Below are 143,668 nucleotides of genomic sequence, written 5' to 3'. Positions count from 1 at the left end.
CCCCTAAAAGTAACGAAAGCCGTAGAGAACCGTTGTAGGGCGTGCAGTGTAGGCGCGCGCAAATTACGTGAGTGGTAATCACTATGGAGACCAAATTTTGTTTATGATCAGAGAAAAAAGAAATAATGTATAAAAGCATCGTTATGGAAAATCATCGATAATCGAAATTTAATTCAATTGGTTTGATTCAGTTTAACTAAAAAAAGTAAGATAAAGAAAATGCTTTTCGAGTGGTACCATGTTTACAAATCACATAAGTCTGTTAGTTGAAAAGATCGCTCACAGGAAAATGACTTGAAAGATGAAAACTTTCTATTAAAAATGCAGGCAATTCCTACCTTTTTGTTGAGTGGTTCGCGTTTAATATAACGTTTTTCTTCTCTTGAGTCGAGTCTACGTGGCAAATGTACTCTGTTATCCTAGGAGAGAAAAGTTTTCGTTCCCGTCAGAAAAGCATGACTTGTTCATTGCCTCACCACGACCACAATAATTATTTGACGTAACAATGGCGCTTTTAACTTTGCGCGTGCATTAGAAAATCGTACCCAGTTTTCTAACGATGGTCAGCAGAAGCCCATCCACAGTATCGGTTTTGAGTTTACTGGTTTAATGGCCGTCTGTCTGGTTTTGGTTCATTTTTAAGACAAATCGCTATTGCAGAAGTCGAACAAGCTATTTAGTGAAAAAAAAGTACAGAAACTAATATTTTTGTTGGTTTGACTGTTGTCGTTTCACAGTACAGAGTGAGGTTTTCATTTTCTCAGGAAAAAGTAGCGTAAAATTTTTCTAAAAAGAACTTAGTCTGCGAAAATACCGTAACATAAGTTTAGGTTGCATTATATTGGGATCAACCTTGGACTTTTAAGGAATACTTCACCTAATTTGTGTTAGCTGTTTTAGATTAAAGCAACCACTTAAAACGGCGTACATGGAGTTAAAAAGGTCAGAAAAAGGAGCAAAACTGGACGGATGGCGTGAGAAGGTTAGTCATAAAGAATTTCACTTCGTTGCTTACGTCCTTGGCTTGAAAGACAACTTGCTCTGTGTTTACCATTGCGCAGCCTTTGGTAGCCTGGGTCAGCGAAACACTTCAGAGTGAGTTCCCCCAACCCAATAACTCCCCCCGAAAATTGGCCGGCTTACCACGTGGACAGTCACGTGCCACATTTTCACCCAAGATCCTTTGCGTACATCATAACACTTCAGCGTTCCACGTGGACGGAGCTTTCGTGAAGGAGGTGATTTACTTTGGCAATTATTCCCTTTTTTCACTTGAAATTCGCAAAGTATTGTATTAGTCACGTTACAAGTGTAAAGGGAAAAGCTTTCTCTTTTTTTTGTAGGTGTGTGATGTCTCTCTGTCACCCTAAATTAATGGACACGCTGTTTAACATGGCCCTAGCACCGACGGCTTTACAGAATCGTCCGGCCAAGTAAGTTATCTCTGTTTAATCATTTAGAAGGTAAAATGTCATGTCTTAACGTCAATACAAAAACTTAACCAAACCGGCAAACATTGTATGGGTGACTCCAATTTTAAGACATTAGTTTGAAACTATTTTCATTGAATTTGAAAATCGGACACGCGGGCCGTTTTTGAATTTCGCGGGTTTATATCTTTTTGTTTACCGGGGCTCATGCTTTCACATTCATGCAGAACTGCCTCAGAAAATTGGGAACATTCAAAACAAGAACATAATAAAAAGCAGTCTACCCAATTAGTTCTAGCCAGACGCCATACATGATTTTTATTGACTTGATGCGAAAGCGTTGTCAAATAATAAATGTAGATGTAGATAATTTGTACTGTTTATGTTTCAAGTAACTGTTTGTGTGACAAAGTAATAACAGTCCAACCATATAAATAGTAACTAAAAGGTAAGGCTACTTAATACAGTGGCACATCTGGATTTTTTTTAGGGACAATACTATTTCTGAGTTAACATAATTTGTGGCTGATTATATTAATTTGTTTGTGTTACCGTTTCATTAAATTACACCAGTATCAACATGTTCTTTTGAAGCTATCATCGTGTCACAACAACATAAATGATACATTCTAAACAGTTTTTTTTATAAAAGTAGTTTATTATAAGTGGCAACTTGCCCTCTTCACCCCCCTGATCAAGGTTGAAAGAAAAAGAAGTTGTTTATCAGATGTCCCATGTTCAAGTTTGCCTTTCCCTGTGAAAGTGGCAAAAATTGTTTTGTATGCCAAATACATCACAGAACTTACACAGAATTCCTTTCCTAAAAACTTGCAATTACAAATCTTTAAAACTGAGAGCATAATCTTAAAGTGAATGCTACTTTAATATGCTCAGCTGCTATGTGGCATTAAAATAATCCTTCTACCCAAATGAGGACAGTACATTGTATCTTTTGTTTTGGCCATTTGGCAAGTAGCTCCAATGCTGTTGTCTCATTTACGTGGACATACAGTCGACTCCTGATAACTCAAAACTTCAACGGAAATCGAAAACAGTTCAATTTATCGGGAGTTTAAAGTAAATAATCAGAAGTAAGGAAATGGGATGGGGGAGGAATGCAAGTATCATGTACTTCAAGGGCAGCAAGAGGTATATTGATATTTTGAATAAGAAATTGAGCAGCAAAGCTGGATTAATCAGTACAGTGCTAAACATTGTATTTGAATTGGACTGACAAAAAAGTAAAGAAGCTTAAAGAGAAATAATACACAATTGTTTTGAGAGAAATTCAATGTTTTGGACCGCAGTTCACTGCATTTTTTTCAAAATTACTGTCACATGCTTAAAACATGGTTTGAGTATTGGAGGGTAAGATTGTGTAGAAATGATCTGAAGGGAAACAAAAACTACTTTGAGTTAGCGGGAGGTTTGAGTTATCAAGAGTTTGAGTTACCGAGGGTAAAATACAGTAAATGTATGAAGGAAATCCTAGGGAAATCATTGATTTTGGTGCGAGTTAGCACAAGGTTCAAGTTAGCAAGGGTTTGAATTACATGTATCAGGAGTTAACTGAAGGTCCCTCTTGCATGGAATCCTTCTTTGCAACAAATTTTTTTCAACGCTATTTAGTATTGTTGGATGGTTACTTAACAACATACTAAAAATCTGCCAAAATCCATTAGGTGAAGCATGAAAAAAATTAGCAATAAAAATTTTCAACTTTCACCACAGGAAACCCAATTTCAGGAAAATCCCCAATTCAGACAAAAGTGTGATAACTGAGTTTTTTTAATAAGAATCTTGTATACAACATCGCTAATGTCTTTTGGGTAGTTTTGTTTTAAAAAATGCTGAGTAAATGTGTCTGAAAAACTTGGGTCAGTGTTTTGTCTTGACAGCTTTGCACAGGTTACACAGCCACAAGTCTGTCTTCGCATTCTGTCTCTGTTTTTTTTTTCTGATGATGTTTAGATGCAAAATTGTAAGACAACTCATGTTAGATGTAACTGTTTAAAAATATTAATAATTGGTTTTTTTTGCTTAATAGCCGAAATGCAGTATGTATTTTAGCAGTTTTAGTGGCTGGTATTTTAACTGCAACCTGCAGTCTGTTGTTTGTTGTAAAATGACCAGACCTCAATCTTAAGGTCTCTATTGATAGCAAACGTTTTTCAAGAAAGCAAAATGTCTCACCAGACAATGGTATTCTATTTGAAACTTTTCATATTACACCCAGGAGACATATTTATTTGACACAAGCTGTTATTTTGTCATCTACCAGCAATTTCTTCGCTACCATTGCCACACTTTGTAACAAACATGCAACCTCAAGTAAAAAATATGACTAACAATTACTTTTTTCGCCTCCGCCAACACTCTAATGGTTCTCTCAGGAAACGTATGGTTTCTTCAGCGGGTTCAACTGAGGTCATGTCTGTAGGTTGTACTTGGTTGATTTTGATCCATCTTGTTGATTTTGTTCTGTGGTAATTATGATTGACAACTAACTTTCTCAGAATGTACATTTATTAATTTTTCCTGTCATCTAATTGGTCAACCTTGTTTAGGTGGCCCCGGTTATAGTAGTCACTCTGTAACCTTTGCGCTCAGTTACGTGAATTTATGCTCTGCATGGGGAGTTTCCATCACTCCATAGACTCTCACAAGATTTTTTTACATACGCATTATTTCGGCTTCCCATAGTTAATGTTTTCCTTGATAAACTGCTTCCCTTTTATAAAATTTTGTTTTCTTGAAACAAATTTTTTTTGGAACCAAAGTTCTCATGCATTGAATGTTCCCTTATCCTTTATCATTCTCTTTGCGAAGGTAACAGCGCTTTTCCTTAAAGAAAGACATACAGTGAAACCTCTATTAAGCAGACCCCCAATTAAGCAGACACCCTCTATTAAGCGGACACTAAGCCGGGTCCCAAAATTAACGTCTTATATTTCCCTTTGTAACGAACCCCTGTTCATCGGACACCTCTGTTAAGCAGATGCAGACACTAAAATAAATAATTTACAAAATAAAAAAATCTATAGTACTGAAGTCGATTAATAAAGATAAATCAATACATTTAACTCTCAATAAACTGTAGATAAGACCGAAACTCTTGCACAAAGTACAGCACAGCTTCCTTAGCTTCCTTATTAACAACATGGAACTTTATCACAGTACAAGGTAACCGTTGAAACTTAATTGTTAACAAACATTGCACAACTTTTACAAACCTCTATTAAGCAGACACCCTCTATTAAGCAGACACTTGGGAAGGTCCCGAAGGTGTCCACTTAATAGAGGTTTCAATGTATTTCCTTCAGTATCAAATCATAAGCATTGAAGGTTTAGCTGCTCAAAAACTTTCCATTGTTGTGGCTTCACGCACGCTACTGGTGTACACCAGCGTAACACCGTGCCTTATGCACAATTTGTGCTCAAGAAAAGGCACGGTTTTTGTGCTAAAGCACGGGAAAAAAACATGCAAAGGCACAGATTAGGCACACTTTAGGCACAGTTAAGGCACGTTTTAAGTATTGCTAAGGCACATTTTAGGCACAGTTTTTGCACGGTTTAGGCACAAATATTCAACGCAGGGCACTTTTTTGAAAATCTTTGTAACCCGACTTGCAAAAAAGAACAAACTTGGTACGAATTTCAAAAATAATTCAGATCAAACACGATACAGTTAGAAGAATAGGAAGTGTAAGTTTTGAGCCGCATCGAAAGTCGAGAAAATTAAAGTATTCTTCGACAGTCTGTGTTTACTCCAAGGATAAAGTGGAAATTCTCACGCGCACGCGATATATGCGGTCTGAACCTTTTCGATTGCCATGCAGTTTTATAGACTGGCTTTCTTTCGTTTCTAAAAGAAATCGTGAAAGAAAGTCGAAACCATAATAACAAAAACAAAGCTAAAGAAGTAAGGCACAAAAATAGCCACTAAAAGTCGTAGAAAATACTTTTTGTGATCGCGGTAAAGTTGGCCTGAATTTGCATAACAACATGAAAAGTGGTAATTTGAAACCTTCATGCCAACGCCTGCTGTTTTTAAAAACAAAATGCGGCTGCTTTTTAAATATATTTCTCTAACTAAAAAAGTAGAATTTACACTTAGTAGTAAAATAATTCAAGCTGCTTGTTTGTTTTTGTTTTCTGGCTCTGTTAGCAAATTAAGCTTTGATCGTATAATAATCGATGAGACGTGCCAATTTTGCTTCAAAACTCATTGGCGTGCAATCAATTTTTTCGTTGTCATTTTATAAGACTTATGATATGACTTAGTCATATCACAAGTAAATTCTTTTTTGAATGCAAATCTGCCCTCCTGAAGAAACAAATATTATTATTTTCGTTCCACCTAAACGCTCCGTTAAGAAGGGGAGAAGAAACCCACTTCTCAAACTCATTAATAATTCATTAAGAAAATACAAAGGAAATTAATGTTTAATGAGTGTTTGGAAATCGGATGAAACACTGCTTAGTATTTGCATCCTTAATTTCTCCTTCAAAAATGATTTTGTTTGAGAAGAAATATCAAACATTCGACACAGTGTTTCATCACCAGATGAAACACCTCGAAGTTCGTCAAAAATACTCCGCTGCGCGTCGTATTTTCAACTCTCTTCTCGGTGTTTCATCTGGTGATGAAACACTGCATCTCATGTTTGATATATTACTTGAAAATTTTTTAACATCAGTGAAATTCTTGAATCGATGAAATTATATCAACATGTAATTGAGCTGAGCACTTGTTTTAAATACGCTAACCTGTTTAAGATTCCATTTTCCTGTTTGTCGGGGCTTTCTCTGCTGTCTCTAACCGTATTCTGAGTCATGTTATTTCTTATTAGGGGATAAAAAGGTCATCAGACCGTGTTTCTAGACTTCGTAAACCTTAAAACTGACATAATTGCTGTGCGCACTTTTCTTTCGCTGTGGAGCTTGATAGGCTGGACACGATTTCCGAGTGTCTCAATATTTTGGCACAACTTGTGCACAGATTAGGCACAGTTTGGGCACAACTTAGGCACGGCTTAGGCACGTTTTTCAAAACTAAAATGCACACTTTATGCACATCTTAGGCACATTTTAGACACAAAATCTTTGTGCCAAAGCACACACTAGAATCCGATTTTCGGTCCAACGCATGGTTTACGAATTTTCACCTTAAAAAAATGCTTTCTAACCTTAGATTTTTGATCTTACTGAAAAATGGGTTTCCCGAAGTCTTAACAGTTAGTCTATCAGGAAGGTTTAACTTATGAGCATTCCAAAAATTATTATTTCTTCTCTTAACAACAAAAGAAAGTCAATCAAAAGCAATCTTTTAAATTGACGTCCACGCTGCACAGAGATCGGATGTAGACAGAACATCTTTCTGAAAACGCCTTAAACTTTGTTGTTTTGCCATCATGTTCAGTAATTTGTAATACAGTTAGTACTCATAAGTCACTGACCTCTGTGGAGAAATTTTTCCAAAGTACCATGAACAGAAACAGAGAAATCCCGCAATATGCGTGGTTAGACTGTAAATGTTACGCGAGCTGTTAAAAAATGGTCCCATTTTGAGCCATATTTTTCATATTTTAATTTTATTTTGATCTTACAACCAGAAAAAAATATTCAATGAAAAGCTGTTTATAAACTTTAAGTTCTTGCCAAATATCGATGCGATCTGAGTTTTAATAAGTTCATAAGAGCCAAACGATGTGAGATTCTTAGCCATGTACACCAGTAGCGTGCGCCAGGCCTTGTCCATTGTAAAGAATTTGTAAAAGTACCCTCCCCTAGCCTCCACTCCAACTCACTTTTAACGAGAAGAAAACAAACAGCTTCAAAAGTGAAACTTGTATAATTATTTCAGGCTGCCGGCACGTTAAAGAACATTAATGTATAGGTAACCATAAAAGCCAAAACATTATCTAGCTGGATTTTTGAAAACGTACCTAATTAAAATAGACCTATTCGGCTAACTCAATGTTGTACCCAATTCAAATCTCCCGGGGCTAAGATTCTTTGTGTATTGTATTTGCATCATAATGTGGCATTCTCATTTAAATGTATGGAAATTTCTGAAACAAAAAGTTTTATTCCCAAAGGGTTTGAATTGGGTACAACATTGAGTTAGCCGAATAGGTCTATTGCAGTCAGTCTCGAGAGAAAAGGTAAAGGAAAAAATAGAAAGAGCTAGGAGAAAGAAAGGAGGAGAAGTAAAAAAGCAATGGCTGCAATCTTAGTTTTTATGTTGACTTCTCTGGAAATAGTTTTTCAAGGAAAAAAATTCGAGGGGAGAACTCTATTTTGGCTGAGACATTATTCAAGAATACAGCTAGATATATATTTTTCTTACCCTTGTGACTGACAGAAGTCTAATGGAAAAGGATATATTGTAAAAGCTAATAATCAAGCAAGGCTTTCATTTTCCAGATTTAAGGCCTTGACTAAATTTGCTGTAATTTACAGCTAACAACTCATTCTAGTACTTTGTAATTAAGCGCCGTGTTGTTTTGGGGTTCCTTGAAAGTAGCATGGGCATCCTATGCAATAGCCAATATGTTTAATATTTATTCTTTTTGAAAAAAGAAAGACTTTCTTTATCCCTGAAAACGAGGTACAGTTGAACCTTGATTATCCTGACTTGTTGGGACTTGAGTAAATAGTCCGGATAATCAAAAATATGAATTTTAATGAGACAAAAATGTAAACATAGGGAATAAAGAAAACAAAATTGTGAATTAGCTCTCACTTGATTTATGTATGGACTGTAAGTATCATATATTTTCAATCCTTCGCTTATCTCGACGCTGTCGGTGAATTTCAGGATCTTCTCTTTGTTTTTCGTATGCACGAGATCTTCTGCTCGCTGATTTTAACCTTGAGTGCTACATTAATTTTGTTCATTTTTTGCCTTTCTCCAAAAGTGAAATAATCGTTTGCTTATCCTTAATTGAGAGAACAGACTGCTTTAGTTGTGTAGACGTAGCTGTGATTTAAGTTTACGATCGATTGGTCTTGTGTTAACATAAGCAACACAGAATCAAGCATGACATTTAATTTTCTTAGCAACACAACAACTGAGCCAATCAGAATTCAGCTGAATGCATCAGAATAATGGTTTATCTCATGCTTCTCTTGCTTTTTCAAAGTGAAACATGGATTAAAACAGTGTTTCAAACACACGTTTGGAAGGATAATTGAACTTTTAATTGTTTCCGTTTTTCAAGATCACATCTTATTAATATTCATGAAAAAAAACGGGACCAAGGAAACAAGTCTGGATAATTGAAAAGTCCGGATATCTGAGGTCCGGATAATCGAGGTTGGACTGTAGCAGGTATTATTTTTTCTCTAAGTTTTCCATAAAAGTAACAAACACATTTTGTGCATTTTTTGTTTGAACAGATAATGGCAAATAGTGTGGGTGTCCTGTGTTAAACGCTCAAAACGCCTCATGCTTAATTTTGACATGTTCCACTGAACGGATTTTGGCAGATTTTTATTATGTTGCTAGATATAGGCGTATGGTATTGAAATCAATTCTGTTGCAATTAGGTTGATGTTGAGCCTAAAAAATGTCTAGATTGCTAAAAAAAGGTTTCCAAAAAAAAATTAAATACTAAAATCTGAGAGAGATGTTTTCAGGGGGCTCAAAAAGAAAAAATCTGAGTACTCCCAACAGCAATGGTGAGTAGTGCAGATGCTCTACCTTAAACACCAGTAGTTACATGTAGGTAGGCTATAAATTGACCTGTTTTGGTACCTCACATTATTATACAGTAGTTTAACACCTAAGTTGTTAAGAACACATATAATTCTACGTCGCCATTATGTCAATCAGGGGTCATGTGAGATTGCGCGACCTGCCAGCTCAGCTCAATGCATTCTTACTCAGTGAAGAATTTGGTGGTTTTATTTGATCTCTCTGCCTGTGTTAGAAATTGGGAAGTGTTCCATGCCAACAGATGTTGTAACATAAGAGTGGAAGACATTTTTGGAAGTTGAAAGTCACACGTGGTCTATATTGTTGAAATCACCAAAGAACCACTAGCAGTGGTATAGTAACTAGATTTAGGAGACATGGCGAGAAATCCTGAAGTCTTGTCTCTAGAGCCAGACATTGGCAGCAGATTTGAAGATTATCATTCTTGTACTTTCTTTGAAGCTTTTTTATCCAAGTAAAGTTTTGCTCAACACCCTATCAGAGAACATATCCCTATTCCTCTATGGTTTTGCTGTTTGAATTTTCTGCATGTGGCATCATTTTTCATGGAGCTAAATCAGTGTTTATTGGTAATTTAACTCATTCACCCCTGAACTGGTGGTAACTATATCTACTTGCAGATCCATGTCCCTTGCTTAGCTTGTGATTTCATCTGCTTTAAAGGTCATCTAACTTGTGCACAAGGGAAGAGTTTTTTAAAACCATACTAGAAGGAGCACATTTCAGTCAAACAGGCGAGAGAACAACACAAAAATACCATATAAACTTGACCTGAAAATTCCAATGAAATTGTTGTTCGATGTACTACCTGCCTGCACTTCCTGCTTTTCTAACCCTATAATCCTTAAAGTTTTCCCAAAATCCTTTCCAACCAAAATGAAGCCTTGTAAATTCCCAGGAGAAAAAAAAGGAAAGAAGAAGGGAGGAGAGAAAGGAAAGGTAAAAGTCATGGAGGCAGTCTCACTTTTAAACCTAAAAATTCTGGAACTTTGGAAGCTATAATGTTTAAAGCATCAGAGACAGAAGGCCGTGAATTGCTTGACTTATTTGAAGAACTTTGTGGGACGTTTTGGTTCTTTTTTGCCAGATAATGACCAAAAGTGTTTGCTTGCGTTATGAAATTTCCGTACATTTGTGCCAACCTTTACAGTCGATATAAATTCACAGTACTTTGTATCCTAGTAAAACTTTTTCCTGTTGTCAGTCAATCTGAATAAGAAGTAGGGAATATGTTCATGAAAAATGATGCCACTAACCTGATATTTGTGTGTTCTACTACAATTAAATTTAAGAGATTCAGATAAATGCATTTGTAGTCTTAACAGCAGTTACCAGTACCAATACACGCCCTTGAAAAGTTTTTTTCTCTTTTGTGAAACCTGAGTTTTTGTGGATGTCAGTCAACTGTTTCTATGGTTTTGACTTATGCCCTCTGACAGATAAGGTTCTCACATTGTTTTCCTACAAGAATAATTTCGAATAACAAAGGAATTTTCAATTTCCATTGAGATGGATAATACAGTTAAAACTACATGGTCTCTGCGGGCCCATGAGTGAAATAGCTAGAATACTTTCTGTAGTAAATGCAAACATTTTCAGGTTGTTTGTTTGGGTTGTGTTTGATTGTATGAAAACAGAAGCTGTGGGCAAACTGCCAAGGAGGAATTAAAAGTGAAAAAAGGTATCATACAGGTAACACAGAGAAAAGAAAAAAATCCTCTGAATAGAGGCTTTCTTCAACAAGTGAACGTTGTGTGAAATTGAAATTTGTAAGCTGCTAACAACTTGTCACTCGCTTCATGCTATCAAATAGAATTCAGAACTAGTTAAAACTCTATCTTGACAAGTTGCAAGTGTTCACTGAGTAAGGTTATGAAATATGGCTGTAATTTACAGTGTGCAAAGATTTATTTTCAAACTTGCTAAGTTGGCAGCAAATTATAATATCAGCGAAATTCAGAAGGCCTCATTGGAAAAATATCCTCGCTAATCTTTGCTTTTCAAGCAGAAACTATGAGAGAGGCATGCGAAAAAGCCATGGAAACCATTGATTGATGTGCGCAAAAAACCAGGTTTCAATCAAACAAAGAATGTTTTGTTGAGAGCATGTGTTATTGGTAACCACTGTGATTTTACACATGTATTTAGGGTTGATGATGAGTGGAACTTTACTTGGATGTTCAATCTGCTATTTATACAACTGGGCTGGTTGCATAGGTATTAACAGCGTGTTACTGCTAATTTCATCTAACATTTTGCATTCAAGGTAAACAAAAAATCTCTTTCCACGATGTTTGGTGCCAGTGAAAAATGGTGTCAAGTGTTAATTTTTGCGATTAATTTCTAGCCATTATGGTTTCCATAGCAACAGTGCATTGAACTTGTAAAAAAGTACTGTTTTAAAGTTCAAATCTCAATTAGGATCGAACTTTGAAGTGATATAAGTGCTTGAGTCAAACGTCTGTTTCCTTTCTGTGGCAATGACAACATTTTCTGCAATTTCTACAAATAAGAAATTCACTGAGGCCAACTATTTTGGTACATGCCATTGAAAAAGTCGAAGAGAAAATAAGCTTGAGATTCCGGTCTCTGTTGACATATTTACCATGAAAAGACAAAGGATAACTGTAGTAATTGGTTTTTCCAATAAAAAAATTAGGAAGTCTTGGAAAAATGCCTAGAAGTTGTTGTAATAGTTGTTGTCGTTGCTGATTCTCAGAGGTAATGTAGGCAAACAACATCTCAAAATTTATATTTGTTAGACTTTGATGAAATCTGACAATCTAATTCATTTAGGGTACATTGACATCACATGCACTGTTCATTTAATGGTCATACATGTATGTTGTTGCCATAGTGACTACCACTGTTTTCAAATTGAGCAAGAAAATTGGTAAAGATACTTACCTTGGTTTGTGAGACTGTCACATCAGTTAAGCATTTTTAAACATTGTATCAATGCTTGTGCAACCAGCCCTAGATTTAGCGGATGGGTATTCGTTTACTTGATATCTCTGTTTTGTGTGGATAAGTGTCCCAAACATCATTTTGATTGTGATAGTTTTTGACCCACTTTGATTCAGCGTCCAAGTTACCTGAACTGTTTTAGCTCAAGCTGACTGAACTATGGGACGAGGATTTAATTTGGGAAAGAATTTCCATTGTGGTAGCATTACTGACTAAAAACTGAAAAAGAAACTTAAAATTTATATTCATACATTTTTTGGAAGAGATTTTGAGAAAGAAAATTAAAACTTTGGTTATAGGAACTAGGATATACTGACTGATCACTCCCCAGCACTATGATGGCAATGTCTCTAGAAGAAAAAATGAAATTAGAAATAATGTTTGGTGATTTCGGTGCGAAAATGACATCATTCCGAGAACGTTTTGATGTATAAAATTGTCAAAACTGAGCAGTTTCTCTTAGGCTAGAAGAAAAGCTTTACTGTGCTAGATTTTTCCCTGGCTTTCTTTTCAAGTGATTACAGCTTATATTTTGAGCACTTAAAATGGAAGGCTTTTTTTCATTTATTATTCTTTGTGCTTTCGGTTTATTGAAGGGTCAAAAATTATCATAATCAAAATACACCGATTCCAGAAATAACAGGAAGTTGCAGGTAAGTGAGGCTTAACAGGCCTTGAATGAAAGAAAAATGTACAATGAAGAATGCAGAAAAAAGGGAACATTTAAAGCTCCTTTAGCGCAGCAAATTAGTTACGAAGAAAACAAGTCATTTGTCACCAATGTTGTGCAGCTTCAAACTGTAGTAAGCAAGTGAATGGCAAAACAGTTTGCGGCTCTACAGCATTGTGACCACCTTTTCCTCACTATGTGATATTTGTCGGTATCCCTATTTCTGCTTTCGGTCATTCATTTTGCTTTTTCTAGGACTATAAAGCCACACTTACTTGCAGTTTCTAATACTGGTATTATGCTGTTGGTTGTACATGTAGCTACATGTAAACTTGAGTGGACCAACTGCTGAAAAGATATAATATTAACTGGGCATCAAATTTAGCTGTTTTTCTTTTCATTAGAGATTTGACGGCTTGTTATGTGAACTTTCAAGCTTGTTGTGCGTTGTTTGTTAGTGAAGTTGCAAGAAAAAGTTCGTTAACTTTGCTTAAACTGGATTTTTTAAAATGGGATTCACAGACCTAAAATAAATTTGTCTCAGATTCATTAAGTTCACATTTCTTTAACAAACAACTCCTATTGACCTTGAAGGTTCCAGTGATGAGTTGTGATACTTTAAAATGTGCTAAGTTATGTTTGATATTCAGTTAAATAATCTTTTTGGTTGCTCCGCGGTTTATATGTTTGGGACACTTTATCATGAACACTTCAATGAGATATCAAGTTAAAGCATACTTGGTTCACTTTCTGACGCCATAAACAGACACAGTGTTATAGTTGTAAAAGTATTTTATTAGAAAAAAAGATTGTAAAAAAAAGATTGAATAAAAAAAAAAACTAGCCAACCACCCCCCTGCCTTTGGGTTGCTTTCACTCTGGTTGTCTAAGTTGCTGCAAGTTCTTTTGTCCTCATTAGTTATTCCAACTTTGAAATCCTTTCAAGTTCTATCTGATCTCCCAATTTCTGAAGGCTTGATGTGGACACTAAGAAATTCACTGTTGATTTACAAGTGGCTATGACCACATGAACGGAAGCGAGGGTTTGTTCCCCTGTCCCTCTGAGTCCAATCCAACCATGTTAGAATACCACAATTCTAAAATCAAGTGCCAATCAGTTTGAAAAGTTGTTGGGAGACGCTTGTTTCATAATTTGGCCAAGTAGCAAAAATAAATTTTCTCCAAACTAATTTTGCGATTTAGAAACTTTCAAATTTAAGAAATGCAAGTGTTTATGTTCAAGGGTAAAGTCGACACCTCATCATCCGGAGGAGGAGACGAGACCAGTTACCGGCCGTCTACCATGACCCCGGCTGCCTGTAAACAAACAGCAAACCAAGGAGCACAAGCTCACACGGAGAAAAGTTCTACCCGTGAGGCTACCATGACCAAAAACTTACTGCCTGCGCTTGATAACTCGCACACTCTTTGCAAGAAAAAAAAGTGAAATTCTAAAAGTTGATTTAAAGATAACCGTTATAGATGTAGGATTAATTATGGCCTTATTCTAGTACCGTAGTGTTACAAATAAAAGAATATTTCATCCAAAGTTTTTCTTTATTATCCTGTGTTTATATCATAGGGGTGGATTTATTTGCAACAAACGCGTATAGCCCTGGCATTTGGCCGGGGGAATTTTTATTGCTTTCAAGCATAAAAACAATGAAAACTCCCTACGGGCAAACGCGAGGGCTATACGTGTACGTCGCAAATAAATCCATCCATAGATTTCGCGTCCAAAAAACCACGTGTAATCATTATGCTAATTTTTTGCCGATGTTAAAGTTATAGGCCACAAAACTCTTTGAATGAAAGTCTGTTATTTTACAACTTTTCAGTCAAAACTATGCGAATGAAAGTCTGTTATTTTACAACTTTTACAGTTAAAACGACTGTGGGAAAATATAGCAAAATATTTAATTCTAAGTTGTACTTGTTTTTGTTCTATTCCATGTTGACGTGCATTAATGGCTTGAAAAGCACGTGCAAGAATTATGCTAATTTCCGCAAATAATCAAGTGATACTGAAAAACACAAACCGACTAAACGTGTCGCTCAATTGATTATTATCAAAATGACTTGAGGTTAAAGCTAGTTAAATTAAAGCCTATAATTTAGGTTTTAATCATTGACGGTTCATCAACTTTTTCTGCACAGCCGCATTCTTAATTTGCATTCATTCAAACTTCACACTTCTGGGTATAAAGATTGTATACATGCATAATTAAGTACGCTTTGTACATGCCAATATTATTTTATGACTGAGGAGTGGAAAGTTACTTTTACTTCAATTACCTATTTTCAAAAGCCGAGAAGAAAGAGGTAACAACTACAAATTAATAATGATCACAGGACACCCAAGTACACAACATCAAAATCACTGGTTGTGTCATGAACTTGGAGACCCCATAATGCCTTCTCATTAAAAGTATCATAATTGTGTGAGGAAAATTTTAATTAACTTAAAGTTAGGCTAAAAAGAGTTTCCTCTTGACTTAAGCGATAAAAGGTTCATTATTCCGGAATTTGGTCAAAAGTTATTGATAAATGAAACTGGTTAAGATTTTGAGTGTTATTGTTTTTTTTTTTTGTTTTTTTTTAAAAATAACGGACAAGGACTTAATAGGAGTTATTAAAATCTGGTCAGTTGTATTAACTGGAAAACTGAAATTATTCTGCAACAATGATTAAGGTCTTTAAAAATTATGATTAAATTTGCAAAGAGAATGCAAGCAGAAAAGCTGTAGCGACCACGAACCTAATTTTTTTGATAGCAACACAGCATAAGAGCCTGTAAGAAGGGGTGGTGAACCCACCCTTCTCACAAACCTTATGGCTATAGATAATAAGCAAAGAACTCTCTCAACATGGATTTAGCTCAACCTGAATTGCTATAAGTTAGACAACAGAGCGGGGCGAACCGGGTCACATGGTCCCTGGGATGCCTCCCTATCACCATCCATCCGAGAATGTCTACCTTACCCCATCACCTAAACACCTGTGAAACAAGCATCTGGGACCAAAATCGGTTTCTTTGTAGTAATTTGGTTTTGTGGTATTCTGACAAAGTTGAATTAAACTCAGAAAGACAGAAGGAACAAACCCTCACCTCCGTATCCATGCAGCCATATCCACTTGTAAACCAACAGTGAATCTCTCAGTGTCCACATCTCCCCTCCAGTAATTTGGTCAATCAGACAGAACCTTCCAGGATCTCTCCATTGGAATACTGCAGAGGACGCCAGAAACATGGAGCTTCTTAGAGCCAGAGTTTCCACAACCCAGTGCAGGGAGGTGATTGGCTAGTGTGTGAGTGTGCTGCCACTAATGAAGCTACCTGCTAAAAAATCTTACATAAATAATGGAAACACAATTAGGTAATCAAGCTAAGTAACATTTGACAAAGCTGTCACTAAAGGCCAGGGATTTCCCCAGCCACTAAGAGCATGACTCCTGGCTACTTTCATAAGAAAAAAAAAAAAAGAAAATAGAACCAAAAGAAATTCCTGAGCTGTTCATTCCGCCGCCACTAACCGCATATTATATACCTGGAAACTTGAAATCTTAGTGACAGCTCTGACTGAGAAAAAATATCAGAACACAGTCCTTCAGCCATAAACATTTTTTGAAAATCCTTTGCAATACTGTCTTAAGCAACTACCATGCTTGGTGATAACATAAATTTTGGAACATGAAATGGCTGAAGGATTTGATCTGTTTACAGCTGTTAAAAGGGGCACTGTCAGGTGTAATTTGCACCAATAAAAACCAGTTAACTGGTCCCTTGCTGTTAAGAAGTCTTTTTCAAAACATATACTAAAATGGTGACTTGCTCTTAATGCCCAGATAAGTACAAGGATCCGGGTTATAACTTGAAAAGTTGTGTTGACTTGCAAACGTCTCTTGATAAGTGACTAAAAATAATGTGAAACAGGAAAAACAGATACACATCCACGGATTATGAACTTGCCAAACTTGTGACACAAATAATATTTGTCTTAAAACAGTGCCCCTTCATTCTCTAGATAACGACTATTAAAACTGATTAATTAAGCTAGAATAATAATATTGTCAATGAGCTGGTGCTGCCCAAACCAAACAAAGAGTAAAATGGCAGAGGTTTCCTCTTCCATATAGTGAAAAAGAGGAACGAAAACACACATAATTATTATAAATAATATAAATGTGAGTAATGTCAGAATATTAGTGCACTATGTGCAAATAACCAACACAAATGTCATATTGGATGGCATAAACAAAAAAAATTGTAGCTGTCACCTAACCTCTAATATTAACATTTAGACTGCTTTGTTTGGTCTGGATTGATCGATTTAGTTAAAACGTTATTTATATTCATGAAACCTTGCTCATAACTTGACTCATGAACTCACAGCTGTCACTGAGGACCAAGGGCCTGTAGGGATTTCTCCCGGCTACGATACTTAAGCATGACCCTTGCTACTTTCTTAGGAAACAAATTAAAGGAAAATAGAACTAAAACATATTCGGAACTGTTTCATTCCTGGCCACCAATAACTGCATATACCAAGCACCTTGAAATCTTAGTGACAGCCCTATGAGCCTGCCTAATCAATCAAATGTGTGCTTTGCCCTTAAGTCTTATCTTTTTTTATAAACCTCTAAAACTGAATTATATATTTACCTATTATAGGTTCAGAATCCTTGTTTTTAAGTTTGCCTCATTAGCACACACCTCTTTTATAAAGCCATAAATGGTAACTCTGAATACTGAAGGACCACTACATAATTGGAATATCTTAAGCCTGATATACCAGATTAAAAAAAAATTCTGTTTTAAGAAGTCGTTTTTCACAAAGAATATGAGGCTCGATTATTAGCAGTCTGATACGCAGAAATTCTACACTTTTTTGACATCCATTTTGGCAGCTCAGTTGCATAGCCTGCTCCGGTTTACCAGCTGGTCTTTCAACTTATGAATTCAATTAATACATGACACCTTCTGTAAGCAATATATTGTACGCTAATGAGGCAAGATGTGAAAAAAAATTCGCTCATTAATTTTATAACTTACTCAGCATGAGCAATGAATATTACATTTTGAGGAAATATACTTTGGTAAAACGTTATACTTCATATTCCTTAATGGGAAATTAACATAAAACCCTTTTCAGTTCTAAATTGGATGTTAAACCAATTAAGTCAGTCTATAAATAAAGAAATTTCACATTATAGACGTTTTTTGTGTGTCTTATTCAGCTGTTGGCTTGATCACATACTTTATAGTTGCCAACTGGGTGTATCAAAAATAGTGTGATGGTAAGCATTGCGTACAATCACCTCTGGGCCCTGGGGGAGGGGCTACTTCTGAAAATTCTTTGTGGGGATGTGCCACCTGGTTCTCCAATTCCTGACCCTATTTCAGACCAAAAAATACCATTTTTCACACCTGTTTTCAGACCTAAGCTCTAAGAAATTATGTCATCATTACTCAGATTAGAAAGCCAACAAAAAAGATTTCTTAAAATTTGCCCAATAAGAATTTGCACATTTCTCTTTCTTTCTTACTCATTTGGAATTGAAACGATAGATACGCTCATAAACTCCTGTAGTTCCCTTGAAAACCATGCCCGCTTCTAGACCAAAATGGGTAAAATCTATAATAATCGTTTTCGGAACAAAACAGCACAAAAAACATACCCTTTGGGGCGGCATATACCTATATGAGCAACACTAATGTTCTCAATCATTTGCTTAGGTTCATCACAAGTGAAGTTGGGGCTTGGACCCGGACCATACTTCTCAAACAAGTGCCATCAAAAAATTACCCGTAGTTCAGGGACTTAATTAAAATTAGAAATATGAGGCCTGTCCTAAGTGATAAGTGAAAAGATAACGACTTGCAAATTTTTTGTTAGTTTTAAACATAATGTGGCATCATCAAACCTGGTTTGACACTTCTTTGTACGCTAATGTTGACAGCACACTCACAAGGTAATAATGCACACTTGCCAACACATTATTAGTACTAATACTGGTAAAAGTCATAATCAAGAAAATAATTTGAGCAATTTTAAATTTTATAGAGACAAAAGATTTTGTTTGAAAATAAAATCAATTTTGTAAACGAAATAAACAGATCATTTGTTTATAACCTTAAAGTGATTTTCAATATTATCAAAAGTCATTCAAAGAATAATTTTCTGCATATTTATAGTGCTGAACAAAAGTCACCTCCTTGTTTTTTTTTTTTTTAAATTGGCAGGGCGAGATAACTAAATGCCTATCAGTAATAACTGTCAGTATCACCTGGTGTGTTTGGCAAGGTGTCATATGATTATATAATTACTGTGCAAGATATTACTGATGAATAAATAAAAAATTATAAATGCCTAAGCAAAAGCTATTTGAAGCAGAATGGGGGTTGTGGAACAACAGCTGGGTGAAAAACCTCCCCATACATCCACTTGCTCCTAGGAGGAAAACCCCGGTCCAGCTGTACCCCTCATTCTATGACCTCCCGGGCTTGGTCAGAATATAAGCTTAATTTATGCAGCTTTGGCTTGAATATGTATTCCCTTTTATCACTACATTCTATCTTCCAACTATAAAAAACAAACCAAACACTTTTGATCATCATGTACATCTTTTGCTCCTTCTTTGCCAATACTTCATCCTTCCTGGTTTTGGACATCCTGTGGCTGCTGCAATGAGTCTGATCCGCTTTTTGGCTACCACATCAACTCCTGAGGTGAAACAAAATCAACTCACTTAGTTTTTATTTAACCACTTCTGAATTGTTTCATTCAATATGGGTTATAAATCAAAATTCTGCAAAAATGGAAATATTAATTGAAAACAGTGCAGATCTAGAGTGACAAAAATAAAACACTTGAAGTTTGCATGTGCCAAATCTAATGCTATTCATAAAATTAATCATAGAACAAGAATCGCCGAAAGTTGATTTTAACTGGGCTGCTACACATTCACATTCCTTTCCTGTAAGGAATGACTTTTCCCACGCAGAGCAAGAAAAAGAGACATTGGCCGTCACATTTTAAATGGTTTAAACTTCAACATAAAGCAAAGAGAAACCTTGAAAGCGGCTCATCCTACCATCTTTTATTTTATCTTTTAGTTTATTAACTTTGCCAAACAATAAGATAAGTGAAACTACAAAAAAAGGTACATATATTCACAGGAGAACAGACGGGGACACCGCAACAGCGAGTGCCAATTACCGCGGGCCTAAGACACAGATTGCTAAAAATGTCAAAGCTACAAACATCAGGTGATGTTCCACCCTAAATTATGGGCAGCGTTACAGGTCAAGCATATAGATTTAAAAGAGTGAGGGTCATCAGGGATGTAGGAAGCGATAAGAACTTGTTTGTAATAACTGTAAAGGACAGCTTTAAAAGAACTTAAAGAACAAGCAACAGATAGTCCAAGGTCTGTGGCAAGAGCATTCCATATTCTACTAGTTCTATTAAAAAATGATCTTTGAAAGGTGGTTGTTTTATAGTGGTTGATTAAAAATAAAGTGATATCCAGATTGCTAGTGTGTCTAGTGGTTCTTGTTGAACCGTGTATCCTAAAAGTAACAGTTGCATTAATTTCAACACGCCAGTTATGGCCTTAAGGAAGAATACCATGTCAAGATATTCATGCCAGTACGTCAGGGAAAGCAGGTTCAGTTGAATAAGCCTGTCCTTAAAAAATTATGATTGTTGACAATGAAATGGAAGATTAAGGATGTATCTTAGCTTGCAAATGAGTTTGATAGATTGAGGGGCCCACACTTGTGTTGCTGGGACCTCACTAACGTTAATTAGGTGGATCATCTTACAGACAGTTCGATGTCCCCGTGGAAAAAATAAACAGATGATCAGTGATTAAAAACATTGCTTTGATGCTGTTGCGAAAGCGATTTATAAATAAATAATTCTACGTGCCCTCGGCTGTCTAAACTTACTTGACAGGCGATTGTCACTTTTTTAATCTGCGGCACGCTTGCGGTGACTGAGTTTTCATGCTTTGCGGAGTCCCAGGGTTTCCGGGGTAGAAATAAAAATTTATGAGAGATCGTTGCAAGCTCTCCTTTCCTCGGCCCCTCGCTCGCGCGTTCTCGCAAGGCTCACTTTGCTTGCCCAAATAGGAGAGCTTGTTCGCAGGCTACTGGCCCTGAGGAGCGAGCATGATTGAAATAAGTTTGGGTTTGGCCTAAAAAGGCACTTTAGATCCAAGCCAAATTGAGCCTCCAATATTTTCGCTATACTTAGTTGTTCCATTTTTTTTTTAATCTGTCATTATTTTTTGTGTTGTTTTTGTTTTCATCAGGGTCCGATTCAAACCAGCCTTGCTGAACTGGGCATCCCTGACTAAATATTGTTCAAAATAAAATAAAACAAATAAATAAACAATGATCAGTAAATATCGCCACCTCATCGGGATTTATCACTTCGAATGCATTCACTTCATGGTCTGGCACGCTTGAAATCACCAGGTTGAGGACATAGTTTCAACACGTCGGTAGGCAATTGAGTTGGAGTAAGAAATGATCGTTGAGAATATCAACAAAGAGCTGTTCACAAGTACTAGTAGAAGACTCTGAGGATTCCCAAGAGATTTTAGGAAGGTTCATGTCTCCGCAAATAAGCATATTATCAAACTTGTTACAGGATTCATCAAGAAAACTAAGAAGAAGAAGGCACTGAAAAAAAGTGCCAATGACAGCTTGGGAGACATCTTTATTCAATGGATGAACACACACACACTAGCTACTTCACAGAGAGATTTGCAACAATCAAGTTTCGGCAGGGAAAAAACTCCTCAAAAGGTTTCAACTTCAACAAAAAGTGAAGAAAAACCCCAAAAGGTACACTTCGTAGCATCTATTGAAGGAGACGATGAAAGAGCACAGTATGCTAGCTTCAAACACATCTTCATTTAATGGCTGCCTTCCCTTAACTTAACACTTAACATGCTCTATCATTAACTTAATAATTGATTGTGTTCATTTTTCGACACAGACAAGAACACGCTTACAGCGGCATTCAGGACTTGCCTGCTTGGAGATTAGAGTGAGAAATGAGGAGGCAATTAATTCTACAAGAAACATGATTTACTCGCTAAAGGTTTTTTACTTCCTACTTTATCGACATCGATACTTTTTATTTGTTTCTAAATTGATTTAGTACGCGTGTTAGCCACGACCAAAAATACCTCTGTGGTAGCAGCCTATACGCGTGTATAAGTACACGAAAATTCAAGGGCCTCGATTCCAGAGAAATATACATCATTCCCAGATATCGAAAAAGTGATTTACATGGCACGTCATCTCAATCGCCGAAAATAAATCACATGCTCATCACAAGGCTCATTTGCATACAGTGAAAGTTTACAACACCTGACCATCGCAATTTTGCGAATTAAGATTCTTATTTTTTTTAGACCACTCAGTAGTGTTCACTTGCTCGTAATCAATTTGCTGCCACAGGTAAACACTAGGCAACATTTTCAAGTTTCCTCATCAGGTGCTGACCTTATTAAGTAACCTATTCGCCCCTGAGCTGCCCATAACCGCCCATGCGGATCAACGTCCTCTCTTACCGCTTGTGATGTCATCAATTTTAGTACAAAATTTTGCTCAATTTCATTGTTAAGATCACAACTTTTGATTGGCTAATTTTTGTCTCATTTTTTGTCTGGGTGGCCTCGGTTTGTGTGGTGGCATTGTAATTGATTGCAGCAAAAGACAATTCTTGAAATTATTGGGCCTTTCACAATGAAGACAATTTATATTTACCAAACATCTGGCAATGTTACTGCTTAACTTTATCCTTGCAGTTACCAATGGCATGAGCCTCTTTGTTTGAAAGTTCAGTAAAATCATCATCCAATCCTAATACAATTTCAGTTTCAATGACAAATCCAGAGTAAGCTCCAATCCCTTTCTTTTAAAATGGCTTTTGACACTAAAAACAGTTTTGTCTTCTATGAGTTCATCCTTCAGCTGAGAACACTGTATTTGCATTGGAGGTTGGCAACTAAGGCTTGAAACAGCTCAGATTCCTTTTATTTCCTTGTATTTAATTTGTGTTATTTCCTTGAGCATCACAGCTTTAAGCAGTTTTTTTTGGAGTACAAGGAAACTTTCACGAGATTCTGCCAGGAATCAAATAGTTTGATCTGAACTATGTATAATGGTTGAAAAGCCAAAAGATCAAATTTTTTCCTTCTTTATTGCTTCTCTTCCAGCTAAATTTAAGAAAATGTATAGGCCATAGTCTTTTCATCAATCTTTGTTCCCATATTGTGTAGTAGCAATTACTGAATATTTTGACTTCTGGCACAGGGTTCATCCAATTCAAAACAATGTTTCATCTTGAGCAGTTGCTCAGGTTTTCCAACTCCACTAGCCATATCTAGGACTATACCACAGTCGAACCTTCATGTGAGACCACCTGACTTATGAGTGACCACCTATCCTATATATAAGCGACCGATAATCGTCCAAAACACAAAATATTCCACATAAAAGCCTTGGAACCCCTTTGAATATGACTGCAACCACTTTTTGTGCTGACATTCAAATAATTTTGCATTGTTTTTAACCTCAGATTATAAGCCACCACTTGACACATGGTGTTATCTCTTTGCTCACTGTATCTACTACCTCACTCACAATAATTATAATATGATTACTTTCAGTGATAACATGGAACTACACATAACATAACTTTGAAATTGCATGCAATAAATTCTTTTCCAAATAGTAGATGTGTCAGGACTATAATATTCTGTTGACCAAAGACGCCAAATAGACTAAATAGGAAGGTAGAATCATATTTTAATTTTATGTACAATTCGATCTAAAATTAAGTAAACACGTCTGCTGGCACTGACCAGGGCTCAAAGTTTAAACTTGAGTTTGGGAGCACTTGTGCTACCAGATGTAAATTTTTAGGCGCACAGCTGAAAATTCTAGGAGCACAGGTAATAATGTTGGGAGCATCTATTTCAAGAAAAAAAGGAAAAAGCTTAACAGTGCAACGTTTATTTGTCATCTTCAGTTTGTTACTTTTACTTCAGTCCTGTGATTGATAAAACACAGCCGATTTGCTACGCAGTAATACCGTTGTGATTTTTAATACTAATTTCTCTTTTTGACAGTACAGTTGTGACTAAAGAAAACTTACACTTGAAAAACAATTCAAAACTGACAACAATGAGTGTGTCGAATGAGAATGAAAATTCAGAAAAGGACAAGCGCTCCTCCGTGAAAGAAACAATGTCGAGGTCCTCGAAGGTAAATTTCGCAGCTTAAGACTTTTCTTTGTCCCCAAAAAGAAAAAAAAAACTTTTACATGTCACACGTCTAAACAAAACTGCCTTACATGTGTTCGCGTACTGTTCTGAATGAATTAAAAAATCAACGCTCACAAAAAAAAAGATTCCGTTTTGAGTTCGTGGGCGCCTTGTACAACGTTTCTGCAAAGCTTGCCATATCATTTTGTTTGTAGTCACCATGCTGGTTTTGCTGAATGAGCACAGACGTTGCAGATGACTGGTTTGCCGAGGATAGGTTTGCAGCTAGTAACCTGAGGATGATCTTTGTCGGTCAAAGAGGCTGCAAATGCATTTTGCTGATTTCGGCGAGAGGCTTTGCGATATCGTGAAGAAATGTAAACATCCTTGTCTTATTTCGTCGCTGGTCGATGTTTTGAAGCCATACCGCTTATAACTTTGTTGCTCTTTATGTTTTCCCAGGGTTGCATTTTATAGCAGCATAATTACTTTATCTTCTATGCCACGAAACGATTTCTTTCGGTTATAGACACACATGTGTAAGCGTTGCAAGCTCAAAGCTTGAATTCTCTGATTCCATATCTGGGCAAAATAATTTTCCGTACTTCTGATTGGATGGCTGCGTCGGCTAAAAAACCCGAGCATGGTTCTAAACAGATAAGGGGAATTTGGACACTTCGGGGTTATATGCTTCTGTCGTAGCATATATCTGCATTTAGTATATACTAAAACAGTGGATAGTGTTTTTCGGGCACTCTGATTGGCCACTCAATCAGTGAATATCCTGCACTATTCACTGATTCACCTCCAGTTCCTCCGCGCAAGCGAAGCCAAACTCGCGTAGGTTGCGAGCAAAATGCTTTCCCGGTTTGCTGCCGTAACAAACTAAGAAATTTCACAACTGATCAAGCAAGCTATTTCCGAAATACATGAAGAAGGTGACGAAGTTCGGTTTGGAAGTTTTAACAGGTAAAGAGTTGTCTTTTTGACTTGAATAGTTATCGATAAAACCGGTGAAAAAGTTTTTTGTTTACAAATGCAAATTACGCTGAAGTCTTGCGTTACTTTATTTAGTTGACTTGTTCATAAATAGACTTAAAACTAACTTTAATAATCTTTTTTACAGAATTATTTTAATACAAACAGAATTCACAACTCCTTTTGAAGAAACTTCCCCGCAAGAGCTAAACAAACGCCTTCAAAAGTTTTATTTGTCGCTAAGAAAAAGCGACGGCCGCGGCCGTTCGGTCGTTGCGCGCCAAAACTGTAATCATTGGCAACAGTAAATGAGTTAAAAATCATCATTTTGTGCTCAATTATCTCACTGTTTTAGTATAATATACTAAAACCATTTTTCACCTCAGTGTTGGTGGCTAGTAGTGGATATTTACCTCGCCGCTTCACGGCCTAGGTAAATATCCAATACTAGCCACCTCCACTTCGGTGAATAATTGTTATGTGTCAGCAGTGTTTATTACAAAACAGAAGAGTCTGGGAAGGAGTAAAACATCGAAACAAAAAAGAACACTCAAATTCGTAGAATCCATTGGGAGAAAAGACCAATTTAACATACACCGTCTTTCTAGTTCGAGTTCGTAAGTATAGTCGGAAGTGAGTCATTCACACTGTGCTTTGGGTTTTACGACGCACAGGTGCGATTTCACATGAATTTTTAGGCGCACAACCAAAAATCCAGTCGCATATGCGACCAGTTAGTCGCTAACTTTGAGCCCTGCTGACGGCCTTACAATGTAGAAAATGAACAGAAAGTCAGCTAATACTCACAGTAACAAAATTAACATTACACTTTCTTCTATGACTGCCTCCGTATTTAGACAAAACAGTTCACATTTACACAGTCTGGTTTTCCGGTTAACAACTTCTGTTTATCTGGTTAGTAACTTCTGGTTATCAATAAACGGGTTAGCGCCAGGTCAGCTTTTAATGAGTTTAACAACTGAACTCAACGCTCCCTGTGCGACTTTAAATAGGACGGATCACGAAAATGAAAGTACACGTAACATTTTAAATTTGAACAAAGTGCAAACAACATAAACTAAAACAGCTCTCATGTGGCCAACATTGAGTCAAATAGTTTAAAAGACAGTTTGTCAGAACAAGGACCTCTTCTCAGAAGAGATGCCCGTGGGCTGAATCTCGTAAGTCACCACTACCCATAGGCGACCACTAAATCTTTACATTTTGGGTGGTCGCTTACAGGAGGTTCAACTGCAGTAAAGACGGACCAGACCATGAGGATTTTAACCCCTGACATCACAAAGGGGAACCAGTGACATGAGGACTGAAAGGGATCCCCGTTTTTATGAACACAAAAGGCCTGAATCCCAGTGCTGCTAGAAGGCACATGCATGGTGGAAAATGTATTCTTAAAACAACATAGAATATCATGTGACTAACATTTCTGAATTGTGAATGAAGATTTAAAATAAGCCTTAGATTTGGCACATGCGATTCAAAACAACCAACACAGGCTAATTTTGTGCAGGTTAACCCTTGTAAAAATTTATTAGCGATCGCGGCGCGATCGCTGTCAAAATCGCGTAGCGTTTTTGGCCGGATTTCGCGGCGCGATCGCTGCGTTATTCGCGGCGCGATGGGAGCGATCGCGGCGCGATCGCTGTCATCAATCGCTTAGCGTTTTTGGCCGGATTTCGCGGCGCGATAAGAGCGATCGCTCAGCGATCGCTGTCGTCGATCGCTTAGCGTTTTTGGCCGGATTTCGCGGCGCGATGAGAGCGATCGCTGTCATCAATCGCTTAGCGTTTTTGGCCGGATTTCGCGGCGCGATGAGAGCGATCGCTGAGCGATCGCTGTCATCAATCGCTTAGCGTTTTTGGCCGAAGTTCGCGGCGAGATGGCAGTGATCGCTCAGCGATCGCTGTTGTCGATCGCTTAGCGTTTTTGGCCGAAGTTCGCAGCGCGATTGGAGCGATCGCGCCGTGATCGCTGTCATCGATCGCAGATGGTTTTCGGCCGGATTTCTCGTTGCGATCACGGTCCGGACGAAAAAGACATAAATGAGTATTTCTTATCTCACAAGAAGAGCAGTGAGCTGAAATTTGTCCTGAAAGTTGCAGTAACATTTTACTACCTTGTGACAAACGGAGAGCTTCTGAGCTTTGCCGAAAATCGTGCATCATAGAAAATGACCGCTCCGTTTGAAGGCCCCTGGTCCGGCCAGTGGTTCCGGCCACTTTGGCCACTTTAATTGGAAGCCGACATCAAAAGTGCGTAAAAAGAAACCTTCCAAGCACCATCTGATCTAAATTCCTGTATATTTTTTATAGGCTGCTCACTTAAAATTCGAAACCAAACTGAGATTTCTGTGTAAAGAACTAACGTTTGGTCTCTCGAAGAAACTAAACCGTGAAAAGGTCTATTGCCACCATTTTAAATGAATTCAATCAAAGTTTAGAGGCAAAAAAAAAATATTTGTCGTCGCTTGTTTACGTCCTCAAGAAAAACTTCCCATCAGAAAATGTTGTCTAAGTCATGCCGCGACCGAAAAGCGTGCGTCATAATGCACGTGCAGGACGTGCAGAGTAATGTTTTCCTTGTTAGGCCCATTGCTTGCCAAGTTTTTTGACTTTGCTAAATGCTACAGCTCCCAAATGAAAAATAAGTTTCATTTTATGGCCTTCTATATCACTGCTTAATAAATAAAGTGAAGTGTTACTGGGAAATTTTCAAACAGGCTTTCCCTTTTCAATCACTATTTGGTTAGTTTGGCCGGACCAAGGACATAGTACGCAAAATTTACTTTGGAATATTATCTAAACTTTGGTTTTAAAATTCAACCAGTCGACCGAATTTTTTTTTTTTTGCAAGTCGATAGAACATTTCTTGTACGCCGTGTACACCAAAAATTAGCCTTCTTAACACTTAATTGCATATACCTGAACTAAAAATACATCCAAGTAAATTAAGGCGCCATAAAAAAAGCAAAAGTAACAGAACAAAATTCACCTACGACAATCGAGCTTAAGAAGGCAAACAGATCAATAAGAAATCGGAAAGTTTCGTTTGTAGTTTAACCTTATTTTCTCCCCAAAGTTACGTACATCACAAATTAAAACGGGCCGAAACTTATCCGAACTTATCTAGGAAAGATCGAAGCTACTCAGTCTGCAAGCAGGGTAGTATAAATCATGTCAAGATAAAGCTAAATTTTCAACTTAAACGGGTCTAAATAGGGAATGAATTTTCAAAAGAAAGGTGTTATGTGAGAGTTCAGTGAATCGTGTTTTTTTATTTTTAGCTAAGTGTGAGCAGAGTAAAACGTTTATATCCTGAAGTATTGAGATAATGAAACCGCCTATATGCATTGGTTTCTTTTCTTTTGATCCACTTGTCCATGTCTTCAGATAGGTTCATCCTATTAGGGATAAAAATATTTTTTCTTTTTTCCTCACGCTAATGATATGTTTCATGTTCATTTACCGTGCTTAAATATTCTCACTGAAATTCTCCATACTTCTTTACAGTATTAAGCCAATTTAATGTGACGTCCCACATGTTTTGTCTTCAGCCTAAACGTTAACTTTGAAATTTACATAATGTACAAACTGATCAGTACTCACAACTATTGTCTTTGCCAGATTAATTGTTGCTGCAGAATATTCAAGAGGCCATTATGACTCTTGGTATATTGCCATGTTTATGCCCCACAGTACGTCCAGAGCGGTTTTCCTGTTGAGAAATTAAAACCAGTTAACCAAGAGAGTTATCCCCGAAATCAGAGTATTGATATATTCAAATCAAGACAAATCACTGAGTTGTCCAGCTCAAGTAGCTTAAGACTTACACCCCTCGAAGGATATAAAAAAAATGAGCTAAAAAACGAAGGCTCCAAAATCAGAAGTTTTGCTTTCAAGAACTATTAAAAGGTAGCTCGAATTTTTTTAGCTTTTGTTTGTTTGAGAAGCCTAATAAAATGCTATGAAAAGTGCCGGAAAGTATAAAATCGACAACACGGAATGAATATCAAGCTTGACCTTAATTAGGTTTAAAATTAAACTGAGTGATAATAAGAAGTGAGTAGACTTACCTTTTTAAATACGTTTCTTTGTTTGAACTTTGAACATGTCAAAAGAATCATTAATAAAAATTTTCCAATGTTTAAACAGCAATAAACGGCCATTGCCAATTGCATGACAAGTGAAATGGAGAGCAATTTTTTTTTTCAAGGTACGCGTCAGCCTTGAATCTTGGCCACCCGCGTCGCAGTGGCGGGAAATCGGATTTTGGAATCCAGTCCCCAAGGGCGCGATCCATTCAACCAATTCCGGAATATTTCGGTCCAAAACTCAATGGATCGGTTTGGTCCAACCGGAAAAGTTTCGAAAAAACGGGTCCACCTTTTGAGGTGGACCAAGGGCGCGATCCATTCAACCAAAATTCCAACCGGTCCGACCGGGAAAAGAGGACCACCTCAAAAGGTGGACCCGTTTTTTCGAAACTTTTCCGGTTGGACCGAACCGATCCATTGAGTTTTGGACCGAAATTTCCGGAAAGTTTGGTTGAATGGATCGCGCCCCAATCTTCCCGGTCGGACCGGTTGGAATTTTGGTTGAATGGATCGCACCCCATTACTCTGGATTAAACCGTCACGTACATGCAGGATTCATTTCTGTTATTAAGGACCATTAAGTAAAAATCATGTTGATTACAACCTTATATACAGCAGCTTAAAGGCCTGGAGCGTAACAGAAATTCATCCTTGGGCTTAAAATGACTCAATTAGAGGTGAGCGAGAAAAGGTTTCCTAGCTTTTTGCTAATGTAACTCTGGTAAAAAACACAAGGAAAACCGTGCCTTCTCTAGAAACCGATAAAGTTCTAACAAACTGAAAATGACTGTTATTATAAGCTTATAGTTTTTCCGAATGTTCGACCTCCCGATATTGATATATTTCTGTAGTCATTTAGTTACTTAACTTTCCAATGTTTTATCATAATATTATTACTATTTTGCCTGCCCTAATAATTTTCACAATCGCAAGTTTTGAAGAACAACATAATGGAATACAAAAATAAAATAATATGCCCGGCAGCCGGGAAGGGTCTAAGCTGCACGGCAGCCAGAATGTTTTTTTGATTTTCTTCAAAATCCTTTTTTCTACATATAATCGTTTGAAAGTATTATATCTTCGATTAGAATTACCAAGGGATTAGGAAAACAGGAATGGCTTAGCAGTAGAGCGGTTGTGGTTTCTTGGGCATAGAGCCTGAGAGTCGACGCCGTTTCGACACTTAGAAACATTCGAGACTCACGAGTACGTTTTCGCACAGGCAGTAAATACCCGGTAGTTTGAAAGCCATCTGGAAAGTTAGAAAGCCTGTTAGTAAGCCAAAGGATGCATACTAGCCTCGATTAGTTTTCCAAAGCAATAACGAAAATATTAAGTTCTTTCATTATGAAACCTTAGAGTCAATGCACTGTGTGAATCAACTAACGTGTTGTAAAAAAAGGGTGCAAAGGCAAACGCAGTGCGAGTTACGGCCCATAACAAACGGGCAAGGCGGTCCCTGATAACACCAAATTAAATGTAGCCAGTTATAAAAAAAAACAACTAACGAGTCACGAGCGATAAGGAATAACAAGACGAGCTAAAAACCAGACTAAACGGGGCGTAAAAGACGTGAGAGCTCAAAAAGAATAATAACCATACGACTGACTTATAACAGAAATCGCGACGATAACTGTGATCCTCGGTTATCTCCTTCGCGATAATGGCACTGAGATTGCGGACGCGAACTTAATTAGAATTGATCGTGATCACCACCTGGCGATCGCGATTACTGAACCACGATCGAGAGCAATATGGCACTCGAAGATCGCCGATTACAACTTAACTAAATCGCACCGCGATCGCCATCACCGCTTCGCAGTAAGTACAATGCCCCCTGCGATCGCGATTACCAAACCGGGATCGTAGTCCTGACATATAAATCACGGATTTGACTTTACTAAATCTCGCCGCGATCGTGATCACCACGCCGCGATAAGTACAATGTCGCTGCGATCGCGGATACTATTTTTCAAAATCGCACGACCCCATAAGCTGCATAGCGTTTAATATCATCGAGCTAAAATAAAAACTGTCTGTCTTCGCGATCGCAATCATCTTCCTGCGATCACGATCATTCCGCTAAGATCGCTATAACTTCGCCACGATCGCTCTATCTTCACCATCGTGACCCTGAGATCGCGGATAAAATTTTTCTGAATCGCGCCGCGATCGTAATCTTCTTCCTGCGATCACGATCATCGGGCTGAGATCGTTATAACTTCGCCGCGATCGCGATTTCATCGCCAGCATCGCAATTCTGGCCTTGGGATCGCAGATACGATTTTTCAAAATTGCACCGCGATCGCGATCGCGATCATCTTCCCGCGATCACGATCATCGCGTTGAGATCGCTTAGTAACTTTGCCGCGATCGCGATCACCACGCCGCGATTGCGATCACTACGCCGCGATCGCGATCATCGCGTCGCTATTGCAAGCGCGATTTACTTCAATTGCATCGCGATCGCTGATATCGCGCCGCGATCAAAATCATCGCGCCGCGATCGCGACCACCGCGTCACGATTGCGATCACCGCGTCGCGATCGCGATCATCGCGTCGCGATCGCAATCACCGCGCCGCGATCGCTATAACCTTGCCGCGATCGCGATCACCGCGTCGCTATCGCGGGCGCGATTAATCTAAATCGCGCCGCGATATGCACAATCGCGCCGCGATCGCGGTCATCGCCGCGCGATCGCGGCGCGATCGCTGATAAATTTTTACAAGGGAAGCTTTTTGCATTTCCAGTTTTACAGTGCAGAACATAACTGATGATGTAGCAGTGGAATATGGTATTACCTGGCAGGTCTGATAAGACGATTTCACTTGGCCCCATGGGCTGTTTCAAGGCATCCTATAGCACTAAAAGTGGTACTGCAAAAAATAATAAAAACAGTTGAATAAATTATCACACGATTTGACTTTTTTTTACAAACAAAAAAATTTCTACCATGCAAACATGAACATACATAACTGTGCATGTCTATAGTGTGAATAAAGAACAAAATTTAGTATATATCAGGGTACAAAGAAAGTCAGTTTACAGCCTACCATTCGGGCAAGCTGTAGCTAGCATGTGCTAGCCCACAAAGTCATTTCACAAATAAGCAAACAAGCGGTTCCTGAAATACATGATGAAGAAGGTGACAAAATTCATATGGAAGTTTTAACAAGTGAAGCTTTGTCCGTTTGACTTGAATTTATCGATGAAACCAGTGAAAAAGTTTTTAGTTTGCAGTGTTTTCAAAAACAGCCGTCGGCCGTCGCATCCGACGGCAACTTTTTGATTTGCGACGCCTACTTTCCCTTAGGTATATTATATGATAAATAAAACTTTTGATAAAAAGTGGTAAGTGTTCACAAAGCTGTTGCGAGCAAGCAAACTTGAAATTTTTCTGGAGAATTTCGCCAAAACATCGCTTGAGTCTGCTTTTAAAATACGTTCTCTGCGTAATACGTTGAGTAAACGTTGAGGACGAGTCGAAGACTGGGTCTCAGTTACAGGGAACATTGTAGTTAGCGGTTTCTGAAGCCACTCTATATAAAACGCCACATTTCGTCTCCAAGAACACGGCAAAATAACAGAAAAGCGATAGCGTGGTTTACGGAAGATGTGGTCGCTGACAGTGACGAACAAGAAAAAGAAAAAGGATGCTCCAGGTAATAATGTAATGTTTTCCCGAAGTAAGATATAATTTTGTCATTTTTTGTAATTGAGTGGTAGCTAACTCATTTACATACATATTTTTTCCCGAACTCGATCAACAGCATATGCGATGAATCACATACGTCACCGGCGGTTCAAAATCCTGTGATTTCACGTGGTTAAAGTTACTAAAAGCATCAAAATTTATCAGTATTTTTGATATCTAAAATTTGCTAGTTCTGCGTCTCAAAATGCGGGAAAATGCGTCTCCAGGAGTCTCCTCCGGGCCTTGCAACTCCTACTCAAATAAACGCAACTCCTACTTCAAAAACTGTTGAAAACACTGGTTTGCAAATGCAAACTAAGTTGTGTTACTTTTTTTAGCTGACATTTTCATTAATTAGCTTAAAACTAATTTTTTGGAAAAAATTTTTTTACAGAACGGTTTCAAATGCAAAAAGAATTCACAACTCCTTTTGAAGAAATTTCCTCGCAAGAGCTAAACAAATGCCTTCAAAAGTTTTATTTGTTTGAAAGAAAATGTGATGGCCGTTTGGTGATTGCACGCCAAAATTATAGCAGTTGGCAACAGTAAATCATTAAAAAAAATCATCATTTTTGTGCTCAATTGTCTCACTGTTTTTTGTGTTGCAAGGCTCAGTAAATATCCACACCACTAGCCACTGACACTGAGGTGAGGTGTTATTTATCACCATTATTATTCAATCAAGATATTTCTCCAATTCTGACATTGGCTTAAATTCCATGGCTAATTCATTCCCTGACCAAATTTGGAAGATCTTTGCCTACTGTTCATTATTTCTACACACAAATTAGTAGTTTCACACAATTTTTTATCCATATTAATTTTCTGAGCTGTTTTTATCTGCTCATTTTCTATTTTAAGGAATTCTCAACTTGAATCTGATGTTTGCTGTTTGCAGTATGTGTGAAGCTTAAGCTCTCTACTTAATGAGTAAAAGCATTATGAAAGCTAGCTGATTCTTATAAAATTTGAAACACATAATTACTAAACTTGAAATACGAGTGCCCTGAAATACTACCATTGAATTGGAAGCACACATTTCCTCACAGATTGGTTGGTCGATTCTGATTTCCCAAGCATTTAAGGTTGAGATTGTGAATTTTGAATAGGCGACCTCTCTGAGTAAAGTAGCTGACATGATTTGTCAAGTCATGAGTGCTTATTGAAACCTCTGGTAAATGAGGTAAACTGAAGTGCAGGAAAGTAAAGTGAAGCAAAGCAAAGTAATGTAACGTAGAGTACAATTAAGTGTAGCAGAAACTACTTACAGATGATAGATAAATAGCTCTTCTACATCCTCTGACTTTTCAGGCTGTCAAAAGGAAGTCACATGCAAATGCTTGCTCTCACTCACTATCATAAAACTGTCAGTAGAAAGGAAAAATAATAATACAAGTCTTAAATAGTTATCACTACAAAACAGTAATCTGTTTCAGACTGAGAGTCTAGTAATTGTGTTGACTGGGAAATTACTCCAGGGGTTGGGGGGGGTACTTCCTTATAAGAGGCTAATGGGGATGTGCCGCTGGATGGGATCGCATTTTCACGACTGGATTGGCTATAATGGGATCACATTTTCAATAGAGTTACTAGAATGGGGACGCACATTTTCGGATTTTTGGGGGTAAAACTGTTCTTCATTTTACAGTTAGCAAATGAAGCAGAATGTTTGTACTGTAGATGAAAGGTAAAGTGTTCTTCATTCAATCTAAAAAATGGGTCAATTCATAAAAATAGAAAGTGTGATCGCGAGAATTACATGTGGCTAAGATGGGTTCTATAATTGGCCACAGAATAGACTATAATAGGGTAGGGGCTCTGAGAGGCCAGCGGGACACACCTACCAAAAATAACCCAAGTATCTCCCCGGAGAAATAATAATAATTATTATTATAATACTTGTATAGCCCCGATATCAATATTGCTATTTTCATCAGGGCTTAAAAATAAAAATATTAAAAAAATCAAAAAAATAATAAAAAATAAATAATAATAATAAAACAGGTGATTGTTGTCCGCATTAACAGGTGTCCATTATAAAGCAGGTGAATTTATAGAAAATGTGAGTGCATTCTCAAAAGGCAAAGAAAACTGTCCATAATAACGAGGTGTCTTTATTCAGCCGGTGTCAGCAAGGCAGTTAGATAATACTTAGCCTTATCTAATAATTACCAGTTATTATGCCAAGGTACATTAAACCACAACATATAACTGGGTCTGGAAGGGTGTTTTAATTCAAGCACAGGATGCGTGATTTTTTTCCTGTCTGTTGGGAATTCGGGAAATCATATGTGTGAGTGGCAAACTAAATCAACCAGGCACATTAAGCGTTGTCTCCTTTCAAACCAAACTATAGAGTGTACCTGAGCTTGTTAGTTTATGTTATGTTATTTTATTGTTTTTGGTAATAAAAGCGCAATTCGGGAAGGCAATGAAAAAAAAAGCGGGATGCGGGATTTCCCAGATGCGAGATCACAATTCCCCCCTCCCCCTCCCCCTTCCCCTCTCAAGACCCCGCAAATATGACACAGGATAACCACAACATGTTTTGAGTTCAAAATAACAAAATAAATAGACTGTTCACAGTCCTCTATTTTTCCGTAAGGTCATCGAGATTGAGCAACTTTGCATTACGGGCTGCCATCTTGCATGAGAGTCAAAACCACTTAGGGGACGGGGGCGGTTTGGGAGAAAGCGAGAAAAATAAAGGGACTGTAATAACATCACCGCAGCTTGCGTTCAGGAGGCGTGACAGGAATTTCACGTCTTCTACCATCCATTAATTAAGAAACTCTGCTGGTGATGAAAAACATGCCAGACACATTTAGCATCGATTATGCGTGTTTACAAATATCTCCTTTCGAAACAGTGATTTTATAATGTTTCTGGGCCATTCCTCGAAATAAAATCGGCAAACATGCACAAGAAAACATTTTCCTAATCAAAATACCAAGAATCCTTCGTGTGTTTGCGCAAGATGTGCCTTATGGTATGAAAGCGTACGTTTTATGGAAAAGTCGACTTGTCGATGTCGGCAACTTAAACTAAACCCGCTGTCAACGCAAATTAACATCTGTTGTCTAATGACCAATCAAATGCCTGCGTTGCTGGTACAATGCACTCCGTGAACGCGAGTTGCAGTGATGTTATTACAGTCCCTCTATTTTTCTCGCCCCCACCCCCCTACCCAGAGCTATAATCCCCAACGCCCACCCCCTCGGTACATTTGAAAATCAAGATACCCGTGACGGTAAGACGCGGTATATCTCAACGATCTCACGAAGAAATAAGGGACTGTGAACAGTCTACAAAATAAATTGCGTTTGTCCGCAATACCAGTTACGAAAACACAAGACGTGTTAATTAAACATACGGGAACAAGGATGGCAAAGATTAAACGGGATTTGAAATGCTACTTTAAAAACAGACATCAGAAACGAGCTAATTAGCTTTGCAGAAATTAAAGTTCTTTATAATTACCTCGTAAACTGTTTCTTCGCTTTGAAAGTCCGCTCTTTCCAGAAAATCATTGCGTGTTAACCGTTTTTCTTTTATCATAGTTGTGAGTTAAGCTCTTAGTCACTTCTTTGAATGCTTGAAATTTCCATGCTGCACGACAAACGCCAAGAAGCTGTTTTGGGCACGTGGCGCTCTAGGGAATTCAAAACACCTTTAATTGAAAAAAGAAAGCATAGTTTTCATAAAAAATCACATATAAATGGAGAATAAAACATGCTTAAAACTTGTATGTATATTTAAGAAGTAAACCTACCTGTGTTGGCTTCATTTTTGAAAGAAAATTTTTTGAAAACTTTCGCGGGCAAAACGCGGTCAAACAAACATCCGTCAAGGGCCTTTTCCCGTCCTGCATAGCAAGTTGTGCGGGCGTTGAACCCAGTCCTCTTGCTTCCAAAAGCCAGTCTTATAGCCGAGCGGAAGAACGCAAGACCAGGTAGAATTTTTCTTCCCTAATTAACGGCTAAAACGTTTGATAACCTACTTTGATTTAATGAGCGGTATTTTTTTCTGGCATGTTTAATACTCTCGTATCCAGACACCAGCCATGGAATTTTTTACAAATAGCAACGCCCAAAAAGGCATCATCAAGTCTCTAACGAGCAATTCTATAAACCTCAGTCTTACTCGACCAATTGTATCCGAAACAGCCACGAAAGTCATAACAATTATAAACGCTCTGCATTCACTTCTAAAGAAAAAGTCATTTTTATCTTTCATTTTTTGCGGATTTCTGAACGTATAAATCCTTTTTTCAAATCTTTTTTCTATCGCGGACGCTTGTAGACATGACCTCCCGTCCTGTGAAAGGGGCGCACTTGTATTTTTCGCTCGCTCTACGTATAGTCGGCATAGACTGTCCTCAGTGTAGAGAAATACCTCTCAAGTTTTTTTGAATCTCGAAGTCCGGAGTCGGGCCATAACACAATATAACCCTACAGTGCCTTCCCCTATAATGCCTTACTGAGTACTAGGAGCCGATAGGCCATTTCCTTGCCTAGTCACTAGGCCTCATTTTTCCTTGCGGCCAAAGCGTTTCGGGTCACGTGGTCCAAGCGAAAATGTGAGGCGTTTGCCGCCCGTTCGCCTCGGATACGTCACCGAAACGAATTGACCGAGAGGGACTGGGAAAACGCCGTAAAGGGACTAGGCAAGCCATTTCCCAGTTCCAAAAGCTTTCACTAAAACGAGAAATGGCCTATTACTATTAATTGCCTGACGGCACATACACCGCAAAGCTCTAGGGATCGCACCATCCACACCCCAAAGAAACTGTAAGGGACCTGATCACTCATGAACTGCCAATGCGCTTCAGCTTGACTCCGCTCACTTCAGGTAATATATTGCACGTATATTCAGTTTGGAGGTATAACCGCAAAAAAGGTGCCCTTTGAGTGCGACTCCTGACCCACTGAATGTGCTAGGGATAGTTGCTATAAGGGTCAAAGCAGGGAATAAAACTAGAAGGAAAGAACTAGGAATCCTTCACTCTTAAATGAGGCCTTATGTAGCCAGATTTATTCAAAAATACTTTCGCAGAGAGTAATTTATAAGCGTCGTTATCGGGTAATCGTAAGCGGCGGGCTACGTTTTGGGCTGCTAACACCTTTTAAGAATAAAAACCCTGATGAAATGTAGTGCAAGTTTTGGCCCAAAAACCAGCCGATTTTTTGGGGGGGACAAAAAGTAGTAAGAGAAGGGCTACTAGACCGGTGCAGTTGACTATAATCCTGGATTGATTATGTGCATATGATGATTGCTATTGTAACTAACCCTGGATTTGTCTTAATCGTCCCTTCGGACCAGTAAACCCAGGCGCAACTACGTAGTCAGGCTTCAAAGTGGAGTGTTTGACTGGACTGAACGTCAGACGTTAGTAGCAACGCCCGACACAAGATTTTTTCAGCTGGCCCCTGGATGACAAAATTTTTAATTTTACTCTATCTTCAGACAGGGTATACAGAGAGTATTCATACGGACGGAACTAAATTTCGTCCTTAAAACAGCGCCGAAATTCTTGTTCTGGGCCACTAGCAGTGTACTAGGGCCATGATTGGTCAGCTGTTAAAAATTAAGCCTGAGAAAACAGCCAACATTTGACGACGCTACCACTGGTTTCCCGCCAAATGACGTCTGACAAACGAGCGCAGAAATTCCATACTGATGACGCGTCACCACCCAGATCTGGGTAGTGCTTCTGATTGGTTGAATCAAATGGCGTAAACATGAGTCTGAATCTCTATATTGAGTGCGATATTCGGGTAACAGTTCATTCTATGCGTTCCTTCAATTATTGCTACTGATTCACGTCTGTTTGTTGACTTGTCCTTCTCCATCTCAATAACCACCGACGTTTTGAATGTTCAGACACTCTTTAGCTGACAGACGGCAACCAATTAGTTACTCCGCGACTTAACTGATCCATAACGTCAATATGAAGAGTCCGTTAAAACCATCAAACTGGCGATGCACTCTCAACTTTAGTAACTTTGAGACTAGTGACGACTTGCGCCCAAGTTCAATGCCAGACCGTCATTGACTGCTTTCACCAAGAGTCTGAATAAGGACTTACCAACCCATCCTAGGAGACCCAGGGGCAGATAGTGGGGGTAAGGGAAATTCTAAACGGGCGGAAAACCGCCCGCTTAGACTTCCCTCGCGATTTTGCAGTCACAGGTGGAAACGAGGCTGGAGTTGACATTGTTTTGATACCACCCTTCCTGCTTTATTATGTAAATCGTGTTGTTCTTATGCTAACTTGTTATTTTTTAAGCAAAATTTACATTAGAAAAGAAGAGGATGTTTTCATCAAAACAAGGTTAATTTTAGCCTCACGTTAACAAAAAGGCTAGCTCCCTGTAAAATGGCTTGACCACTCCTAGTAACCAAATATTTGCATGAATGTTGTTAGGTGTTTTCAATAGCAACCAAATACCTGTTCCATCTTGCTAGGGGGACAAATCTTGATTAAAAGAACAAACCATTTGCCACTAAGTGGACTGGTAAACTTTAGTCTACCTGGGGCAGATCGGTAATGTTTGTCCGTGTTCTTACATTTTGGATACTGTTTCGATGAAGAAACTCTTCTTTGATCTTCATTTCCACTAAGTGAGCCAGGAACTGAGCACTGCTACCCTTCGTTTTATTAATTAGTTGCCAAGAAATAAAACCTTAACAACTAATTGTTCAAATGACAGTTGTTAGGCGTTACCCCTCGTGACTTATGTTTGATTGACAGTTAATAGCTTAGAAAATAACTCAAAAAGGGGCATACTGGAGTGTCCCAAATCATTCTCTTCAGGTAAGTCCAGCAGAGAGCTGCAGTATCAAGGGTTCGTATCCATTTTCATTTGGTAAGTATTAAAAACACAAAGTAATTATTTTTTTCTGACTTACATATGACTAAAGATTCTTTTTTTTTCTTTTTTTCTTTTATTATAGATACATGATTAGTTAACTTGGCCATTGCAATGCTTGTTAGATTATGAAAAAGAAAAAATATGAAAGTCGTTGTGCGGTGTTCATTGACCAAGGTCCTATAAAAATCTTCAAAATGCAGTTCAAACTATGTTTATTGCGAATTGAAGGAAGCGATATGGCAACGCAGTTTAAATTCCTTTTCAAATATCAGAAAGAATCAGGCGAAGAGTTAGCGATCGAGAAAAAAAAGGGTGGTTTCGAAAAATCGTTACTGTGTTTATAATTTTTTTAGTGTACCGGACCAGGTTGCTCACCGAAGGATCGGACAACGCTTGACCAAAGAAATGCAAACCTACAGCAACAGAAAACACGTTAACCATATTGGGCTTAATTGTCGGTCGACCACGATAAGCTAGACTTTTGAAATGAAATTCTGTTTTTGCACCATGACAGCGATTCTCCACTCATGTCCAGAACTGCACGCAACGGCAAAAATGGCAAATCTGGCAAGAATTTTTTAAGGGGCCCCTTTGGAAATCTCCTTTATAATAGTTTTCGCCAAAGCTATGCGAATTTTCGCCAAATTTGCCATTTTCGTTGTTGCGTGCATTTCTGGGCATATCTGTGGCCGCGCGTCGCTAAACGTTTGGTCCCTAGAACGGCCAATTTTTGTAGTTAAGATTTTGAATAGATCTTTTGAAATTACTTTACAACATAATAATATTAAAAAATGGCTCTCTAGAGAGAGCACGTGTTTACAGTTTTTATGTCGGTTGTGTTGCGATTTCATGCAGTCATTTTAGCATGAAACGTAACCTGTTTTGTCGAAGAAAATAAAGCGTGATTTCTTACATGGAAGGAAAAATTTTCCACACACAAGGTGCCGCTTCTGACGCATTATCTTTAGCAGAGCGGGCTCATTTCCCAAACAGCGGCTGGTAATCGAGCCTAGCCGTGACTAGCATCGAGAAAATGACACGTGACTTTTTGCATCGAGAGAAAGAATTTTTTCGACACAACAGATTACGTTTATTTTTTCTGACGTAAAAGGTCGCACTTCACTTTCATATCATGTCAATGGAAAAAAAATAAGCTGATCTAATGACGAACAACGCCACCAACGTCTCTTTGTTTACGAACTGAATCATACAGTATTTTGCACAGAGCCTTCGTCATTTTTCTTACTTATGGGCAATAAAGGCATTACGCCGGACATTATGGACATTAACTGACTTACGACACGTCTGCATAGTGTTTCAGTTTCCATCAAAACTGTAAACAAAAAATTAGCAAGTATGCTATTTTTGAGAACTACCATATTTAAGAGATAGCCGGCAAATGACACCAGTGAGGAAAAAATTGTTCTTTAATGTGTTAACAGACTAAAATATTTTGGGAACATCGTTTAGTGATCACGAATGAAAACTTGATGGTAGAGAATAAAAATCAGTGTAATATGTTAGCCTGTACAAAAAGGCGAGTGAAACTGGACACGCCTTAAGGGCTATCATTTAATTCGTCGGCTGCTGCCTCAGTTCTAAAGTACACAAAATGCCAACTACTTCGCCCTTAGTTGTTTTTTCCATCATTTCGGGCTCGTAGACACTTCCGTTACCTTTAGACAATGTCTGGCAGAAATAAAGTAATCAATCAAAGCGAAAACGATTCTAAGATTTGAATTCTTACTGAATATAAAGAGTGCGCTAACAAGGCTGTAAATTAGGTGTAGTCCTTGGCTGTCAGGCAGGTCTTAAAGATATTTCTCTCTTCTCTTCAAAGTGCAAGTAGTTCTTGCCTTGTAGAGGTTGGGTAATTGGTCAGTAACATATATACTTTTCTCACTGAAACTAGAGTTCTTATTTTGCGAAAGATAATGATGTAAACCAATTTCTTGGCTTTTATCATTTCATTAGACGATGAACGGAAAAATGAGAGTTCTGCTTCTCCTGATGTTTGTAATTCATGGAGAGGCGATGCCCTTAAAGAAAAACCACCGTCTATACAACGAGGGGATGATGGAAACTCGGAGGAAGTGTGAAGATAATGAAAACTGTCAAAAGGATTCAAGGTTGACGCCATCCAAACACCTCTCCGCGATTGAAATCCAGGATGAATTGATTCTCATTTCAAGACAGTTGGAGAGGGTCCTGAAGTACAACATTCCTGAACTCGATAACAGTGAATTGGAGTTCGATCAATCACCGTCCGAAATTTATTTCGAAAGTGCTCATGGTTTTGACGACGGAAGCGACGATAATGATAATGAAGATTACGAATGGTTTCAAGATGACTTCGCTCTACCTGATTACGGTGACGATCAGGATGGTGATTATGATGACGATGATGTTGATGAGGAAAACTGTGATGACGATGATGATGATAATTATGATAATTATGATGGTGATAACGACGATAATTATAATGATGATGACGACTTACAGTTTTTACTGCTGATGATCGATGATAGTAACAATTAAAAAATTGTTAATTACGATGAAAATGTCGATAGCAATGCATCTTTGTTAACCTCAGAAAATTATCTGTTGAAATGTTTTTGTTCTTGTAATAAAAGGCTTTCAAGTAGAGTAAGGAAGTCAGTACAATATAATCTGTTATGACATTTGAGCTGAACACTTAAGCAGCTGACTACAATAAAGGAATTGCTCCCACAGTTTGCTCCCCCCTGTCTCCTTTTTTTAAAGAAAAAGTCTGCTATTTAGCTGAGTAGCCGATTGTTTTGTTTCGAAAACGGCAAGTTGTGCCCTTTTACAACCTGCCTGAGTTTGACGTTTCGAAAAGTCAAAAAAATCGTTTTACGTAATGTTTAATCGTTTTTCTCTGAGGCGTTTTTTTCCATTATCTAAATATTTATTTTCAGCAGTACAAAATAAAGGAAGGCTTCGGTTCTATATAAAAGCATGGCTTCGTTACATGTGAAGAAAATAATACCTCCAGTACAGTATAATGTTACGTTTAAGCTTACAACGCCATTTTATGGTGGCTCGATGGGATTTTTCAGGGGCAATACCTTCCAAGTCGCCTTTAATAAAGATTTTAGTTTTGCGATCTCAAAATACCTATACTCCCTTCAGGCATTTTTGGGTTTAGCGTCGTCATTACCCATCTCTCATATTGGATAAAAGAAATCCCTAGGGACGAGGTTTAGGGTTGAAACGAGACTGAAAGGTCATCCCTACTCAGCGATTCCATGCAGCCCCTGTTCAAGCAAATCGATGTCTTTTCTGGTATACTAACTGCATATTTCAATTGTAAGTAATTTTCTTTATATCGTATATCCTCTATAAGCCCCCCTTCTCTTTTAAGCTTCCGCTGCCCTCTCCCTATTATTATTGACTAATCAATGATAGACTGTATTAATCAATCACGATTGTAAAACTTTGCGTGGACTGATCTGGGATGGTATATTCACCAGCTGGAATTTCGGATTTGTTTTCGATTGTACTTCAGCTTTTCCACTTTGCATTCTAGTTCTTTACGGAGAACTGATACCATAATCTTTGCTACATTAAATAAACTCCCCGTCTGTATTAAGCCCCCTCTTAAATGTGTTTGAAATAAATAAGCCTCCTAGGTCAACTATAATGATGCCTGCTTGGGATATCTCCCCCTGGAAGAAATCCCTAGAGGAGCAATAACTTAAATTTTCCCGGCAAAAAAGTCAACACCTAAAAAGCCACAAAAAGAACATTTCAGAAAATGAGGAATTCTACCGTCAGAGTTGAATAATTTCACGGAAATTTTTGTAAAACTCAAATTTCAATTTCTCGACGTTTTGTTGCCAAATTTACCTTAACTTGATGTTATGTGTTTAGCTCTTGAGACGTTAAGATTTTAGCCGCAAAAACTTCACTCCCCCAGATTGTAGGTCTTATTCCGGGTAACCTCTCTCAAAAGGGTCCCCTATACTACAAGAAACCTCTGCTAGCTGGATGGAAGGTAGCCTGCGAGCAAGCTCTCCATTTGGGGGAGTCGCTAGAAGTCACGCTTGGGACGCGAGACGCGAGTGAGAGGGGCGCTCCCTCGCGCGCCGTTCTCTCGCGGCTTGCTTCCCTCGCCATAATAGGAAAGCTTGCTGGCAAGCTAGGTAAAAAGGAAGCGAAAGATACTCTAGCCAATGATGTAATTGCGAAACTATATTTACAATCGACACTAAGAAGGCATGTTAACAAAAGTGTAACACAACATATATATCTTTTAATAAATTATTAACTTCATTAATTTTGCACTTCAATATTTCGTTGAGAGAACGATTTCAAAAAGATCTTAACTAATACAAGTACAGAAATACTTTCAAAATCTTATTTTCCAATAACAAAATTTAAAGATCAAACCTTTCCCAAAATTTCATGTTATTTTACTCCCGATTTCAAGACAAAAAGTTAACTCTTCTTACATCAAGCGTCGTTTTCTTTTCTTACACGTACAGAATCATTACAAATCAGATGGCCGTTATCTCGACTTAATAATTTATACATAAATATACGAAATAGATAAAGAACAAACGATCACAGTAAACAGCAACACATCCTACATTTTGGGATGTGTAAGTGACGCACACACTAATCCTGTGTAGCCTACTGGGTGAAAAATGGGCGTTGGCAAATAAGCAGGGAATTTTTAATCTCTTTGGGTAGAGGAAATTCCCCACTCCAGAAACTGTAAGAGGAATGGGAACAAGCTTTCGGCGTAACGGTTTTTGAGATCCTCTGGGTGGACAAGTAGTTATGAGTGGTTAATGGTTGCCTTGACTACCACCCACCCATCATAACTAACGCTTGTCCACCTAAACGATCCCAGAAATCACTGCGTCCAAAGCTTGTACCCATTCTCCTTATAGTTCAGAGAATGGGGAATTTCTTTTCACTTAAAGTACTGTATTTGAAAAGTTCTATTCAACAGCATTTGCTGATTTCGGTATCCTCAAAAAAGAAAGATACTCTATAATGGAAATATATTTGGAAACATATTAGTTTAAACGCAGCAGTCGAAGGCGAAAAAAAAAAAAGATTTCTATCAGCGCACAGGACTGGCAGCATCACTGATAAGTATCCTTCGTTAGGACGTTGGCACTGTTGTGAACGATATCTTCACTTAACACAAGCTGGAGAACGGTCTGTTGTGAACGATATCTTCACTTAACACAAGCTGGAGAACGGTCTTAATTATTCTTTGAGCACTTTCAGTTCTTTGTCCGCACCCTAGTAACAAAGCGAATCTGTCAGCAATGCGTTTAAGCTGTGAAAAAGGAAACAAGTTAAGCTATTGCAGTGTTTAATGGCTGACCGAATATCGCAGTGAACAATTTAGGAAGCGGATTATTTGCTTCCAACGTGACAAAATAGTATTCTAAACTTTGCTCAAGCCCAATGCATTATCATCGAACATTTATCGAAAGATAGAAATGTGTGCACAATGTTATATGATCCAGCTACTGTCGTCGGTGAATATGAACCACACACTCGAGCAGTAAAGATCATGGCTTTATTGCTAAGTTAGTAAATGAAGTTAGCAGTATCTGCTAAAGTTATTAATTCGAAAAAGGAAGATTTTTATCTACAAGACCTAGTGGAAACGAAAAGAGCGTAAGTAAGGTTAGCATGAAGGCAGCATGACAGAGTTTCACGAGCATGCGCGGAACGCACCAAAAACTGCGGTTGGGCGGGAAACTGGGCTTGTAACCAAGTTGGATGGTGGTAACTGGACGAAGAAGAGCGTACTGGCTGAAAACGCAGTGACACCTGGTTCTCCAATCGTCAACCAGGTGAAGAAATACAGTGGCCCACCAAAGAGAAGATTTACACTTCTGCGCATGATTAAGGAACTCAGTTATGGATAGGAGTGACAGGAACATTTACACCTCTCGAGGGGGTCAGGGGTGGGGAGAGAAGGGTTGTTCTCTAATGTATCAGCTATATAGGTAAATGTGTCTCCTCGACCCTCTTAACTATTAATCTCGACTAGGGCATTAAGCATTCTATATTCAATGTACCTGCTTTCTGCCGTCCTCCACTCTGAGTCCCATCTCTTGTGCAGCTAGTTTGATACATTCTCTTTCTTGTTTAGTCAGGGTAGCAGGAAAACAAACTTCTTTCTTACTGTCGTCCTCTTGAAACTCCCTAAGTTAGAACAATGCCAAAATGACCTTCATTTATCATCAGCTTCAACTTGAAAGTAAACATGGAATAATCATTCCATGCTGTTATCTTTCCCTAACGACTTCAACTGAGCTCGAAGTAGTGACAGTTTGAGAGCAATGATGTGCGCCGGCACGTATTTATCTAAGACTGGATGTTAAGCTGTCCAAAATCGCTCAAGAGACATCTTCGCTGACTTCCTCGAGTTGCCTGCGCGCGTTTTTGAGTTGTTCGCTCGTACATTCGAATTACAGTTTTTCCTCTTCACAACAGTCACCTTGGGAACAGGAGAAAGTGCCCATTGCAGAGAGGTGGCCGGTACACAGAGGTTTAAACAAGAGTCAATGTATGGACTGTCCCCCCAAAAAAGTGGCCATTGTAGAGAGGTGGCCGGTGCACAGAGGTTTAAACAAGAGTCAATGTGTGGACTGTCCCCCCAAAAAAGTGGCCATTATAGAGAGGTGGCCGGTGCACAGAGGTTTAAACAAGAGTCAATGTATGGACTGTCCCCCCAAAAAAGTGGCCATTGTAGAGAGGTGGCCGGTGCGCAGAGGTTTAAACAAGAGTCAATGTATGGACTGTCCCCCCAAAAAAGTGGCCATTGTAGAGAGGTGGCCGGTGCACAGAGGTTTAAACAAGAGTCAATGTATGGACTGTCCCCCCAAAAAAGTGGCCATTGTAGGGAGGTGGCCGGTGCGCAGAGGTTTAAACAAGGGTCATTGATGGACCATTCGCCCTCCAAAAAGTGGCCGTAGTGGAGAGGTGGCAGTTAGTGGAAAACCGCTCGGTTAATATGGCGGGGCAAAACCGTCAGCATCCCAGCACAATAGTGCGCCGCATATAGAATCGAATAGTGCTTTCATTCTGTTAATAATCATCACTATAACAAAATTCTCAAATCTGATTGGCTGTCCTGACTTCAGCATTAATACGACAGTGTAATAGGGCAGTATGCGTCACGCCTAAGCAATTGGACAGTGCGGAGCATCACGCGCACGCACATGAATGTTCTTTTTTCACTGCTATAAGAAAACTCTCGGAATATCTCCTGTTTAAATTTTAAAAAAACTTCAAACATCACGATTTTTGTTATAGTTATGATTAATTGGTAACAGAACTTCGTGTCGTTCAATTCGGTCTGTAATCATACTCCTAATTACTCGTAATTAAACAGATATTTAATATCTGTAAATGATTACAGACCGAATTGAACTCCACGATGCTAGAAACTTCTCATGCGCGGTTTCTGGTCTCGGTCCAGTCTGTCGCTGCGGACACCGAAGCATCAACCCGCTCGCGGGTAAAAAACGTCTGATACCCAAAGTATTTTTCACTGGACTTAGTTTTGAAAGGAAGATATTTTATAACTCGAAAATGACCTAATTGGGATTTACAACAGGATCGTCGAAGAATTTTAAAGCACAAAAACAGAATAATTATGTAGAACCTGCGGCATTCTGATACAAACCTCAACTGCTTCATAAGCACCTCCTTCTTTTCGTCTGAAAGGTTCCCAGAAGCAAGAGGCGACCTTTCACCATTCCATGTATCTAAGAGAAAGGAAGTATGGCGTCACATGATTTCAACAACTTTTCATTTTAAAAATAAATGCTGACTTACGTAGGAATAGTTGCAAAACAAGTTTGTCGAGGGTTGGGAAAACGCGTAACATGTACAGATTTTGTTGCGAAAAGTAGAACTACTCTCTACTTTCGCCACAACTTTTCGCAACCTGCAACAACCTGACTTTTTGCAGACAGGTTTGATTCGTGGGTAATAAAACGCGCAACATTGCTATTCAACTCGTTTTGCCGCTATATTGCAAAACAGGTCGCACGTTTCTGTTGCCCCGGTTTTACTGACCGCACCCTTAGACGTAAGAGCATGGAAACTCGTTACAGTGTATTGACTGATTATACCTTGATTAGTAGCAGCTGCTGGCTGGGCAAACATTCTCTTGCATCTCTCTTTTTCTAACGAACGAAACTGCTCCACTTTCCTTGTAAAAGAAATAAAGGATGTTACATGGTCGCGCGGGGATACGAAATTTCTCTTCGAGTGTTGCGCTCGCTCGTGAAATATTAGACGTTTTCGACAAAAGACTCACTATACTATCTATCATTTTCTTTGATTATCCTTGCAGACAATTTCTGTACTCATCTACTACAGTCTTAAGGTGGCTCTCTGAAATTTAACTGCCATATAAATTACATCAATAAAACGCCCCAGCAAAATTTCTTGATTGACGCGATTTTCTTTGAACAGTTGGGCCCACGGTAATATCGTAAGAAATATTTACCAGCAGTAAAATCGACATATCTTATCTTATTGCCGAATGACATCTGATGTTGTTTGCAAAGTTTCGTAGACATCGCGTTAAAAACAAATTTATGATGAAACTTCAATTTGGACTTCAACTTAGACTAACCGAAACAGTTAGGGAAGTAATGAATGCCTTGCTTCTCATCGGCCAACAAGTATGATGGCGCCAAAAACCCAATTACTGCGACTGAGTCACGGCCGAGTATTCAAAAGTATATACCGCTGATTAATCCTCTTACTCCCAGAGTGGAAGATGAAGTCCTGTACTTCTAACTTTCGAGTATCAAAAATAGACAAAATCCTATCGTGACCATTCAAATGAAACTTCTTTGGCAGTACTTTCACAAGGTACCATTTGTTTTTCAGCATTTTACAAAACGAAATTCTGTTGAATTTTGACTATGGCCACTTTTAGAAGCGAAAGGGTTAACACTGGCAAGGGGCATGGGAGATATGGACTGGTCATGTCCCCCTAAATAATCACCGTAGCGCCTTTTCAAGACCACTCCTGTCTCCGAGGTTGATAGAAGCGCAAACGCTAGGACAATACAATCCTTTATCTTTAAGTCTATAGCAAGTTCAAGTAGCTCTTTGTTTAAAAGCTGGACCTTGAATATTTCCAAGTTTCTTGTAATACAAGTAAATTCTCACTTCTCCAAATCCTTTAAGGCGTCATTAATTGCTTTGTTATTCGGTTCATAGCGTTGCGCCTTTTTGAACCATTCTCTTGATCTGTCAAACTCTCCCTCCTTCATATAAGCCTAGCAAAACAACGAAAAAAATGTGCATCAGTTTTTCTATTTCACGCTAAATAAATAGAGGTAAGAGCCAATTGTAAATAAAATTGGTCTCAAATGCTGCATTTGGTGCATTGGCCGAACAATCGACCTGATGGACCATTTCCATTCAGTCTACTTCGGTTAGCTTGCAGCTGAGGCGAAATTTGCGACCTATCATATCGTTTTCTTCATAACAGCCTGCATCAAGTAGCTTCAAATACCATTAATTATTTATATTTTTGTTCTCTTAGTCCAACAGTTTGATTTGTTCAAGGGCTATTAAACCTCTTTTACGCGCAACTTCCGTTTGTTTTCTGGAATCGGTGTATTTAACTTCTAGGTTCAAAAAGAGCAAGTAAATAAACTTGAACTAAGGTAGGAGAACGATATGTTTAATGGACCCAGTCTTAAAGCCTATCAAACTTTCTTTTGCACCACCATAATTACTCTAACTGCATTTACGCATAAGAAAACAAGAAAATTCAACAAAGCTTTGCCCAACTTCAGTCAGTTTTAAGCGGAAAGCCCTACGCAAGACTGTACAGTTTAATTCTGCTTCAACGAATCACATCTTTGCTGAGTCAGTGATTGGTGTAAGGGAAGTGTTTTGTTTTAGCTTACAACTTAACTGTGTTAATTAAAATCTTTCTACTTTTTACAACTGAGTCACAATGATACCTTTCCCATTCTATATAGAGCTTTCGCGTTTCTTGGATCAATTCCTATTGCCTGTCAGAAAAAAAAATAGAAAAAAGTAAAGTCGTCAATCCCTTTGGCATTATTGTGGCTGTTACACAATCTTCCGAACAGTCTTCACCGGGAAACTTGAAATCAAGACAGAGTGTTTTTGAAGCACCAATATTATCGTGCATAGCAGGTGCATAAAGAATATCGATCGGACACAAAACTGGTTCCCGCAGTGCGAGAAAGAAGGAAACGGCGCATCACTTTACCGCTGTGCAAAATTCCTATTACACAACACAATATAATCAACTTTTCTACCGTTCTCATCAATTGTCATACAAAAATGGACACTTAAAGAATATAGGAATGTTTTCCTCTGTTGGCATTATTTTGTTGTTTACAATAACATAACAAATTTCAACTGTCCATTCAGTCAGCAAAGTTTCTTAACAAAACATGAGAGCCAGAGAAAATTTTTGAAATAAAAAAATTATTACATCATTTTCATGGCATGCATTCTCATAGACCATAGTTCTCGACCACTGCAGAACAAGAGATATTATTCATTCAAAATATTTCTCCATTTGTGATTGGCTAAAAGCACACGCATAATACATAATAATCAGCTACTGTTGACCAAATCTGGAAGAAATTTGCCGTATTGAACTGATGACGTCAAAAGTGCAGCAAAGTTGCAGATAATTGAACTGGTAACTGAGAAGAGCTGGGGACGAGGTTGAGTTGTTTTGGTAGTGAGAACAAAAATGGCAGATAACACGATCCTCGATCTCCATAATTCTTCAGATGATACGCAGCCTCATTCAATAATTGTGAAATATTACTCAGTTATTGGATTGTTTATGGACTTGGTGTTAAATGATGTAATCAGTCAAACAAACAAACAAACAAAAAACGAAGGCATATAACCCCAAAACGAAGAGGGTGAAATGCATGATAAGCAAATCCGTTTTCCTTTTCTTTATAAAGTGTGCTTCACTCAGAAATGAAACTGAATAGGTCTTGTACCTTCTTTGCATATTTGATGGCTCTTGCTGGTTGTGCCAACTCAAGGGAACAGTGAGCTGCATTGAGATAAATCTTCAGCAAAACCTCATTCATCCATCTTTCCTGGTCAGCATTCTGCAGGTGACAGTCCTCTAGTATTTTGATTGCCTGGTTGAACACAAAAAGTCTGAATTATACAACAAATCTGAGAAGATAAACAGTGAAGGTCAGAAGAGGCTAGAAGATACCAGGGTTCTATAACTAAACTCTTACCTTTAGATATTTATTAATTGCTCTATTTACTTGCTTTCTTTTGTAGAAATCATTTCCAGCCTTCAAAAGAAAAAATAAATTCAACAAGTGAAATCCGACATGTAGGTCTACTCTCTGTGACCTTTTACGCCAATGTATATATTCTAGTTCTAACTTAATTTTATGTGTCACTTGCAGAACAGGATGAGAGACTTTGATACATGCTGAACTCAATCAAGTTGCCACAAAACTGCTGTCCACAAGCCTGAGGTTAATATAGTGACCAATCAGGCTAGCCTGTTATTAAAATAACAAGTTGTCCCACTGGCAAGTAACATTTGCTGACTTGAATTAAATGCTATTGAAAAAGGAAGTTGGTTGGAATGCATGACTGCTCTGGTGGGTGAGCGCTCATTTCACCCACTAACTTCCTGTTCGCTAACGTCTTAGGTCATTTAACTAAAGTGTTAGGCCAAGAAAAAGGTGGTGGATGACCAGTTTAAAATGTACAGAGATCATGCACAGTAGATCACTCAAAATTCAGAAAGTACTGTATCAGCTGAAGTCCTCACTATGGGAAAAAAGTTCCTGAATGCACAAAAGAAAAAACGTCAAAGTCCGGCAGTCAATATTTATTCACTCAGACTCTTGAGTAAACAAAAAAGACATCAATTTAGGAAGAAAGGGAAGTAAACATTACAGGACGTTATTCTTCTTGAGAGGGAAACTTTCTCCGCTGACGAAAATTGGGCTCTCATTCCACAAACTGACTCATAACCATTACAATACATTAGCAAAACCACTTTAGTACAAAACACATGATGACAAAGATGTTTTTTCAGTCAGTGATACAGATGACTTGGAATAATAATAATAATAAAAAAACAAGTATTCCCAACAGAAGCGAAACATATGACCTTCTGTGGTTACTTATAAAATGTTTGCAGACTGACCTAAAACATTAGCGATACAGGATGTTAGGGAAATGACTCATTGGTGAAATGACCTTACTTCACTCTGGGCTACTGTAGTGTACACTGTACACATAAGCAACAACTTGCCTCAAGAGAAGCATTTTTTTTAAAATTTTCATCTCACACTGATAATGTAACTCTTTTAATTTTACCTCTCTTTCTGAGTTTGCCACTCTCAAAAGCTGTTCAAAAGATGCCTGTTTTCGTTCTTCCTGCAAAACAAAGTACGTAAATGCAAATCAAGGGAAGTAACTGTACATACACTGTAGAAGACGCACATACATGTCCAAAGGAAGGACAAAATAACTAGTCTAAAGTGTCAGCTGTGTTGTTCTGGGGAAAGAAAATAACTGCTGGAAATGTTGACCACATGTTGGAAACTGTACATGTTCTTCAACTCTTATCCAACTGTACCAGTTATATATCCCAATAAGAAATTGTAGGGATAGACATTAATTTTTGGCTGTTGGAAGCCAGTCTCATTCCAAAGATAAGTACAAAAACAATTCCTAGCATGCAGACAGAAGTTAAAAAACGAAACAATGCAGAAGTTTATCACAGAAAGGTTTCTGGAAGCTTGAATATTTTTTCATAAGTGTTAAGGTCAGTACACACTAGGCGACATGTTGCAGCAACATGTCGTGGCAACATGTCACAAAAAATCAAATCAGACAGAATTTGTGCAACTTGTTGTGGCAACAAAATTCTGTTGTAGAGAAAAAGATTTTTTTACAAAAATTCTGCAGTACACACGAAGCCATTTGTCACTGGGATGTTTCGCAGCAATGTGTTGCTGCAACTAGTTGTCCAACCAGTACACACGGAGAGAGCTGTCGCCATGACTTGTTGCTGCAAGTTGCCGCATGACCTGCACACACAAAGTGATCTGTTGCCGAGACTTGTTGCTGCAACTTGTCCCCCGACATGTACACACAGAGTGATCTGTCGCCAAGACTTGTTGCTGCAACTTGCCACCTCATGTGTTCTGACCTTTGCAGACCTGTCAAAATTATGTTCAGGTTAAAATTTTATAACCTCGGTTGATTCTCAATTTCCTTCGTTTCCTCGCACTAACTCATGAAAATTAATAATGAGGGCTACGAGACAAAGGAAATTGAGAATCAACCTAGGTTAAAAAACTTTAACCTGAAAATAATTTTGACCTGTAACATATGCATGATGGGTGATTGCATTAACTTTTCCCCGTTTTACTAACCTCTGTGAAGGTATCATAGTCCTCCGCAGCTTTGTGATCTATGTAGCTCAGTAACTCTACTTCATATAGCACTACAATGTATAATGATGCATAATGCTTTACAATGAAAAACCAATGTACATGTACTAAACTGCTTTATCTTCCTACCAAACAGCCGCCTCCAAAACTTTTGTAAATGGGCCCTTGAAATCATAATAGTTGGTTTCGAGGTCAACTTTCTGTAAACACAATGGCCATCATGCATGATTACATTAGATAAGCAAATTATATAATAATTTTATTACTCTACCAAGCCTCGCAAAATTCTTTGCATAACTCTACATCTTTGAAATTTCAAAATTCGGCTAGGTGGTGAAATTTGCTTGTCTGATGTACATGTACATGTAAAAATGCATAAGGGCTATCTGTCATTAGCAGGAATGGAAGTGAAAGAGCATATCAAAATTAGAAAACCTGTTAATTTTGTAGCAGTATATCTCACAATTAGAGCTTGCAATGGCTGCCATAAATAAGAAAGATTTTTGTGGGAAAATTAATGGTCGTTGAGTGGTTTTCCATACACATCATTGTAAATTTGGAAATTTTCAAACTATCCTAAAATCTTTCTCTTGCACATTTAGGGGGGCCACACAGGAAAATTTCTATGTTGCTTTGGCATAGATTTTCTATTTCAGAGCTTTGTTTTTTTTGGAACTGTTACAGGAGGTTTGTACAAAAATTAGAATACATTACAAGGCAGGAAAAAAATAGAACATTAGGCATTTTTTAAATTATGCCAACCTGGAACATTAGGAGGGACTCGTGGAGGGCAGCCAAGCTCTCGGAATCCATAGTATGGTGTGAGAAGAAAACGGGCCAACTCTCCTTTTCTCATTGTACTGATCCCTACTGAAATACCTGGGACAATTTCATCTGAAAATGGAATTTTAAGGCACGCATGGTGTAAATGGCATCAATTATAGAGACGTTAAGATTCTAGAATGAGGTCAGGACAACTTGTACAAGGCCAAGATTTTCGTTTTTTAAGTTTTCTTCAGATTTCAAATCCATCACATAAGGTAAACTGATTGTAGGTGATTAATCATTTACAGAAGGCCTTAATTGTGATGTGATAATCAGTTAATCATGCAGTTATGAATAATATTTAATCAACAACCACTAAAAAAGAAAAAAATTATTGTGGACAAATGAAATATTAAAGCTCTGAATTAGGTAAATCCAACACAACAATACCAAGAGGTTGCAGTCTGCTTTACCTATTTTGGTTACATAGGGCCTGTTTCGCAACCTTGTGCTGTCAAAAGGTTCGTCATCAAATTCAACATAACCATTAGAATGCCCTGAAAGAAAATCATTACAAACATTAGAGCATGTCAAAACAAGTGACTAGTAATCAAGCTAGTTGTAAGAAGGGGGGGTTAGTGATAATTATGTAAAGTTGAACCTTGACACACGAAACATGAAACATGTTTTGAAGCTATACTCCTTGAGCAGTGTTATGGTCACTGTCTGGCTATAAAGAGCTAAAACTTACCACAAAGGAATTTATAGGTCATGCCCTATACACTTTGTGGCCTTCTGGTCGAGATGTAAAATATTAGCTTCCAAAGTGTGGGCATCCGCACGTAGAAAGCGAAATTTTATAGAGATTATTATAGAGATGTCTGTGTTAAGTAGTAGTAGAAAATATGTGAGGGTATCTTTGGAACCATTAGAAGTATCAGTATTTTTAAGGTGTGGTGAGACCATGTAACTGTATCAAAGAGGTACATGGTGCAGCCCTGCGGGAGATGAGATTAGCAGTCCAGGCTTACATTGCACCATCATATCCTTACATTGCTTATTTATTACTTGGATTTTTATTTCAGTTGTTTCAGGTACATATGCGTGCACAATTTAATTTTGGGCGTGTGCATTATTTATTTATTTAAGTTGCGTGTACATTTAGTTTGTTTAATAACATCTTAGTTTTGCTTTGCGTTATTTTCCTCACTTATATGTGTTGTCCGTGACTGTGCTCACACAGTGGGGGGCTCCTCCTAAAATGTTCTGCACTTGGTAGAGGATTTAATGGAGCGGAAACCAATTGTGGAATTGCACGCATTTTAGGCATCCTACTGATGAACAGTTGGGCCACGTAAATATATTTTTTAGCAACTACTATAATTTGCAGTCTGTCTACTTTGAATTGTCCATGTATCCATGACAGAAGGTTAAGTAATACCCTATACAATTAACATGGGTATCTCTATGAAGGACAGTAAAACCTCCTGCAGACAGACACAACATTGTTGGCCAACAACTCCCAATGTTGTTGCCAGGATGTTGTGTCCATTTGCCCACCCTGTTGCATGTTGTTGGGAGTTGTTGTGCAAAGTTTGAAAGCAATCAAACTTTGGAACCAACAACTCCCATAATTTCTTTTGTTCCATGATCGCTGAAGCATAGAGCAACAATGTTGTTTCCTTTTGCACAGCTCTTCCATTATTGTTGGGGCCATGCACATGCATTATACATGGTCTGCAAAGTCTTATGGGTTGTATCCTTCCCTTGATTTCTTCAGATCCCAGCATTGTTGGAAGTTGTTGTATCTGTTTGCACTCCACTATAAACATGGATGCAACAAATCCCATCATTGTTGGGCCAACAATGTTGGGAGTTGTTGTGTCCATTTGCATGTAGCTTTACGGTCTCTTGGTCCCAAAGAGGCAAAACTGCATACATATCTCTACTTCAATACTAGGAGTAATCGAAGCTTAGGAGAGTGTGTTCGACATGTTCTTAAAGTCATCTGAAAACTAGTTTATTGATTGGGATGTCAAAGTGTTGCATATCACTTTAAACCCTTGTTGTGTGACACTAGGTTAACACGACTTGCCTACTTAGCACTGTTTTCCAGATACAACGCACCCGCAATTAGTGAGATGAAAAGGCCAATGTTTCACCATGCAACTTCTGGTATAATTTTCAAAAATGGTGACAAACAAAAGCGAATACAATGTTTTAATAGCTTTTAAAAGTGATTATATAGATGAAAAAAAAATAGAGAATTATCAAACTGCTGGTAGGTTTCAGCAAAATAGTTTTAACCTAAATTGCACCACAAACTACATGTTCAACATACATGTGCAGCTCATATGGATATACATACATCTAACAGTTGCCCCCTTGGGTACCACAGGCCCTGTTCCAGGTCTCAGAATTTTTTTCAAGACTCCTCCATCTCCTGTGAGATCCTCCATTCCACGCGCTAGTCGTTTGAATGGTGTCTAGCATAAAAATAAAGAGATAACAAAACAATAAAGTGACTTGGTGGCACTGCCTTGTTAAGCAAGAGAAAACTCTTTCTTTTTGCATACTCTGAAATGCCCTTCACGACATTATGCAAGACAGTTAATGAATAGACCCTTTTAGCTTATGTTTTGTTTAATTCCCGATGGTCTCAAAGGAACTTTCCTTTTGTGTTTGCACAAATTAAATGCATACAGATTGGAAGACATTTGAAAGAAACAGTCCTGTAGGTTATGACCATCACGTGGTCTCAAAAAAATAGTCTGCGAATAGTCGAAGTCTACTAATCTTAATCCATATATCATCAACTGGATTATCAGCTTCCTTGGCAACCGCAAAAAGAGGGTCGTCGTGAATGGAAAAATAACTGATTATGTTGATATTAATAAAGGGGTGCCTCAGGGCACAGTCCTTGGGCCACTTTTATTCTCTCTGATGGTGAATGATATAAAGCTGGTTGATTCAAACAACCGGATCTTGAAATGTGCCAATGACTTTACCATTAATTAGTGTACCTGTTAGAAGGGAATCTGATACAGCGCTTGCAGAAGTTAAGTATCTTAAGAGCTGGGCAGCCAACAATAGGATGTCTTTGAATTTGTCAAAGACTATAAAGAGCAGATTTATTAAGCTAACATTATTTCCAGATCATACAACGACTTGAATTTTTACCGATGTTGTTGAGATCTCGTCAGCGAAAGTTGCTGCTACGTTTGAAAAACAACACTTCCTATATTTTATGCTGGACAGGATTCTTGTTGCGCAGGAGAGGCGACTGGTAACTTACTTTTGAGCGGGACTGTAGTAGAACTAATAAGCCTGCTCCTCCTCCACTGCCTGGGATTGAGTGGAAAGAGTGGCTGAAACTTTTGGGAATTACTTTCCACGAAGATCCTTGTAATTGGGATCTTCTCATTGACAGTTTACTCTCTACCTAGCTGCTAGACGACTGTTTATTCTTAGAGTAAGCAAGTATTATGTGTACACTAAAGATCACCTCAGTAAACTCTTTGACTCTTTGACTGTTTGATAATGTCATTATTTCTGTATGGATTAGAAGTATCAGATTGACACCTTTTTTCAGAGAGCCTATCATTTTGGCTATACAATTACACTGTAATAACATCTCATCATTTTAATTTTATATCTGATGTAATTATGGTAAGAATAGGGAATGTGATCTTTTCAACAGAATCACAAGTGACACCGGTTGTGTGTAGCCTGTGTTCCAGGCGTTCAGATAGTGGGGAGTGGTGCGAAGTAAAAAGGAGCGCGAAAAAATAAAAGCGAGGGAGGAGGAGAGGTGAGAGAGGGAACACCTGTTAGATTTGTTTTAAACAGACTCATCCGCCCAGTCAGACCGCATCAGCTGTAGGTGGTGTTCACTTGTCAATCAAGACTGGTGTTACAACCTGATCGATGCATTTATTATTTTTCTTGCGAATAAATGGAAGTTTGTCAGATCAAAAATTAATGTTATGTTTACGTAATCTTACTAAAAACCCAATGTAAGACTTTCAGACAACAGAAGGCGGGAGAAGTATTCATGTATAATGAATTTATTTACGGCTTTCAAACATGATTTCAGTGTGTACGTGACAAAAAATTATGAATCAAGTGACAAACAAATATCGCTCATTTCGATAGAAAGCCGTTTCAATACAGATCGTTAACTCAAGCAATGAAAAGGCACAACAATTGAAGGGAAAATTTACTATTCGGTGATTGAGTGGACCTCGTCAATAGCGATAGCTGCAACTTGCTTTCCAAGCTTTCCTTTTTGAAGTCCTTTTGTCCATTCATTAGACAACCACGATTTGGCACTTCAGTAAACAGTTTCACAGCTTCCACTTTTAACGGCTTCATCCACATCTTCTCCCATCATTGCCGCCGCTACTCCGATTTTGTTCAAATATTTCACTTGGTCTTCCATGATGGTAATCAAAGGTCGACAACGGAGTTACCACAACAATCGTAAATGGCATTCTATCCTGCCTTCATTCCAACGCACGCTTTATTCGAGGAAAAAGCTGGAAAATTAGAATTTTTCCAAAACCAGTCGGTGAGAAATTGCTAAGACATCTATCCCACCGACTACGTGTTCTAAACAGTTTCTTTGCTCTTCGCTTTTAGCCTCCACGTTTGGAAAGTCACTCAGCGCTGTTTTTCTTGCGAGTTTGAATTCTGCGTGAAGGCACGTAGAGTCTGTCATAACGGCCATATCGCATTTCTTGCTGTGATCGAAGACGCTCCACTGTTGATAAAAACTGTCAAAATCAACCAATCAGAGGGTATACCAGGATCTGGTATACCGGAACGCACTTTTGTTAAAAATTCTTACAAGCGTTCCCGCACCTCTCTCCCCAGTCTCCCTCTGCTTTTCATCGCTTTCTTTACTCCGCACCGCTCTCCACTATCTGAATGCTTGGAACAGGCTAGGTTGTGTGTTGTATGACTTGCTTCCAACCAAATGTAATAGGGTTCCTAGAGAAAGGGGTCATGACTTCATACTCCCTAGAGTAAAAAACGAGTGATTCAAAGGGGATAGTGTAAATAGGTGTCTTTAAAAATTTACTTCTTAGTATCTTTCAACTTAAATCTTTCTCAAATTTGTAATACATATGATAGGTTTATTACCTTTGCTTAACTTGTTAATGATTGTAAAGCCACACGTATGTCATGACTGATTTCTTAATAAAGACTTCTATAAAGACTTCTATCAAATGGGAAAACATAACATACAAGCTAAAAAGGTCTATTCTTGTTTTCCAAAAAGACATTATCAAAATATGCATTTTTCTTGCTAAAATGTTACTTAACCCTTTAAGTCCCAATAGTGACCAACATCAACTTTCTCCTAACATACAATGTCAAGAGATTAGGTTGTGAGAATTAATAACATGATCACCTAAGAGAAAATGCTTTGATCTTTTATCAAATTCTCTCAACTCATTCTTTAAGGAAATGTATAGAGATCAGTTTGGAGAATTTGTATGTGGATATTGGGGCTTAAAGGGTTAAACAAAATTTTCCATCTCCCATCAGGGTTTGTACTCTTTTGAGCTCTTCAAATTCCTTGATTTTCCATGATTTTTTCCATGACCTTTCCAAGTTTTCCACGACCATAGGCTTAGCTGCCACACTGAAAATTTCTAAAAATTTTCCTTGTTTTACGGTATACTTTTTTCTGAATCATGATAAAATTCACGAATAGCAAGCACATTGCAAAGGTCCTGTAACTGTGTTTAAAAGACTTGTTTAAAAACACAACAGATGCTGCAACTTAGAGCATTTGTAATATTTTAGTTATTTTATGTATAAGGCAAGAAGGAGTCAAACCTATTCAGAGAAGGAGTTTTTTGGCATGAACTGATGTATCTTTTATATAAACCCTGGTTTTTGGTATAATTTATACTCATTCATTTTTTGTATGTGTTTTCATAGGTCACTAAAGGCTGGTTTTCACTAGCGATGGAGTCAGAGTTGGAATTGTAAGCGGAGTCATGAGAGTGCCTATGACTTTGAGAAAATAAAAAAATGGAGTCATAAGCACAGTCAAGAGTGCAAGGGAATCGGTGTACAAACAATCAGAATGTTTCCATTTTCTTCCATCTCCACTTACGATCTAGTGAAAACCAGATTGTTAGGAGTCGGAAGCAAAAGCGGAAGGATAAACCCCTCACAATGTACATTACCATGATTTGTGATTGGTTTAGTTCTTCTGCTTCTGCTTGCAACTTCTACAACCTACTGTAGTTTTAACTTGATCATAAATGACAGAGTCATAAGTGGAATCAGAACGCTGGTTTCACTAACTCGTTAAGTCCTTTGCTTGATTACGACTCCAACTCTGTCACTAGTGTAAACCAATCCCCCCGGGGGGGGGGGGGGGGGAGGGGGGTACTTTAGGAACTTCTGGGTGGGGATGTGCTACTGGAACCCTGGAGCCCTTAACCTATACCAGAGCTAGTTCAGCAAAATTTTGCTACCCTATACTAGAGTAAACTCCCCAAATCTAGACAAAATCTTCAACCAACTGATCAGTTTCCTGAAAAATGATACCCTATCCTAGACCTAAATGTTCTGATTTATATACCCTATACTAGAGTAAACTGCTTGAAAACCATACCCTTCACAGCGGCACATACCTATATAGCCCATATATGGCAGTACACCCCCCTGGGAAACCAGCCTTAAAATAAAATAATATTATTCCTATGCTCCTTCAACTGGCTGGAAGTCACATACCACATCCTCATCTCTGTCTGATCCAGAATCACCTCCAAAATCATTGCACTCATAATTCAGTTGCTGAAACACATCCTCAGCATCAAAATATTGTGACTCTTCCTCATCTTCAAATGCAGCTGAAAGGGAGCAAGGTACCCCCAAAAATTAAGAACTGGCCCCATGCAGCTGTCAAAAAGTTAGATAACACTATCCACTGGATAAATCACTATCCAGTGGATAGGATAACGCAATTGGTTTCGCTGAGACTTGTCTGGTGGATGGTGATTTATCTATGGATCAAATTTTCCACCCCTGGAAGACTATGATAATGAAATTCTCTCTCCCCCCCCCCCCCCCCCTCCCCCCACCACCTGGAAAGACAAAGCTGCCCTGCGGGGTATGCCCAAGGACGGAATTCGACGATACACTAAGCCACCTTCTTCAAACCGTTCAGTGGCCCGGTATACTTATGCACATGGAAAATTTTCTAGTGTCACTGGGTAGTATTAATTAACGAAGAGCTTTCCTAAAATTCTAACACTTTTTTTCTGTTTATCTGAAGCTGGGGCAAAGAAAAGAATCCATCAACGAGCCAACAACCTGCAGCTGTACATGTAGGAGGCAAAACACAATTAATTTTCTCACCATAGTTATCAAGATCGGTCTCAAACATCGTCCCATCACCAGTAATAAGGTCTTGCAGGTCAATTCCTTGTCTTAAAGGGACAGTGTATCTGTTTGGAACCTTCAACAAGAAGTCAGACGCAAAACGCACGTGCTTTATAAGTTAAAATCCATCGAAATCTCTGCTAGATGCACGAAACCTCATTCCACTTTTAATGTTCACTTACATATCCTCCCTCTCTGCTAGTGAGCGTCAGGTCTTCCAAATTTTCGATCACTTCAGGAGCATCCATGTCGTTAGCTTCTTCCATTATGTTGAGCCCTAACAAATTTGGCGCAAAATGCAAAATGGCGCGGATGACTGACTCCAAATGTAGAGAAGGCCCTGGTAAAGAGGTTGCGGTAGTCGCAACGGTCGCAACGGGGGCTGGGTTAAGGGCTGGGTTCGTCAGGAGGTCAGGAACAAGGGAGGGATCGGTGGGGCTTATTTGACATCTCCATAGTTGCTCCCTCCAAAAGTGCCCCATATTAAAGAGCAAGTCATTGCCTCTTTATTTTATACCAACGTATGTCAAGTATAGCTCTTTTCACCGGCCTGAGTGCCAATTAAACTTTCGAAAACTGTTAAGGTGGCTCTCACCTGCAAAATTAGAATTTTTAAGACTTTGACGAAAAGGTTATACTTCTCGAAAATTTGGGTCACGTCGTCACGTCACTGAAATTGAATCAATGGCAAAATGAAGGGTGTATTATACAACAGGTTTTGTCATGTAGCATTGTACGGTCATTTTTGCCTTCAATGTAGCTGGCCTTACACGCTATCTAAACCACTGGTATACAGGCAGTGTAATATGCCTGAAAAGTAGGCTACAGTAATTTGCAATTTTTTTGAAAAAAAAAATGTTCATAACTTAGTCACTGATTTTATGGTATTTTTGGATCTGTTTACTGGGAAAAAATTCATTGATGAATGTACAAGTGCAAGTGTCAAAAAAAATGCTACAAACCATTGTGAGCTACTTTACCTGTTCCTTTCCATTCTTCCCCCTCCCTTTTTTCCTTTTCTTTGTCTTTGCTTTTTGTCTTTTTTTTTACTTTTTCTTGGTTTTTTAATACCTCATTACCAGGTATTGTTACCCTGCCTTCATCATTCAATTCAATGTTAATTTTAGTGCTTTCTTTCTGTCATTTAGTAGAGAAATATTTATTAAGCTTATTTTCAATAAGCCTCATGGTTTCTTAAGGCATTTATGCCATTTTCTTAAAAATTCTTTGCAATTTATTATCGTGATTTTATAAGGTGACACAAGAAAAAACGTTAAAGAGCACAAAAATGCAACTGAAACAATAATTATCATATTATTATTTTTTTATTTTTATATTCAAAAAAAAAAAAAAAAACTACACAATAAAAGTCTCACCTGAGAAAATAATAACAAAAAAGAAAACAAGAAAATAACAACATATATTAAGGCAACGTTCCTATTATTAAATATTTTCAATTTTACCTATATATCTCTGTCAGCCTAATGAGCTACATTTTATTGGAATTTAGTCATAATTCCAAACCATGAATTCAAGCAGCCAGGATTAAAAGTTGTCAGAGGTTAAATGTATTTCTATTTACCTTTGACTTTTCCATAGTGGAGAGAGAGTGAAATAAATAATTTTCAAGACCAATAGCCTTTTTTTGGTATTGCTTAAAAGGTGAGTAACACACTTGTTAACATTGTGATTCCTTTTCCTTCTCGATTATAAACTAACTTAAAATTAATGGGGTGTTATTCATTTACCTTTGTCAATACTACAAAACACACTGAAAAACTGTGGAATGAAGCAATTTACGTTAAACTGACAGTCATTATTATGTTTTCTAAACCCCACAGAACTGAAATGGCAAAACTTATTCAACCCGTAATTTTTACACACTGACCAAATTCGAAAATCCTTAAATTCAGTCCATGGATTAATTTTATTTGTAGACGTTACCTCACATGCATAAATCCACATAATAAAAACTGTGTTCAAGACAAGTCAATTTGATGAAAACACCCTGTGGGGCACCTTTGCTAATGCAACTATAACTAATGAGTCAGAGTTCCATATCCAAAATATACAGTCAACTCCCTTAATTTCATTATGACCACGAGAGTCTACTGCAGCAACTGATGGCAGTTTATTTCAGGGATTTACATGTAGCTCCTCTCCAGCATAATCATGATCAGCTGGGTGCCCATTATGGCATGGTGTTCACAAGGAAAGAGTTGACTTTTACCATTTCATAACGTGCTAATTGCCATCGTAGCCATAATATAATATTATAGTCTTTTTTCATAGAGAACACAAACAAACTTCAATTTTTTTTTTCTTAGGCCCGCTGTTGCCTCTATCCAGACTGTGGGCCTGCCCTCCCTGCATACATCTCAGAAATCTAGCATCATTCCACAGTTTGATTGTTTTGAAGTACAGGATATTATAAGCACACAGCAAAGAAAGTTCTGAATTCAAGGTTTGATGCACATGTATCTCATAACTAAAAAGGCACACACACAATCAAAACATTACTGTAACATCACTTAAGTCAATTCACTATGTGATTCTCTTGAGCCGGATACTTGCTTATGATTTTTAGTTTCCATTTCATTTGGGAAAGAAATTGTTGACTAGATCTTGTTTTTTGCAGTCGTCACAACCAAGTCTTTTAGCCTGGAAGAAAGAAATATCAAGAACAGAATTAGTATACCCAAGCAGTACATGTATTTGAACTAAAATTAATTATAGTATCAACAAAGACAACGAATGATGATGTGTCTTGTCTGTGCAGTGTTGGGGTCATAAGAAGCAAAGACATTGCTGAGATCAGTAACGCCAAGAAAGCAATGGTTGAAATCCTTTAGACAACACAAAACAAGGGCTTGAAAGAAACTTGAATTCCAGTTTGTCCTAAGGGCAAGCAACTCTGTCATTTTGCTTCCCCATGGCTGACCAAATTAATAATTTAGTCCGAAGATGACTTGCTTGGACCACGCATTGGGCAAGGAACCTTTAAAATTTCCTAACACACTCTGACAAGAAGCTACAGTTGCTCTTGGTTACGTCTCAAGTAACTCCAAACCTCGCACGTGCATCCATAACTTGTATACACACACTAAGCATGAATTGAAGCAATTCTCAATTATTTTTGCATATCTATTTTGTTCTTTTTTTTCTGCATGAACTCATGGCTTTCAAATTAACTTACCGTGCCATACTCCACAATTGTGGGAATTTCTTTCAGTTGGAAATCTGGACTTGTTCTGAATTCATTATTGGAATCTTTCCACCTGTTGGACAACAAAAATTTCACTGCATGTAAAAGTTAATAGCTTGACTCTATAATGTTTATGCCAGCTACATCAAGAGCTCATCCTCATTGTAAGGACCTGTGAAACTCATGAGTGACATAAAACAAAGGAAACAAAGAAGTCGGCAAAATAGAACCTAGGAAAATAAACAAAAAAAAACAGATCACAGGTTCTTACTCCAAGGTAAACCCTAAATGAGAGTGACAGTCTTTAAAACACTGTTTGCAGCTTTCACTACTACAGCAGGGGCCTACCTAGGATTTTTCAAAGGGGGGGGGGGTCACACTATGTCATGCCCAGGGTACTTATCAGATTGGTATGTCAACATCTACGCCATGTTATACTAAAAGTGACTTTTTTTTGGATGAGCAGTGAGCGTGGGGGGAGGGACAAGCCTACAAAATAGCTACATAGATTATTAAGTTCCATGTCGCATAAATTACTCTATTTTAGTAACGAACAAGAACGTGGTCCACTGCAGATGTTACGTCCTGTAAATGGAGTAACTATCTAGCACTGGAAAAGATTAATTGCATGTTGATTCTTTGTATTTGTGTGTTTTGGCCACCTGAATTATAGGGACATAAAACAATTATCCCACAAAAGGGGGGGGTCATGGGCACCCTAGGGTCACCCCTCTAGGTATGACCCTGTAGAGGTGGCCAACTCAAAATCCAACGAAAATTTCCCCCTTCATCTTGTAACATACAGAAAGACATGTAGTACACTGTACCCGGTAAAATTTCTGCTGAGAGAATGCATTTGAATGGTCACACTTCATAGGAATTCATCCAAAGACTTAAAATTTACAAGCATCATACCTTCATATTTGACTACATATAGGAATGAAGGACTTTAGAAGGGTACATTAAAAAAAATCATGCATTTGAAATTATACAATAAAGGCAGACCTATGTTATGAAAATAATGATGAAAAGAAAGATTGAACTTACGTTGGCTTGTCACCAACAACAACTAAAATAAAGACCATGTCTGTTGATGCTTGTTGCAAAGCAGCTTCTACAACTGGTTCCGCTAAGGAGCAAAAATACAGTAATATCACAATCATTTCTGACCCATGCACATACTTTATGCTCAAATATAATCACAGTTGACAATGAGGTTTTTGTCACAGAAGTAGTTTGGCTGCTCCTGTACCCAGAGTACGTTACTTTTTGGGCAGAGAGAGCAAAAACCAGAAACACATTTGTATTCACAGGCTAGGTTTTAGTAGCACCAGTACCCTATGACCAAACTTGGTTAAAGTACTCTTGCCCCTCAGGTAAGAAGACATTAATAAGAGAATCATCATAAGGCCTAGTAGCCATATGAAACAGTCCATCCAATAACAGCTTGAGATTGGCCTTTGCAAAAATGCACAACGACTAACACTAATTAGGAGAGGAAATCATTATTGGAGGCGATTTCAATCTCGTCCTTGATGTAGAGATAGATAAAAAAGGTGGCCTGCCCAGAACACATCACAATGCGCAAAAAACCATTTATGAGATATGCGATAACCTCGAGCTTGTTGATGCTTGGAGAATATTGAACCCCGAAGAAAGAAGGTATACATGGCGCCAAACACAGCCTACTGTCCACTGCAGACTAGATTTCTTTTTAACAAGTCAGAGCTTTCTGGGTAGCATTACCTCCGCAAACATTCTACCGGGCTTTGAGACAGACCACTCAATGATCACATTAAACATATCTCTGCATTCAAACCCAAGAGGACCTGGTTTTTGGAAACTCAACACATGGCTTCTGGCCGATAAGGATTATATTGATTTGATAAGGTTAATTAACTATCCAGGAAACAGAGAACGAATACGCAAATGATAAGTCGATAAACCCTGCGCTCCTTTGGGATATGATCAAACTTAAAATTCAAAAGAAATCTCTTAGCTTCGCTACTGCCAAAAAGCGTAAAACTTCACATAAACAGCATGAGCTAGAGGAAAAAATCGCCTTACTAGAAAAAGAACTTGAAGAGCCTTCTGTCAGCGAAACGCAAAAAACAAATAAAACAGAACAACTTGAGCTATCCAAAAGTGAATTAGAAGAGATAATTAAAGAACGTACCCAAGGGGCAATCTTGAGATGTAAAATTAAATGGTACAATGAAGGCGAAAAAAACACTAAATATTTTCTAAACCTTGAGAAAAGACATTTCAAACTGAGTACAATAAGCCAGCTTAAAATCACCGATCAAAAATTTATCACATCTGATAAGGAAATCCTTGCTGAATGCGAAACCTTTTACAAAGAGCTCTACACATCCCAGGAAAATGTGATACCAACAGACAGCAATTTTTTTCAACCTGAAAACGAAACGTTTCTGGACGACAACGAGGCAACGAGTTGCGAAGGATATTTAACCGAACAAGAGTGCCTTAAAGCTTTAAGAAGCATGGATCGAGACAAAACCCCTGGAACTGATGGACTCCCTGCTGAATTCTACAAAATTTTTTGGAAAGACTTATCTCCTCTTTTAATAAGTGCACTCAACTATTCATATGATAAAGGAGCCCTTTCGATCACACAAAGACGCAGAATCATTAAACTCATACCAAAAAAAGACGCAGAACCGCACTTCATTAAAAACTGGCGGCCCCTTACTCTCCTCAACTGCGACTACAAAATAGCTGCGAAAGCTATCGCAAACCGAATAAAATCTGTTATCCCAAAACTTATCAATAACGACCAGACCGGTTTCCTAAAAGGAAGATTTATTGGAGAAAACATTAGATTGATAGATAACATTATAAACTACGCTTCTCAACAAAATATCCCTGGGCTATTGCTCTTTGTAGATTTTGAAAAAGCCTTTGATTCGCTTGAATGGTCTTTTATTGAGCGCACGCTCCAGCACTTTGGTTTCAGCTCTTCTTTGATAACCTGGGTTCAAACATTTTACAAGAACATCGAAAGCTGTGTCCTAAACAATGGCTGGACGAGTTGTTTTTTTCAACCACAAAGAGGTGTTAGGCAAGGTTGCCCTCTTTCGCTGTACCTATTTATACTATCTGCTGAAATTTTAGCTAAAGCAACCAGATCGAACAAGAACATTAAAGGAATATCTGTAAACAACTCAGAAATTAAAATTAGCCAGTACGCAGATGACACAACTTTCATTCTTAACGGTACTAGAGATTCATTATCCGCCACACTTAAGATGATCGAGACTTTTAGCAGTATGTCTGGTCTCAGACTCAACAGTAAAAAGACTGAAGCTCTATGGATTGGATCAATGGCAGGAAATAAGGAAAAACTTCTTCCCGAGAAGAATTTTAAATGGCCAGAAAACAAAGTTAAGGTCCTTGGCGTTTGGCTTTCTACCGATCCTGATATCACATTAAGCTTAAACTATAGGGAAAAAGCGGACAAAAATTAAAAACATATTAAGCAATTGGAAATATAGGCGGCTAACGTTACTCGGCAAAATCCAAGTTATTAAAAGCTTAGCAGCATCTCAACTTACGTATATTTTAGCTCCGCTGCCGACAAATCATAAAATTATAAAAGAAATAAACGATCTTTTCTTCAGCTTTCTTTGGAACAATAAGTGCGACAAGATTAAGCGAAGTGTCATGACAAACGACTATAATAATGGAGGGTTAAAAATGATTGACATCGCTTCATTTACCAAATCGCTCAAGACTGTTTCGATCAAAAAATACCTTGACGACTCTAACCGCGGAAAATGGAAATACTTTTTTGAAGTAGAACTTAAGAAGTACGGCGGCAAACTAGTCTTCACATGTAATTTACACAAACGTGACATTTCAAAGTCGATATCGGTCCAAGACCCATTTCTACAAGAAATTTAGAAATATGGTCAGAAATTAATTTTGATGCTAAAGTCAAAACCAAGCAGCAATTCCTTGAACAACATATATGGCATAATTCGCTGATTAGGATCGAAAACAGACCGGTCTTCTACAAACATCTTTTCCTGCATGGAATCACTAAGGTAGCCCACTTAATGACAGACTCGCGGAATTTTCTCCCCCTAGCAGATTTTATCAGCACTTACAAAATACGAATACAACCCATAAAGTACTTCGGCTTAATTTCTGCCCTTCGACACCATTATAAGACTAACTTTCTTAGTAAAGAACCCAGTAGCACAGACATTCCCAATACCTCCTCCGAGACCTTCTCCGAGACTTTTTTCAAGAACGATAAAGTGAACAGAGTTGTATACCAGAAGCTCCTCTCTTCCAAAAGCACCGTACCTGTTAAGAGGCAAGAGAAATGGAATGACAGCATTAAATCCGACCAAAGATGCTCTGCTGACTGGACCAGCGCCTATTGTCTGGCAGCTAGGTGCACAAAAAGCACAAAACTTGTAAACTTTCAATTTAGATTCCTTCACCGAATTTTACCAACGAACCTTTTCCTAACAAAAATTGATATAAAGCAGGACCCGAACTGCTCTTTCTGTACCATCCATCCCGAAAACCTAATCCACCTCTTCTGGAACTGTACAATAGTAGCCACCTTTTGGGAAAATTTGACTGATAAACTAAAGCAGATCAATCTAATAACAATAGATTATCCAAAATACACTGCTGTATATCTGGGCCTGAAACCAGACACCTCTAAGTTTTCACTTCAACTAAATTTCTGCTTTCTCCTGGCAAGATATTATATATGGAGCTGCAGGGTCAACCAGAAAATTCCGAATTTAACAACTTTTCTTATGTCCCTTAAATCGCATTTTTACATAGAGTCCAACAACATTGATGTAACTTCTAAGAAATGGAATCCTTTACGTCCACTTCTCAACATTACATAGCTTTTGGTAAAATAAAAGCTTTCCTATTTATCCATTTTCTGTAAATGAACCAAGGCCAAAGTGCAATTGAGAGCTAGACATACCGCCAATATTTCTTAATTAAAGTATCTATTTCACATATCTTTCCGCACTGTTTATTAATCATCTTATTAATCATCTAATTATACATATTTATGATTTATAATTAATATTAGCAATTGTTGTCAATGTTATCTCAAGTAGTTATTGCTAAAAACCGTTATTAGGCAGAGGAGTCGCCTTTTTTCTTTCTTTCTTTTCATTTATTTATTGTCTTTAGTAGTCCTTTTCTTTTTGTTGTAAACTAGTTTTAGGTATTTTAATGTAAGTAAATAGCAAACAAGTAAGTAGTAAAGCTGTAACGTAAGTAAATTTTGTAGTCTTGTTGTAAGTTAGTACCGTATTTGTATTTTAAGTTGTGTAGCTGTATTGTAAGTGAATGCCAAGTGTGATTATAAATTTAAAAAAAACAAAAAACAAAAAAAAACACTAATTATGTGCAAATTGTGAAACATTAATAAGCTTATTAAACTGCTTCTACTTAAAAAAGGAGGATGTAACACCCTTCCCATCGTGCATCGCATAATATTTTGTTGCATAACTCATCAATGGCGGCCATTTGTTGCATAATTAACCACATTTTTTGGGATTTTTCACAGTAATCTATCTACGCGCTAGTACACAAAGGTCAGTAAACTTTTTTGTTGCCAACCTTTCCAGTATATAATCTTCCAAACTAGACACATTTAAGGCAATAAAAAGTAGCTTTTGTGCACAAAAATAGACTTCTTCGGTACATACTTTCCTCTGTTGTTATATGGTTTGTGACGCCACAGTCAAGTGTGGTTAACTAAAAGATGAGCAAAACTCAACAATAAATTATACGGGAGACTATTAATTATTAATAGTCTCCCGTATAATTTATTGTTGAGTTTTGCTCATCTTTTGTGGTCAGAAAAAAAGAACAACAGTCATTTTACATGCACATAATAAAGATTATAGCAGAGCCTCTTTCCATTGATGCTTTTAGACTTTCATGAACATTTTATCAAGCAGAAATTTCAAGAGACATAGACATTTCATGTAGGAAAAGAGAAATGTCTTGTGAGAGCCACTGAGTGGGAAATGTCAGTTTGGAGTATGGAGATGAGTGCTGACCAAATTAAAATGACATATCCCCCCACGATGCATCCCTAGGAGTGAAGGGTAAAAAAAGCTACAGTCACTTGAAAAAAACTAAGTTCTAAATCTAAATGTCTGATCTGCAAAGGGCAGTGCAACCCATCTTCAGCAGATATGTGCTGTGCTCGTGCTGTGTGAGCTAAAACACAATGCAGTGAATTTGTGCTGGTGATATAAAAATAACAAATGTTCAAATGTTCAACGGGATCTGGCCTGGGCCATCAAGGCAAGCTTGAAGGCCTCTGTGTTGGCAGCTTCAAAAATTGTTTTGGGAAGTTCGTTTCATTCTTTAATGGACCTGGGAAAAAAGCTAAATTTGTATATATCAGTCCTGCTATATTTATTTATAAAATAACTAAGATAGCATGCTCGTTCTGATTGGTTAAAAACCTATGGTTTATTGTGCCGGTAAACTCATAGGAAACTTAAAGTTATTTTATAAAAGCAATAGACCACTTTCACCAGGTTTACCAGCGTGATAACCCACTTGTGATGTTACGAGAACACTCAAAAAGCTTGTAAATCACTCGCCAAATCTCTTGTTCTCCCAACATCTCCCACGGGTAGGCTTCACATGTTTACAGAACCGTTTTAATTGCTATTGCTTAATAAATATATTAGTCCTGCAACCAGCATTTACAAGGAATGGTAATTTCGAATACTGGATATTTTTTTTTATCTTTATAACAGTTAATCGTTTCATAGGACAACTGCAAAAATAATGCAGGCTCTCGAAATTAATCTGGCAAAGGAAATGAAGGCTTTTTCATCGGCACATGAATACTTGATACAAAAACAGCTGATCATGTTAAAAAGTGAGACGTGGGTGTAGTCTCACTTTGAGGGAGAGAAAAAAAAAACAAATCGAAATTAACTGTAATTCTCTGGGAAACCTGGTGATAACTGCCAACTGATGCAAGGAAGAAATAATTATGGTTAAGATCAACAAGCCTTGTCCAACAAAAGATCTATATTTCAAAACCTTTTAAAACTGAAAAGGCTCTTCCTCGTATTATCGATTATCGAGCCATCAATCATTCCATTAACTGTGCTTACCATCTCGGCAGTCCGGGCACCAACTTTCCCCGATATGATCGCCTTCCTCTAACATCGATCCAATAAACATCACAACTATCTGCTTTCCTTTATGCTCTTCTAACGTTTCCTTTAGATTTTGGAGCCCTTCCACCTGAATTTGCAATTGCCTTGGTTCAGACATGTTTCCTCTCCGTTAGCCTCGCTTCCAATTACAGCTGAGCTGTTTTTCTATCATTTTACAATCTCCCAGAAATCCAATCGGTCGTTCGTATCCAGTCTTCCGAGCACAGTTCGATCGAAGTCTCGATCATGACATCGAGTATTTTTGGAGAACAGAATATCGTTGAAAATGACAACGTGACGACCTCTGAATTTAAGGTAGGTTATTCTTATCCCGTAATATTTTAAAGGCATACTTTTTCTAAAATGTTGTCACTGATTGATTGGTAAATAGTTCTGTAGAACCCTTCGGTAATATTGATCGGTAATTACATCAGAAATAGATCCTGTATGGCGATTGCTTTTTTTCAGATCGGGGAAATATTTCCACCAAGCTCCAAAAGTAAATTAGGCAAAAATGCATTTTTTGATTCATGAGAAACAGAATGCAAGTCAGGTCGCGCTTGTTATTTCTTTCAGTTAAGTAAAAGTTGGCGGTGGGAGTGGGGGGAGGGTGTGGGGTAAGGGTAGGGATGGGGGTAGGGGTGAAGCCGGGTAGAAATGGGTACAGGCCTGTGATGCATGATTTTTTCGTTTCCAAGTGGAGAAGGGAGAAATAAACAACAGGAAAAACTACGAAACATAAGTCATGACACAAAATCAGGAAAGTCAAAGCTGTTTAGATTGAGTTTGCAATAGTCTAGACAATCACTGGGAAGACAAGTGAGGTTTATGAACTGAATGGATAAAATGAATTGACCACAGTTAGGTTAGGGAAGTCACATACTGATGATATGAGAGCTATATAAAGATAGAGAGACATATGTAAAAATAATTAAATCTTTTTTTATTTCCCTCTGTAGGCACCCAAGTGTCTGGAATTTTTTGACAAATGGAGATTTTGTGCATGTAAGTTTTCCATGGTATGACAACATTAGACTTACTTGTAGTAATCAAGCAAAAACACATAAGCAAAACAATGTAACACGTGAGCGAAACGACAGGACGTAGGTGAAACAACTCGTTGGTGAAATGACCTTAAACCAATGATGATAATGATGATGATGATGATGATGATGATGATGATGATAATGATGATGATGTTTATTATTATTATTATCAGTTTGTTATGTAGGTATTATTGTAATCTGGTAAAATTAATTTTTTGATAATACTTTTCATCAGCCTCCAGGAATCAGTTTCATCAGTATTATATATATGGAAAGTTTCAGGACTGCTCAGTGTTTAGAAAAGCCATGATGAGTTGTATACGTTACAAAACTACAAAGTCCCCAGAAGATAGGGTATGTTAATGGAATCTGTGTTTCTGTAGAAGTATTCACTGGAAATGTAGATCAACCCTTTCCCCTTCTATTTTAATTTTTACTTAAAGTAATTTTAAGTGTGTGAAAAGCATTAGGGGAGAAACAAGACAAAATGTTATAGTACTAATACATTACAGCTTAACTGACAGACAGGTCAAGTCAATAACCAGAGCTTAATATATGGCTACAATAGTATGCACCCTCTGATCAGCAGCAGAGCGGGCAAGATTTCCTTGTAATGACTGGGCATTATTAGCTGGGTGTCCAAGGCATCCATGTTATGGTCAATTGACCATAAATACCTGTAACGACCTCACCCGGTTAAGAAGTGGTATTTAATACCATCAACTGTCGTAATACAACATCAAATTGACTCTGAAGTTGACTACCGCCATAGTTATTAGAGGAGACTGGTTATGAAAAGCGGCAAACATCAATGATAAAAACAACAGTGCTGCATTTTATGTTCAAAGCACCGTGAAAGTGCACAATCCTTTGTTTTCTGTTGGCAAATTGTTACGGAATAAATTAATGCAACGTTTTTATTGGTCAATACAATCAAAATGATAGGAATTCTTTTGAATTTTGTGCACTTTCAGGTCCGCAAAAACATATAACAAAGGAGTCTGACGGGTTTCATAACCATTCCACTCAATTAACTATGCTACCGCACAGGTCGAAATGTCAGTCGCTGTCAACAACAGTCCTATTCAGGACTCCATACCCAAACAATCATATTCCACCAACTTATGAAATGACTCCTGGTTTCAAACCTTTCACTGTTAGTTCACAGAACAAATACGGTAAGAGAATTTGGAAGAAAACAACATTTCTTGAAGTCATTATTGCTCAGTTAGTATTCTCCCTTATTTTTAAAGAGTTGCGTGTAGCAAACCAAACAGTCTCAAGAGATCAACAAACTGTCATTTATTTGTTTTGCAGGATTTTATGATTGAAGTCCTGAGAATGAATGAAATTAAGTTCACGTCATCGTCAGTGTGGGAAAAGAGAGAGAACCCTCGTGAATACTGGAATAGCGGTAGAGAATAAAGACATCGGATCATGAGTTGGCTTACAAACACGAAAAGTATCGGATCAAACCTTGATTCGATAAATTCTTAAGTGGAAAAGAACACAAGTTGTTACGAAAGGACTTTCAACTGCCGCCTTACGGACAACTCGCCATTACGCACAAGAGTTAAAACTTCCTTTATCCAGGAAGTCAATCAAAGTTCCACAGACAGAAACCCCCAACTTGAGGATGTGAATGAGATGTTGTCATGGCAACGCCAGGAAGATATAATTTAATAGTTACTCTTTAGTTGACATTTAGACATTTAAAGTCCTTTAAATTTTACTAAAGGTTATGATTTGTTCTAAGAAAGGTCCGCGCATGAAGGAAGGGATAGCGTTAGTGTGGAAAATAAATACGTGACTGAGAAATCAAACACATTGAAGGTAAAAACGCGAAAACGCTTCGCCATGAACGAAAAATAGACTTTCAATCCACTCTTAGTGACCAACGGGATCGCGATCCAGTTAGGCTGGGCTTTAACTGATGCAACGTGGCCAAGACTAGCAGTAACGGCAAATTCATCTTTGATTTTTCATCCATATTTGTAAAATCTTTAAATTGGCTGATACGGTAACAAAGGAAAGCGGAAAGTTCTTGTCACGCAAAACTTATATTTAGAAGGAAACTGGCGAAAGAGCCAGCCCCTCCTCCCCTCGTTTTTAGATCGAAACGAAACCCAGACCCCACCGCTCCCCCGTCCTCAATCCTAGAACAGAACAGGGCCGTGTTGTTCAAAGCCAGGTTAAGATAACCCAAGATTAGTGCAAGATTTGAATTCAGATTTGAAAGCTTAAAAAGCATTTCAGTTTTAATTCTTTTTGTCTGCAAGTTGATGATTGAAAGCTCTAAATATAACAGAGAAAATTATCCGAGAAAATGCTTTTGAACACAAGAAAGAGAAACCCGGGTTAAGTTTAACCCTGGGTTAAGCGCTAATCGGCCTTCGAACAACTGGGCCCAGAACAGGAACTTTATCAACCTCAGAATACCTAATGGCACATGTGTTAATTACATAATAAAGATTACAAAAGTGTTCTTTCCCAATCCGCTTTAACTGTCCTATGCTGAGTCACAGGCGTTAGTTATCATTCTGCAAGATTTTCCTTGACGCACCTTTCCCTTTTGCACATGCAGTCCCGGCCCATACGTATTTGGGGACCGTTTTTTGTACCTTTTACCCTTGCTTCCCTTGCTTCATGCTTACCAAGTACACGGAGCCATACCCTGGATACCAGAGGTTTTTCCCCCGTGCGGCGCGAATTTTTGGTGTTGGCTGAAGGCCGACACCTCTTCGGCCGTAGGCCGAAGCCACGAAACCGGAAACCGCGCTAGAAAAGTCTCTGGCACCCCGGGTAACGGAGCCAGAGAATCAAGATGAAATCAAGGTCTGATGAGCACCCCGCCCCGGCCCCACTCTACCCGGTACCATTGCACTTTCCTTAAGTTGTGGCTCCGTCACGGGAAGTCGTGACATCTTCGTTGAATTTAAAGTTGAGGATCAAGTTCATTTTGGCATGATTGAGAGTCTGGGTCAGTTGCAATTAGATATGGGGTCAAGAAGTAATGCAGGGTTGCTTTTTCTGATAAGCTCGCCTCCAGCTCCAGAAGTTTATCAGGAATAAAAAGTAAAAAGTGCGTCATTCATTGTGACAGGTTAGACAAGGAAACACTACAATCTCAAGAACATGGAACTCAGCCGTTTCACTCCAATTGGCGGGTAAGATCAAAAGATACTTTGTGGTATTCATGGTTTCGTTTCCGGGTTCAGCATCATGAGACAATGAGTCGTTAAAGCTTCAAGAATGCATGCTTCCTGAGAATTCGAAGTCACAAAAGGATAACTGTTAGGGAGTTAATGCTCGATTGCTTAGACCTCCAATAATGTTTTGTGCATTTTGGGGGACTTTTTGACATCTTAGCACATTCAAGTTCTGATCAGATCCTAAAATGTCACCTGAATAACTAATCCTCTGTTACTTCTGGCATGATTATTATTATATACGGACTCTGGACAGCTACATTCCCGTCAATCCAGCTGAAGGTGTTTATATATCAACTGGTGAGATATGCTAGAATTCGCACGTCCAAAGTTGCCTTCATGATAAATAGACTCCGCGGACTTTCATTACGTCTCAGACAACAAGACTTTGAAACAAATCTACATCAGAAATCATTTAATAAATCATTCAATCGCCATGGTCTTATCGTCCGAGAAGTATGGTGCCGCCCTGGGGGAGATGAGATTAGCAATCCAGGGTTGAATTAATATCCCTACATCCCTTATTTATTACTTAGATTTGTCAGTTTCAGTTGTATCTTGGTACGTATACGCGCACAGTTTTATTTTGTGCGCGTGAATTATTTACTCTATTCATTTAGAGAATTGACGTGTACATTTAGTTCGTTACATAACGTCTTAAGTTTACTTTGCGTTATTTTCCACACATTGTGGGTGGCCCCTCCTAAAATGCTTTACGAGTAATAGTTGGTATAGGATTTAATGGAGCTGAAACAAATTGTGGAATTGCACACATTTGATGCATCCTATTGACGAACAGTCACGACATGTAGATGTATCTTTTAGCAACTACTATAATTTGCAGTTTATCCACTTTATAATTATGCGCCCTCGTTGAAGTTGTATCCACGCGCGCGCTTTTTATCACCATGAAATGAGAATTCAGTTACGGTGGAACTAAACTGTCGTCAGAAAAAATAGCCAATGCATTGCTTCGGAGCTCAGAAGAACACTACCAAAGGATTGAAAAGTGAATTTTAAGTAAATAGTGATTATGTGACTACAATAGTAGCTTCGATTCCCTTGCTTGTATTTACACGTTTCTCTGTCTCTTTGACTACAATAGTAGCTTCGATTCCCTTGCTTGTATTTACACGTTTCTCTGTCTCTTTTTTGATCCCTTCAGCTCCACCAACATGGAGGCGAATAAGGACCCAGAACCAAAAGCTGAGTTTAGTGACAACAAGAGCTATAATTTTGTGGGGAAAAAGTTTCCCTGGCAAAAGACCAAGATCACTGTTATCATTATCTTAGTTGTAGTTCCTTTGCTTGGTGCTGTGATTTCCATTAGTTTGTATTTTGCATCGAGAAAAACGGCGAAAACAGCTCCAACTCGTCTGGTTGAAGTAAGCTTGGACAAAGGCGAGACTCTGGCATATAAGGTGAATCAGCAGATAGAAATTCAAGGAAATGGTGCACAGAAGGGTATATCTTTTTCAAGTTCAGTTTTTTGAGGCATTACGTGATGTTTTCCTAACTCCACTTCACTCCTTACTGGTCATGACTCAGTAAGCATATCGTGCGTAAGTTCTTCCTCAAATGAAACCCGGATATCAGAGTTTTATATTTATATTAGTTCAACTGCCCGTGTGTCCCGAGTGGACCTGTGTTCACCTGAACCTTCCGAGATCAAAATAGTTGTCTTAAACACCTGTGCAGACGTATTTTTCGGGAGAGCACTAAGAAGATTAGGAAGAATACAGTGATATCATTGTGGTGGGCTTAGCGGGCTTAGCAGGGTGAGGGAAGGAAGTAGTATTTTCCCACCCCCTCTACACGGCTCTGCCCTTTCGGACTCGACAACAAGCCTGGGTTGAGTTAGTCGAAAAATCGAACAGCGCAAATCCGCCGCGGGGGGTGGGGGAGAGGCTCTCAAGGGAAGTGTGAGTAGAGGTGTGCCCTCCTGGGGGACTCCCATATGAAAGGGGCGGGGATGCTCGTCGCAAATTTTAAATTAACCTCTAAGGAGACCAATCTGGGCGTGGCCCAACCTTTTTTTGACCCTAAAAAGAGAGACCATTTTAAACTTTGATTACGTAAATTGAGTAAAGAAAACGAATCGAAAATATATAATTTTTCTTCGCGTGAGCATCCCCGCCCCTTTCACATGGGAGTCCCCCCTGGGTGTGCTGCCGACTCATTCAGTCCCTCACCCTGTTAAAGGCATTTTGCTACCTTTTTTAAGACAAAAGTTTATGACCTGATTCATGTGTTCCGCATGCAGCAATTTAAGGGGATCAATATTTTAAACTGGCATCATGGAATTATATTTTTCTGCAAAAAATAAGTCTTGGTACCACAAATGTATGGCTAACCTTCATACTGTTAAAGGAGCCAAATAGTAAAATTTTAGACCGTAAAGAGACATATGATTGGCTATCACTCAACCCTCGTGCTCTTGGAAACAACAGATCTCAGAAAAGATCTAAAAATATCTTTAGAAGGATTGAGATAGCTATAGGGCCCATATGGGAGATTAATTCTCTGAGCTTTATCCTCTCTTAGCGGAACTTACCCCTTTAGTCCAGATAAAGGAGTGCCCTCTGGAGTTACCATGCCAACTTATATGCTGTTTTTGTAGGTAACCCACGGAGTAACTGCTAACCAAGTATCGAGGAACTCAGCCTCGTTTTTGTTTTTGTGTTTGCAGCTAACATCGGTGCGATAGTTGGTATCCAGGTCCTTAACAAGACATCCGAAGAGTACTGGTTCCTAGTAAAATTCAATCTGTCATTGTTGAATGGGAACATGGACATGGACAGCCGAAGTCACAGCAAGCATTGAAGGATACGTGTCAGCATACTTTATCCGCGGAGGTGCATACGGAGATGGCACATTAGTTCGCGTTGGTCTACCTGTGATGCTATCCTACCGTGACAACCGTGACCCTGGGAACAAGTGGTGTGTAGACCTGTCCGTCCGCCTGACCGCTCTGGAGCTGAGTGCCAGCCTTTTCTATCAATGGCGGCACTGGTGGCACTGGGGTACAAGGCATACCCTGTATGAGTTTGGTAAATGGGATGCCATACAGCGCAACTGGAAGGAGCTAGAGAGACCAGTTAAGCGCGGATTGTAGATCGTCCTTTGCTCGAATTAATCTCCCTTTCCAAATTCTACATGAAAAATTTGATAACTGAAAAAGAAGCTACATAAAACAAAAATCTTGAAAAAATAAGTATTAGGCGCGGCTTTTGTCTTGTATTACCTAATGCTTGCTAGTTGAAAGTCACCTTTCGGGGTTTGTCACGGTTTTACATCTTAGGTTAGCCTTAATTATCAAGTTTTTTATTTGTAATCTGTGTTAATCTCCTTCGCTAAAACATCGCTTAATCCTTCATAGTTAACTAACTCTTGCGTTCGACAATTAAAAAAAGAATATTTTAATTGAGTTTAAGGAATGAAATATAACAAAACTAGACCCTCAACATACAAGCAAAACTGTGCCGAATTAACTCCAGGCACAATAACTTTTGCGTTTCTAAATTAAAAACGAGCATAATCATCATCAACCTGACAAACTTAATACTTATAGTTATTGTACCCATTTTGTAACTTTTAGCTATTGCCATTGTTGATTCAATCTGAACAATATCTAAATAAATATATAAGTTCTATCAATTTTTGCAAGACACCTCTGTTTGGTATTCTTGCACCAAAACTATTGAAGTTTGTTATAAATGTTATATGTGAGGACAATTTTATATTTCATTTTACTATAAAATTTAACCTATGAAATTGTTTTTTCAATACGGCTACATCTTCTATGGATTAACTCGTATGCTAATGAGCAAAAATGTAAGCAATGACGCCACGATGAATCCGCCTATTCTTAGTGCTACGGGTTATTTATGGTAAGCAACGGCACACACTGCTTTATGAGACTTCCAGTCTTTTTTCTGGCAGTCTTTTGAGCAGTAAAACACGCTTTTACAACGTCCACATTTTAGCAATTTGACGTTCTCTTTAAGGCATGTTTTACACATTCCCAAAAAACTTACTTTTGGGAGATTCCTAATAATGGCTCTTGGGTCATCTGAAAACATCACGGCCATTGATTGCCCTGTCGTGATTGGTAGATGGGTCCTTGCAGTAGAATGACGAATTGACCGATTAAGTCTTTCGCGCGCACCAGGTAGATCAAATTTTGTCGGGTCAAACGTCTTTGAGTCTTTCAGTTGGATCTGCAACAGGCGCATGCCTTCCCTCTTGTAGCTCTCGTGGATAGAGACAGATTGTAGCCATTTGATAGCAAGATTGAAAGTATCAATTCCAAGTATTTGTTCGTCAAATGGGCCATCCGTTACCAAGTCACTCTCAGGTGGACTGATGCCCGTCCCTCCAATAAGCTCCACAGTATCCTCTTGGCCAATTTGCAAAAGTTTGAGCTGTAACGTTACAGGTATTGCCAGGTTATGCTGGTAGTATAAAGTGTTCCCGGCATCCTGCAAAAAGTCTACGAGACAAACATTCCTATCGTCAATGATTTCCGCATTAGTGGCTTCCTGGTTGAATGTCATCACCATCCCAGTGAAATCGTCTTGATAGGGTGTTGTGAACACAATGTCTTTGAAGTTTGACAAGGGTCGGCGCCCAGAGGGATAGCACGTATGCGGGAGGTAGTACATGTATTTTAGAGGCATTATCTTTGAATCCCAGTCGAAGACAGGACACAGAACGCGGGTTTGGAACATGCGCAGATTCATATTTGATGGGACCCTAATGTCTCGGTAAACAGGCACAGATGACCGTAGAACAGAAACACGAACCAGAAAGCTAGTTCTCTCAAGCGACAACGCAATGCGAGGCAATTTTCTGTTTTCGTTAATGTTCTTCAAAACTGCTTCCTGTAAGGGGCTTAATTTTGTAGATTTTTTGGCCGACGAAATAGCTTTCGTGATGCCTTGAAACAAAAGCTCGGCTCTGTCTCTAAATAGCAGGTAGGCGATCGGACGACTAATGGTTGCTTCAGCAGGTATTGGATCGCTTGTGACTGTATACTGTTCTGGATATTCTGGGGACCAGTCATAGCTGTCGTCACTTTCGTCGTCACTGTCCTCGTCGGTTTCTTCGTCTATTTGGCTCTTTTTTTCTTCTTCTTTGGGAGTTTCCTCTTCGGGCGGCCACGATGGCATATCCGTGTCATCCTCTTGGCACCAACGCTGAAAGTCTAAATATTCCTTTTCGTTTTCTGCATCAAACTCAGCTGGGTAGATCAATATCCTACCCTGGCTGTTGTCTATCTCCTAAACGACAAAGGAAAAACATCGTGTAAAAACTGTTCAGCTTCAAATGTGGGTTCTGTGATATGTGATCATGATTTTATCATTACATGATTACGTTTTTTTTATCACTTATATTGATTTATATTCAGTGGGGTTGTAAATTGTGAATATGGTTCTTTATGCACTATTAGCCCTTGTGTTGTTCCCCGACCTTTTAAGGAGGAAGGGTAACGGTGGTATGCACAAATGTTTTATCCTAGACAAATGAAAGACAAACTACAAAGTATTACCTAAACAGAACAAAATAAAACCTTTCTTGTATACAAATCAGTTAGTCAACAAACCGTAAAAAACGAGGACAAAACCAAAACAAAGTAAAACAAAAAACAAGTGACGGAACCTATAACGTGCACACTAAATAACTTTTTTTCCTGAATAGGCCATTTCCGAGTCCCAAAAAATCTCACTTTCAAAGCGAGGCTAAGTGCGAAGCCATTGATATGAAAATGATTTTTAATTATGAGGCAAATAAAACTCATTTTCACAACAAAGGTTTCGCACTTAGCCTCGTTTTGAAAGTGAGATTTTTTGGAACTCTGAAATGGCCTATTGCTCAGCCTGTGATCAAGTGGAAGGGAAAAGGAAGAAGGAAAGGACTAGTGGCTTTTGGTTAGAATTTAATACCTTATAATCTTGAGCATGCTTCGGTTTGTCTGTGACATCCAACTCTTTGGCATCGGTCACTTTCCTTTCACTCTTACTACATATATTCATCTTATCCGAAATTTGCCTGCAAAAGTTAAATTAAAAGTGTGGTGACTATACATGCTGAGTGTTGGCGTAAACTGGGCAATGATTGGGAAACCTTGCATTCAGTTCGGAAAATATAAGTGAGATATCATCCTCCTCGGTGAAGTAAACGACAATTAACGGGAAAACTTGGTCATGTGGTACAAAATCACGTTTGTCGTTTGGCGTAAACGTGAATCGTTAAGGTTGTGCTACGGCTGAATCGAATTCATCAGAAGCCCCTCTTAAGTTCTTTTCTCTCTTCAACCTTTCCCCCCAGAAACACCTGATACTTAGTCAAATTCTCTTAGTCAGAGTTAGCCACGGACGAAGTAAATGATATATAACACATCTGGAATGGGACATGCCAGCCCCAGGACTGTGGAAGCCATGCTGCTGTGTTTTTCACAACCTCAGTGAAGAGAGGATTCCGAATGACCAGTGTTGCCCAAATTCAGATTTATTTCGGACAAAGAGTTGGTGATTTCTAAACCTCCAACGTAAGAAAAAAAGGAACAGTAACTTCGGTGCCGTTAGTCATACTTAAATACTTTTTTTTCATAGTAAAATCCAACTAGTTGTCTATTATCAATGCTGCGTTCTGATTGGTTGAGCTACTACAAGGCTATATGTTATAGCCCACTTGTGGCGAAAAGCACTGGCTTTGAAAACCAAAACAGTGGCAGCTGAATCGCGTTTTGGTAGCTAAAGTTGTTTTGTTTCGATATTTTTGACCAACTAGTTGGAATTACTAAAAACAATTATTCCTCTCGCCCTCATGGCCTGTGAGTCAATAGCCCATGAGGCCGAATAATTGTTAAATACCTCACTTTTATTTCTTAATTCTAAACGACGTAATTCAAATTATTTTTGATTGCAAATAATGCAATCAGTAACAGGGAAGAGCTACCCTGTGGATCTGTTAAATAAACGTCATCATCATCATATCCTTTCGAACAATACTGACTAAAAACTGAATTCCGTAGAGGGGGTGGGGCGATATAAAATGAAAAGTAAAATATTGTCCTGACAGGCCTTGTGACATCAAGTTCACCGCTTCAAATTTAATATGATCGAAGCTGAATGTGCTTCTGATGTAATACATCTCAAAACTGTTCGAATGAATTGTCTCTAACCTGATTCGATTTTTATTGTAGTCCAGTGTTCGTATTTAATTCTACTGTATTTACCCTGACGACTGACTTCAGCAAATTTTCACTTTTTATTCAATATTTATATCTATGGGCATTTTTGTCTTGAAAGTAACAAGGAAACGTAAGACCTCAACGATTACTTCGTTAAATAGACTTCAAGTCGATACGGCCCCTTTTAACAAATACAGGATACGGCCGGAAAGCCTGGCGGCGACGAAGGACAATCGAATCAGAAAAGTCGCTGTGCAGCTGGCGTTAAAACTATAGGTGTAAAGTAGTGCTTTAAATTGCTACTACGGAAGGTATTGACATCAAAACAGAGCAAAGCCCTTACCTTACAGCTTAATATTCAGCGATATGAAACATAAATGCAAAGTGGTTAGGAGAAAATCACGCTCGAGTCGATTTCTCGGAAACAGGTTTCTCTTGTGCGCGTGCGCAAAAGTTTAAAGGGAGGGGGTAGGGGGAGGGGACGAAAAAGGAAAGACCTCTCAAACGACTTTTTGTGAGTTCGAGTAAGTCACGGTAAGCCTGATGTATATGGGTCGAAATCACAGAAAAGCCAGTTTTGTAGGGTGTCTCGAAAACTGACAACTAACAACTAGAATTCTCAGACCTCTTGGTCTAAATTTACAGCCATTTATGGATAAATGCACAAGGAAATTTAGGAGTCACCAGAAAACAATTCACTACAAAACACTAGTACTTCAGCTTCAAGCGGCTGATACAAAAGCTGACTGCGTGTTCACAGATACCTTACGCTTACAGTAACGGGTATTCCCCAAAATACGTACACGCCCGGTATGCTCAGCCCCATTTTTTTACCCGCACGGGTGAGTGCTGCATGTATGACCCCCCGCACTAGGACCGGATGGAAAAGTATTGTATCTGAAGCTAGCTTAAATACTGGTTTTTACTAGCGACGGAGAGTCGGAGTCGGAGTCGAAGTCGTTAGGGCGCTTATGACCTAGTGAAAATCAAAATCGGAAGAAGTCAGTCAGTCAGAAGTCAGAACAATCACAAGAATCAGAAGGTTTCTATTTTCTTCCGACTCCGCTTACGACTCCGTTGCTTACGTTTTATGATCTAGCAAAAACCAGACTGTCGGAGTCGGAAGCAGAAGAGGAAGGATAAACCAATCACAATGCATGTTACCACACAGTTCTTCCGCTTCAGCTTGCGACTTCGACGATCCAGTTTTCACTTTATTGTAAACGAAGGATTCGTAAGCGGAATCAGAACGCAGTTTTCCCTAGACTCTGACTCCGTCACCAATGAAAGCCAGCCTTGGATGGAAGCGCCAGTTCCAACTGTAGGCTCGATTAGCAGCCGTTGTTCGGGAAAGGAGCGCACGCTCCTTTCTCGACCGAGAGTGCGGTGGAAATCAAGCTTGAAACGCTGAATAGCATTGAAAAGTCATTACACCCTAATGTCCTGCTGTCACTCATATGTGCTAAGAAACGAAGCAAATTTGAAAAAGCAAAGCAGTGGAGTTTGGATAGAATCGAAGATGTTTATTTTTAGAAACAGCTTCTCCAGCTCTGCAAGGTTCCAAAATGTTTAATATGGTACGTGTCGGTATTTTCTGAGTCGTTATCGTCTATTATCAGAAAACGTCTGAGGTCGTCTGAGGTCAGCTTGAACAACAAAAGAAATGCTATAAAAGCTCAAGCTCGTTTTGACGTCTTTCATTATTTTCCTTGATGTACGATTAACTCAGTGATGTCTGCGACAGCTATAAAAGGTGTCGTGTACCAACAAATGATTTACTTTAGAAGCACTATTTTTTCAAAATATACTTTTCAATCTTCTTGACTGTTATATTTCTGGGTAGGTTTTTTATTAACAATCTGGTACAGCTTTTGGTAATTGTTGGGTCTACAGAATTAACAGCTTAAAATTGAGACATAGATGCTCATTAGCTCTTTGTGAATTTACAACGAATTATACAGTCGCAAAAAGCCTGTACTCCGTTCTTGAGTTTTCAAATTTATGAAGATGGCTCCTTTACTGGAGCGATTCTAGATTCTAAAGTACAACACGCGGTTTCCGGAAACAAATTAAGATCTTACGCAAACAGTTTTACTGACTGCTGGATCACTAACGCTCTACTGACCGCTGGATCAACTCCGGCTCAATTTGAAAATCCCTGAAGCACATCGCTGCATTCGTCCTTTCTTCCTCTGCAGGCTGCGTCACACAGAGCCGCAACTTCCCAACTACTGTAACTGAAAGGTAAGCAGCGACTCGAAAGAGCAAAAAAAAACTAAAGGATAACAAAACTATTTAGGTGGCTTCCCTTAGACTTCTAAATTTCCAGTTCTCAATAATATATGTCCACTGCATGACTAGGTTGTTTATTAATTCACTCCAATGTGAGTTAGATTTACACAAATTTTCTTGGAGCCAATCTAATGCAAATCAGAAAGAAGAAGGTAAATATAGATTCGTAAAGTACGTTTACATTAACTGTTTGAGAAGAAAGTAATCGGAATCGATATAAAGGGAGAGTGAATGGTTTGGTTACATCGTAGCCATGGCAACATGGAAATGGAGTCTTTTGTGGCCTTAAGATCGGAAGTAAAAAACTTACGATATTTCACAAGAGTTACGATAGAAGTGAGTTGAAGGACGTACATGTAACGCCAATAAAACGTGACTGGAGAATTGGAATAGTGAGTGTGTCTGCTTCTGAAATGCTTCTTAACTACTTGTTGCACACTGCTCTTTGGTGAAGCCTCTTAAAAGTATTGTACTCAAGTGATGTAATTAATTGATCTTATATCGTGTGCTAACCGGCGCACTAATCACTCTGAGTCACTTTTGATCACTTGAAAATGTATGTTGACTGGCGAACGAAACGTCAAGTTTGTATAAACATGCGAAAGTTCGCAATGTTTATCACCGCTGTTTGTGTTTTATTCTTTACCAAAATACTGTGATTTTGGAACAAATCACGAAATGATCACGTCAACCTAAAAACTGTTTAGTTGAATTTACATTTCACCATCTGTGTTACAAAGGTAACTGTCGTTTTTCTTTTCTTTCTATTTCTTAGCCTTTTTCTATTCCTGTTCTCATCTTGAGGGTTGGGGTGGAGTTCAGCCTAAGTTTTGACGTCTCTATCCAGCTGAATTTTCCAGTGGAGCAGTATTCTCTCAATCCTGTTAATTTAGCTGTAGAGGTGAGTACTCCATTACGCGGCCTGTCCAATCCTCCGAGAGGTACACTCATATCCTGTCCTTAACAAACTTGTAGTTGTTACTCACCATTTAACTTCTTTTTTCGCTAGATTGACCCTTCGGCCGATGCAACAGTGAGTATTGAAGGATTTGTTTCGGCATATATCATCCGAGGAGGTGTCTACGGCGACGGAACATTGGTAAGGGTTGGTCTTCCTTTGACACTGTCCTACCAAGAAAACCGTTCTCCTGGGAGTCAATGGTGCACGAGTCTGTCTGTCAACCTGACCGTTCTGGAGCTGAGTGCCGGCCTTTTCTATCAATGGGGGCACTGGTGGCACTGGGGTACAAGGCATACCCTGTATAAGTTTGGTAAATGGGATGCCATGCAGCGCAATTGGAAGGAGCTAGAGAGATGCGGTTAGGCGCGATTGATGGATGTCGATCTCATCCGTGAAAAACTTTGTATGCAGCATAATTATCCGGAAGGGGCTTAGTGTTAAAAAATATACTTAGAGGAGGATTCTAATCATTGTAGTCTTTTCTACGACAAAAATATCAGTAGTCAAAGACAATATTATAGTTTCAGTATACAAGTACACCTTTACAGACTTGCGCAACTATCACAAAGTGCACTAACAGTGATCATAGAAGTGTCTATTTTTCGCTCCTTTGATCGACTTAGTTTCAGAAAAATCGCAAGCTGCCATTACATAGCCCTTTAACACATTGTCAAATGATGCTTAGATTGAAGAGGCTCAAAATAATATAGTTACAAACTTTCTTGAGTTATAAGGACATAATAAAATAATGCCAAGAGGTTATCATCTGTCCTTGGTCTTATTTTCCAAACTATTTCTCCGTTTCTGATTAGCTTACAGTACCCCAGCTAGTTCTTCATAAGCCACTAACATTGACCATAATTTGAACAACAACGTGACGTTTGCGATATCTACTAAGATGACGTCAGTACAGTACAGGAGATTGACGGCAATGTTATTAACCCTTTCGGCCCTAAAAGTGATCAGCATCAAATTTCTCCATGTAATATCAATGGTTGTAAAACAAAGCGGTCATGAGAATTATGGAGATGATCATACAAGATGAATTTGCTTGATATTTTATCAACTTCTCCCCTCTACTTCTGTACGAAATGCCGAATAGGGGCAACAAATGAGAATTCAAATTTTGATCTTAGGGTTTAAAGGGTTAATACGGGCGGGGAAGGCGGGGAACGCTTAGCGAGCGTTACCCGTGCTAGAGGCCCATTCCCCGTTTCAGTAATATCCAGCTGGAATGTCTAGGAACGTCGACTGACCGCTTTAAATGCGGTTTTGTAAATTCTTTCAACATTCCCCCTTCCCACTCTCAAAAATAATGTCAAGTTCATCTCCCATAAAACCTAGATCTCTACAAGTACTCTACTCAACAAGAGCATATTTTCCTAACCTGAGATCAGGCCCAATTTTAGCGGTTCTCATACATTCTCTCTAACGGCTGATTTCGTTTCGCCTTGCCCGCAGGAATGTTATTAAAAAGCGAAACGAAAATTGAGCCTGATCTCAGGTTAATATTTTCCAGAATAATACGATGTGCTTATTTGAATTAATTCAGAGAATCAACTCTTCCGGAGAATAAATTAGAAAGCAACGACACGAAATACTAGAGTGGATTACACAACAAAGTTTCGTAAGGGCAGGCTGGGCCCTGAAGTCCAACCTTTCACAAGTCGCGCGCGTCTTATTTTCGCTTTGCTCGTTTTAATACGTCCGCATTATACTATCTGAGAGCCTGGCACAGACTACACTCATGGCAGAAAAGGATCCCCTTGTCCCATTACCTTCCACAAAAAGTACCAACTTAAAAACAATTAATGCAACACTTAATTTCTACTAACTTTAAAATGAAGTCAATGGGCGATGTTATAGGAGAACAGCAACTTCTGCCGGAAGAAAGGTTAAAAAAAGTAAGTTAAGCCGGAGTTTACGTTGTGCCGGACCCATGTAAATACCTAACAGATATACCTATAGCCTTTCATATATATAGGCTCGTAAAAGCTCTACCCTTTCATATGCCTGAAGACTGAAAAAGGTACCCCTTAATTTCGGGCAGTGTATAGGCCACTCCAGGGATTACCCGCGAGGGGCATGAAATATGTTCAACTGAATTCATAAAAAGAACACTGAAATTGAAGCTAAGGGTGAAAGCGTTTAGCTTCTTCACAGCACATTAGTAAATATTCAGAATATTTCAAAATGTGAAGCTGGGAAAACTACCATGTGACTATCAGCTCTCAACCATTTGCCATTTGTAGTCGCTGAGACAAATTGCGTAGGAGACAAGTTACAGCAGAAATAACTAGTTAGCAACGGTTTGGTAAACGGTTTGGTAAACGGGAACAATAATCCCATGTTTAAAAACATGGGACAAGTTGTGTTAAATACTGAAATAAAAAAACAGTTGATTCCATTGTAGAATTTGTCACATTTTCAGTTGCACAAGCCATATTTCGGGTTACTGATTAGTTTGCTTCCTCGATCGAGTTATTGTCTACATGTAGTTGCACAAAAAAAGCAGGTAACCGCATGCCTAGAACCATGAAAGCGGGCTCAATTTCTTACTCTCCATGTAACAACAGGAACAACAGTCCGTACAGCTATTTTCTGCCGCTTCGTGATAGAGAACACGTTGAGAAAAAACGAAAAGTGGCAAAAATGTCAGTAGCAATAAGCTAAATCTGAGTAGGATGAAAATTGTATATAGCGCGAGCGTGAGAGGACTTTCGTTCAAATCCCCGCTTCACGTGACATTCTTTTCGCGGCTTCGCCATTTACGAATCATCATATCCCAGGCTAATTTTTCCTCCATTACACTGTAAAAACAAGCTAAATCTCGCTAAAGATGAAATGGAAGGGGAAAACATTAATGTGGTTTAGGGTTTCACAATTATCAAGCAAAAATTCATTTGATTTTGCTTTGGTTTGACGTTTTATAATGAGTAATGTTGTTTTCATCAAATATTTGGTTTTGCGAAGTAGATATCATGTCACAATTTACTTCATTAGACGAGATTCTGTTCTCTATCATATTTTTTTCAACGGCATTAAATTTGCAGTAGTTAACAAGTTTAAAGTCATATCGAATTACGCTCCTTTTTTGGTTGGCCCGAGGAATAGTTTTCCCCACCTGTTTTCCCACAGTAGGAAATTCGTACGTCATCCGTCGCTTAGCAAATACGGTATCATGCTGATCGCGGGAAAAAGTCGGATGAGCATCCTTATTGACAACTGGATGCGTTTCATAGATCTGAAACTTACTGATTAAGTAAGGTAAGAAGCAAATCACTAACAACGAAAAACAGGATAGCAAAATCATTTTAAGGTAGATGCTATTAGACTGACTCTGCATGATGAAGTTTTTGTTCCTTTTAGGGGACTAGCGCTATGAAGAACGCAAATACTGTGAATTCTGAAATAATGCATGCTAATACGCAATAACATTGCAAATATAGTGCAGAAAATGTGATTTATTTAAGAAGAAGAAAATCATGAATCTCTTCAATATTCTTCTTTTATTTTTCGTGTTGGTTAGGTCGATTCTATGTGCTCGATCGAAGTTTGGGGTCTCGGCTTAAAGGCTTATCCATGCCGTTATTGCTGTTTTGTTTTCTATCAAATCCACCGTATGGTTAAAAACCAAAAATCTTTTAAGTAGTACATGTCTTTGTTTCGAGTGCGATATCCTGTATTTTGCGTCAGAACTAAAATTTACGAAAGTATTAAATTGTATCTCTCGTTTCTCGAAACCAATATGATCCAAATTATCAAAAGGGAATAATAGATGAGCTAGAGAAAAGACGGTCAGTAAGGTATTTACATATTAATTTTACTTACAAATCAGGGAGCAGGTGCGTTATTTACTGTCTTGTCGATTATTCCCTGATTGCACCTACATGTATTCAGTGCACGATTGCATCAGTTTGCTCCGCCCGAGTAAATTTCTTGTATTGCGAACAACTCATGTAAATAACGAAATTTTACGTTCTTTTGCCAAACGATTCCGATTCCTATTGCTTCATCAAGCACAAGGATTGCTTCCTCGTCCGTAGATGCGTTCTGTGGTTAATCAAACAAGGTTCGACTGAATAACACCGATCGTCTGATACATATAAGTGACTTTGTATAGGTAATAGCATGATTTGTAGTGATATTTCGAAATTGTTATACGAAATTTCACGAGCCGTTAGGCGAGTGAAATTTCAGACAAATTTCAAATATCACGGCGAGTGGTATTTATGCCAAATATCACGTACAAATCATGCCATTAATTGTTTATACTACCGCCCGCAAAACGTTTGTAATTTTCAAATGTAGGTATTTCAAATTAAGCTGAAATACCACTGCTCTAAGCCAATCAAATTGCAGAAATTTCTCATGTAGTAGTATAAAAAATCGAAAATGGCATATGTAATTGTAACTGATCGGATGAATAGATCATCTGGGTGAGAAACTTCATCTTGACGTCTGTAGGCTGTACGGCAGAGGGACCAGAGGCCTGGCTTCACTTCCTTTAATATATCTATTTAAAGTAATTTTGCTGTAAGAAATAAAATAGTTAATCGAGGTCATTTTACTTCCAACATTAGTGATCGAGTCAGTAACCATACCAAAGTTCAACCCGCTCGTTCCCAGGGTTCTCTCCTACCCGTCCCTACGGAGCGAGGGAGAGAGAGAGGCCCAACCTCATTCCCAGGTTATCTCTCCTACCCGTCGAGAGACCCTGGGTGGGTCTGGTCACTTGTCTCCCACAATCAGGGATAATGCAAACAAACGATCTGAGGGAGGGGTAGGCAGATAAGTGTGAGATTTGTATCTACAGAGCGTAGACAGGTTAGTTGAAAGTGAAGCCATGAAACTGTGTACGTACCTAGCCTCGACCTCGAACGCCGAAAATCTTACGAGAGCCGAATTCGATAATTGTTATATTATTCACTCAAAAAATTTCTTAACATGCTTACCTCCTCGTAGACTTTCTCTTAAAACTTTGGCCTATTTCTCGAACGGTTTCAGGATATAGACAGATATTTTACCTTGCAGATACTCCTCAAAAAGGCGATAACATCCATCCAGCAATTTGTTTAACGTATTTTTGCGTTTCTTGAATTCAGTTAAACTCAGAAATTCAGCTATTTCGCCTTCCAATAGACGTAAGCGCGCCTTTTTTAGTCCACTTTTGCCCAAGCAGCCTCGTTTTCAATCACATATACCTTGGATCAGCCTCCGACGTTTCCAAACTAATATACCATCGAATCGATGGTATATTGCTCGCATCTTCTAAATATCGTAAGCGTCAGTTGGTTATAAAGAATTAGCCGGGGGATTTGAGCCAATCAGAAACGCAGAAATATTTTGAATGAATAATAATGAAAATTATAGTTAGAATTTTTTTAGTGATAGAATCATGATCTCTAAGAGTTGAAGCTCGCATCTGAGTTACGTCACGAAACCCGAAGACAGGAATGACTCTAGTACAGGGTGTTTCAAAAGTTCGTTCTGATTTTTTATTCCCATAAATTTCACTAATTGTTAAAAAAAACCTTTCGTAAAACTTAGTATGTTATTCATTATTCATTTAACATTGAATAACTGAAATATTAGTAACCATAATGTCTTCTTGTATGTTTTCTGACATTCACTAAGCAGTAAGGTATAGAATGTACGATCTCCCAAAGCGTGTCCAAAGTCACATTCTTCCAGGAGAAGCGTAGTCCCTGTGTTAGCTCGTCCAATAATAATAATAATAATAATAATAATCTTTATTTCTTAAGATAAAATCACATATCCTAAGTTACAATATAAACTCAAAAAACTATTTACATATCATATCTAAAAATTATTCTGTTACTAAAAACGTTCTTAAACCTGTCAGTGTAGATTCTAGGGACCGAGACTGACGTATTTCTAAGATTGTACCTCATGTTCTTTTCCTTAGGTAAAAACTGGAAGAACGGGCATTCGGGGTCATTCGATCTTTTTTTGTAGAGTGTCTTGTCCGCCTTCTCTAGCAAATCCCTGATATTTACATTCTTGGACATAAACTTTCTTTTCATACACCGGTCTAAAAAATTCTGTATTACAGAAAGGTCGGAATCTGAGGCACCATAAACAGGCAAAGCGTAAGAAAAATTTGGTAAAACTATTGCGTTAAAAAGGTGATCTACTTCCTCCTGGGACATTCCTTCCTTACGTAAAGATCCTAATACGAATAATGACTTGTTCGCCTTAATTACCTTCGCACGCACATGACTACTGTATTTACAATTTTGTTGGAAAGTAACACCTAATATGGATAACTCTGCGCACTGCGGTATGTTACTAACTAGCGCGATGTCCTGACTGAAACCTTTCTTACGGAAAATAATCTCCTTGCATTTTGTTGGATTGCATGTCATGCGATTGCGGCTGGACCAGCTAAGAAACTGATCCACCAAGTCGGTGCGACACTGGCCGTTTCCCCAAAAAGGGACGATAATTGTAGAATCATCAGCATATTTAAACAAGGCTGGGCGACCTTCTAGATTGATCTCCAAGTCATTAATAAACACGTTAAAAAGATATGGCCCACTGACACTACCTTGTGTCGTAATGGTTTTGGGGCTGGATCTTTGTATGTTGTCTCGTCTACGATAATCCAGATGGTCTCTAGGGGGTTCACATCACGTCAGTTTGCCAGCTGGTCCTCCTTTGGTATAAAGTTGACAAATCCTTCTGACACCATGCCTCCATGAAGTGTGCAACGCCTTTTTCTTTTGAAGGCTTTCCAACTTTTTTTGGTAACTTATCCCCATACTGTTGCGCCCGAAACTTTGATCCATAGTGTGAAGTTGAAATTTTTTTACCTTTCTGTTTTGTGGAATTATTACGCACATACTTACAGATTTTTCGATCATATTTCTCATACAGTTTGTGAAAAAAACGGCCATCCACTCCTTGGTTTGTCTTCTAAGGTCTTTACTTTTGACCACTTGTTCAGGCATCGTTCAGACTTCTTCAACAATTTGGCAATTTTTTTTTTACTGAATGGCCAGAAGACCACAAAATAGATGCTTGAGCTCTAGTACAAACAGTGTAGGCTCTCATTTTCATGAAGGAGTAGATAAAATAAAAGAAAACGAGAAAAATATCAAAATAGAAAACCTACAAGATGGGCAGGAAAAGTATGGCGGGAAAAACCTCGCGTATTTGTACAGTTGGGGCAAAAATTGAAAAAAATTATAATTTCTTCAAATTTTAGTTTGAAATTTCTTTGAACGGTTATTTAGATAAATTTCTTACCTGAATCAGTTTACATTTGCCTAAAGAAGCATTAAATGCTTTGCGCAAAATACAATTTACAATCGGAATGAACTTTTGAAACACCCTGTAGTTATAAAACCTTATATCTCACTATTTTCTCTATTATCAGCTCTGCCAACATGGAGACGAACAAGGATACAGAACCAAAAGTTAAGTACGGTGGTAGCTGTGATTTTGTGGGGGAAAAGTCATCTCGAAAGACTAAGATCGTAATTATCGGTAGCTTGGTGGTGGTTTTGTTGCTGGGTGCTGTGAGTGTGTATTTCGCAATGAGAAAGACGACTCCAACTCATTTGGTAGAAGTCAATCTCCAAGAAGGCGAAACTCTGACGTACAAAGTTGAGCAACAGATAGAAATACAAGGGAATGATGTACAAAAAGGCAAGTTGTTTTTCTCTGTTTTTAGCAGGCTGGTTTTTTTGTCTTGCTTTTTAGAGTTTTAGCGCGGTTCATCTAAAAATCTCCTCGATTCAGGGTATTTTTTTTGACGCTAACAATCCAAATTTAATTTTTGGTAGGTGAACTCCCACTTCCTAAGTGAAATGATCCTGCCGTTTGAATGTCTGTCGCGGGGGCAAGTCGAATACTTAAACAAAGGCGGATTTCTTCGTTCCCCTAGCTAGCTTTTAAGAGTCTAGAATAGCTAGGTTAGGGAATAGTAGAGTTTCTTACGCCACACCGTAATTTTTAGAGAGTTATTATAACTCCAAAAATGGAGTAAAAATTTTAGGTACAGGATAACCCCTTTTTTGGGGTTATTTTAACTCCTAATTTAACTCCGAATTTGGGGTCATTTTTACTCCTGAAAAAGAGTTCTTTTTACTCCCAGTCTGGAGTTAAAATTACTCCGAAATGGGGTTACTTGTACTCCTTACATGGGTTGTTTTTACTCTTTTTGGAGTTAATTTAACTCTGAAAGTGGAGTAAAAATTTTAGGTACAGGATAACTCCTTTTTTGGGGTTATTTTAACTCCTCAATATCTGGGGTCACTTTTACTCCTGAAAAAGAGTTCTTTAAACTCCTTTTTGGAGTTAAAATAACTCCACGAAATATAACTCCACTGTAAGGAGTTAAATTAGCCCCACTAGAGGAGTTATTATAACTCCCTGAAAATTACAGTGCATATTCATTTTAATTCCACCAGATTCCTCAGTTATTCACTATGTTGGTTTGTTGTGTCTTTGCAGCTACCATCCTTGCAACGGTTGGCATTCGAGTCCTTAACAAGACATTAAACGAGTACTGGCTCCCAATCAAATTCAACCTCTCGTACTTGGATGGCAATGTGTACTCACGAGATATGAAAAAAGAAAGAGCTTCCTTCCTTGTTCATCTGAAAATTGATTCAAGGTGAAGGTTTAAAATACTCTCTAAAACACGTTGTACTTGGAATGCTAACCGGGCTGGTTCATCAGACGATCTTAACGGTTTTAGTCTCCAGAAATTCTGAGTCATAACCAGCCCTGGACTAACTAACTATCTCTCTTCGGATCCCCCATCTTCCCACCCACCTAGTCATTTCCCTTCAGGGAATCACTTGATAACTTAGGCGTCCTCAAATACAGAAATATTGTACTGACTTTGATAACTAAGACAGTATTTACATTTCAGAGCGTCAAATCGCGTAGGAAGCCAAAACAGTGAGTCATTTGACGTGTATGGGCATCGTCACACTAACGAGGAGTTCCTACGATTGGTGTATAACATTCTCAAGCAACTTCTGCCGACACTGCAACACGACCTCTACGAGGACGTGGATGGAGAAAAATCAAGCTCAGTGGTCCCCGAAGAATCTCCTTTGCTCCCTGGCCCCGTAAAAATGCACCGAAAGGCAGATACATCAGATAAGAACTCAGTTTCTATCAAGAATCATTTCAGTCGTGAAGACTTTCAGGACTTGCCAACAGAAATCGATGTGGACCTGAAGTATTCTGATCACGCCGTCATTGACAAAGGCAAGGGAGTGATCAATGAGAGTCATTCCAACTTCACCCAACAACTAAATTTCGGGGAACCAATCATACACAACCGTGGCGGTTTTAACGTCTCCATGATGAAAATAACTCTAACGAGCCATATTTCGCTTGTGGAAATTAAACCTTTCATAGACTCCGAAAAAATGAGCTTTCAATTTTTCGTGAAGCTGGTCATTCCAAATAGTGGAGCTACCTTTTCTATTTACGAAAAACCGAACAGGGTCTCATGGAATCCCAGTCAGACGCCTTCGAATGTTTCCTCTCCAAGCCGATCACGTAGAGCAGCCGACAACGTTCCTTGGGAAGAGGCGGGTACTCCAAACTTAAACTTTGAGTATCCATTCACTTTGTTTGAGAAGAAAGTAATCGGAATCGATATAAAGGGAGAGGGAATGGTTTGGTTACATCGTAGCCATGGCAACATGGAAATGGGAGTCTTCTGTGGCCTTATGATTGGAAGTAAAAAACTTACCATATTTCACAAGAGTTACGATAGAAATGAGTTGAAGGACGTACATGTAACGCCAATAAAACGTGACTGGAGAATTGGAATAGTGAGTGTGTCTGCTTCTCAAATGCTTCTTAACTACTTGTTGCACACTGTCTTTGGTGAAGCCTCTTAAAAGTATTGTACTCAAGTGACGTAATTAATTGATCTTATATCGTGTGCTAATCGGCGCACTAATCACTCTGAGTCACTTTTGATCACTTGAAAATGTATGTTGACTGGCGAACGAAACGTCAAGTTTGTATAAACATGCGAAAGTTCGCAATGTTTATCACCGCTATTTGTGTTTTATTCTCTACCAAAATACTGTGATTTTGGAACAAATCACGAAATGATCACCTCAACCTAAAAACTGTTTAGTTGAATTTGCATTTCACCATCTGTGTTACAAAGGTAACTGTCGTTTTTCTTTTCTTTCTATTTCTTAGCCTTTTTCTATTCCTGTTCTCATCTTGAGGGTTGGGGTGGAGTTCAGCCTAAGTTTTGACGTCTCTATCCAGCTGAATTTTCCAGTGGAGCAGTATTCTCTCAATCCTGTTAATTTAGCTGTAGAGGTGAGTACTCCATTACGCGGCCTGTCCAATCCTCCGAGAGGTACACTCATATCCTGTCCTTAACAAACTTGTAGTTGTTACTCACCATTTAACTTCTTTTTTCGCTAGATTGACCCTTCGGCCGATGCAACAGTGAGTATTGAAGGATTTGTTTCGGCATATATCATCCGAGGAGGTGTCTACGGCGACGGAACATTGGTAAGGGTTGGTCTTCCTGTGACACTGTCCTACCAAGAAAACCGTTCTCCTGGGAGTCAATGGTGCACGAGTCTGTCTGTCAACCTGACCGTTCTGGAGCTGAGTGCCGGCCTTTTCTATCAATGGGGGCACTGGTGGCACTGGGGTACAAGGCATACCCTAAATGAGTTTGGTAAATGGGATGCCATGCAGCGCAATTGGAAGGAGCTAGAGAGATGCGGTTAGGCGCGATTGATGGATATCGATCTCATCCGTGAAAAACTTTGTATGCAGCATAATTATCCGGAAGGGGCTTAGTATTAAAAAATATACTTAGAGGAGGATTCTAATCATTGTAGTCTTTTCTACGACAAAAATATCAGTAGTCAAAGACAATATTATAGTTTCAGTATACAAGTACACCTTTACAGACTTGCGCAACTATCACAAAGTGCACTAATAGTGATCATAGAAGTGTCTATTTTTCGCTCCTTTGGTCGACTTAGTTTCAGAAAAATCGCAACCTGCCATTTCATAGCCCTTTAACACATTGTCAAATGATGCTTAGATTGAAGAGGCTCAAAATAATATAGTTACAAACTTTCTTGAGTTATAAGGACATAATAAAATAATGCCAAGAGGTTATCATCTGTCCTTGGTCTTATTTTCCAAACTATTTCTCCGTTTCTGATTAGCTTACAGTACCCCAGCTAGTTCTTCATAAGCCACTAACATTGACCATAATTTAAACAACAACGTGACGTTTGCGATATCTAGTAAGATGACGTCAGTACAGTACAGGAGATTGACGGCAATGTTATTAACCCTTTCGGCCCTAAAAGTGATCAGCATCAAATTTCTCCATGTAATATCAATGGTTGTGAAACAAAGTGGTCATGAGAATTATGGAGATGATCATACAAGATGAATTTGCTTGATATTTTATCAACTTCTCCTCTCTACTTCTGCAGGAAATGCCGAATAGGGGCAAATAATGAGAATTCAAATTTTGATCTTAGGGTTTAAAGGGTTAATACGGGCGGGGAAGGCGGGGAACGCTTAGCGAGCGTTACCTGTGCTAGAGGCCCATTCCCCGTTTCAGTAATATCCGGCTGGAATGTCTAGGAACGTCGATTGACTGCTTTAAATGCGGTTTTGTAAATTCTTTCAACATTCCCCCTTCCCACTCTCAAAAATAATGTCAAGTTCATCTCCCATAAAATCTAGATCTCTACAACTACTCTACTCAACAAGTGCATATTTTCCAGAATAATACGATGTGCTTATTTGAATTAATTCAGAGAATCAACTCTTCCGGGGAATAAATTAGAAAGCAACGACATGAAATACTAGAGTGGATTACACAACAAAAGTTTCGTAAGGGAAGGCTGGGCCCTGAAGTTCAACCCCTTACCCTTGTATTCACCACTCATGGTAGCCTGTTCCAGGCTCCGAGATAGTGGTGAAAAGTCGTTCAGTAAAAAGAAACGCGAAAAACGCGCGGGGGGCTGGGAGAGACCCCTTTCCCAAGTCGCGCGCGTCTTGTTTTCGCTTTGTTCGTTTTAATACGTCCGCATTATACTATCTGAGAGCCTGGCACAGGCTGCACTCAGGGCAGAAAAGGATCCCTTTGTCCTATTACCTTCGACAAAAAGTACCTACTTAAAAACAATTAATGCAACACTTAATTTCTACTAACCTTAAAATGAAGTCAATGGGCGATGTTATAGGAGAACAGCAACTTCTACCTGAAGAAAGGTTAAAAAAAGTAAGCTAAGCCGGAGTTTACGTTGTGACGGACCCATGTAAATACCTAACAGATATACCTATACCCTTTCATATATATAGGCTCGTGAAAACTCTACCCTTTCATATGCCTGAAGACTGAAAAAGGTACCCCTTAATTTCGGGCAGTGTATAGGCCACTCCAGGGATTACCCCCGAGGGGCATGAAATATGTTCAACTGTATTCAAAATAAGAACAGTGAAATTGAATCTAAGGGTGAAAGCGTTTAGCTTTTTCACAGCACATCTTAAGTGAATATTCAGAATATTTCAAAATGTGAAGCTGGCAAAACTACTTGTGACTATCAGCTCCCAAGCAGATGTCAGTTTTTATTCGCTGAGACAAATTGCGTAGCAGGAGACAAGTTAAGGCAGAAATAACTAGTTAGCAACGGTCTGGTAAACGGGAATAATAATTACATCCTTTCCCTTTTAAATAATAACTTAAATTAGTTGCAAGGCGCCGAGGGGTCTAGTTCACGTTGCTATTTCATCAAAACATCCGTTACTGCAAACACTAAATTCTAAGTCATTTTGTATTACATTAAACTTCTTGCCCTCGTGTGGGCAAAAGCTCTGATTCACACCCATATTCCTCTTTGTTTTCAGAGTTTTTTCTTTCCCACAAGCAACATAAAAATCTCACAATAATCAACATAATCATATTTCGCAAGGGAACTTGTTTTTACGGATCATAGAAAAAAGCGCAGAAATCGCACAAATAAGAACCCGGAAAAAATAAGCGCCACAGGGAAATAACAGAAGGTCAAAAAACATAAAACAGAGGTCTGCCTCTTGTTTCTAACTGTTCAACTTTAAAAAATACTAGTAGAAGAAAGGGACATATGCCGATAATATTCGCACTCACGACGAGAAAAGCTTGCCTTTTTGAAAAAGCCCAAACGAAGCTGAGAAAGCAATGAAAATAGTTTTCCCACCACCGGTCTGTGTCTAAATACGTTCCGTGCATATTTAATGGTCGGTTTCCGGATGCTTGAAACCGAAACGTTAGCAGACATGAACCAATACAAATAACTTCTTAAGATCTGACAATTCGTTTTGAAAGTTATCGCGGCCCGGCTTTTTGTGCTCAAAATTTACGGCTAAATGTTGAAGCTATAAAATAAAGTGTCCTAGCTGGTGCTGAGTTCATTCTTACTGGTTCTTTGAATCCGAGTTGAAACTACAGTATTCTATTTAAGACGACAAGGCCGCCACTGCCAAAATTAAATTCCCTAAGCTCTCGTACGTGAGTGTAATCTCCCTTATGCGACGCATATAACCGAAGTACGTCAATCACATATATATGGAAAACTCCTAAGGGCAAAAATTTGTTTACTGTGTAAAATCTCATGAAACAATTCTTGAGAGGACGAGTGAAATAACAAAAACTACGAGAACCACGCTGAACTGTTGTCAATTTTGTTTTCCCTTTACAAAGGCCTTGATTTTATCTCAGTATCTTAATTTTTTAAGTATATGAACATTGGAAACCCAATTATCAGCTTCGGATCTTTGGTTCGACTAGCACAAATAAAAGAACCGTTAGAAGGTAAGTGTTTGTTAAATAACAGTTTTGGCTCATTTAAATAGCACACGCTTTTCTTAAAAGCAAATTAATCAGGAAGTCTAATAAAAACAAAGGGTTTTATTTGGCTCGCAAATAAAACATCAGTTTAGTTTTTAACTTATACCTGACCGTGACATTAGCAACCATTAATTTCTGGGTCCGTGTTCAATTTTCATTTAACACTAAAAAACGGGAGCTGAATGGTCACAGGTCCAAAGGAGAAAAAGTGCTTACGTGTATTCAATGAGTTTGCATCCGGCTTTGCAACCCGCAGTTTATTCCGCGAGAAATCGGCTTTTATATATCAAGGTTAAAAATATCGCAATTTCGTCATTCCAAATAATGATGACAATTATCTACAATAAACCACTTGTTGCGGGTTTTTACAGGAAACGGAAATGCGTAATCTGTTGTGGTCACGTGACCCAGGTGTAACGAGCATTTAAGTTTACTTCAAGGTGCCTTAGGTGGGACAGCCTGTTAAGTGAGTGCATAAGCGCACCTGCGTTAAGTGGTATGGCGCAGTTGTTTACCTTAATGTTCTTATTACTTCGTTTGGCTGGTAAGTTTGTCAAAGATCTTTATACATCTTAGCTTATTGCGACTGATTTTCAAACTGGAGCCCCACGCACTACAAATTTTAAAAGTTCGTTTTATTCAGTGTCAATTTAGTCAACAAGGAAAAAAAAGCAAGGAGAGAGAAACTTGGACATAACAGCTGGAAATATTGTTTGACAAAGCTTTCTACGCCGCACAGCACGAATAAGAATCCAGCCAAAAACAATCGCTCGAGAAAACAAGGATCTGTAAAGAATTTCTGATTTCTTTCAGGGCTGCACAGTTTTGTAACAAGCTTTTACAAATTTGCCAAAACCCGAGTTGTGGATAATAAGATCTCTGCAATGCTCGGCACCCTCTTTCCACTAACTGTACAGCAAGTTGTTTTACTTTCCAGGGCAATTTGTTCATGAAAATGAGAGAAACTAAGTTTACAGTGGGCTAATTATTTTTTTATTTTCGTTAATTAAGTAAGTGGAGCAGAACGACATTAGCCCCGTTTCAGTTTTTTCACTCCTTTTTAACCTTTTGAGAAAAAAACTCGTTTCCTTGTCTAGATTTGAGCCAATGGCATAAAAATAGGTAATAACCAACAGCAAAATTGAAAATGTTGCCCGAACAAGCGTTCAAGTAAGTCACTAAGGAAGTTACAGTTGCATAGCACCAATACAAGACAATTCCTTTCATATCAGTAGAGTAAAGAGATATCAAGAGAGACTGTAACATTTTGTGCGTATGCAGGAAATATCGGAAGTCGGGCCCTTTGTCACGAACTTTGAGGTACTTCTCTGTGCTGAATGCGAGTCATTTTGTAACAGCAATCTCACTGTACTGACTTACCCAAATGGATCGAAGCATTGAGCAATAAGAAGAATACTTATCTCATTCTCTCTTGGCAAATATTTGACGTATTTGAAAATTGAACAAAGTTTCTCCGTGTAGACAGTGGAAGAAGGGATTTTAAATTTAGCATTCAAGTAAGCAGCTTGAGGGTGGTACAGCCGACGTTTTGCGGCCATTGTAAAACGAATTTGGAAGCAACTGAGAGACATTAAGGAAGTTATAGGTCTTTTGTGGAAAAAACCTTATAAATACTGTTTACAGCTTCACCTGTGTAACCATTTCCTTTTAAGATGGTTAGTTCATCTGGCTTTGTTTTTCTGTTGCCATGATATTGAATTTTAAAACCAGAGGGCCGATATTTCTAAACGAAGTTTCATGGCAAATTTCAAGTTGCGTCTTCTACGCGCTTAAATAATCACGTTTCTGTAAAACTTTTTGTATTCTGGAAATTTGTTTTCTTAAAATAACTGTTACTGTAAATCATAACTAATAACGATATTTAGGAGATAAATCAGGAACGAATTATACGAGGAATTCTGATTGTCATTAGCATTTAACACGGAGTTATCAGTACATATAAGTACATTCAAAAGCAATGCGTTTCTTGTAAATACTATCGCGTATGTATCAATTTGAAATTACACACGAGACGCCTATAAACCGTTAGAGCCTTTTCTGCCTTTTTTCGCGATAAATGGTGCAAATTCATTTCAAGAGCTAACTCTAGTAGCACATTCCTTCAAGTCCGACCCAAGGAAAAACACCTCCGGACATGTGACCAACTAAGGATTTCAACACGAAAAACTGGATACTTAGAGTAAACAGTTCCGCAAATGTAATTTGTCACAATTTTTCATCATTCTTCCATCTCCCAGCCTCCTTTTAACTGGATGTTCCTTGGCAGAGGTTATGTACGTTGTCTCCCTTGCATAATTATGTCAGGGTCTGATATGTGGCTATGATGCCTTGTTATATACTTCAACATATCACAGATCAGCTGATAACCTGTACTTGAATCCTATGCAATGCGTTGTCATTGAATTTCAGAAAGATTAGCCTTTAAATTTCGTAATACATCCTATCAACAATAAATATTTAACACATCTCCATTCGAAACAAATTAAGGTCGCGGAGGACACATTGGGCTCATTGTTATGCATTTATTTAAAGCCGGTATACACGAAGTACAACGACTGATATCGAACAGGTTTACGAGATGTTGCTGATATTCATAACTGGATAAAAGATGAGCACATAATTTAAAGTGTTCATGTGCACGTGTAGCACGTAGGCTGCGAACAAAATGTTGATTCAAAAGTAACAAAAAGGCCCTGAATCAAACCTTGTTTCAGTGATCTTTAATAGTATGGAAATAAAAATAAGGAAATGTTTAGAAATTTCAACCAAATTTAATACAAAAACTATTTGTATGTTTTTTTGTTTCGCCTCAAAAATCCTTGAAAACATTGCACCTTATAAACAAAATTAAAGCGTGGAATGTAAACCATAATTACCATAATTACATATCTTATGCTTGGAACTTTAGCTGGGACACCTTCAGGAGTCTCAAATTTGACTTTTCCGACAATTTTGCGTCCAAGAATTCAGCGCAGATGCAAAACTTCACGAGTTGGCACTGCAGAGGGGTTAACTTTTGCATTATGAATTTATTTTTAGAGAAAATGGACTCCCTGCGGCCTTAACGGACACATTTTGCGGTTCTTTAGTTCATTAAAAAAGCTTAGAAAATACAAATAGAAAACAAAAACTTTTAAACTTTTAACTAGTTAGGAAGTGTACATAAGGTTTCCGGCAGTAATACGCTTCCCTATTTGTATCAGAGATGTAGCTAAGGTAACATATACTGGACATATTTTTCACAGAGTTGTAACTCTGACTTTGTTCAATCTTATGCATGGTTTCGATGATGAAGCACACTTCTACTTTAACTGTTGATATTGATGAATCATACGATGTTTTGCGCTCCATTCGAATTACTCCCGTGACATTACATAGAGATCATTATGGCTAAAAGAGAAGAGAAGTAAACAATATTTTAAATTATTTTGCTTGAAATATTTATGAAAAGATGCGTTGTTTGTCAAACAAGATGATTTAATTTTTCCGCATTGCCTCCCAATGAAATCACCTGATGATCCATTAGCGACAAAAGGGAAATGATATCATGCCCATGCAAGAAATTCACCTGGGAAACAGCTAACCAACCGTGCCAATAGACCTTTTTACCGATACGGCGGCCATATTGAATTAATTCGATTTAAGGAGTATTATAGGATGCTCAGGGGGCATGAGCACATTTCGTTTGTATTTTCGAGCACTTTTTGGGACTTTTTTCTTAAAGTTTTCTTAGAATAAGATTGTAATGGGAAAAAAGATCCTTGTGCCGTGTTTGGATGTAATAATGATCGCCTTTTAACCGAGAAATATACAGTGAAAGACCATATTTCTAATAGTAAACAAGAAAATAGCGATCATTATTACATCCAAACACGGCACAAGGATCTCTTTTCCCATTACAATCTTATTGTAAGAAAACTTTAAGAAAAAATGTCCTGAAAAGCGCTCAAAAATACAAAAGAAATGTGCTCATGCCCCCTGGGCATCCTATACTACTCCTTAAATCGAATAAATTCAATATGGCCGCCGTATCGGTAAAAAGGTCTATTGGCACGGTTGGTTAGTCGGCGCTTTAAAGTAGTGGGTGCAAAAATGAACGGGCGCGCGAGAGGGACTCGCGCACCTGTCCTCTCTTGGGCCTACTACTTAAAAGCGCAGGCTAATTAAACACAAAATACAGTCAAACGCGTTAATACGGACATTGAGGGGGGCATAGAAAGTGTCCGTATTAACCCTTTTCGGACGGCTAGGGTCGTTTTAATTTCGTCTCATATGGAACGATGTATATTTTCCTCCCTAGTACCATTTACCGTTGAGTTCAAACTGTGAAGTTGTTAAGCAGCAACGTTAGCAAAGATAGATCACCGATACCCCGCCTTTGCAATTTCTAACCAATCCTGACAGAGTTACAAATATAAAACCAAATAACATTTCGGGGAAAATCCACTGCCAATTGCGTTATTTACCTACTACTCTTTGTAGATTAAATTTGTGTCTTTCCTAAAAAGCTAGCCAGCCACAATTCCATGTAAAAGAAAGACGATAAAGTGGGCAGCAAAACTGAAAATAGAAAAGAAAGGCAAAGGGAAAAAAGAGAGCTAGAAAGAAAAAAAGAAATAAATTCGTTAACAAAAAAGGCTCATGCGCATGCGCGAAAAAAGAAAAAAGCCCTAACTGTTTCAAAACTCCGTTTTTGGCCATTCCCATGTTGATTCATCGAAAACCAGTCCAAACAAGAGGCATTAGTGAAAATGCAGTTTTTCCCCTACTCGCTTTTAAAAGGGTTAAGCGGATACATTTAGAGCAGGGACAAAGCAAACTGTTCGTATTAAGAGGGTCAAGGCGGGCTTTGATAGTTTAGGTTTTACTTGGCACGTCTAGCTCCTGAAGTTCTCCTTATAAAAGTATTATTCTTGTTTTAAGACGTGTTAGGTCAGACTCCATGCAATAACTGGACCTCAGACAAAACCAGTTCAAATGAACTTCCACCCAGTGGACTTCTGACACCACCCAGTGGCCTTCCCCAGCCACTACCAAGAGCAAAACCTTTAAAATATAACCAGCTCTGATTTTCTCCTTATAAAAGTATCATACTTGTTTTACAGACGTGTTAGGTCAGAGTCCAACACCTGGACCTCGGTACAACCTAAATCAGTCAGCTGAATACCACTTGAGGAAGGTCCTTTTGGGGCAGTACGACAAAATGGTCCGCCCGGTATTAAAACCATCTGATATGATCAATGTCACCTTTATTGTGGACTTCAAGGCACTAAGCTCAGTGGTAATTGCTGAATGTAACTGATGTATTTTTCAGGCCTAGCACTATACATGTTTACACTCACAGTTGCAAATCTGTTCATAATGCAGTGCAATACAATACATATTGTAAAAGGTTTTAGGACGAAACAGGCAAAGGCTGGACATTCAGATTTCACATAGCATCGAAACACTCGAGACAATGGTGGTTAAAAAAGCATTCTTAAGGCATTGCATGTATGTATGCTAACTAACTAAGGACTTACATAAGCAGATAGTTAGACAGATGGACTGTTCCAGCCGCGATTTTCGCTTGCATTATTTCTCCACCGAGCTCTAATCAGCAGTCTGAAAGCCTGAAACTAGATTCTGAAGAAATCCTCTGATATTTGATCTATACATGTACATAAGAAAATAGCAACTTTGGTTTATTTTTCCAGGACAGTAAAGACCAAATTATTACAACAGACACTGAGATAACCCAGGTAAATCAGTATAAAATTAGTTGGGTTTTATTTGTTACACTGATTTGTGCAAGTTTTTGGCTTAATATACAGTAGTGCACATATGACAGCTCCTGCCAACAGAAACGAACTGATGAAAACTGACGAAAAAGAAAATTCTTCCCCTGAAAACCTGACTCAAATGCATGAGCTGTATATACAACTGCGCCGACATAAATGTAGTAGTGCTTGCTGTTCCCTCTAGAGAGGTATATGATGTGTAGAATTATTCGTGTTGGAATCGATCATGCAACTCTGGAGGACACCAGTTTCATTGTACACATTATGCCAATCCAGTCTCGCCGCCAATCATATTGACGTCCCTACTAGGTTTTCACATTTTTTACTGAAAACCAAACCATCTCATCAGTATCTTCCCTCTTTTTCCAGATGTGGACTAATCCGTTCCTTCAGTGGAATCCTGAAGATTATGAAGGGATAGACCGTATTCTTGTAGACCCACGGACCATATGGGTACCTGATATTGTTCTCGAGAACAAGTTAGTTTATTTGTACTTTTTACTGAGAGGTATAGCTTGAGATGATATAAGTATTCAGGTATCCACACTCTCACTCATTCACTCACTAAAGCTCTTCATCCCGGATGGGATATGTGTCGATATTGTATGGTTGCTTAGTAACGCTAGCGACATGCGCATTAGGGCTCGAAGGCTCTTACCATGTACTCTTGCCAAATGGTGGACTCTGTACATCAGGTTTCTTTGTTATATGTGATTAAATCCTGTAGAGATTTCAAGACAGGACATAAGGCCACAATCAAACGTCGCCACTCTACCCTGTCTTGAGATTCGGCCTGCGCTTCATTCCATGTTAGACCCAACTCCTCTAGCTCTATCATCACTGTTCTTCGCCAGGTGGCTTTTGGCAAGCCTCTTTTCGACCTCCCATTTTTCAACTACCCACTTAGAGTCACTAACAGACCTTGAAAAGAGTTCCACTGATTTACGACGACTAGTTCAGTAAAATTATATGGTCCCTTAATGTAAGGTATTGTCTAATGTCTCAGGGATATCTATAGTCAGGTAATTTACTTTATTGGGTTGCCGAGGTTATCTTGTTTAATTTTTAAAAGCGTCCCTTGAACTGTTTCTTACAGTGCTGATAGTCAGATCCTTCAAGCAGGACACGTGGAGAAATTCCACACCTATGTGCTGGTGCGAAGTGATGGCGAGAATACGTGGATTTCTCCATCGACCTTCAAAAGCCCGTGTGAACTCAATGTGAAGTTTTTTCCATTTGACAAACAGCAATGCAATATGAAATTTCGCTCCCTGACAGCTGATCGCTCTCTTATGGACATTATCTCAACAACTACAGAAAGCGAGGATCCAGAAAAAGGTATTATGTTATTGGTCATGGTGCAGAATTCTTGTAGCTAGAGATAGCGACATACTCCAAACAAGTAAGACCAAAGAAATACAGGCTGGGAATCTGCGTTTTCTTTCTAAAAGCTTAGGGCTATGTCTAACTTTACTGGAATTAGTACGTTCGCATAGAGTAGTTAAGTGGTTATATGACGTCCTGATCCTGTAAGATCACTGATTATTATACGATATTTTTTATGATTTAATAATCAAACAAAGGTGGTCAATCAGGTCAATCATATCCTCTTTTCTTGTTTAGATCTAAAACTCACGTCGTCAAATGGTTACTGGACCCTGAGGAGCCTTGTCATAAAAATGACCAACTACGATGAGAAGAAGGACCCAAACAGACAATTTCCAGAAGTCATTGTGTCGTTTTTCATCGGACGCAAACCTATGTTTTTCGTGCTGTTCACCCTTGTGCCCTGTATGATCATCGGCATGCTAATTCTCGTCAGCTTCTTCATTCCAGCAGAAAGTGGTGAGCGTATCGGTCTGTGTGCCACCATTCTCTTGGCTGTTAGTGTGTACCTCCTGGTTATAACTGATCAGCTGCCTGAGCAGTCAGACACTCTACCGCTGATTGGCGTATACTATATTGTAATCATGTTTGAAATCGGGTTGGCGCTGGCCGCTACCGTCCTCGTACTAATGGCTCACCACGCTACATCCAAGCCGCCCAAATTGTTGACATACTTAACAGGTAAATATAGTCTTCGTTTTAATACCAGATAAATCTAAAGACAGCATTGGATATCAATAACTTTGGCACCGGGCGCAATTAAAATCATGAGTATAGCTCTTACGTGGTTGTCTGCTCTGGTACCGACAACTTTACCAAAATATGATGTGCGAAGAATAAAACAGCTGAAAACAGCTGCTGAAGACGACGGCTACTGTCAAAGGTCCGTCACTAATTATGCTCTCAAACTTCAGCTTTAACCCCTTTTTAATTACCAATTGACCTTAATGACGCATTTATTAAAATAATTTTGGTGTGGGAGTCCTCCTAAACGCAGCTCACATTTTCTTTAGAACTCAGGTCTTTATCCATTATTGTTATGAGTGTTTAGATCCAGCCACCCAAACTCACCTTTAGCATGCACATGGTATTCACACTCTGACTGCTATCTCTAGTCGTCTCTCGTTCTTATGGGTACGAGGGGATCGAGAGTCAAGGGAGACTGGCAGGAAGACGGTGGTAATTGGAGGAAAGAAGAGCCCAAGGCCATCACCTCTCGAGCGCTTCTTTCGTTAATAAAAAGATTTAGAATCACGTTTACGGCAAACGGCAAACGGCAGATTGATGTTCAGAATTTCTCGAAATAAAAAGATAAAAGACATGCGTGAAACGTGACTGTAAATCTCTCTAATCTTTAAAAGTCAGATGCATAATTAACCCACCTGAAATAAAGGGATCATCACACGTTTCTGGGAATCTGCCCCACCTACTCCTCCCCTAAGCCAACATTAACACTTACTTCTCACTCAGGGCAAAATGTTGGCTTAGGGGAGGGGTCTAACAAGGCATCTAACTGTATTTTTTTTCTTCAGTATTGAACGGAATTGTCTGCTCTCCCAAAAGTTGCCGAAGGTTTATATCAAAGAAAAGATCCAAGGATATTCCTCCCTCACCACCTGCGTCTGCAAAACCTATAGTGGTCAACCCTGGAGTTGAATCAACAAATATTGACCTGGAGTTAGCAGTCACAACGGAGAACAACGATGAAAAACAAGACGAACGGCGTTCAAATGCAGGTTCAATCACTTGTGTCAATGAAGTCGACGAAGACGAGGAAAATCAAGAAATGTGGAAACAGATTGGTCGCGCGTTAGATCGCCTTTTCTTCTGGGTGTTTTTGGCTATGTTTACGTTGTCCACGCTTGTAATTTACGGACAAGCGGGTCGTCTCGGTTCATCGGATACTTTTAAGTTCTAAACTGGTTCTAGCGTTCTTTCGTTAATAGCAAGATTTAGAATCACGTTTATGGCAAACGGCAAACGGCAGATTGATGTTCAGAATTTCTCGAAATAAAAAGATAAAAATAGTCAATTCTTATGGATAAAACTGGTGTAAAACTAGCAATTTTTTTTTGTAGAAGAACAGTTATAGCACTAGAAAAGAAAAGACAAGCTTGCTGTTTGACATAAACGTGAATGTAAATCTCTCTAATCTTTAAAACTCAGATGCATAATTAACCCACCTGAAATAAAGGGATCATCATACGTTTCTGGGAATCTGCCCACCTACCCCTCCCCTAAGCCAACATTAACACTTACTTCAAAGAAAAGATCCAAGGATATTCCTCCCACACCACCTGCATCTGCAAATGCTATGGTCAACCCTGGAATGCAATCAATATCAATATCAATATCAATATCGTTTGATACGTCTTCGTTGTGAACCAGAAGTAATGAATCACACTTGTATTCAAATAAAATACCCCACAGCTTTATTTGCAACAAAAGCCCATTGGAGACGTTTTAAGGGCCGGTTATTAAAGGGAGTTTAGCCCATGTTTAACAAAACTGCATCCTAAGCCAAGCTGTTATCTAAACACCATTTATTGTGAACAATATATAAAGCATACAGCGCTGACACTGGAAACGCACTTTTTTTTCTTAAATTAACCCATTATAAAGAAAGGGATCTGGAGGTCCAATGATTTCTTAAACCGCGGGCTAAGTTAGACTTCATTTAAATAACCGACTCATATTATTTATTAGATTAGAGGCAAGGACGACAACTAGGACGAAGTTTTTTTGGCGTATTCTCAAAACATAGACACTCAAGGAAGTAGTTCGTTGCACATTTGTTCACCAGAAATGTTAGCACAGTGTCATGGAATTCTCACATTATATATTCTCACTTAATTTCGCGAGTTTCCCCAAGCCGTCAGATCATCCACGAATTTAATGCGGGCGCCCCAACTTTGAACAAGGTCATTGACCATAACAGCAAACAACACAGGACCCAAATTTGTACCCTGAGGAATGCCTCCATTAAGACATAAAGGAGCAAAAACCGCGAGGCGCCAACGCGTGTGACCTGAGCCCTCCCTTGCAAAAAGGATGCCACCCACCTAAGCAAGCTCCAGTGGAGATTGTACTGTGTAGAAAGCTTCTCCATTAATATAAGGTGATCAATAAGGTCAAAACCTTTTTTAAAATTAGCAAAAAAAATAACCTTAGATAGCAACCGCCCCTGTCCAGGGCTTCTAAAGCCAGGTGTAAAAGATAGACCAGAGCCGGCTCGGTCAATTTACCAGCTACCGCAAATTGGTTTCTATCGAGGTTGCCTACAATAGATGAATATTGCCGAATCCAATCAGTTTAATAGATTGTTTTATACCTCCAATTATTAATCAACCTTGTGGGAGATATGTCTTTATTATAAAGACACGAGTGTTTTACTGGAAAATATACCACTCGTAAAATTCATAAAAACTACATTTGGAACCCGAGTGGTTTATTTTTATCTCACACATGAGTTTATCGATGACATAATTTCGGTAAGTATGTATCATTTTTAAAATTTTACTTATACATTTTTCACAGCTTTGCTTATATTTTGTCATTGTAGAGCCCTATTCAGCTCAGTATTATTTCTCAAGATTATAGTAAACAATGTCTTATATTGCAGTACTGTAACTTTCAGCTGTCACTATTACTTTTTGGTGAATAAAAATCTATTATTTTATTGATTCCTTTTTGTCTATATAATAAAAAGAACATTACACAGTGGCATGAAGATATGAATTTTATTTTTCTTGTGGCAAAAACAATATTTTACTCACTCGCTGCGCTTGTTCATAAAATTTTGTTTTGCCACTTCAAAATAAAATTCATATCTTCACACCACCATGTAATATCCTCTATATAATTGGTGGAATGCTGTTGAAAAATATCCAAAATCACAAAATTTTGTTTAAGTCTTAAAAAATTCACAACATTTATGAGAATTAAAAAAAATTCACGAGGCCCACCAGCAAAAGTCGACGGAGAACTACAAATAACTTCTTGGAAGATGCTTGAGGAAAGTGTTGAAATTGAAAAAATTACAAAAAATCACAATTGGTGAGAATCACAAAATTTTGCAAAGACATCAACGAAAATCAACAGAGACATACTTATGGTTTATAGTCGTTTAAGGCCCTTTACAAAACAGCAAAAAAAAAATTACAAAAAAATTAAATTTTGAAAGCCCATCAAATTATGGAAACCGATGGAGAAATGCAAATGTGTTTGTGGAGGGCCCAATAATAATACAAACAATACAATTTCTTGTTGCAAAATTTGCGTGAAAAAGTCCCAGTGGAGGGACAAGCTTATTTGCAAACCAGCACTGATTTTGTGCACTTTATTTCACTGTGTAACTATGGACACTGTAATAATTCAGATAATAGAGAAAGTGTCAAAAAAATATTTTATCATAACTGAATTATTTCTCGAGCACTGATTGGCTTATTTTTGAAAATGATCAATAAGAATGCAGACACATAAAATTTAAATTTATGCAAGACATGGTCATTTGCCGAATGAATAGTTTGTAACCTTGGGCTAATTTACAACTTTATACTACCCCAAAATGCCTCCATTTTTTGAGACAATAAATTCCTAATTTATGCAAAGCGGTGGCATGACTTAACCTGTCAAATATTTAGCCTATGAACCTCCGTTACTTGTCTTCAGTAGCCAACCACCAAGCGAGAAACGTTATTGACAATAACATTGCAGTGGTTAAAAAAGTCGTAATTGTTTTTTAGGTTTCTTCATTTTTACCAGCAATTTGACTTTTTGGAGCTTTTGTTATTGTAAAAAACAAAATGACACCAGTTTTTTATGTGCCTGGTGATAAATATATATTGATGATAAAATGACACCACAGTGATGTTAACTCTCCCGGACACTCCGGGAGACTCCAGATTTTGGACTGTATCTCCTGGCCCCGGTTGTTCGATTGTTGGATATCGCTATCCACCGCTTAAAAATCTATCCAGTGGATAACGCAATTGGTTTCCCTAATACTTATCTGCTGGATAGTGATTTATCGGCTGGATAGCGCTATCCAACGTTTGAGCAACCGGGGCCTGGTCTCCAGATTAGAGTATGAAATCTCCCGGATATTCTCCGAAGTTTCCAGTTTAGTTGTAGACTCGACTTTCCAACAATAAACTTTTAAATATTTTGCATTGTTTGAGCGACTTTACTGTTAACAATGAATGTTTCCTCAAAACTTCGGTATGATATATTATGCCACAAGTATTTTTTGCACAAATGACATCATACACTGTGCAATATGACATCATCTATCATCCCTTCCGTATCAATTCTCAATATTTGAAGACATGGCGGGTTGACAGCCCCGCACCATAACATTGTTAAAGTCTGTTGTGGATAAAAAACTGGCGTCAATTAATATTAATTTTGCACTGCTGTCTGACTAAAACAAAAAAAAACTAGCAGCATTTCTTACCTACAAGACTTTTACGGAATATTTTAGCAATTTAAAACAGTACTTCAACTGTCAAGTACTCAAAATCATCTTTCAAAATTTTACTTACATGTGTTAGGCGGGGAACCTTTCCTTTCCGATTGAAATGCAGACACATAAAGCAGAGCGTGTCGTTGCGTTCTCTTTTAAAGCAGAGAACAGAAAAACGAGTTTTATGGATGCCAACGAAGGTCGGACTCTTGCACAAATGTAGTTCCCTTTGAAGGTGTTTCGATATCATATTGAATGGACAGCTCCTGTCTCAGAAGTATTACAATGTTTACGGGATATTTCAGCACTGTTACTAAGAAAATATGCTGGTTCACATTGAAGTTGAATCGATCATTGAAACCATACCATGTTGAAAATCAGTCAGGCATTGGCTGGGGAGACTTGGAAAAGTATGAAATACGAAATACTCTTACCCAGTTTTTTTCGGTTGCCTGGATTTACAGTGGGTGGTAGCCCTAGGGAAATGGAGCGGGACAACACCGCGGCAAAACGCACTGCGCATGAGCAAAAAATTTAACATCCGGTCAGCTTTTTATTTCTGGTCTAGTATATAAACCAATTGCGTAAGCATGACATTGCCGTCGCACCAAGTTTAAAAGCAAAAAGGGCGAAACAGACAAAAAAGGGGGCCAAAAAAATCACTTCATTCGAAAGCTTATATATTTTTCTAGTGTCAAACTTTTGCACCACATGGTTATCTGTTTGCACCAACAGTGAAAATGATGCTTGAAGTTTGCAGGTCGACAAGACGAATTTGTTTTCACTGGCTTTCTTGCATGCTACTGGTTTGGGCATAAGTTAATTTGGGAGAAGGTGATAACTAAGAAAAGAATGGCAATACTTATGAAAGAAGCCAAAATAAAGACATCATCATTATCATTAACACTAGAATCAGGAAATAAAATTTTAGTCTGTTCAACAACTTTTTTATTATCAGAGAAAACAAGAACTCAAAACAAGATGTGCGGGATTTAATAACAACCTCGACTTTGATGACTGCAGTCACGAACACCCGGAGCTTTCAGTGCCGGGAAACTAAACATGTCTATAAAGACTTTCATTCAAGAAAATGCCTATTTAATTCTTTTACTGGTTGTTCTTTGGTTGTTCTTTGGTCGGTGAAGACTTCAATAATTTCAGACTGTGCGGCTCGGCTGCATCTCACGCAAACACCAAACTTTCAGCTACTAAATACATGGCATGAAATTTCGACTTCTAAAAGCCATCGAACCAGCTTTCGCTCTCTGATTCTGAGAATGAAAAAAATAAATAGAGTTGTCAACTTGCAGCCAACTTCAGCAGTATAATTAAGCTTATGTTTCATGGCAATCAACTCAGAAGAGTTTCGTTTCAAAACACGAAAATAAGAAATAAATAAATAAGCTCGAATCTGCTTTAAGACATAAAGACTGAGATACTGAAGAACTGAAAATTAGAACTACAATACACAAGCTTGCAACGATAACTTTTTATGTCTTAGTTTTAGCCACGTTAAGTGAAAAATAACAGTCAAAAACTTTGTTTTCGTGAATGAAAATCAGTTTTCCTGACGCTCTAGCCAAAATTACACACTGAGTTATTATCAACTTACCTTTTCTGAATCTAATCGACTAATTGTTTCAGTGATCTGTGCCTGGTTATCCATAAAAGCAATTTCAATAACTACGAAATAGTCAAAAACACGAGCAGCATACACCGTATTCACAAATGGCGGACACGCGGGAAAAAGCTGGTGCCTAGTCATGAAAGCGAGGCGTTGGAGGATAAACAAAAATTGCAAATGAAGACTTTCAGTGAACTTGCAGAGTGTTTAGCACGGATTCCACCTAAAATAACTTTGTACGGACCTCTTTTTAAGTACAATTACGTGGGATGTCTTCTGCTTTTAATGTTTAGTAGTGATTTGCTGTTTGCAATCAAAAGGGACGCATATATCTTCAAGGAAACAGGATGATTTTGTAGGTTTCGTGGACGATCGCCGGAGAAAACCGGCAAACATGTTGGCCCAAACTTCACATTGAAACCGAGTACGAAAGCCAGCTCACTGCAATTCGGTGAAACAGAAATATAAACAAATTTTGGTGGCAAGAAAAAAAGAAATAAGCGACAGATATATGGCTTACTTGTTAACGCAAGAGACGTCTACCGTTGAACTGAAACACATGGAAAAAAGGAAGACAGGAAAGAAGAGGTGACTGAGGTTTCGATGAAGTTATGTTTGGTTTTTGTTTGCCAGGACGTTATTCTCTGGTCTTTATCGATGAAGGACATCAATTAGAACTATTTTTTTGGTATAAATACAGGAGCGATCGAGTGGAGCACGCTCAAAATTTCAACATGTTACTCGGCAGACTCGGTAAGCCGGCCACATATCATTTCAGCGAGTAATTTCGTATTTCTTATCTTTGGCTGTTAAGACTTTTAACTTAATGTTTCATAATAATTTAAAGTTGAAGAATGCATAAATAAATAAAATGATGGTCTTCTTAAACGGATCCAGACTCGAATTTAATTATTCGAAACAGAAGCTTGCCGTGTTCATTCCTGACACAAACATTGCCTTAAAAGTTTAACCTAGTAAAATGTAAGCTTTATACTACTTTTTTACCAAGAGCTCACTGAGATAATGCCCTAAAGGATACCAGGCAAATAGCAAGCCATAAGATTCACACAGTACAGCTTCTAATTTTAATAAAATTATTTTTAATTATTTCGCAATGACAAAGAAATCATGAGATTTTTACTAAGCTCTGCCAACGTACCTCAGTAACAATTCACTCCAAAGCGACAGAATTAATATGATCCAAAGGAAGTTGTAAATGCAGAAATACATATATACAGAGATATGTATAAATTGACACTGACATGAATAAATGAGCCTTGTGAATGAATCTTTCACCCGCTCTCGACTTGACCTGTTTTGTGTAATGGCGGAGGTCTCTTCCGTTAACAAGTAGGCCATATATCCGTCGCTTATTTCTCTTTTTCTCGCCACCAATATCTGTTTTTATTTCCGTTTACAGAATTGTAGTGATCTGGCTTTCGTAATCGGTTTCAATGTGAAGTCTGGGCCAACACTTTGCCGCTTTTCTCCAGCCATAGCCCACTTTCAAGCTTCTGATGCTTCGGAAACCTACAAAATCATCCTGTTTCCTTGAAGATATACGCGTCCCTTTTGATTGCAAACCGAAAATCACTACTAAACATTAAAGGCAGAAGACATCCCACGTAATTGTATTTAAAAAGAAGTCCGTACAAAGTTATTTTTGGTGGAATCCACGCTTAACACTCTGCAAGTTCACTGAAAGTCTTCATTTGCAATTTTTGTTTATCCTCCAACGCCTCGCTTTCATGACTAGGCACCAGTTTTTTCCCGCGTGTCCGCCATTTGTGAATACGGTGTATGAAGCAGAACAACTGAACCACAAGCTGCACACAGAATGAAGCCGAAAGCGCGCGGGAGACTTTGATCTGGCTGGAAAGTTTGACTGAAAAAAGAGCCGGAAATGCTACACCTGGCGCATGCGTAGACGTTTTGCCGCGGTGTTGCGCGGGACGGGCGGCAGAAGAAAAAACGGAGGAATGTGGGTGGAACGGTGGAAAGAAATGGGAAATAGCACAACAATTCTTAATATTTCAAAGGGCTAAAAGGAGTGAGCCAAGAAAAGAGGGGCTGCGCGGGAACCGGGAGTACAAGGTACGGAAGGGGGATCGGAGGTTTGGAACTACTTGCTGAACTATCACTATTAAGCGCACTTAGAAATAAAAAGTGTTTTTTTTTTTTCTTCTTTGCCTTATTAGTTTCGGAGTAGTGTTACATTTCAAAATGTTGGAATAGTCTAACAACGTTGTATAGCAGAGTAAGGTGGCTCACCTAACTCGTTTTTGAGTTAGAGTCGCCTGGAGCGCTGAAAATAAAGGTGTATTATCAGGTCATGTGATTACCATGGTAACTACCCATGTCCCTAGAAAGACACGACTCGTTCTTTATTTATTATAGCATCAAGGAGAGCAGGAGGGTAGTTTAAAAGAAAAAGTTTCTATTTTGCAGTGTTCCTAAAAACCTGAATCAAATTTGTGACGCCATCCCTTGTGCTTGCACTCTCATAGATCCAGCCTTGTTCCCAGTGTTCTCTCCTGCTCTTTCTTCTTCCCTAGCTCACGACCGATCACAACGTGCTTAGTATTCAGTTAATTCATTATATGTCTTACGCAAATAATGCAAAGAACACTACGTACCCCCTAGCAAGTCTATCCTGCGGCGCCCTTTTTTTTATGTGGGAAGAAAGCCTGAAAAAAAATTTTAAGCAGGGCTGTTTTTCTCTTAGATAATTGAGCTGAAGATCAAGGCTGACCATGCGCCACTCTTTCTTTCACTACACGATGAACAAGAAACCCCTCACTCCCGCCCGAATTCGATTTCCGCCATATCCCCTTTTTATACAGTGTCTTGTGACATGTAAATGGAGTACCATTTGTCAATAAAAAGTATACGAAAGGGCTCCCTTTTCTGTCAAAAATAGTATATAACAGGGATTGGACTAGGGGGGGGGGGGGGCGCTTCCCCGTATAAAATTGTTGGGAACCCCCCACCCCCCCTTACCCCTTCGAGTTGAAACTGCACTATCCAGACGACAAGACCTCCAAACCGAAATTAAATTCCCTTAGCTCTCGTCTTGGTACGAGAGTCAGGTGGGTTCCTGGAGAGTGTAATCTTCCTTATGCGACGCATATAACGGAAGTACTTCAATCACATGTGAAAAACTCCTCGGGCAAAAAATTGTTTACGTATAAAATCTCATGAAACAATTGTCCGGAGGACGAGTGAGATTACAAAAACTACGAGAACCACGCGAACTGCTGTCAGTTTTGTTTCCCTTTACAAATGCCTAAATTTTATCTCAGTATCTTAATTTTCTTTTAAGTGTAATCATACAAAAAGTTCTCGGATTTTTTTTTAAAAAAGAATCTATTGCACTCATTGCGGCTTGTCGGCCATTTTTTGAAGGCAATGCTTGTTCGGGCTTCAAAGCAGTTTAAACGTATAGAAACTTGTTATTTAAGGAAAAGAAATTTAGAACAAATTTACATCAATTAACTGTTTTATACATGCGTGTCCTTGTCCCCACGTTATCGCAATAAGCACCTGCGGACATATTAACATTGGAAACCCCTTTATCAGCTTCGGATCTTTGCTTCAACCAGCACAAATAAAAGAACCGTTAGGAGGAAAAGTGTTTGTTATATAACAGTTTTGGCTCATTAGCACATGCTTTTCTTAAAAGCAAATTAATCAAGAAGTCTAATAAAAACAGAGGGTTAAGTTTCAGTTGACGATTCGACTCGGCAAACGAATTGATTTGGCTCGCAAATAAAACATCAGTTTAGTTATTTCGTTTTTAACTTATACCTGACCGTGACATTAGCGACCATTCATTTCTGGGTCCGTGTTCAATTCTCATTTAACAGTAAAAAACGGAAGCTGAATGGTCACCGGTCCAATGAATTTGCATCTTTTTGCAACCCGCAGTTTATTCCGCGAGAAATCGGCTTTTATATGTCAAGGTTAAAAATGTCGGAATTTCGTTATTTCAAATAATGATGACAATTATCTACAATAAGCCACTTGTTGCGGGTTTTTACAGGAAGGGAAAATGCGTAATCTGTTGTGGTCACGTGACCGCAGGTATAACAAGCATTTAAGTTTACTGCAAGGTGCCTTACCTGGGACAGCCTGTTAAGTGACGCATGACGGCACCTGTTCGTTAAGAAAGTGGTATGGCGCAGTTGTTTACCTTAATGTTCTTATTACTTCGTTTGGCTGGTAAGTTTGTCAAAGATCTTTATATCTTAGCTTATTGGGAGATTTTCAAACTGGAGTCGCATTCACTACCAAAATTTCAAAAGTTCGTTTTATTGTCAATTTAGTCAACAAGGAAAAAAGAGCAAGGAGAGAGAACTTGGACAAAACAACTGAAAATACTGTTTGACAAAGCTTTCTATGCCGCACAGCACGAATAAATCCAGCCAAAAACAATCTCTCGAGAAAATAAGGATCTGTAAAGAATTTCTGATTTCTTTCAGAGCGGCTGCACAGTTTTGTAACTAGCTTTTACAAATTTGCAAAACCCGAGTTGTGGATCATAAGATCTCTGCAATGTTCGGCACCTTCTCTTCAGTAACTGTACAACAAGTCGTTTTACTTTCCAGGGCAATTTGTTCATGAAAATGAGAGAAACTGCGTTTACAGTGGGATAATTAATTTTCTATTTTCGTTAATTAAGGAAAGTTGAGCAGAACGACATTGCCCCCGTTTCAGCTTTTTCTCTCCTTTTCAACCTTTTGAGAAAAAAATCGTTTCCTTGTCTAGATTTGAGCCAATGGCATAAAAATAGGGAATAACTAACAGCAAAATTGAAAATTTTGCTCGAACAAGCGTTCAAGTAAGTCACTAAGGAAGTTACAGTCGCACAGCACCAATACAAGGCAATTCCTTAAATATCAGTAGAGTAAAGAGATATCAAAAGAGACTGTAACATTTTGAGCGTGTGCGAGAAATATCGGAAGTCGGGCCCTTTGTCACGAATTTTGAGGTACTTCTATGTGGCTGAATGTGAGTCGTTTCATAACAGAAATCACTCTGTCAATTTCAAGTTAAACTGATTCTGTTCGAGAAAAGGCCATCTTTCATTTCCCGCTCGAGGTTTTTTAGAAGCAATGTAAATTTTCCGAAAATCTCTTTCGAAAATGAACTCCATACTAAAAAAGGCCGTTTTTTCTGCATTTTCAAGTTCGAAAGGATAATGCTTACTCTTGTTCAATCTTCTTCGTTTTTCTCGTTTTAGTCTTAAAAAGCAGGTACACCAATCTTCTTCAAAACCCCGCGCTTAGGGTTTAAGAATTTGGCTCAGTTTGGAAAGCAGGAAAGCAAGTTTTATCAGCGCTATACCTGGCCAATTTTCGCCTTTCTTCTCTTATTGTGAGCCTTTCTCCGCCAACTCGCAATCAAATTTGCCGCTTCGCTGACATTGAATAATTAATGATCTCCCTTCATTTCTCCCGATTACTGATTTACCTGAATAGTTCGAAGCATTGAGCCTTAAGAGAGAATACTTATCTCATTCTCTTTCGGCAAATATTTGACGCATTTGAATGCCAAAGTTTTCTCCGTATAGGTAGAGGAAGAAGGAATTTTAAATTTTGCATTCAAGTAAACAGCCTGAGGGTGGTACAGCAGACGTTTTGGGGCGCTACTTCTAGTTCCACTGTAAAACGAATTTGGAAGCAACTGAGAGACATTAATGATGTTATAGGTCTTTTGTTAAAAATAAAAACCTTATAAATACTGTTTACAGCTTCACGCCTGCTACCATTTCCTTTTAAGATGGTTAGTTCATCTGGCTTTGTTTTTCTGTTGCTATGATATTGAATTTTAAAACCAGAGGGCCGATATTTCTAAAGGAAGTTTCATGGCAAATTTCAAGTTGCGTCTTCTACGCGCTTAAATAATCATGTTTTTGTAAACGTTCTTTTTTTTATTCTGAAAAATTTGTTTTCTTAAAATAACTGTTACTGTAAATCATAACTAATAACGATGTTTAGGGGATAATTATAACAAATTATATGAGGAATTCTGATTGTCATAAGCATTTAACACGGATATGGAGTCATCAGTATCGGACTTTGCGTTCACATAAGTACATTCAAAGGCAATTCGTTTCTTGTAAATAATATCTTGTATGTATTTATTTGAAACTACACATGCCCAAGGGACGTCTCAAACCGTTAGAGGCTCTTTTCGTAATAAATGGTGCAAATTATTGTAGTCATTTAATTCAAGAGATAACTCCAGTAGCCGGCATTCCTTCAAGTCAGACCCAAGGAAAAACACCTGCGGATATGTGAACAACTAAGGATTTCAACACGAAAAACTGGATACTTAAAGTAAGCAGCTCCGCAATTGTATTCATAACTGAATGAATTTATTCATAGATATGTGTCCCCCGAGGCCTTAAAGGACACAATATTCCGTTCTCTATTTCCTAAAAAAACCTTAGAAAATGCAAATAAAAAACAAAAACTTTTAAACATTTAACTAGTTAGGTGCATATACATGTTAATAAGGTTTCCGGCAGTCATATGCTTTCCTATCTGTATTAGAGATGTAACTAAGGTAACTTTCATATACTGAACACATTTTCCACGCAGTTTTAATACTGACTTTGTTCAATCTCATGCATGGTTTCGATGATGAAGCACACTTCTACTTTAACTGTTGATATTGATGAATCATACGATCTTAACAAAGTTTTCCTCTCCATCCGAATTACTCCCGTGACATAGAGAAACAATATTTTAAGTTATTTTGCTTGATATTCATGAAGAGATGCGTTGTTTGTCAAACAAGATGATTTCCGAATTCCCTCCCAATGAAATCACCTGATGATCCATTAGCGACAAAAGGGAAATGATAATCATGCCCACGCAAGAAATTCACCGGGGACAGCTCTGACCAACCGTGCTGATTAGATAGCCTGCGCAGCTAGGCGCTTTAAAGTAGTGGGCCCAAGAAAGAACGGGCGCGCGAGAGGGACTCTCATGCTCGTTCTTTCCTGCGCCCACTACTTAAAAGCGCCTGCTACGCAGTCTAATTGAATACAAAATACCGTCAAACCCCGTTATTACGGATATTGAGGGGGGCATAGAATAAAGTGTCCGTATTAACCCTTTTCGGACGGCTAGGGTCGTTTTAATTTCCTCTCATATGGAACGATGCAGTTGAGTTTAAACTGTTAAGTTGTTAAACAGCAACGTTAGCAAAGATAGATCAATTCTACCTATACCTCGCCTTTGCAATTTTTAACCAACCCTGACAGAGTTACAAATAAAAAACCAAATAACATTTCGGGGAAAATCCAGTGCCAATTGCGCCATTTACCTCAGACTACTCTTTGTAGCCGGATTAAATTTGTCCCTTTCCTAAAAAGCTAGCCAGCCACAATTCCATGTGAAAGAAAGACGATAAAGTGGGCAACAAAACTGAAAATAGAAAAGAAAAAGCCCTAATTGTTTCAAAACTCCCAGTTTTGGCCATTCCCATGCTAATTAATAGAAAACCATTCCAGAAAAGAGGCATTCGTGAAAATGCGGTTTTTCCCCTACCCACTTTTAAAGGTTTATTAAGTGGATAAGTTTGGAGCAGGGACAAAGCAAACTGTCCGTATTAAGAGGGTCAAAGCGGGCTTTGACTGCACTTTCATAGAAAAGCAACAAGCTTTGATAGTTTAGGTTTTACTTGGCACGTCTTGCTCCTGAAGTTCTCCTTATAAAAGTATTATTCTTGTTTTAAGATGTGTTAGCTCAGACTTCAACACCTGGACCTCAGACACAGCCAACTGAATTTCATTCGAGAGGCCCTCTCCAGCCACCATCAATTGCACAACTTCTAAAATATAACATGTATCAGTCAGCTGAATACCGCTTGAGGCAGGTCATTTTGTGGCAGTATGACAAAATGGTCCGCCCAGTATTAAAACCATCTGATGTGATCAATGTCACCTTTCAAGTGGACTTCAAGGCACTGAGCGGAGTGGTAATTTCTGAACGTAACTTTGATGCATTTTTCAAGCCTAGCATGTTAACACTCACAGTTGCAAATCACAATGCAGTGAAATACAATACAAATTGTAAAAGGTTTTCGGATGAAACAGACAAACGCTGGAAATTCAGATTTCACATAGCATCAAAACACTAAAAAATATGGTGGTTCAAAATAGCGTTCTTAAGGTATTGCACGTATATATGCTAACTAACTAAGGACTTACATAAGCGGATAGTTTAGCCAGATGGACGGTTCCAGCCGCGATTTTCGCTTTCTTTATTTCTCCACCGAACTCTTATCCGCAGTCTGAAAGCCTGAAACTACTGATTCTGAAGTGGAATCCTCAGATATTCGATCTATACATGTACATACGAAAATAGCAACTTTGGTTTGTTTTTCCAGGACAACAAAGACCAAATTATTACAACAGACACTGAGATAACCCAGGTAAATCAGTATAAAATTAGTTGGGTTTTATTTGTTACACTGATTTGTGCAAGTTTGGCTTAATATATACAGTAGTGCACATATGACAGCTCTTCCCAACAGAAACGAACTGATGAAAACTGACGAAAACGAAAATTCTTCTCCTGATTAAAAACTGAATCAAGTGCATGAGCTGTATATACAACTGCGCCGACCTAAATATATATAGTAGTGCTTTCTGTTCCCTCTAGAGAGGTATATGATGTGTAGAATTATTCGTGCTGGAATCGATCATGCAACTATGGAGGACACCAGTTTCATTGTACACATTATGCAACGTCCCTGATAGGTTTTCACATTTTTTACTGAAAACCAAACCATCTCATCAGTATCTTCCCCTCTTTTTCCAGATGTGGACTAATCCGTTCCTTCAGTGGAATCCTGAAGATTATGAAGGGATAGACCGTATTCTTGTGGACCCACGGACCATATGGGTACCTGATATTGTTCTCGAGAACAAGTTAGTTTATTTGTACTTTTTTACTGAGAGGTATAGCTTGAGAGGATATCAGTACTCAGGTATCCACACTCACTTATGATCATTCACTCACTAAAGCTCTTCTGATCTAGGATTGGACGTAAGGCCGCAATCAAACGTCATCAATCTACCCTGTCTTGAGCTTTGGCCTACTCTTCATTCCATGTTAGACCCAACTCCTCTAGCTCTATCATCACTGTTCTTCGCCAGGTGGCTTTTGGCAAGCCTCTTTTCGACCTCCCATTTTACAACTACCCACTTAGAGACACTAAAAGACCTTGAAAAGAGTTCCACTGATTTACGACGACTAGTTCAGTAAAATTATTTGTTCCCTCAGTGTAAGGTATTGTCTAATGTCTCAGGGATATCTATAGTCAGGTAATTTACTTTATTGCGTTGCCGAGGTTATCTTGTTTAATTTAAGCGTCCCTTGTTTTTTTTTACAGTGCTGATAATAAGATTCTTCAAGCAGGTCACGTGGAGAAATTCCACACCTATGTACTGGTGCGAAGTAATGGCCTGAATACGTGGATTTCTCCATCGACCTTTAAAAGCAAGTGTGAACTCAATGTGAAGTTTTTTCCATTTGACAAACAGCAATGCAATATGAAATTTCGCTCCCTGGCAGCTGATCGCTCTCTAATGGACATTATCTCAACAACTACAGAAAGCGAGGATCCAGAAAAAGGTATCATGTTATTGGTCATGGTGCAGAATTCTTGTAGCTAGAGGTAGCGACATACCCCAAACAAGTAAGACCAAAGAAATACAGGCTGGAATCTGCGTTTTCTCTCTAAAATCTTAGGACTATGTCTAACTTTACTGCAATTAGTACGTTTGCATAGAGTAGTTAAATGGTTATATGACGTCCTGATCCTGTAAGATCACTGATTATTATACGATATTTTTTTATGATTTAATAATCAAACAAAGGTGGTCAATCAGGTCAATCATGTCCTCTTTTCTTGTTTAGATCTAAAACTCACATCGTCAAATGGTTACTGGACCCTGAGGAGCCTTGTCATAAAAATGAACAACCACGATGAGAAGAAGGAGCCAAAGAGACAATTCCCAGAAGTCATTGTGTCGTTTTTCATCGGACGCAAACCTATGTTTTTCGTGCTGTTCACTCTTGTGCCCTGTATGATCATCGGCATGCTGATTCTCGTCAGCTTCTTCATTCCAGCAGAAAGTGGTGAGCGTATCGGTCTGTGTGCCACCATTCTCTTGGCCGTTAGTGTGTACCTCGTGGTTATAACTGATCAGCTGCCTGAGCAGTCAGACACTCTACCGCTGATTGGCGTATACTATATTGTGATCATGTTTGAAATCGGGTTGGCGCTGGCCGCTACCGTCCTCGTACTGATGGCTCACCACGCTACATCCAAGCCACCCAAATTGTTGACATACTTAACAGGTAAATATCCTCTTTGAAAGGAAATATTTGAAATGACTCATATTTTGAAAATAATTATAGTCTTTGCTTTAATATCAATTAAACCTATATTTATTGAGGGTGGATTGATGATAACTTTTGGTATTGTCACTGGGGAAGGGGGGTTAGTCCCAAAAGAAAGGGACGGGTAACTCTGTGTGTAAAGTGCAGATTTTGGTTTGCCCACACATTTATAGCTAAAGGTTTTGAACAAATAACCATGTGGCGACATCAAACTGTGTTAAAGGCAGCCGGTCGAATGTCAATATCCTTGACGCATTAAAATCACTATAGGTCCTATTTGGTTGACTGTTCTGGTACCAAACTTTACCAAAAAGTGATGTAAAGTGCGAAAAAAGAAAAGAAATGCTTGCCGTTTGCCGTAAACGTGACTCTAAATCTCTCCAATCGTTAAAAGTCAGATGCATACTTATAACCTGAAATAAGGCATCTAACTGTATTTTTTTCTTTAGTATTGAACGGAATTGTCTGCTCTCCCAAAAGTTGCCGAAGGTTTATATCAAAGAAAAGATCCAAGGATACTCCACCAACCTCATCACCTGCGTCTGCAAAGACTGTAGTCGACCCTGAAATGGAATCAGATATTGACCTGGAGTTAGCAGTCACACTAAAGGAGAACAATGATGAAAAACAAGACGAACGGAGTTCAGATGCAGGTCCAATCAGCTCGGCCAATGAAGTCGACGAAGACGAGGAAAATCAAGAAATGTGGAAACAGATTGGTCGCGCATTAGATCGCCTTTTCTTCTCGGTGTTTTTGGTTCTGTTTACGCTGTCCACGCTTATAATTTACGGACAAGCGGGTCGTCTCGATTCATTGGATACTTTTAAGTTCTAAACCGCTTCTAGTGTTGTTTGACGCCTTCGATTCGTTCTGAACCAGAAGTGATAAATCACACTTGTATTCAAATAAAATACCCGCCGGCTTTATTTGCAACAAAAGCCTGTAGGAGGCGTTTTAAGGGCCGGTTATTAGACGGAGTTTAGCCCATTTTTAACAATACCCGTCCTAAGCCAAGCTGTTATCTTAACACCATTTATCGCGAACAATTTCTATTAAGCATATAGCGTACACTGGAAAAGCACTTTTTTTTCTTAAATTAATCCACTAAGAAAGGGATCTGGAGGTCCAATGATTTCTCAAACGGCGGCCTAAGTTAGACTTCGTTTAAATAACCGACTCATATTATTTATTAGATTCGAGGACGACTACTAGTACGAAGTTTTTTTGGCGTATTCTCAAAACATAGACACTCAAGGAAGCTTCATTGCACTTTTGTTCACGAGGAACGTTAGTCCTGTCATGAAATGCTTACAATTATATCTGTAATCCACAGCTATTTCTTTTCTACGAATATTCTTTTGTTTAAGCAGCATTTATTCCGTACGAGGAGATTACGTAACTTTTATTCTTGTAGTTCGTATATATTGAGGTCGTAGATGTGGGAAGGACTTTGGTAGATTTTAAAAAGTAGCTTGTACGGTGTGTGAGAGAGAGAAACTCCCAATAGTACAGTCACTACAAAGAGGCCTTCAGCAGAGGCGACCCTGAAATTCACGGCAAAAAGCCCCTTGTCGGGGGAAGCGAGCTGTGCACTGAAGAAAAACTAAGATGACAGAACAGAAGTGCGGAACGCCCTCTCTCCTTCGCAAAGGCTCCAGCTCGGTATCCCAAAATTATAGCAATAATCGAAAACTAGCAAGCGCGCGGGGGTTGATGAGAAGAGCGGAAAGGCGCTTCCTCTCTTTCCCCTTCCCATCGTCCCTTGCGCACTTTTTCCCTCTCCCCAGCCACCCTACGACACAAAGGCCTCTCTGGGCGCTTAGGAGAGATAGGAAAGCCAATAGAAATAAAAGTACCTGTTGGTAACAGTAAACCTGCTCCAAGGACAGCTTCAAGTAAGATGGAGAAAAGAAGTAGGCTGAGGCAGGGTTAATTAAGTGGGGTTTTAGAGTTTGGAAAGAGTAAAAATGGGCGTTGTTTTGAAGTTGCTGGAACTTTGTGGTCACTAAGGACAAGGACGAGAATCTCTTTGTATTACCCGAGGTGAACTGAAAAAAGGACAATTAAGTTGTAGTTTGTAGAAGAGGACTTGAAAATATGTAGCTTAAGTATTTGGAAATCACTTTGTATTTAGCGTTTAACATTTAAGATAATATTAATTGCATTAGCCATAAGGATTTTGAAGAATAGTGGGGTAGTTGAAATGCCAGTGGAACTAGCATTTATAATATCACTTACTTAATTTAAAACATCATTTAGTGGTATTAGTGTGTTATTTTAATAAATGCTTAAGTATTATTATGTTGTTTCGTGTTTTCTCGAGTTTGCTTATGAGTTGTGTTTTTGCGCTAAAGGTCTTAAAGAGGACTCGACGTTTTGTCATACACGGTTATTATTATTGATAGAGATTAAGCCCTCCCCTGATCTCAAAATGAAAAAAACTATTAACTTTCCTGCACTACGTCATTCGCGCTAAAACCCATGGGATATGACGACGGCTATGACGTTTTCCCGCCAAAATAATGCAGGTTCATGCGCGCGCAAACCGTACCCAGCGTCTTCCTTTCCCTTGACCAGCGCTCGTCTCGTCAAACCAGCATGCGCAGTAAGGGACGAAGACTCAAGGTACGAGACTGAGAAAATCTTGTCTCGTCTCGAAATCTAAAGGTCTCTATTGCCTTGGTTACAACTTAACATTCTAGCACAAAATCCCTTAATTGTTTATGGTCAAGTGAGGATTAATAAGAAGGAACTGCACTGAAACTTAAAGAATCGATCCAGCGTTTTCAAGTTTTTGAACATTTTGGTCAAAAACAACGATGCCCTTGTACGCTAATACCTTCCTCATACCATTTGAGAGTGGGACACATTTTTTTTTATCAGCAATAATGTACCCTATTACATAGGCGAATCTTTTGTCGTCTTTATACATTTTTTGCCTCATTTACAATCCTTTTCATTCTCTGATCAATTCAGTAACATAACATCTCTGAATATTGGTACGGCATTATCATATTAGGCCTCGGTCCACAAGAATCCGTATTCTTTTGAAACTGCATACTTTTTCACACGACTCGCCCTTCCGTCTACACGTCCGGCCAGTGAATCCGCACACCAAAACCGCATATTTTTGAAACCGCTCTCTAGTGGATTTTTTTGTTTGGGTTTGCTGAATTCGTATGGACGTTTGCCGGGTATTTATGGAGTCAACTACGTCATAAACTAAGGGGCAGTCTTTCGAGCTCAAAATGGCCGACAACAATGTTTTGTTTGCAACCTTGTTGGCTCTTATCGCCAGTCTTGTTGCATGACATCAATTTTTCTATTTTGACAGCAACAATTATTAGCCATTTCAAAAGAAGATTTAATCTTATCAGGTTTAATCAGATTGTGGAATCTTTTTGTTTGAGACAAAGGCGCCTAAAACGTCTTTAGTTCGTTCTCAACCTTGTCAAAAACGATTATGCCCGGGGTATCCAATCGATGGAAATCGATGATCGGAAAACCAATCGATCAATCGATATCAATCGATAAAATTAGTTAATTGGTATCGATTGGTATTGGTCAATCGATGATCAATCGATAACCACACAAAAATCGTTCATCGATTGGCATCGATTGGCACAGGACCTCGAGACAGACGTCACGCACGCCACCTGTCCGATCATCCGCCATTTTTAGGAAGCCCTGGGGACAACCTGACAACCCAGACTTCTCAGCGCAAAGAATATACTCTGTTGCACGCGTACTCGAATTACCCACTTGCCCGTCATGGCCTTTCCGTGTCATAATGTCTACGCAAGACGTCCGGGCAGAGGCTTTACTGAATATAAGGTGCATCGTCAAAGGCGATTAATTGCCGTTTTGAGGTGAACGTCGGTGAAGTGTTCACTGCAAACCAAGAAGAGGGGAGAACGCGGAAACGCGTTTAAATTTGTGAACCATCGTGGACAACTCGGCCATCTACAGTCCGAGCTCGTGGATCCTCTTTGGCCACTACCTGCAGATATTTCAGTGTTAGTGAATTTTTTTTATTAAAACTGTAACAAACAATCCGGGCAAGCAAATATGAAATTATTCAAAACACATACATTGATATTTCGGTGCACTGTTCATAACATTATTGTATTTGCTCCTCAATCGATACCAATCGATACCAATTTATCTATATCGATTGGTATTGATAATCGATACCAATCGATAACCACACGAATCTTCGCCATCGATTGGTCATCGATTATCAATATCAATCGATTAATTGATATCGATTGGTATCGATTGATATCGATTGTCATCAATTATCGATTCCATCGATTGGATACCCCGGGGATTATGGGTTTGCCCAGCGCGAACAGGTACCTGGTGGGACAACGAATAGGTAGGCCTGGCTATTCTGCTCGATATGGCCACAGTAACATTCAAAATTCCGCGAAATCACATCGCGGGCACAGTTTGCGTATGCGTACTAGCTAGTACATCGCGGTAGCGTTTTCGTGTCAGACGGGTGAATCCAAACCACCACACGACACCGAATTTGTGTCGACGTAAATATCAAGTATGCGGTTTCATGGTATCTGGATACATGTGGACGGGTACGTTAGTTATCTGTGGAAATTAGCAGTGAGGCCAAAATGCAGAACAGTTTCGGAAAAGTTACCTTTTACAAATCCAATTTATACAAAAATATATATATATAGGCTCATGCGCAGATGGTACAGAGAATTTTGGTCGTCTCGTTTCGGTACCTAAGAAGTTATTACTTCTTTTTCCCTAAAAAGAACCGTTCCCTTAAAATTCTCACCGGAATTACCGGGTTTTCCATACAAATAGTAGGCGCTAAAAAAACAGGCCCACCAAAAATTTTGTGGATCCGGCCTTTGGGACAGTGACGCTCGATTGGTTTGCTAAACTGATTATCCTTTTTCTGTACCTCCGATAACAAATGTCTCAGTCAACTACAACATTAACATAAACAATCACAAAAGACCTCATGCGTCTAGAGGGATTGACCTTTGGGGTAGCAAGCGGAAAATATATTCTTGTTGCAACAAAGACTCGGTCGGTTTGTTTTACAGTTTTCTATCATTTCCAGTGTTTTTTGGGCTTCTTTAACACCACAAAACTTCAAGATTTACAATAAAAAGGCAGCACAAAAACTCAGAGAGATCTTTGTCACCGGGTATGCCGGCTTATAGTCGTTTCCGTTCGCTTGAGCAAACCAGGGCAAGTGGGAGGGCGTTGGACCGGAAGGGTACACTTCCCGGAGGGGGACTCTGCATATGAAAGGGGTGGGGATGCTCGTCGGAAATTTTGAATTAAACCCCTAAAGGAGACTGATCTGGGCGTGGCCCAAGCCTTTTTTGACTCGTAAAGAGACCATGTTAAAACACAAACAAATGAAAACAATGGACAAAGACGTCTTCTTTAGGTACTGATGTCATAGAAAACTTGGATTATATGAATGGAGTAAATAACCCTTTACAAGACCTTCACGGCTAAATATGATGGCGTTTTGCTCAGAACACCCTAAGTGAGACCAAAATCCGAAATTTACACCCCTAAGCGAGACGACGAGCATCCCCAGCCCTTTCATATGCGGAGTCCCCACCCCCGGGTACACTCCTCCCTCTTGGCTAATAAAAAGCGACTGCTACGCAGGTTATTTTAGTACCGGTTCACATGTTAGCATTCTCTATATAACAGGCATCCCATGGCCAAACTCACTATGTGAGTGCTTGTTAAAAACCAATATGTCACTATGTGAGTGCTTGTTAAAAACCAATATGACATGAAAATGTCATAAAAATCCCTTTGCTTTTTAAGTGAAGAAAATAGTAAAAAAATCTTACTTGTGCATTCTTTCGTGTCCTTGGGTATTTCTGAGGATATTTCGGCAGGTTTCTATTCTTTTGTTTTTTTTAACTGTTAGTAAAGGACTTTAAAAGGATTATAGTCTTTTTAATGACGGTTTAGTGCAGAAACTTTGTGCTGCTTTTTAATACACTTCTTAAACCATTTTTGGAGTTAAAGAAGGCCCAAAGAACACTAGACATGACGGAAACCCGTAAAATAAACCGACCGAGTCTCGGCTGTACTGAGAATTTATATTTTGATATATTATAAATTCCTTTCCCTTTTACGCCTCTCTGTCCCTGGCTCCTTCTTTTTTGCAGCTTTTGACATAGCCCTCACACGTCTTTCTCTCTTGCCCTGCTTGGCTTATAGGAAACGAAAGCGACAGTTAAGTTTGGCTAGTACCACAGGCAGCCCAAGCGCACTAGTTGTGGGTTCGGGCTTCAGAGGTCATTTGGTCGGAATATACTAGAATTATTAGTGTATTATCTGATGCCAAATAAATGCAAAAAGGCTTAAAGATATGAAGTCTTCTTGTTTGTCTATCTGTACTAGTAGCCTTTAAGATAACGAAAATCGATATTTCTTGCATTATTACATGTGATTCGGGCCCTTATTGTTCGAATTTTATCACATGTATTCGAATCTACAACGCCAAGAAAAAAAAAAAAATCATGATCACGCGAAATATTAATTCAAAAAGCTCCCTTACCTTTAGTTCATAGCCACTCTATGTCCTACGGTCGGTTAAACGCCGTTTAGTCGACTTTCTTTCCATCGAATACTGAACACTATAAAAGAAGGGAAGGCTGGAGACCTTCCAACCGACGCTCGCCGCTCCAAGGCCAATAAATTCCAAACAAAGCGACCGATCTCCCTAAAATTGCCACCAGCCAGACCGAAGAGTGTATACCTACCCGTTCGACGAGCGCCAGGTTCTAAATTCGGCTGCATGAGCTCGTGGAGCGCTGCATTTCGCATCGATTCTGGCCAGCTTCGCTTCGCCATGATGCGCAATCTGAACTGTTATCCTACGAGATTTGAATCTTGGAGCTTGGCGACCGCGTCAGATCGACAAAACGTCACTCTCGCGGGGGAGGGTCGTCACTTTTGCCCTATCGCAAACCGACACCAACATAATTATTAGAATTTGTTTCATTACCATATTTTCCACTCTTCTGAACAGCCAAAGATTTTCTTTTCTTCTTCGGAGGAAAATCCTGCTATTGTCTGGCTACTTTTGATAACATCGTTATCAACAGACTTTCTTCAAACGCTAGACACACGCGATCGCCACAGGAACCGAAATACACGTGATTTTTACTAACAAACAAGCTACGTGAAGAAGAAAAATAAATTTTAGGGTAGCTCTGAAATGAACTGTTATTAAAATACGAAAGGAAATATCGAACTTGAACAGAACTACTGATCCAGACAACTGACTGCCACGAACTGATTTTGTAACCGTTATTGGCAAGATTTAAATCTCAAATCGGAGAAAAGACAGTTGGGGACGTTTTTGGGTTTCATGTGTCATACACGCGTGAGCTGTTTCCGGCCGAATTAAACGCACCGGCTCCCGGACGGTGTCGGTTTGCGATAGGGCAAAAGTGACGACCCTCCCCCGCGAGAGTGACGTTTTGTCGATCTGACGCGGTCGCCAAGCTCCAAGATTCAAATCTCGTAGGATAACAGTTCAGATTGCGCATCATGGCGAAGCGAAGCTGGCCAGAATCGATGCGAAATGCAGCGCTCCACGAGCTCATGCAGCCGAATTTAGAACCTGGCGCTCGTCGAACGGGTAGGTATACACTCTTCGGTCTGGCTGGTGGCAATTTTAGGGAGATCGGTCGCTTTGTTTGGAATTTATTGGCCTTGGAGCGGCGAGCGTCGGTTGGAAGGTCTCCAGCCTTCCCTTCTTTTATAGTGTTCAGTATTCGATGGAAAGAAAGTCGACTAAACGGCGTTTAACCGACCGTAGGACATAGAGTGGCTATGAACTAAAGGTAAGGGAGCTTTTTGAATTAATATTTCGCGTGATCATGATTTTTTTTTTTTTCTTGGCGTTGTAGATTCGAATACATGTGATAAAATTCGAACAATAAGGGCCCGAATCACATGTAATAATGCAAGAAATATCGATTTTCGTTATCTTAAAGGCTACTAGTACAGATAGACAAACAAGAAGACTTCATATCTTTAAGCCTTTTTGCATTTATTTGGCATCAGATAATACACTAATAATTCTAGTATATTCCGACCAAATGACCTCTGAAGCCCGAACCCACAACTAGTGCGCTTGGGCTGCCTGTGCTAGTACTAAAATAAAAACGACACAAAAATGCCTGGCTGTTCAACTTGAGTGCACATTAAACTAATTAACAATTCTAATCATTAACAAAACCGCCCAGTATCAAAGCACGTACAGTTAGTCCAGCTTTGTTCAGTTACAAGACGGGGGCTAAGAGCTTGCTAGTCATCTCCTTTGCGTGATTTTCAATCAAAATTTTGGTATGTATTGTTGTTAGTAAGGATAATTATTTAATATTTTTACTTTTTCGGTCACATCCTCAAGGCTAAGGTCTTTTTCAAATGAAAGCTCTTCAGCAATACTTTCACATGGTAGTATTCACTCTGCTATCAAAACTCAGTGGTTCAGGTCGCTTATAAATCTGTGGATGATATATATATATATATATATATATATACATATTTTCGAACGTTTTGCTAATTTTACAAGGCAATCCCCATAATTACGTGTTAACTGAAAAGTGATTTAGACGTGCCTGTATGGAACTATAAGGTGTCGTTTGGAAGGTTATGCAAGTTACGTTATGCAAGAGCATTTCGAGGCATCTCTGTCAACCTAAACAAGTGAGTGTTCTTGTAAATATCTCAGAGTCATGCCATGCTATGTGTTTACTGAGCAGTGTTCTTAAGCGTACTTGCAAGGTTTCTTTCGGGCTTGATAAGCTGTTTAAGGTTACGTAAGTTATGCAATAGCTGTGAAGTTCAACCAGAAGTTTGTCCCCAGTGTTGGCAAGCACCTAACCGAAAAAGATGTCACTTCATCACAATTGAAGCAATTAAAAACCCAATCAAACTTTAAAGCTTAAAATTATTATTTTCAAAGGAAACAAATTCCACCAGGAATTGAACTTTTCTCTGCTTAATTAAGTCCAGACGTAGTTAATCGATAGAAATCGATATCGGAAATCAATCGATTGATATCGAAAATCGACAAAAATCGAAGTCACAGAAAAAATAATTCATCGATTATCATATAGATTAACAAAAATTGATAACAATCGATAGTAATCGATAACAGGCAATAATCTTGAAGTGAACATTCTGAACATGACGATGCTATTTGGCAAGCAACACCCTCGAGACCGGCTTATCACATTTTATCATTGACTTCAGCAACTACTCCAGGCGCAGTCTTCATCAAGTTCTTCTTTTTGTTGTTTCTTTCGTTTCCTCATTTGTTTAACCGATGTTTACGTGTCCATTCAATCCTGCGCTATCGACTGCATCTTGCATTTCTTTCCTTGCAATCTCGCGGACACTGGAATCAAATTCAATTCGGTATATACCTGTTTCAATAAAGGTTGCTTTGGGAATCGTGCTTTGACTTCGAAAGCTATTGTTTGGTGGTCACTCAAGCAAAGCATTGCATTGTATTCTGTGTTTCAATGACCAAATCCCAAAGCAACCTTTATTGAAATAGGTGTATACACGGGCACTGAAGTCCTCCAGATGGCTGCCATCTTCTGCCTTAAGGAGTAGAGCTTGGTATGCTCTATTCTTATGGAGTCTGCTTCAGCGACATAAAGTTGTTTTCTGCCACTTTCACAGCAATTTCTTTCCTTATTATGAACTGCCGGCTTAAGCTAAAAAATCAAAACAAAGAGAAATTTGTTCCTGTTAGGGTTTTGTTCTTTTAGTATTTTATCAATTAAAAGAACTGCATAATATCACGACTGCATGAATGATGACTCAATAATACAGTACGGACATCACCGTGTAAACGTTGAACTTCTACCGAATGACGCAAGTCTTTCCCGATAATAATCGATAGTAGTCGATAACCACCGATAACTCAATCATCATCGATTTCTATCGGAAATCGATATTCATCTATGGTTGATGTCGATCACTATTATTATCACTATTATAGATTATTATCGATAATCGGTTTTTCGATTAACTACGTCAGGAGTTAGTGGACGGTGCAGCGTGATTCTCGGACAACCAACTACAAATGTTGCAGTTACAGACGCTTTTATAAAAACAAAAATTCGCACTGCATATAAAGAAACTCCGCAATACTGACAAAAAGAAATTTTCCAAACAGTAAGAGGGTTAACTGAGAAATTTTTGGCGTTTCTATCTTAGGTATGATTTAACAAAAAAAAATTCACTCATGAGCGGTGAAGCGAAATAAGTGACGGAAATTAAGGAAAACTCTAGAAACTGAGAAAACCCTAAGGTCAGTATACCGTTCAAATGACACGTCATGAAACGATTATAAAATGGGCGCGTTTTTTTTCTCACGATTTAGTCTCCTGTTCAGCCCGGGCTTAAATTTTGTTCTTGCAATCGCAATTTCAAAACGAGGCATTTGCTCAGGGTGCCCGGGTTGGAAAGGATTCGAATCCCACCGATATTAAAAGAATTTTTCTTGCCTTTATGGTCTCCCATTGCTCAGTAATTCCCTTTATTAGGGCTAACGCTATTATCCGTTATTTGTAGCACTTGAATCTTCACTGCAGATTTAATAGTGAACAAGGCTCTTTAATGGTGATAAGGTGAAAAGGCGAGCCAAAAACGTAGGCTTAGGCCCCACCTCTCAACTGAGCTTTCATTTTCTGTCATTTGAGTGCCACTGTCAGGAAATATTTTAAGTATGGTTTTTTGCAGGATTTAGACTTTCATTGCCAACAGGAGAATGAAGGAACACTTGGAGGTCAGTTAACTGAAGCGTACTAATTATGCTATTATGCTGTAATAGACGGTTTTCACTGTGACGTCATCAAATTGTAACTGTGAAAGTCAAAATAGCGAGGTTTTACGAATTCTTAATTACACTAGGTTGAAGATAAACAAAAAGTAAATCTTTGTACAAGTTTCCATTTCAGTAGCATGTGTCGTTTCGAAAATACAGCGATTTGAACTTCCGAGTTTTCTCAGTGCGTGACACCAAAATAGGAATGCTGTCTCGTTGAAAAAAGTCTCTCCTCTTGATTTTCAGCAGTATAACCACTTCAAGTATTAGAGGATATGTTTATGCGTACATATGCTAGTTCTCGAGTGAAAAGAAAGAACTTTTATAGAAAAAGTGAACTCCAGATGTTTTTGTTGAATGTCCGGCGGCCATATTGGTGCACCAAAACGGTGCACCATTATATGGCGTCTCCATACAAAGCTCTACAAAGGTGCGTGAAACGTTTCGGCAAATAACTCAGAAACTGTGGGCCACATGGACCTGAGACTAGGAAACATTGTTTACGTATTAGTAATTTATAACATCTCATTTTCTTGGCTTCTTCCACTGGACGGTTTCCAATTTAATTTATTGTTGGGTGACAATGAAAACGATCTATTATGCAATTACAGTAGAACCTCTCCTTTTGCCCGGGGGGTGGGGGGGAGGTACTGCCATATATGGGCTATTTAACAATTATTCTTTGAAATCGAGGTGAATAGTGGCAAAATATTTACCGAGCCACGAAGTGGCGAGGTAAATATTCCTAAAGCCACTATTCACCGAGATTGAAAAGAATAATTGTTTTAGTATATACACACGAAGTGATCTCAACAAAATCAGAGAGGAAACCATTAAAAAGTACGATTTGATTGACAGATCAGGTCAGCTAGACACGCGACAGTTTAAAAATAGATCTTTGTAGAATTTTCAAACATGGCAATTCACAAGCTTATCACTTCGCAAACAACAGCCTAATGACTTAAATGGAACCGCTAAAAGTTTGAATTGTTTCCTTACCTGAAAAGAAAAGAAGAGCTTTGATGTTTTCTGTTGACTCGCCCAGTTTATAGCCGAAAAGGTTTGTTGTGTCGTTCTTCGCATGAAGTGCTGACAAAAATGGCGATTCGGTTCCTCGAGGTAAGACGTCGTCTTCATGTAGCATTCTTTCTCGTGTTTATTTGAAACGTAGAATTTCTGCAAACATTTGCTTTCAAATTTGTTTGTCATAAATAAACTTCGTTTTGGGGCCAAATTTTTCTTGTTAGGAAACGCTGAGTTCACGAAACGGCCTCTTCTAGGCGAATAAACGGTAGTTGTAAACAATCCATCGACCACAAAACTCAACAACAGTAAATGGAAAAACGTCGTTTTGAATCCTTCCAAGTCTTTTCTTGCCTGAAAAAAAGTCAACCCTAGGATTTTGTCGACTTTTAAAAGATCTTTCTCAAAGAAAATGGGGGAAAAAACGTGCTCACACATTATCCACTCGCTAGGAGGTGAATATTGTTGAATAGTCCGAGATAGCGAACCAATCAGATTGCTTAAATCACCAAGATCACTGAGTGTGTATATACTAAACAGTTATGGGCGGCTGTGAAGGATGTGGTTTCAAGCAGTTTACTCTGGGAAAGGGTATACAAATCAGAGAGTTTGGGTCTAGAATAGGGTATCATTTTTCAGGAAACTGATCAGTTGGTTGAAGATTTTACCTAGACTAGGGAAACAGCTACTCTTGGATAGGGGGGATTTGGGGAGTTTACTCTAGTATAGGGTAACAAAACTCAGTTCAAGTTCAAATTTTTATATGTACAGATTTTGCATGTTTTGGGTTCACCTTCGGATGACTACAGCTTCTCCTTGAATATGTTTTATGGAGGCTCCTTTGATGATGGCACGGGATCTGGAAAGTATTCCTTCACTTACGCCTTAGTTCGACCGGATGGCACCTGGTCATTTGTGAAAAAACTGTCTGACATTGTAGACGTGGAAAGAGTACAAGAACGAAAAAGCAACGTGGAGAAGATGGAGATCACAGCCGCTTTACAACACATAAAATTTGTCATCAAGCCTGATCAGGCACTAATCCATTTTCCTTGCCTGAAAGGAATAACAACTTACAGGTCAGACTGGTAACTTGTATACTATTCATAATAATGACGATAAAATTTTTTATTAATGTGGCAAAACTTTATTACCGAGAAAAAAACTTGGCGAGGAGCGATTGGATAAGCAGTGGATAAGTTATCAATAGTAGCTATTGATCTCACCGCTGCGAATCGTAGTTTACGCTTAAGTTGTAACTGAAGAAGTGAGGAAGGATGAATACCGTAAATTCTTGCAACGCCACAAAATAAAAGAAATAAGTCTCTCATCTGCTTTTTATCTTTTTTTAAGTTCATCACGTATTATAAAATTTGGTTTACTAGTTAGTGTTACTTGTGTTTTCCGTCGGCTACAGCTTCATTACCCAAAGGTCTAGGATTAAGCTGTTCAAAGGAGCATAAATTTCTAAGGCAAAAAACCACTGGAGCTTTGAAAATGAGGATATTCCAAATTGTGAAATTATAGCGATAAGCTCCCCCCCCCCCCCCCCCCCCACGAAAATCTCACGCTGCAAAATCTCAGATTCTCTGGAGGAGGCCTAAATTTCAGTAAAAAAGTATTAGTCCCTATGTCACACTTCTTTAAGTAACCCAGATTATGTATGATGTAAACTTGACAAATCCTTTTTCAAAAAGATAAATATGTTATGTTATGGTTCTTGTTGCATTTCACCAAAAGAATCCCCTTATTACTGGTGTAGAAAATGATTTTGTCATTCTCGTCCCTTGTAATTTTTGTACCAGGAAGTAGTCTTCCTTTGACAAAAATTGTCCTGTCACAAAATAATCTTGACCAACATTTAAATGACCATGGCAAAATCCTGTTATAAATATGTAAATCTTTCGATATGAGAATTTTAAATGGAAGATGCAAAGGCGACTCTACTGGCAAAATTACCTTTCATGGCCATCAGGAATTGGTAGAATACATATGAGCTAGGTAGCAGTATATCAACCACAAACAGCCAGCAATCTTTGGATTCTCTCTCACAAAGGACAAGAGCTCGAAATGTCAGCTTTCCCCCACCCCGTGGAGGGTTATCAACTTAGTTTAGAGTACGAGCAGTCTCTCTTTTTTCTTAGTCCCCAGAGCAAAACGAGCGAGAGACGAAAATGGCTACAAGCATGACTGAAGGCGCGAGGTGAGTGAGGCCGCCCTCGATTTTCACATCTCGACGCTTGCGCGCATGTGCACTCTCCTCAAGTCTGAAGAAAACAGAGACTGCTCGCGGTCTAACTCCGTTTATCAGGAAAACCAAATTTTCATGTTTTCACGCTCCCCACCGACTCAAAACCACAATATCTACAGTAACTAACTCCTTCATTCATCTGTTCGATCTAGTCTTGTGAGTTGTTGCTGACACTGTGTTCTTTTTGTTGAAGGGCTCTTTTCGAAGCGCTGGATATTCCTCTTATAGGCGGATCAGCAGAGTCGCGTTACCTTAGCATGGATAAACTTGAGACACGGGGTGTTTTGCTGGCCAACAACAATGTTTCTTGTGTCCAGGGATTGATTCTGAACAGAGGTAATATTTGCTGTGCCGGGGGAAAATGACAGGGTTTACTAAGCTGCTAAGCTTAGTCTCAAAACTTCATGTTCACATGGGTATGCTGTGAGCAAGCTCTCTTGAGTTGGGTCGACAGGGATATCACTTTCAAAGTTGCCTCTTCTCTTTTGAGTCGAGAGAGCTAGTGTTCACCGACTAGTTTATGGCAACACAAGAAACTCGAACCAGTCGGGCGCCCTTTATACCTAAAGACACCTTTCCAGAAATTATAACTGTACCGTAAGACAACTGTGTCGTCTACGATGAGTCCACAAAATATCTTGAAAGTATCTTGAAAATGAAAGCTTCAAATGAAAGCTTCATACTGGTGTGTCCTTATTATCTTGTGAGCGTCGTAGTGACAAGATTTTCTGTCGCAACCTTATATTGAAGCGCATCGCATGCAGCTGATTCATCATATAAAGGCATAAAAGCGAATGCAACAATGCCGTAATGTAGCCTGCGAAAACAGCCGTTTCTCCTCGCTCTTCTTCGCTGAGGATGTTTCGCGGGGAATTTCGCAGGCTAGCTGTAATGTCGTATGGGATGTCACCGATCACAAAGTAAAAAATAAGTACCCCTAGTATGCCTCTACTGTGTAGTTTGGATTCGGGTTGGCCTTAATTTTTTGCCTTTTACAATGCGCAGTCAAGCGGGGTTGAACGAACTACTGCTGGATTGTCGTGAGACTTGTTCTACATAATGCTTGGATCAGCAACGTCTCTCTCCTCTCTAAGGATTTACGGATGAAAGACTTATCCTTCTGCGGAACCCCTGATCGTTTGTTCTCTCATTAGCTGCCTATAGCGTGAAAGGTGATCCGAGTGGTTCTGTGGAGTTTGAAGTTTGCTCTCACCTTTAATCTCATAAAACTGTAGGAGCTCCCTTGTTTTGTTAGACTGCTAAACAGTCGGTATTTTTGTGTATTCAAGTAAGCGCGAGCAGTCAAACAAAAGGTCTGGAACGAGGCTGAAAACGGAGAGTGAGATTGGGGAGAGACGCTAAAAATACTCTCTTTAGCGTCTCTCCCCAGTCTCGCCTCACACGCCTTACGGGCGTGTGAGGCTGGCGCGGTTCGCGCGCGTAAGACTCTTAAGCCACGCTTTACCGATTTCTTTACCGTTTTTGAGAAAAAGCCGACTGTTTTGCAGTTTATTGTCCCGTTTACAAGGGGACAGGCAAACAATTTGGCTAAAAGTAATGAGAGTGTTCGTTTATTTTTGTGCTCTTCATAGGAGACCCCACACCAACTGAGAATATCAAATACCCGTGTGTTGTCAAGGCAAGCAAAGGAGAAGATTCCAAATCAGTGCGCCTGGTAAAGGACAAACAGTCTCTAGATGCAGCTGTTAAGCATGCGCTGACTTATTCGAATCAAGTAATCATTGAAAGGTACAGGTTGTCTAGGTTATATAGTTCAAAAACGTAAAACGTTGAAGAGGACTTTGCTGAGGTCATTCAGTGACTCATCCTTATTACTGCCTAAGTTTCGATTTTTAACCCTTTAAACCCTAACATCAAAATTCAGATTCTCACTTGTTATCCTTATACGTTTTCAATAGAAGTAGTTGGGAGAATTTGTTGAAGTATCAATGAGATTCATCTTGTGTGATCATGTCCGTAATTCTCACGACCACTCTGTTTTACAAAGCATTGATATTACAAGGAGAAATTTGACGCTCATCACTCTTAGGGCTTAAAGGGTTAATATTAAAATTTTTCGTTCGCACAAAGAATATTGGATTCAGTATCAGAGAGAATGCCCGATATGGTAGATATCTGCGGAAAAAAAATTAATCCAAGTCGAACACAGTCAACATTAAAAAAGGGGTCCCTTTCACAGAAAGGTTGATGTGCGCAAAGCATCGTACGATATCACCCGTTTCATTGGTTAACCTGGTGAGGTATCACCGCCAGACACTTACCCCTTAATTAAAGGTTTTTGAAGGGATTGGCCAAAGCTTAGCCCGTAACAGGCAAGAAAAGAGGGCAAAAATAAAAAAAGGCGGCGTGGATACCAAGGTTTGCCTTGTTATAAGCTATTAAAAGCATGTTTGTGCCGTTTTACTTGTACAGATTCATAGAAGGACGGGAGATTCGGTGCGCTGTAGTAAAATCAGAAAAAACCGGAGATATACAGGCCTTGTCGTGTATGGAATACAACGTACGTCAAGATGACATTCGTAAAACCGAGGATAAGTATTTCTGCAATGAAAAAGGATTACCTATTAGTGAGTACCCCTTTTTTTCATTCCTTAACAAAGTCAAAATCGTAAATCTTCCTCGATCACATTCATATAACACATGTCAAGTTTATTACTGAGTAACCAAATATATGAATAGTCAATAGGTAGTATCTGAGTCACACGTAGACCAGTCCTATGTAAACCCCAATACAAATCAACTGACTATCGGAATTATTGCAAAGTAGACAGGGGTATAGCCGCTTTCGACAAGTAGTAGGCCTCGCTGACATTTCCACACATCCTGAAAATTGGTCGCATGACCAGTACGCACTGACTTCACCAACACTTTGAGCTCTTTAAGCTTTTTACCTCACCCCAGCAACGCATACTTTGTTGCAAGCGGTAGAGTGATCAAACCAAAATTTGTAGGTCCGGGCCTACATTTTCAGGTCTATGTGCTGGCTACGCCCCTAGTAGAATTGACATCAACGTATTAGCAATTTCTTTTCTCTAGGCAAGAAAAGCAATAAAAAAAGTTTATGTTCACCGTCAGGCTGTCGCTGGTAGTAAACTTATTAAGATGATTTTTATGTATTTACCTATTTGTCTCTCTATAGGCAAGCCACCAAATGCTAAGACTTGGTTTCTTGACCCTGCAGAGGAAGCTGACCTAATAAACCGCATCCAGCAGCAAAGTCGTCGAGTTTTTCAAGAGTTAGACCTGCAGGACTTTGGCCTTTTCGACTTCCGGGTAGACCTCGAAGGAAATCCATTTTTTCTGGAATGTAACCTGTTCTGTTCGTTTGGTTCTCAGAGTGTGCTTAATGTAATCGCTAAGAATTCTGGTTTTACCGATGAAAGTTTGTTTGATTTAATGGTTCAGAACGCTTTGTTACGGAAAGAGAAGATTTACTGAGGAGTATATGAATTTATGGTATCTACAAAATACCATTAACATTTTTGGCGCAGTTTCTACATTACTTTGGCTTCGTGCAGTCAAATGTTAAATAGTTGTCAGAATACCGTAAACTGCCACATACAATCCCCCCTCCAGTTATAAGCCCATCTACTAAATGTAGATACACACGGGTTTTAAGCTCCCCCACCCCCTCCGGATAAAATCCCCCCTCTAGCAATTTTATTGAAATGAATTCGCTTTTTAACGACGTTTTGATGCTTAAAATGCTATTAAATTCAAACGCTTTATTGAAACGCTGTTTTAAATCCATTTTATAAGAACCCCTTCCCCCCACTTTTAATTTTTATAAGCCCTCCTTAATTATTAACTAATCCTTACGCAGTTGTATTACGGAAGTTTGCGGTATTCTCCGCTAGGCATTCGTTTTGATAAAACAAATAACGGAATAATTTCGGTGAGCTACTTGGCTCTTTTAATTCGTACGTAGGTAAAAGAAATTTTCGTTAACAAGTAACGCATGAAAAAAGTGCCGTGTTTTATATGGAGTTGCCGGTTCCAAACGTTTCGAGCCTAGCCCCTCAACAGTAGAATTACATGTACGTTAGAACAGGTGCAAGGTTTGAATACTGGGTACGCCACGAATTAAAAATGTGATAAAAATCAACAAAACTAAAACTTTGTATCCACTAATGAAGGGCCAAGCCCGAAAGATTTGGAAAACAACTCCATATTAAAAGCGGCACTTAAGTTCCAACTTTAATTTTTCATGGTCATTTCCTTTACTTCATTCTTAATAAACGATGTTGAGACTGCCTTCCATTCCCTTCCCTTCCCTTCCCTTCCCTTCTCTTCTCCTCCCTTCCCTTCCCTTCTCTTCCCTTTCTTTCCTTTCCCTTCCCTTCCACTCCTCACACTGTGGATTTCGGATTCCAGACACTGGATTCCAGTTTTTGTCAGTGGAACTTGGATTCTGTATTTCAATCGTTTGTGGGATTCCGGATTCCTTGGGCT

The 143,668-nt window shown here is 38.7% G+C and overlaps 9 protein-coding genes and 2 long non-coding RNA genes across 12 annotated transcripts; 6 read left to right on the top strand and 5 right to left on the bottom strand.

Moving 5' to 3' along the window:
* Window positions 1–34,112: 34,112 nt before the first annotated feature.
* On the bottom strand, window positions 34,113–36,702 carry LOC140953017 (uncharacterized). The gene is made up of 3 exons (XR_012167433.1): window positions 36,637–36,702; window positions 36,345–36,534; window positions 34,113–34,228 (listed from the first exon to the last, which is right to left on the bottom strand). It is a non-coding gene; the product is annotated as an uncharacterized lncRNA (long non-coding RNA).
* A 7,286-nt stretch (window positions 36,703–43,988) lies between these two features.
* Window positions 43,989–61,658, bottom strand: LOC140952976 (inactive peptidyl-prolyl cis-trans isomerase FKBP6-like). The gene is made up of 16 exons (XM_073402443.1): window positions 61,560–61,658; window positions 61,354–61,453; window positions 60,727–60,845; window positions 56,339–56,456; window positions 54,444–54,527; window positions 53,968–54,099; window positions 53,188–53,258; window positions 52,124–52,183; window positions 51,019–51,078; window positions 50,767–50,913; window positions 49,735–49,785; window positions 48,929–49,038; window positions 47,875–47,954; window positions 47,424–47,505; window positions 45,811–45,937; window positions 43,989–45,019 (listed from the first exon to the last, which is right to left on the bottom strand). The coding sequence occupies exons 1-16, from the start codon at window positions 61,641–61,643 to the stop codon at window positions 44,984–44,986; spliced, it is 1,461 nt and encodes a 486-aa protein (XP_073258544.1). The 5' UTR covers window positions 61,644–61,658; the 3' UTR covers window positions 43,989–44,983.
* A 1,269-nt stretch (window positions 61,659–62,927) lies between these two features.
* Window positions 62,928–71,938, bottom strand: LOC140953005 (thioredoxin domain-containing protein 17-like). The gene is made up of 4 exons (XM_073402476.1): window positions 71,734–71,938; window positions 65,630–65,711; window positions 64,574–64,655; window positions 62,928–64,038 (listed from the first exon to the last, which is right to left on the bottom strand). The coding sequence occupies exons 1-4, from the start codon at window positions 71,894–71,896 to the stop codon at window positions 63,973–63,975; spliced, it is 393 nt and encodes a 130-aa protein (XP_073258577.1). The 5' UTR covers window positions 71,897–71,938; the 3' UTR covers window positions 62,928–63,972.
* Window positions 71,939–72,003: 65 nt separating this feature from the next.
* LOC140953008 (synaptic plasticity regulator PANTS-like) lies at window positions 72,004–74,477 on the top strand. 2 transcript variants are annotated; one of them, XM_073402482.1, is made up of 5 exons: window positions 72,004–72,093; window positions 72,738–72,783; window positions 73,060–73,178; window positions 74,142–74,272; window positions 74,373–74,450. In XM_073402482.1, exons 1-4 carry the CDS (start codon window positions 72,025–72,027, stop codon window positions 74,247–74,249), a joined length of 342 nt encoding a protein of 113 aa, XP_073258583.1. In that variant the 5' UTR covers window positions 72,004–72,024; the 3' UTR covers window positions 74,250–74,272; window positions 74,373–74,450. The 2 variants fall into 2 exon arrangements, with proteins under 2 accessions (XP_073258583.1, XP_073258582.1); XM_073402481.1 differs by having other exon boundaries at window positions 74,142–74,477.
* Window positions 74,478–79,636: 5,159 nt separating this feature from the next.
* On the bottom strand, window positions 79,637–82,068 carry LOC140953200 (uncharacterized). The gene is made up of 2 exons (XM_073402700.1): window positions 81,979–82,068; window positions 79,637–81,315 (listed from the first exon to the last, which is right to left on the bottom strand). The coding sequence occupies exons 1-2, from the start codon at window positions 82,066–82,068 to the stop codon at window positions 79,915–79,917; spliced, it is 1,491 nt and encodes a 496-aa protein (XP_073258801.1). The 3' UTR covers window positions 79,637–79,914.
* A 3,689-nt stretch (window positions 82,069–85,757) lies between these two features.
* LOC140953011 (uncharacterized) lies at window positions 85,758–87,243 on the top strand. Its single transcript, XR_012167425.1, has 3 exons — window positions 85,758–85,912; window positions 86,296–86,421; window positions 86,530–87,243. It is a non-coding gene; the product is annotated as an uncharacterized lncRNA (long non-coding RNA).
* A 5,048-nt stretch (window positions 87,244–92,291) lies between these two features.
* LOC140953199 (uncharacterized) lies at window positions 92,292–92,987 on the bottom strand. Its single transcript, XM_073402699.1, has one exon. The coding sequence runs from the start codon at window positions 92,868–92,870 to the stop codon at window positions 92,292–92,294; it is 579 nt and encodes a 192-aa protein (XP_073258800.1). The 5' UTR covers window positions 92,871–92,987.
* Window positions 92,988–94,904: 1,917 nt separating this feature from the next.
* On the top strand, window positions 94,905–97,635 carry LOC140952974 (uncharacterized skeletal organic matrix protein 1-like). The gene is made up of 4 exons (XM_073402441.1): window positions 94,905–95,125; window positions 95,387–96,305; window positions 96,688–96,813; window positions 96,922–97,635. The coding sequence occupies exons 1-4, from the start codon at window positions 94,938–94,940 to the stop codon at window positions 97,234–97,236; spliced, it is 1,548 nt and encodes a 515-aa protein (XP_073258542.1). The 5' UTR covers window positions 94,905–94,937; the 3' UTR covers window positions 97,237–97,635.
* A 3,224-nt stretch (window positions 97,636–100,859) lies between these two features.
* On the top strand, window positions 100,860–109,481 carry LOC140953009 (neuronal acetylcholine receptor subunit alpha-5-like). Its single transcript, XM_073402483.1, has 7 exons — window positions 100,860–100,907; window positions 105,490–105,665; window positions 106,081–106,125; window positions 106,534–106,643; window positions 107,261–107,502; window positions 107,788–108,231; window positions 109,083–109,481. The coding sequence occupies exons 1-7, from the start codon at window positions 100,862–100,864 to the stop codon at window positions 109,466–109,468; spliced, it is 1,449 nt and encodes a 482-aa protein (XP_073258584.1). The 5' UTR covers window positions 100,860–100,861; the 3' UTR covers window positions 109,469–109,481.
* Window positions 109,482–118,813: 9,332 nt separating this feature from the next.
* LOC140953198 (neuronal acetylcholine receptor subunit alpha-5-like) lies at window positions 118,814–126,475 on the top strand. The gene is made up of 7 exons (XM_073402697.1): window positions 118,814–118,859; window positions 122,386–122,627; window positions 123,039–123,083; window positions 123,473–123,582; window positions 124,047–124,288; window positions 124,574–125,017; window positions 125,509–126,475. Exons 1-7 carry the CDS (start codon window positions 118,814–118,816, stop codon window positions 125,892–125,894), a joined length of 1,515 nt encoding a protein of 504 aa, XP_073258798.1. The 3' UTR covers window positions 125,895–126,475.
* Window positions 126,476–133,319: 6,844 nt separating this feature from the next.
* Window positions 133,320–142,840, top strand: LOC140952983 (D-alanine--D-alanine ligase-like). The gene is made up of 7 exons (XM_073402451.1): window positions 133,320–133,424; window positions 135,837–135,882; window positions 137,716–138,023; window positions 139,389–139,531; window positions 140,788–140,944; window positions 141,629–141,783; window positions 142,356–142,840. The coding sequence occupies exons 2-7, from the start codon at window positions 135,865–135,867 to the stop codon at window positions 142,652–142,654; spliced, it is 1,080 nt and encodes a 359-aa protein (XP_073258552.1). The 5' UTR covers window positions 133,320–133,424; window positions 135,837–135,864; the 3' UTR covers window positions 142,655–142,840.
* The last annotated feature ends 828 nt before the right edge of the window (window positions 142,841–143,668 follow it).

Source organism: Porites lutea, chromosome 11, assembly GCF_958299795.1.
Source record: "Porites lutea chromosome 11, jaPorLute2.1, whole genome shotgun sequence".
Taxonomy (NCBI): Eukaryota; Metazoa; Cnidaria; class Anthozoa; order Scleractinia; family Poritidae; genus Porites; species Porites lutea.
This window is presented reverse-complemented; position numbering and strand designations above follow the sequence as displayed.

Coding starts and splice junctions, on each gene's coding strand:
- LOC140952976 (XM_073402443.1), bottom strand. CDS start 61,643: ATGGAAGAAGCTAACGACATGGATGCTCCTGAAGTGATCGAAAATTTG. Junction 60,846..61,353: donor GACCGATCTTGATAACTATG/GTGAGAAAATTA, acceptor GCTCCCTTTCAG/CTGCATTTGAAGATGAGGAA. Junction 52,184..53,187: donor ACTATGATACCTTCACAGAG/GTTAGTAAAACG, acceptor TTTGTTTTGCAG/GAAGAACGAAAACAGGCATC.
- LOC140953005 (XM_073402476.1), bottom strand. CDS start 71,896: ATGTCTGAACCAAGGCAATTGCAAATTCAGGTGGAAGGGCTCCAAAAT. Junction 64,656..65,629: donor GTTGTTGGTGACAAGCCAAC/GTAAGTTCAATC, acceptor GTTGTCCAACAG/GTGGAAAGATTCCAATAATG. Junction 64,039..64,573: donor CAATTGTGGAGTATGGCACG/GTAAGTTAATTT, acceptor TCTTTCTTCCAG/GCTAAAAGACTTGGTTGTGA.
- LOC140953008 (XM_073402481.1), top strand. CDS start 72,025: ATGACATCGAGTATTTTTGGAGAACAGAATATCGTTGAAAATGACAAC. Junction 72,784..73,059: donor CAAATGGAGATTTTGTGCAT/GTAAGTTTTCCA, acceptor ACTTTTCATCAG/CCTCCAGGAATCAGTTTCAT. Junction 73,179..74,141: donor CAAAGTCCCCAGAAGATAGG/GTATGTTAATGG, acceptor TTTGTTTTGCAG/GATTTTATGATTGAAGTCCT.
- LOC140953200 (XM_073402700.1), bottom strand. CDS start 82,068: ATGAATATATGTAGTAAGAGTGAAAGGAAAGTGACCGATGCCAAAGAG. Junction 81,316..81,978: donor AGCATGCTCAAGATTATAAG/GTATTAAATTCT, acceptor TTTGTCGTTTAG/GAGATAGACAACAGCCAGGG.
- LOC140953199 (XM_073402699.1), bottom strand. CDS start 92,870: ATGACATGCAATCCAACAAAATGCAAGGAGATTATTTTCCGTAAGAAA.
- LOC140952974 (XM_073402441.1), top strand. CDS start 94,938: ATGTTGGTTTGTTGTGTCTTTGCAGCTACCATCCTTGCAACGGTTGGC. Junction 96,306..96,687: donor GTGACTGGAGAATTGGAATA/GTGAGTGTGTCT, acceptor TCTATTTCTTAG/CCTTTTTCTATTCCTGTTCT. Junction 96,814..96,921: donor CTGTTAATTTAGCTGTAGAG/GTGAGTACTCCA, acceptor TTTTTTCGCTAG/ATTGACCCTTCGGCCGATGC.
- LOC140953009 (XM_073402483.1), top strand. CDS start 100,862: ATGGCGCAGTTGTTTACCTTAATGTTCTTATTACTTCGTTTGGCTG. Junction 100,908..105,489: donor CTTATTACTTCGTTTGGCTG/GTAAGTTTGTCA, acceptor CTTGTTTTACAG/ACGTGTTAGGTCAGAGTCCA. Junction 105,666..106,080: donor TCAAGGCACTAAGCTCAGTG/GTAATTGCTGAA, acceptor TTATTTTTCCAG/GACAGTAAAGACCAAATTAT.
- LOC140953198 (XM_073402697.1), top strand. CDS start 118,814: ATGGCGCAGTTGTTTACCTTAATGTTCTTATTACTTCGTTTGGCTG. Junction 123,084..123,472: donor CAGACACTGAGATAACCCAG/GTAAATCAGTAT, acceptor CTCTTTTTCCAG/ATGTGGACTAATCCGTTCCT. Junction 124,289..124,573: donor AAGCGAGGATCCAGAAAAAG/GTATCATGTTAT, acceptor TTTCTTGTTTAG/ATCTAAAACTCACATCGTCA.
- LOC140952983 (XM_073402451.1), top strand. Junction 139,532..140,787: donor GGGATTGATTCTGAACAGAG/GTAATATTTGCT, acceptor TGCTCTTCATAG/GAGACCCCACACCAACTGAG. Junction 140,945..141,628: donor AATCAAGTAATCATTGAAAG/GTACAGGTTGTC, acceptor TTACTTGTACAG/ATTCATAGAAGGACGGGAGA.